Source organism: Musa acuminata, chromosome BXJ3-4 (genome assembly GCF_036884655.1).
Source record: "Musa acuminata AAA Group cultivar baxijiao chromosome BXJ3-4, Cavendish_Baxijiao_AAA, whole genome shotgun sequence".
Classification (NCBI taxonomy): Eukaryota; Viridiplantae; Streptophyta; class Magnoliopsida; order Zingiberales; family Musaceae; genus Musa; species Musa acuminata.
The window spans coordinates 32,185,633-32,329,811 of record NC_088352.1 but is presented as its reverse complement, the minus strand read 5'-3'; the positions used below and the strand labels follow the sequence as shown (position 1 = coordinate 32,329,811).

Sequence of the window (144,179 nt, the reverse complement as noted above, 5' to 3'; positions counted from 1 at the left end):
GATGATTAAGCTTGAAAATGGGAGGTGATCCCATTAGCTTAATCTTGGGGCAATTGGGCCCCTGAAAAGATTCAAATTGGGCCGAATGGAGCGAACCATTCGGACCCTGACTACACCAGGCGGTGCAACCGCCTAGGCCAGGAGGTGCAACCGCCAGGGCTGCGAGACTGGGCGGTGCAACCGCCCCAGCCAGGCGGTGCAACCGCCCTGAGCTCGGTCTTCGAGCTAGACTGGGCGGTGGAACCGCCCTGACAGAGAGGTAGCACCGCCTGAGCTCGGTCTTCGAGCTCTAGCAGAGCGGTGCAACCGCCTCAGTCAAGAGGTGGCACCGCCGGGGGCTCTGTCTTTGAGCCAGACTCAGGCGGTGCAACCGCCTCTGACAGAGAGGTGCAACCGCCTGGGCTCAGTCTCCGAGCTCTGCCAGGCGGTGCAACCTCTCCAGTCAAGAGGTGCAACCGCCTGATCCCGGAATTCTGGGATTTGATCGATTTGATCGTTTTGAGCTCCAAATTTGAACTGGGATGGGGCCTATAAATACCCCACCCATTCAGCACTGAAAAGATACAGATCCACACCGAATTCTTGATCTTTTCAGTGATTCTAAGAGCTCAAATTTGTGTAAAGTCCTAAAGTTCTCCTCCTTCTGTTCTTCAAGTCTTGAGTTGTAAAGAGAGGAGAGAAAGGATCTGTAAAGGTTGTCTCCTGAGCCTGTCAAAAGGAGAGAAACTGTAAAGGGCAGTTAGCCTTCGCCCATTGAAGGAAGGCAGCTAGTTGACGTCGGTGACCTCGTCGGAGGAGGAAGCCAAAAGTGGAGTAGGTCAAGACTGACCGAACCACTCTAAATCTCTGGTTTGCTTTTACCTTGAGCACTTTATCATTACTGCAAACCTCCTACATTGCTACTGCCCTCTGTGCCTTTACGAACGAGTTTCTAAGCTCTGATCTTTCAGAATCTGCATTCAAACGTAAATCGTGTTTTCGTACGATCTTCACACTGCAGTTTACGCTTACATTCGGATTCCATTTATAACTGCAAATTACTTTCTACGTAAAACGCTTTTCAAGGTTCAAAACTGCTTTTAGACGCAAAACTACATTTAGACGTAAAATTACGTTTAGACGTAAAACTGCGTTTAGACGCAAAACTGCGTTTAGACGCAAAACTGCGTTTAGACGCAAAACTGCGTTTAGACGCAAAACTACGTTTAGACGCAAAACTGCGTTTAGACGTAAAACTGCGTTTAGACGTAAAACTACGTTTGGACGTAAAACTGAGTTTAGACGCAAACTGCGCTTAGACGCAAACTGTGCTTAGACGCAAACTGTGCTTAGACGCAAACTGCGCTTAGACGAAAACTGTGTTTAGACGCAAACTGCGCTTAGACGCAAAACTGCGCTTAGACGCAAACTGCACTGTGATTCTGCTTTTATATCGAAATCGTTTTTTATCGGACGAACGCAGCTTTCGTTTTTAAAATCGCTGTAAGATTTCCGCTGCACTAATTCACCCCCCCCCCTCTTAGTACTCTCGATCCTAACAATTGGTATCAGAGCAAGGTTAACTCTCTAAAGGATTAAAACCCAAAAGAGATGGCATACGCCGGAAACCAAGAGGGGCATTCTATTACACGTCCACCCATGTTTAGTGGAACGGACTACACCTACTGGAAGACCCGAATGAGGATCTTTCTTATTTCTATGGATTTTGAACTGTGGAACCTTGTTGAAAACGGATTTTCAAAGTCTTCTCTTCCAATGATCGATTGGAATGAGTTGGAAAAGAAGGCTTTCGCTCTTAATGCAAAGGCTATGAATGCCTTATTTTGCGCACTTGATAAAAATGAGTTTAATCGTGTTTCAACTTGCGAAACTGCATTTGATATTTGGCACACACTTGAAGTGACCCACGAGGGCACAAGTAGAGTGAAAGAGTCAAAAATCAATCTGTTGCTGCATTCTTTTGAACTTTTCCGAATGAAACCGAGTGAAACCATTGGCGACATGTTTACCCGTTTCACGGATGTCGTCAACGGTCTAAAAGGACTCGGAAAAAGTTTTTCGAATTTTGAACTCGTAAATAAAATACTAAGATCCCTTCCTAAAAGTTGGGATCCTAAAGTCACTGCTATTCAAGAGGCAAAAGATCTGCGCAACTTTCCTCTTGAAGAACTAATCGGGTCATTAATGACCTACGAAATGACTTGCAAAACTCATGAAGAGCAAGAAGACATCCTTCCAAAGAACAGGAAGGATATGGCACTTAAAACTTCTGAATGCCACTTGAGAGAAAACTCAAGTGATGAGGACTGTGATGATGACTTGGCACTTTTGACAAGAAAGTTTAAGAAATTCTTCAAAAGAAACAAGTTTAAAAACGATGTGAAAAATAAACTTGAACCCAAGAAGGACCAAGTGATCTGCTACGAATGTAAAAAGCCGGGACACTACAAGAATGATTGTCCCCAAGTCAAAAGAAGAACATCAAAGAAGAAGGCTCTTCAAGCAACATGGGATGACTCGAGCGCATCTGAAGAAGAGGAGTCCAACACCGAGCAAGTTGCTCATTACGCCTTAATGGCCATCGGAGAGGAGGTAACGGATTTATTAGATGCTGATTTATCTTTCGATGAATTATTAAATGCCTTCCATGATTTATTTGATGAATGCAAAGTTATAAATAGAAAATACAAATTGCTAAAAAAGGTACATGATAGTCTTACTTGTGATTTTAATAAGTTAAAAATCGAATATCATGATAGTTTAAATTCATGTATAAAATGTCATGATCTAGAAATCTGTCAAAAAGAAAACTTGCTACTTAAGGACACCTTGAAGAAATTCGAGGTTGGTAGCAAGTCATTAAACATGATCCTTACAAACAAGGGTCATGCTCCCAAAAGAAGTGGGATTGGATTTGTGAGGAGTCCTCACCAAAATCCAACTACCTTTGTAAAAGGCCCCATCTTACATGTTAGAAGCAAATGCAACTTTTGTTGCAAGTTTGGTCACAAGACACATTATTGTCCATTCAGGAAATTGAGTCCAAACAAATTGATATAGGTTCCTAAAGGAACCATGACAAATTCTATGCAACATGATAAAAAATGTAGATCTATTTGTGAGGAACCCAAAAGCAAATGGGTACCTAAACATCATCCTTTCTTGTAGAAAACTAAACCATCGCAAGCTAGGAGCAAGAGATGGTACCTTGACAGTGGATGCTCAAGGCATATGACCGGAGATTCATCCCAATTCTCTAAGCTCACTAGCATAAACGAAGGATATGTCACCTTCGGAGACAACAACAAGGGTAAAATCATTGGCAAAGGAACCATAGGTAACAAATCCAACTTTTCTATTGAAGATGTTTTGCTAGTTGATGGTCTAAAACATAACCTCCTGAGCATTAGTCAATTATGTGATAAAGGATATATTATTTGAATCTAATGCTTGCGTCATTGAAAAACCTCACAAAAACATATCTATGATTGCATTAAAACAAAATAACGTATACACTATTGACATCAATGATTTATGTAATGAAACATGTTTTTCTGCTTTAAATGAGAATGCTTGGATATGACACAGAAGATTAGGTCATGCTAGCATGAAGCTAATCACTCAAATATCATCCAAAGAACTTGTAAGAGGAATTCCTCATATCAAGTTCATCAAAGATAATATATGTGATGCCTGCCAATTAGGTAAACAAATTAAGAGTAGCTTCAAATCTAAAAATCAAGTAAGCACCTCTAGGCCCTTACAATTGATCCATATGGACTTGTTCGGACCCATCTCCACATCAAGCCTAGGAGGTAGCAAATACGCTTTCGTCATCATAGATGACTATAGCAGATACACATGGACTTACTTTTTAAAACAGAAAAGTGAATGCCTTAGATCTTTTACCAAGTTTTGCAAACTCGTTCAGAATGAGAAAGGTTCTATGATTTCGTCAATTAGAAGTGATCATGGTGGTGAATTTCAAAACCATGATTTCCAAGAATTTGTGAACTCAATGGATACAACCATAATTTCTCTACTCCTAGAAACCCTCAACAAAATGGAGTTGTAGAAAGAAAAAATCGAAATTTACAAGAAATGGCAAGAACCATGTTGAATGAACATAACCTACCCAAATATTTTTGGGCCGAAGCCGTAAATACTGCATGCTATATCTTAAATAGAGTTCTAGTGAGACCTCTACTAACCAAAACTCCCTATGAGTTATGGAACAATAAAAAACCCAACGTTTCATATTTCAAAGTCTTTGGGTGTAAGTGTTTTATCTTGAATGAAAAAGACAACTTAGGAAAATTTGATGCTAAATCCGATGAAGGAATCTTTCTTGGTTATTCTACAGTTTCTAAAGCCTTTCGTATCTTTAATAAAAGAACTCTAATTATTGAAGAATCCATTCATATTGTTTTCAATGAGACTTCTGAAATCACGAAAAATGATCTTGACGATGATGTTAATTTTGATTCTTTAAATTTAAACGAGACCCCGTCTCCAACTAGCAACTTGGATGCATCCACTTCTCAGATTTCCTTACCCAAGGATTGGAAGTATGTAGATGCTCATCCTAAGGAGCTAATCTTAGGAGACACATCAAAGGGAGTTCAAACACGATCTTCTATTAAAACCTTTTGTGCAAATGCCGCCTTTCTCTCCCAAATTGAACCCAAATGCGTTGATGAAGCCATGAAAGATGATTCATGGATTATCGCAATGCAAGATGAATTAAATCAATTTGAGAGAAATGAAGTGTAGAAGCTTGTTCCTAGGCCAAATGATCATCTAGTTATTGGTACTAAATGGGTCTTCAGAAACAAGCAAAATGAAAATGGTATCGTGGTTAGAAACAAGGCTAGATTAGTGGCCAAAGGTTTCAACTAAGAAGAAGGTATCGATTACGAAGAAACCTTCGCTCCTGTGGCACGATTGGAAGCCATAAGGATGCTCCTTGCCTACGCTAGCAGTAATAATTTTAAGTTGTTTCAAATGGATGTTAAAAGCGCCTTTCTTAATGGCTTTATTTCCGAAGAAGTCTATGTTGAACAACCTCCTGGATTTGAAAATAATAGTCTCCCTAATCATGTGTTTAGATTAACTAAAGCTCTCTATGGTTTAAAACAAGCTCCTAGGGCTTGGTATGAGAGACTTAGTTCTTTTCTTATTGAAAATAATTTCATAAAAGGCAAGGTTGATACTACATTATTCATCAAGAACTTTGAAAACAATTTTCTCATTGTTCAAATTTATGTTGATGATATTATCTTTGGTTCTACAAATGAATCTCTTTGTGAATCCTTTGCGAAAACTATGAGTCGTGAATTCAAAATGAGTCTAATGGGAGAGTTAACATTCTTCTTAGGCCTACAAATCAAACAACTAAGCAATGGCATCTTTATTAGTCAAACCAAATATGCTGTGAGTTTGCTAAAGAAGTTCAAAATGAGTAATTCAAAAGCCATTGACACTCCTATGAGCACCTCCACTAAGTTAGAAATTGATGAGAATGGAGAAAGCTTCGATCAAAAAACCTATAGGGGTATGATAGGAAGTTTACTTTACCTCACTGCCACCAGACCAGACATCATGTTCAGTGTAGGACTTTGTGCTAGATTTCAATCAGACCCTAAGATATCTCATCTCAAAGCAGTCAAAAGAATACTCAGATATCTTAATGGAACTACCAATCTAGGATTATGGTACCCAAAATCAGAAAATTTTGAATTAACAGCTTATGCTGATGCGGACTTCGCTGGCTGTAGACTAGACAGAAAAAGCACATCAGGATCATGTCAATTTTTAGGACATGCCCTTGTATCCTGGTCATCTAAGAAACAAAACTCGGTTGCTCTATCAACAACCGAAGCTGAATACATTGCAGCAAGTGCATGCTGTGCACAAGTTGTATGGATGAAAAACACTTTAGAAGATTACAAAGTGAATCTTAAAGATATTCCCATTAAATGTGATAACACGAGTGCAATATGCTATACAACACTCAAGAACAAAACACATTGATATTAGACATCACTTTATACGAGATCATGTCACTAATCATGATGTAACCATAGAGTTTATTGATACCAAACATCAACTAGCTGATATCTTTACAAAACCCCTATGTGAAGAACAATTTGATTACATAAGAAGAGAATTAGGAATGTTGATGTGTCCGAATACTTAAACTAGTTAAAATTATTTTTCGGATGTTATTACTATTACATGCCTTGACATCGCTTGATCAAATAACATGTTGCAAATTATGTGACAAATATTTTTAACCAAATGCATGTAAGAAGTTCATTTTTCGGTTTGTATGCTAAAAATGGGATTTTCCTGTACACTCTTATGAAAACTTTTTGAAAAATGACTTTCCTCCTTCAAGCAACAAACAATAAAGAGATATTCAAAGTATTATATATGTCATGACTTCCTTTATGTGCTTGATAATGCTATCATGCTTTTTGTTGATGACAAAGGGGGAGAAACATATGAATTGATAAACACTATGTCATAGCTGAACTGCCATAATCATGTCTATGTCATAGTTGCAAATACTTGAGTGATGCTATAAACAATGTTATAGTTATGCCATCCTTGCATCACCAAGAGATATATGAACATGTGCTATAGTTTGCATCATGTCTTGATTTGATATTCTATCTTGTGAAGTAAATGCAAACTTGCTAGAAAATCTCAAATGTGTGCATCATGTAAAAGTCCTTCGTAGCTTTATATGATTACATGATGAATAGTTACTGTTGGGAAATCATAGGGGGCGACATCATATGCGCAGCGGAAGAACAAGAAAACAAAAATCCCCGATTCCCAAAAAGATGTTCATCGTCGTGCGAAGATTGGTGCGCAAAATCCGCAAAACACAAAACTGCGTATAGAGATTGTGTTACCTAGGGAGATCGTATATCCCTGTTTCCTTGCAGATCCTTAGGAGAGGGTGAAGGAGGTCAAGCGTCCTCCTCTCTAGCGGTGATCCACACAGTAGGGTTGCGACGACGCTCCTCAAAACTCCAGGCCTACTCTGAGGTGGAGAGGGAGAGGAGAATATGAAGGGCAAGCAAAGACTCTAGCCTATGAGGCTGTGAATCCCTCCTATTTATAGAGATCCCGTGTCAAAACCCTAATGGGTCCTTTCCCTAGTGGGTATTGGATCTGCATCCAATAAGACAAGGGCTCCGTCGGATATCTCATATCCGAACCTCTACTCATCGCAATGCCTACCATATGTGTGTGACCCTCTAGGCCCAATATCGAGCTGGCCGTGAGTCATACCTGTCAGAACTCCTTCTAACTCAGTGAATTATTATCTCTGTAATAATTCACTCGACTCATCGACTACGGAAGTACTAGGCCACTACGCCGTAGTCCCCAAACGATACAGGGGAATCCAATCCATTGGACCTGTCTGTCCTCAGTTACCATGTACCTATAGCCCCTCATCCATCTAATATCCCAGAGACCGTATATCGAGCATGGTGTTGTCAGACCCATACGGTTTCTACTCGAGTCTCGCTCTAATCGGATTCTCCCGGAGAACTCTTTCTCTCTCAACCCGAATGACCCTGGCCAGGGATTTGTCTGAGCAAGAACACATAGGATATTCCTCTCATGACGCCGAGAGTGGATGATCCTCTATCGACACTCAATAGCCCTCGTAAGGTCGACTACCACTCCCAATGACCAGCTGTACTAGATCTGGGGACAGCCAAACCTATAAGTCTGGTATCAAAGAGTGGAGCACTCATACAGGACATCCTTGGTATCTCAAGTCTAAGGACCAGATACACTACTAGGACTACGGAATCACTGTCTGACAATAAGGCATCATCAACCATCCAGCATTCCGTAAGCGGATCAATCAGTGAACTCATTCTCCAATGAGCACCTGTACTGTATCCCTAGTGTCCCTACACGAGCAGCTATGAGACCAGCTGCATCCATCATATGAACGGGTATACAGCACACCAGTCTATCCGGTTATCACGATGTCCCTCTCGAGTAACCTATGACCGGAATTATTTAGGATATGTGTTTAAAGGTGAATCGATCTCATTATCGTGATCTCATCACGATCCGATTCCCATTGCACAAATCCAAGGACATCACAATATATATGCATTTATGCAATAGTTATAAAGTGATATACGCCAAAATATAATAAGCAAAAAGATTATGTATCAAGTCACACGTGCCATCACTCACGTGATTGGCTTGCTGGGCACCTATGACTAGCAGTTACAAACACTATCATACAAACTTGATGATGTATGTCATGCCTTGACATCATTCTTGAAGAGATACATCATGATGGGCATCATGATGGGAGCATTGATAAGTTTAACTGATCTAACTTATCAATACGTCACTTGAATTCTTAGGTCTTGAATTCAAGGTTGACTTATCTCAACTATGGCATATAGATAGGGGGAGTTAAGGACAACTCCTTTATCAATTGATTGCCATCATCAAAAAGGGGGAGATTGTTGAATCTCGGATTTTGATGATGAAGTCAATTGTCATTTGTTATCTAATCTATGTGTTGAGATAAGTGTGCAGGATTAACTACGATGAGAGTAAGACAAGCAGCAGGTGTTGCGCCGGAGTCAAGATCATGATCACGTTGGGAGTTCGAGAGTTCGACGGAAGTTCGGACGGTCGTCGGAGGTTCAGTGAGAACAGATCCGAGAAGTCCAGAAGCTTGCCAAGCGAAGCTCGTCGGAACTCGCCAAGTGGATCGTCGCAAAGTCTAGGAGTATGCCGGATGTCCGCAGAAGGATCACCGAGGGTTTATCGGATGATCGACGGAAGTTCGCCGGAAACTCGCCGGAAGAAGCGATTGACGCATCGGAGCATAGCTGCAGAAGTTGTCTTAGAGTTAATCGTAGTTAGCATGATGATTAAGCTTGAAAATGGGAGGTGATCCCATTAGCTTAATCTTGGGGCAATTGGGCCCCTGAAAAGATTCAAATTGGGCCAAATGGAGCGAACCATTCGGACCCTGACTGCACCAGGCGGTGCAACCGCCTAGGCCAGGAGGTGCAACCGCCAGGGCTGCGAGACTGGGTGGTGCAACCGCCCCAGCCAGGCGGTGCAACCGCCCTGAGCTCGGTCTTCGAGCTAGACTGGGCGGTGGAACCGCCCTGACAGAGAGGTAGCACCGCCTGAGCTCGGTCTTCGAGCTCTGGTAGAGCGGTGCAACCGCCTCAGTCAAGAGGTGGCACCGCCGGGGGCTCTATCTTCGAGCCAGACTCAGGCGGTGCAACCGCCTCTGACAGAGAGGTGCAACCGCCTGGGCTCAGTCTCCGAGCTCTGCCAGGCGGTGCAACCTCTCCAGTCAAGAGGTGCAACCGCCTGATCCCGGAATTCTGGGATTTGATCGATTTGATCGTTTTGAGCTCCAAATTTGAACTGGGATGGGGCCTATAAATACCCCACCCATTCAGCACTGAAAAGATACAGATCCACACCGAATTCTTGATCTTTTCAGTGATTCTAAGAGCTCAAATTTGTGTAAAGTCCTAAAGTTCTCCTCCTTCTGTTCTTCAAGTCTTGAGTTGTAAAGAGAGGAGAGAAAGGATCTGTAAAGGTTGTCTCCTGAGCCTGTCAAAAGGAGAGAAACTGTAAAGGGCAGTTAGCCTTCACCCATTGAAGGAAGGCAGATAGTTGACGTCGGTGACCTCGTCGGAGGAGGAAGCCAAAAGTGGAGTAGGTCAAGACTGATCGAACCACTCTAAATCTCTGGTTTGCTTTTACCTTGAGCACTTTATCATTACTGCAAACCTCCTACATTGCTACTGCCCTCTGTGCCTTTACGAACGAGTTTCTAAGCTCTGATCTTTCAGAATCTGCATTCAAACGTAAATCGTGTTTTCGTACGATCTTCACACTGCAGTTTACGCTTACATTCGGATTCCATTTATAACTGCAAATTGCTTTCTACGTAAAACGCTTTTCAAGGTTCAAAACTGCTTTTAGACGCAAAACTACATTTAGACGTAAAATTACGTTTAGACGTAAAATTGCGTTTAGACGCAAAACTGCGTTTAGACGTAAAACTGCGTTTAGACGTAAAACTACGTTTAGACGCAAAACTGCGTTTAGACGTAAAACTGCGTTTAGACGCAAAACTGCGTTTAGACGTAAAACTGCGTTTGGACGTAAAACTGAGTTTAGACGCAAACTGCGCTTAGACGCAAACTGTGCTTAGACGCAAACTGCGCTTAGACGCAAACTGTGTTTAGACGCAAACTGCGCTTAGACGCAAAACTGCGCTTAGACGCAAAACTGCGCTTAGACGCAAACTGCACTGTGATTCTGCTTTTATATCGAAATCGTTTTTTATCGGACGAACGCAGCTTTCGTTTTTAAAATCGCTGTAAGATTTCCGCTGCACTAATTCACCCCCCCCCCCTCTTAGTGCTCTCGATCCTAACACTCTTATGGCTAAATGCTTAATGCCGATGTGTTTACTTCGACTTTGATTTTTATTATTTTTAGCCATAAAGACAGTAGTTGAATTATCACAGAAAATTCTTAATGGCCTAAAAATAAAATCCATGATTTTAAGCCTAGAAACGAAACTCTTAAGCTATACAGCATGTGAACTAGCCTCAAAATAGGAGACAAACTCAACTTCCATAGTAGAAGTAGCAATCAAGGTCTGCTCGGTGCTTCTCCAAGAAATAGCTCCAACAGCCATCATAAAAATATATCATGATGTTGATTTACGAGAATCAACACAACCAATGAAGTCTGAATTTATTTGTAGCTCTCCAGTGGTCCATACTTGGATTACTCTGATATCAACCTAGTATCCCCACAACAAATGCAATATCAGGTCTAGTACAGACCTGAGCATACATAAGGCTTCCAACGACAGAAGCATATAAGATGTTTTTCATTGATTCCCTTTCAAGGTTGTTCTTTGGGCATTGGGTCAAATTGAATCTTTCACCTTTCATAATGGGAGCAATACTTGGTGAATAATCCTTCATCTGAAATCTTTCTAAAAGTTTATCGATATAGGTTTCTTGTGATAGACCTAAAGTGCCTTGAGGTCTATCTCTATGGGTCTTAATACTAATAACATAAGATGCTTCACCCATATCCTTCATGTCAATTTTTTTAGAAATGAATTATTTCACCTCATGCAACAAGCCCTTATCGTTGGTTCTAAGCAAAATATCATCTATGTATAAAACAAGAAAACATATTTTACTCCCACTGACTTTCTGGTTTATATATTGATCTATGGGATTTTCAAAAAATTCGAATGAATAAATCACTTCATAAAATTTAAAATACTATTGGTGGGAGGCTTGTTTTAAACCATATATAGACTTCTTAAGCTTATAAACTAAGTGTTCACCAACACTAGAGGAGAAACCTTCAGGTTATTTCATATAAACCTCTTCCTCTAGATCTCCATTAATAAATATTATTTTTACATTCATTTGTTACAATTCAAGGTCAAAACGAGTAACCAATGCCAAAATGATATGAAGAGAATCTTTCTTAGATACGTAACAAATGCCAAAATGATATGAAGAGAATCTTTCTTAGATACAGGAGAAAATGTCTCCGCATAAGCGATTCCCTCCTTTTGAGTAAATCCCTTTGTAAATCTCTTTACAAATCCCTTTGCAACAAGTCTTGCCTTGTTTCTCTCAATGTTGTATAATGAATCTTTCTTAGTTTTAAAGACTCATTTGCAGCCAATAACTTTTGCTTTATTAGGCAACTCTACAAGATCCCAAACTCCATTGCTCTTCATAGAATTCATCTCTTCTTTCATGGCATCATGCCACAAAATTGATTCATTGCAACTCATAGCTTGTGAAAAGGTTTCAGGACCATTTTTGGCTATAATATTATAGTCAAATTCTTGTACATATACAACATAGTCACTAGGAATTGTTGATATTTTATTTCTAATAAATCTTCTTAATGTTGTACCAATGTTTCCCTAAGGAACTTGTGGTTCATCTAGTTGTTTAGAAGCTTGTTGTAATTCATGAATTGCTTGATCTATTAGAATATTGTCAATAACATGTGGAATCTTAATGATTGGTTGTTCAACACCAGTTTGTAATTGAGGAGTGCTATGAACTATAACCAATTTATCATTTGATATGGAAGGTTGAGATTCTATATGATTATGTGCAAAAACTATGTTCCTGAACTGATCGCTCCCACTAATCATGCCATCATCAAGAAATTTTGCATTTCTTGATTCCACAATCCTAGTTGTGTGAGATGGAAAATAGAACCTATAACCTTTGGACTTTTCGGCATATGTAATGAAATCCTACTAATAGTTCTCGGGTCCAGTTTCTTCTCTTATGGATTATATATCCTGACTTCAAATGGACATCCCCAAACACGTATATGTTGTAAACTTGATTTTCAACTTTTCTATAATTCAAATGATGTCTTTTGGACATTCTTAGTTGTAACTCGGTTTAATATATATACAGTTGTATTTAGTGCTTCAATCCACAAGAACTTGGGAAGACTGGAGTTGCTAAGCATACTCCACACTATGTTTAATAATGTTCGGTTTATTTTTCCGCAACACCATTCTGGTCTAGAGAACCAGGCATAGTGTATTGGGCAACAATCTCATGTTCTTGAATAAACTTAGCAAAAGGACTAAGTGCTTATCCATTTTTAGTATATCTACCATAATATTCTCCACCTCTATCTGATCTCACAATTTTAATTTGCTTATCACATTGGTTCTCAATTTCAGTCTTAAAGACTTTGAAGGTTCTTTTTTGTTGTGAAGCAAATAGATATACATATATTATGAATAATCATTTATAAAGGAGATGAAGTATTTATAACAATGTGTGTCTATGTTTAGATAATATATATCAGTATAAATGATCTCTAATATGTCTGAACTCCTATTAGTACTATTTTTAGATTTATTGGTCTGCTTTCCCTTAATACAGTTCACACAAGTCTTACAATCAGTAAAATCAAGAGTACTAAGTACCTAATTATTAACTAATCTCTTAATTCTCTCTATGGAGATATGTCCTAATCTCTGATGCTATAACATAAAGGAGTCTTCATTAATATTACACCATTTAGTGCCGACGTGAATATGCATTTAACTTTGAGTGTCATTATTTTGTAAGAAAATACAATAAAGTCCATTAGACAAAATATCTTTCCCAATACAATCAGATTTATATAATAAACGAAATGAAATATCTTGAAAATTAAAGGAATATCCAACTGATATGAGTTTGGAAATAGAAATTATGTTTCACGAGAAACTTGGTACATAAAAGGTCATTTCTAATTTTAAAACAAAATCACTACTTAAAATTAAAATGCATGTTCCAATTGCCTCCACGAGCCCATCTTATTACCTGATAAGATGCTTTGCTCACTTCCTACTAGCTTCCTTAGATTTTACATACCCTACGAAGAGTTTGTAATATAGATTGTTGATCCAGAGTCAATCCATTAGGTGTTAATATTAACATTAGTTATATTAGATTCATAACACACAAATGAGGTTGGTTTACCTTTCTTTTCAAACCATTATTGGAATTTCATATATTCCTTCTTCATGTGTCCCTTTCTTTTATAAAAGAAACACTTTGCTTCTTTTTTTATATTAGCTTAGGGTGGTATTTTACCTTTTCCCTACTGATGAGATTTCTAATTGGCTTGATTTTTGTCAGTTTTATTCTTTCTGCGAGTGGTTACCACTAATGCACTCTCACCCAATTCTATCACTAGCCTCTCTTCTTCTTGAACACACATGGTCATTAATTCATTGATTAACCATTTGTCTTTATATATGTTGTATGAAATCTTAAAAGACTCGTATTGATGTGGAAGGGTGTTCAGAATATAGTGCACCAGGAAAGATTCTGACATATTAACCTCGTGTTTCTTAAGTTGAGTCGTAATATCTCGCATTTGTATTATATGCTCATGCACATCCTTTATGTTGGTGAGTCTAAGGGATGATAATTTCATTATTGGGGTACTTGCTAGTACAAGCGACGAATTGCTCATCGATAGTTTGTAGCAAGTCTCGGACCTTTTCATACTGGTCAATAGAACCATGTATGCTAGTAGTTATCTTAGTCTTGATAAACATCACGCTGAGCCAATTGGATCATTTATATAATGCAACCTCAGTTGAAGTGTTGGTATTAGTGATCGTAGGTTATTCGTCTTTCTTAATAGCATAATCAATATCCATCCACCATAAATGGAAGGAGAATCTTCTCCTTCCATATCTTATAGTTATCACCACTAAGTTCAGGAATGTCATATCAATATCAGAGAAATTAATAATTTGAGAAACTACATAAAATCAAATATGTTTATGTTAAAATTTAAGGCTTAATAGTTTAAATTATATGTTTTACCAATGTGTTATGACATAAAAATTACTTGTGGGCTAAATTCTTAATTCAAATAGATTCAAATGATCTTTATGCTAAAACTATCAAATTATATTCCAATTCATAATCCTTGTGAGTAAATTATGAAAATAATTTGATATTTTATCCTAATTAATTATATGAATATAATAAAAGATCCTATGGGATAACAATTATTATATTGAATATAATCAATCACAATATGATATCTAATTACTTACTTATGTGATCCATATATTAACTTTATATATAATTTTAATTAATTAAAAATATTATGGCTAATTCTTAATTAATTAAGATTATATGGATCATTAGGCATTTTTAATATATAAAAATTAACTCGTAAGCATAAATTACTATAACTATGTATACATAATATAAGTATTTTACCAACTCCAAATATTGAAATGCTATATCCTCATGATTTTCAACATGAAATATATTAAGAAGTTTCAAAAAGAAACCAAAATTAAGCCATATTCATAGTATAAAAAATAAAAACTATTTCATATCAAGATAGAGGTGCTATGATACAAACTATTAAAAATTTTGATACCAAAATATGTTTCTAAACCATTATAATATAAACACAAGAAAAAACTAATGCAGAAACCATTGTTGTTAAGAATTTCAACAACAGTTTCTTTTTGAATTTTAGCACTTCTTGGCTTAGAACTCTCGTTTTAGATGGTGTAGAAAATCCTTTAAACTTGAAAGAGATGTTGAACCTGATGAGGGTAATAATTACGATAAGACGTGCGTGACACCCGCTGACGCCCCGCGCCCCTGTTGGGTTGACACCGCGTGACTGACATGGGTCGTAACGCCAACCGAGGCCCATTAACGATCGCCCAGGTTCGACTCCGCACGCTACGCCAATAGCGATATCATACATCATCAGAAGGTACGATCCTACCCCCTGCGGGCAAGCACATTAGGTAACGCCAAACTCCCCTATAAATACCCTGGCATTCTAAACATGCAGGAGGGGGGGCATCGATTAACTTAATCATCAGAGGGGTTAGGTAGAGCATCCCAACCCGACCTGTGTGCAGGGACGAAGGCGAGGCGCTTCTCTCCGGGCGCATTGGCAAGGAACCCCCTCCCGAAGGAATCGACGACCCGTCATCCGGACCCGAACCAAGCCGCATCGGCCCCGAGGCCACGGCTAAGAAGTTGTTTACACCAACATAATGGCGCTAGAGGAAGGGCTAATGTCGAGGGATCACCAGGCCGACCCGGCCGAAACCGCAATCGAGGGGGCATGTCCGGTTGGGGTTCCACGGGAACATCCCCCGCGGACAACTCTCCGTAGCGAACACCCTGCCGCAACTTCAGAGCGCTATTAGTGAATCTTCAACGACCAAGGCTTGTTACCGCCCAACGCCCCCTCCACCGAACCATCGCCCATCTCGTCCGAAGCCTTTCTCGACCTTACCCATCAGGTCCAAGTTCTAACCGGTATGATACAGTCCATTATTCCACTCATCTCCGGAACGCTGCACCCCCCGACCGCCGAATCAGTGCGACAATAGAAACCGCCTGCTCAGGCTCAGGCGCAGCCCCTGGAGCTTCCCACATCGCCTCGGGTCCCATCGTCCCCGCTCCCGGATCAAGTCACAACGGACCGGAGGGGCCACACCCAACCCGAGGCCTTTCCTTCGGCCTTGACGGACTCCTTGCGAGCCCAGTTGCTCCTCGTCAGTCAACGGCTTGACAAGGTACAGAAAGAGGTCTGCGGGTCAAGAGGAGAGCTCGGGGAGGACATACATCAGGGATCCCCATTCGTCCCTGAAATACGGGATCAGACGGTCCCACAGAACTTTTGCCTCCCCTCTCTCGACACGTACGACGGCTCCACCGACCCAGCGGACCACGTAGCCGCCTTCCGCACCCAAATGGCACTATATGGGACTTCTGACGCTCTGATGTGCAGGGCATTCCCCACAACACTAAGGGGACTAGCCCGCACATGGTATGGCGGCCTGAGGACTAGGACCGTCGCCTCATTCGACCAGCTCGCTAGAGACTTCGAGCTCAACTTCCTAGCCAGCGCACGACCGAAAACCGTTTGTTGCCTTGCTTCTCGGACTACACCAGAGGGAGGATGAGTCCCTCTCCCACTTTGTGAACCATTTTGCCACGCAGATCTAGGGATTATCCGATGCTCACCCTTCTCTATTGATGCAGGCGTTCATGATAGGACTATGACCTTCTCGATTCTTCTGGTCCCTCGTTGAGAGACCCCCCTCCACGGTACCGGAGATGCTTCAGCGGGCGAGCCAGTTCATCGCGGCTGAGGCTTGGATGGTCGGAAAGCAGGAAAAGCACACGAGGGTTAGACCGGAGCCGGCTTGCGGGCAGCAGCCTGCCATGACTAGGCGCAGGCTGGACCAATCCGACCTACCCACTCTGAGGTCTCCTCTGCCCCCCCCTAGGCACATCTCGAACGGAGATATTTCTCCAGATAAAGGAGAGAGGGTTACTCAGGGCTCTCGCTCCGATGAAAAACCCACGAGAGCTCGCCGACCAGTCCAAGCATTGCCGCTTTCATAGGCAAAACGGTCACGACACCGAAGACTACCGCAAACTAAAACGGCAGATCGAGGAGCTCGTCCGCGGGGGACACCTCAGTTGGTACATCCGACATAACGGGGAGCCCTCACCTCTCCCGGAGGGCCCCATGGAGCACCACATCGATGTCATCATAGGAGGACCGGCAGTTGGGGGAACTAGTATGTCGGGAAGAAAGGCATATGCCCGTTCCGCCAGGATCGACGCTCCCCAACGTGGTCCCAACCCCAAGGTCACATTCCCTCCTAAGGACGTCAAGCCACCGGAGCACGACGATGCGCTTGTGATAATGGCTCGAATCGCTAACACCCAGGTGAGGAGAATCATGATCGACACCGGGAGCTCAGCCGACGTGCTCTATCTGGATGCCTTCTAGAAGTTGGGGCTAACCAAAGAATCCCTAAAGCCTATCTGCTCGGCGCTCACGGGGTTCACCAGCGATTCAGTCTCGCCATTGGGGACTGTTACCTTGCCCCTCACTTTGGGAGCGCCGCCCCGAACAAAGACGGTGATGTCCACCTTCTTGGTGGTAGATCTTCCTGTTGCCTACAACGCCATCCTCGGCCACCCCACCCTCAACAAAATCAGAGATGTAGTCTCCACCTATCATCAAATGGTGAAGTTTCCTACCCCCACCGGGACAGGGGAAGTTTGGGGAAGCCCCCGAGAGTCCAGATGATGCTACTTGACGGCAGTCTCGCTGCACAAAAAGGCGAAGACCGACCAGCCTCTCGAGGACCCGAGAGAAGAAAAGCGGCCGACACCACACCCGAAGCCGATGGTGCCCACTTGCGACGTGCCATTGATGGAGGATCGCCCGGATCGGATGGTCCGGGTTGGGTCGGAACTCCCCGGGCAAGAGCGAGAGTAGCTCATCGATATCTTACAGGAGAACGCCGATGTCTTCGCCTGGTCGCCATCCGACATGACCGGCATCGACCTTGAGACCGCCCAGCATCACTTGAATATATCGCTTGACGCCCGACCGGTAAAATAGAAACCACAACGACAAGCCCCCGATAGGCAGCTCGTCGTTCGTGAAGAGGTGGAACGTCTGTTAGCGGCTGGTTTCATCGAGGAAATCAAGTACCCACGATGGCTATCTAATGTAGTGCTGGTGAAAAAGTCTAATGGGAACTGGAGGATGTGTGTTGACTATACGAGTCTCAATCGGGCATGCCCGAAAGACTGCTATCCCCTCCCAAAAATCGATCAGCTGGTCGACGCGACGGCCGGGCAAGCCCACCTATCGTTCATGGATGCCTTCTCCGGCTACAACCAGATCAGAATGGCGCCTGAAGACCAAGAACACACGGCCTTCCTCACCGATCTGGGGGTGTATTTCTACAAAGTCATGTCGTTTGGGCTCAAGAACGCAGGCACCACCTACCAGAGGGCCGTGAACAAAATGTTCGCCGCACAAATCAGACGGAACGTCGAAGTCTATGTCGACGACATGATCGTCAAAAGTCACATGGCGGCAGACCACCTGACCGACTTGGCCGAAACATTCTCCACACTCCGGAAGTATGGCCTGCGGCTAAACCCGGAAAAATGCGCCTTCGGCATCAGTTCGGGAAGGTTCCTCGGATTCGTCGTGCATGAAAGAGGAATCGACATAAATCTGGAAAAGGTTCAGGCGGTCATCAATATGCAGGCCCCTCGAACAGTCAAGGACCTACAGCGGCTAAACGGACGGCTTGCTGCCTTATCCCGGTTTCTGTCTCGGTCCGGAGATCGTTGCCTCCCCTTCTTTCGGGCGTTAAAAAACCCCAAAGACTTCCGGTGGATGGTGTAGTGTGAAGAGGCTTTTGGACAAGTCAAGCGGCACTTGGCCAACCTTCCCCGCCTTGCTTCGGTCACTCTCCGGGAAAAGCTCAGCGTTTACTTGGCCGCCTCCCAGCACGCAGTCAGCTCCGTCCTAACCAAGGAAGTTTCCGGAGAACAACTACCGGTCTACTACGTCAGCCACGTCTTGAACGGACCCGAGGAGCGGTATCCGCCACTTGAAAAGCTCGCTTTGGCGCTCGTGCTGGCGTCCCGGAAACTACGCCCTTACTTCCAAGCTCACACGATTGAGGTAATCACTAACTAGTCGCTCCGACAGGTTTTGTCTAAGTTTGATATCGCAGGACGGCTCCTTAAGTGGTCAGTAGAACTTGGATAGTTCGACATACATTACGTTCCAAGGACTGCCATCAAAACCAAGTCCGTAGCCGACTTCATCATGGAACTGGCTGAAGGCGGGAATGGAAGTCCCGAGCAGACAGAGGAGGCCTGGGACTTGCATGTGGACGGCTCGACTACCTCCAGCAGCGCCGGCGCGGGGTTGGTACTCTCAACTCCCGACGAACGCTCGTTCGAACGCTCCCTCCGCTTCGGGTTTCGGGCCACTAACAATGAAGCCAAATACGAGACGCTCCTGGCAGGACTCAAGCTGGCCCTTGAAATGCAAGTAGACGTCATCCGCGTCTTCACTGACTCGCAACTCGTCGTCGAGCAACTTAGCGGTGGGTACGAAGCCAGGGAACCGACCATGGCAAGGTACCTGGCAGAGGTAAAAAGCCTAGCCTCCAACTTCTCCTGCTTCACGTTATCTAAGGTGCCGAGGAGCCAAAATGAACGAGCCGACGAATTGGCGAAGATGGCTTCGGGACTGGACCACGGAAATCGCTCCGGGGTTGAAGATCTCCCATTCTGCACCATCTCAGTTTTGTCTGTAACTCCGGCCAAAGCGTGCACCACGTGGGTACAGGAGATGCTGCTCTTCAAACACAACGGGATCCTTCCTGACGACGAAGCCACGGCGCACCGCATTCGCCGAACGCAAACATGGTATTCCGAGGTGAACGGACGGCTCTACAAACGGTCCTTCTCACAGCCCTTGCTGCGATTCCTCGAGCTTGGCGAAGCGAAGGCAGTCCTCGCCAAGGTCCATGAGGGGATCTGTGGGGAGCATATCGCTACTCGAACCTTGGCCTACAAAATCCTTCGTCAAGGATACTACTGGCCCACCATGTCCCGAGACGCTAGAATCTACGTGCAGCGATGCGGGCCCTGCCAGAGGCATGCCCGAATGCCCAAGCAGCCGATGGTCCCCCTGTCCCCCATCGACTGCGCATGGCCATTCGCGCAATGGGGATTGGACCTCCTCGGCCCTTTTCCACTAGCATCGGGGCAACGACGATATATCATCGTGGACGTGGATTACTTCACCAAGTGGACCGAAGTCGAGCCACTAGCGACAATCATGAAATGGCAAGTGGAGAAATTTGTTTAGAAAAACATCGTGACTCGATTTGGCTTGCCGGAGGCCATCATCACGGATAATGGATCCCAGTTCACCAGTGCTCGGTTCCAGGAGTTCTGCGCGAGCTACGGGATTCAACTAAGGTTCAGCTCTGTGGCCCATCCCCAGACAAACGGGTTAGCCGAAGTTACCAACCGATCTATTCTAAATGGACTCAAAAGGAGAGTGTCAACGACCCAGTCAGCTTGGGTGGACGAGCTCCCCAGTATTCTGTGGTCCTTGCGGACCACCCCCAAGGCCGCGGCCGGAGAATCCCCCTACAGCCTCTCATTTGGGACCGAGGTTGTCTTGCCTCCCAAGATGGTTTTCCCCACCCTGAGGACAGCAAGCTATGATGAACGAGTTTCGACCCAGGGACTGCGAGCCGATCTCGATCTGCTCGAGGAATGACGCGCTAATGCGCACCTAAAAGATCTCTCCTATAAAAGGGTCATCGCTAGAATTTATAACCGCAAGGTGCGGCCTCGGCCAATTAAGTTAGATGACTTGGTCTTACGCAGGGCCGAGGTTAGCGACCCGACCCGAGCACGTGGGAAGTTAGCTCCCAATTGGGAAGGCCCTTATCGGGTGATCGAAGTTGTTAGGGTCGGTGCATATCGACTCGCGTCGATGCAAGGCCACGCTTTGCCAAAGACTTGGAACTCGCAAAACCTCAAAAGGTTTTTCCCATAATATGATGAGTTGGGACGTAGCAAAAGCGGGAGTTATGTTAACAAAAGATAGTACAAACACAATGTGTTAGGCAACCCACAAGACAAACGAGCACGATGAGAATAAAAACAGTCATGTCATTTTCAGAGAGCGCATTACATTTCACACCCGAACAACAAAAAGGGGGAAAGGAAAAAATATGTATAGACGAGTCTACATTTATTCCTCTGGAGTGTCGGGGCTGTCGTCAAAAGGGACTTCGTCCGGCATGTCGACACCCATGTCCTTGAGGAAGGAGTCAAAAGGATCCTCCGCGACCTCCAGGTCAGGGTGGCACGCCTTAAAGCGGGCGAGGGCGATCCGGTACCCATACTCGTATGAAACCCGCCCAGTCCGAACAAGGCCAAGCTGAAAGCTAGAGGATGCTTTATAGTCCTCGATCGATTTCTTGTCCTTCTTCGGCCTTTGGCGAATCTCGACGGCTAGGGCCTCGGCAGCCCCCTGCGCTTCAGCACGTGACTCCTCCAGCCGACGGACCAGCTCGATCGACTCCCCCTTGCCGAACGAGCCTCGACCACCGACGCCTTCAGATGCATCTGAAGCTCCTTATTCTTCTCCTCGGACACCTTGAGCTCAGACCGGAGGCACGTCGCCTCTACGTCCAAATCCAAGGCGCGCTGCTCAGCTGCCGCGACCACCTCGGGAGTCGCCCCGGCTCGGACCTCCTTAACCTGCTTCCGTAGGTCGGCGTTTCGGTCGCTCAAGAGGTCGATGACTCGCCCCGCGTCATGAACGCGGTCCATCAGTGCCGCGGCATAGTGAGTGCCCTGCAGACAAACGAGTCAAAACGAGAGCTATCCAAACACACGTAACCGAACCAGCGGAACGACACTCACCCATAGCAGCGACTTAGCAGACCTGACAAGAAGAACTTCTGAGGGCAAAGTATACAGATCCCGAGCTATGTCGGGATGAAGCCCTCTGCGGACAAACCCGGCCGCGGAATCCCCGTCGGCCCACACCCGGTTGCCCCGGGAAAGGCCCTCCCAACGGGCCATCAACAGGTCAGAGGGCTCGCCCGGAGAAAGATCGCCCATTGCACGCGCCTGGTAGGGCTCGTCCTCCCCCTGGGCTTGGAGGCGGCAAAGCTCGCGGATGGAGGGCTCTCGAGGGGCCTTCCCCGCCACATCCCTACTTGGGCCGACTTTGCCCCGCCCAAGGCTTTTCTCGGCGCGTCCGGCCGATACAACGACAGCCCTCGCCAGCTGGGCCGCTAACTCCCCAGAGGCTTTCGCCGAGGAGGTCTTCGCCTTCTTCCGAGGGTGACCAGCCTCGACATCCACTGGGGCCTCCCTCGAGCCAGCCCTCGCCTCGGTCGGTAGACGCGCGGATGGGGCCGTTGAGGTCTTCCCCCCACGAAGGTATCGGAGAACCACCATCTCTGCGCGAAAACTGTTAGGATCAAGAGCACTAAGAGGGGAGGGGGGTGAATTAGTGCAGCGGAAATCTTTTAACGATAAAATATGTTCGAACGATAAAAATGATTTCGGTGTAAAAGCCGATTCTAAGATTACTTTAACTTAAGATCAAGCGAGATGACGTTAAAATCAATTTATGAAGGCAGTTTGCAGTTATTATGAAAACCAGAATATAAGCGCAAACTGAAATACGACGTTCGTATGAAGAAGCTAATTTACGTCTAACTGCTGATTCGTAAATCACTTGATTAGGCGAGATGCAGTTTAAGCAAGGATATAAAGGCAGTTTGTAGTTATGATTGAAATCAAAATGTAAACACAAACTGAAATATGATGATCGTATGAAACAACAGATTTACGTCTAAACGCTGATTCGGAAAGTGCAAAGCTTGAAACCCGATCGTATATGCGTAGAAAGTAGTAAGCTTTAGAGAAGGTTTGCAGTAAAGATAATATGCTCAAAGTAAATGCAAACCGAGATTTAGAGTGGTTCGGTCAATCTTGACCTACTCCACTTTTGGCTTCCTCCACCGACGAGGTCACCGACGTCAACTAGAGGCCTTCCTTCAATAGGCGAAGGCCAACTACCCTTTTATGGTTTCACTCCTTTTGACGGGCTTAGGAGACAACCCTTACAGAATTTTCTCTCCTCTCTTTACTACTCAAAACTTGGAAGAACAGAGGGAGAAGAACTTTTGGCCTTTATAACAATTTTGAGCTCTAAGAATCACAGAAAAAGATCAACATTTCGGTGTAAGTTCATGCTCTTTCAGTGCTGAATGGTGGGGTATTTATAGGCCCCAACCCAGTTCAAATTTGGAGCTCAAAACTGTCAATTCCCGGAATTCCGGGATCAGGAGGTTGCACCTCCTGACTGAGGCGGTTGCACCGCTTAGCAGAGCTCGAAGACTGAGCCTCTGGGCGGTGCCACCTCTGTCAGGGGCGGTTGCACCTCCTCACCGAGGCGGTTGCACCGCCTGGCAGAGCTTGAAGACCAAGCTCAGGCGGTGCCACCTCCTGTCAGGGGAGGTTGCACTACCCAGTCTCGCTCAGAGACTGAGCCCAGGCGGTGCAACCTCCTGCCTTGGGTGGTTCAACCGCCTGGCAGAAATCAGGGTCCGAATGGGTTGATCCATTCGGCCCAATTTGGGTTTTTCAAGGGCCCAATTGTCCCAAGATTAAGTTAATGGGATCACCTCCAATTTCCAACTTAATCATTATGCTAACTACGATTTTTCCTAAGACATTTACTGCAACTTGCTCCGGTGCGTCAATCGCTTCTTCCGGCGAGCTTCCGACGAACTTCCGTCGATCATCCGATGAACCATCGGTGATGCTTCTGCGGACTTCCGGCAAACTCCTGGACTTGTGACGATTCACTTGGCGAGTTTCGACGAGCTTCTTTGGCAAGCTTATGGACTTCTCGGATTTGTTCCCTCAGAACCTCCGACGACTGTCCGAACTTCCGTCGAACTCTCGAACTCCCAACGTGATCATTGTCTTGACTCCGGCGCAACTCCTGCTGCATGTCTTACTTTCATCGTAGTTAATCCTGCATACTTATCTCAATATATAGATTAGATAACAAATGACAATTGACTTCATCATCAAAATCCGAGATTCAACAATCTCCCCCTTTTTTATGATGACAATCAATTGATAATGGAGTTGACCTTAACCCCCCCTGTCTATATGCCATACTTGAGATAAATCATTCTTGAATTCAAAACCTAAGAATTCAAGAGACATATTGATAAGTTAAAATCATTTGAACTTATCAATACTCCCATCATGATTTACATCATGATGTATCTCTCTGAAGATGATGTCAAGGCTTAACATTCATTTTCAAATATAACAAGTTTGAATGATGGTAATAGTAGCAATTCATCATATTGTAAGATATCAACATGTAAAACTACGAAGTAAGATTTTGATATCATTACATGATGTACACATTTCAAATATTTTAGCAAGTATTGCATTTCATCACATGGTAAGATATCAACACATAGATTTTCGATGCAAGTTTTTTGTTTGATATCTTGACACGATACAAACAAGGTATAATGCAAATTAATCATAGCATCTGTTCATATATCTCTTGGTGATGCAAGCATGGCATAATCATAGCATCAGTGTTTATAGCATCAATTCATATATTTCTCGGTGATGCAAGCATGGCATAATTATAGCATCAGTGTGTATAGCATCAATTCACATATTTCTCCCCCTTTGTCATCAACTAAAAGCATGGTAGTTGTGATACGAAGAGAACGGTATAAGCAAATTTTGAGCATAAGTGCGATAATTGTTCATGCCTTTACTGGGTTCATGTTATTTTCCAATAGTAAGTGATAGGAAATCAAGCATATAAAGGAAAGCATGATTCGTAGATTGCTTTGAATACTTCTTCCTTTTTATTTGTTATAATCTTTTTGAATGAAGGAGAAAAGCCATTTGTGATACCAGCTATTTGTGAGTTTACTTTGAGTCAAGATATGTGTGTGAAATAGCTTTTTGCAAGTAAAAATACTATCATCCATATTTCAAGATGGAATTCATAAGCAGGAATCATTTCAACAAATCCATTTTAGAAAAAAATATTTTTCATAAGAGTGTATGAGAAAATCCGATTTTTAGCATTCCAATTGTTAAGCGAATCCGAAAATGAAATGAACTCTTTCATGCATTCGGACAAGACTATGCTACGGATTTTTAAATACAATCATGAAGACAAAATATTTTTGTATTCAACACATAATTTCCAACATGTTATTTAGGCATATAAAGGCAATCAAGTGATTTGATCATTCAATAAAGTCCAAAAAATAATTTTAACTAGTTTATGTATTCGGACACATCAACATTCCTAATTCTCTTCTTATGAAATCAAATTATTCTTCACTTAGAGGTTTTGTAAAAATATCAGCTAGTTGATGTTTAGTATCAATGAACTCTATGATTACATCATGATTAGTAACATGATCTCGTATAAAGTGATGTCTAATATCAATATGTTTTGTTCTTGAGTGTTGTATAGGGTTCTTTGTTAAGCATATTACACTTGTGTTATCACATTTAATGGGAATATTTTTAAGATGAACTTTATAATCTTCTAAGGTGTTTTTCATCCATACAACTTGTGCACAGCATGCACTTGCTGCAATATATTCAGCTTCGGTTGTTGATAGTGCAACCGAGTTTTGTTTCTTAGATGACCAGGAAACAAGGGTATGTCCTAAAAATTGACATGTTCCTGATGTGCTTTTTCTATCTAGTCTACAGCCAGCAAAGTCTGCATCAACATAAGCAATTAACTCAAGATTCTCTGATTTTGGGTACCATAATCCTAGATTTGTGGTACCATTAAGATGTTTAAGTATTCTTTTAACTGCTTTGAGATGAGATATCTTAGGGTTTGATTGAAATCTAGCACAAAGTCCTACACTGAACATGATGTCTGGTCTAGTTGCAGTGAGGTAAAGTAAACTTTCTATCATACCCCTATAAGTTTTTTGATCGAAGCTTTCTTCACTTTCATCAATTTCTAACTTAGTGGAGGTGCTCATAGGAATGTTAATAGCTTTAGAGTTATTCATATTAAACTTTTTTAGTAAATTCCTAACATATTTAGTTTGACTAATAAAGATGTCATTGCTTAGTTGTTTGATTTGTAAACCTAAGAAGAATGTTAACTCTCCCATTAAACTCATTTCGAATTCAAGACTCATAGTTTTAGCAAAAGATTCACAAAGAGATTCATTCGTAGAACCAAAGATAATATCATCAACATAAATATGAACAATGAAAAAATTATTTTCAAAATTCTTGATGAATAATGTAGTATCAACCTTTCCTTTTATGAAATTATTTTCAATAAGAAAAGAACTAAGTCTCTCATACCAAGCCCTCGGAGCTTGTTTTAAACCATAGAGAGCTTTAGTTAATCTAAACACATGATTAGGGAGGCTATTATTTTCAAATCCAGGAGGTTGTTCAACATAGACTTCTTCAAAAATAAAACCATTAAGAAAAGAGCTTTTAACATCCATTTGAAACAGCTTAAAATTATTACTTCTAGCGTAGGCAAGGAGTATCCTTATGGCTTCTAATCGAGCCACAGGAGCGAAGATTTCTTCGTAATCGATACCTTCTTCTTGGTTGAAACCTTTGGCCACTAATCTAGCCTTGTTTCTAACCACGATACCATTTTCATCTTGCTTGTTTCTAAAGACCCATTTAGTACCAATAACTAAATGGTCATTTGGCCTAGGAACAAGCTTACACACCTCATTTCTCTCAAATTGATTCAATTCATCTTGCATTGCGATAATCCATAAATCATCTTTCATAGCTTCGTCAACACATTTGGGTTCAATTTGGGAGAGAAAAGCGGCGTTGGCACAAAAATTTTTAAGAGAAGATCGTGTTTGAACCCCCTTTGATGTGTCTCCTAAGATTAGCTCCTTAGGATGAGTATCTACATACTTCCAATCCTTGGGTAAGGATGTTTTGGAAGTGGATGCATCCAAGTTGCTAGTTAGAGACGAGGTTTCATTTAAATTCAAGGAATCAAAATTAACATCATCATCAAAATCGTTTTTCCTTATTTCGGAAATCTCATTGAAAACAACATGAATGGATTCTTCAATGATTAAAGTTCTTTTATTGAAGATACGAAAAGCTTTAGAAACCAAAGAATAACTAAGAAAGATTCCTTCATTGGATTTAGCATCAAATTTTCCTAAGTTATCCTTTTCATTCAAGATAAAACACTTACACCCAAAGACTTTAAAATATGAAACATTGGGTTTTTTGTTGTTTCATAACTCATAAGGAGTTTTGGTGAGTAAGGGTCTTACTAGAACTCTATTCAAAATATAGCATACGGTGTTTACGGCTTCGGCCCAAAAATATTTGGGTAGGCTATGTTCATTTAACATGGTTCTTGCCATTTCTTGTAAATTTCGATTTTTTCTTTCTACTACTTCATTTTGTTGAGGATTTTTTGGAGTAGAGAAATTATGGTTGTATCCATTGAGTTCACAAAATTCTTAGAAATCATGGTTTTGAAATTCTCCACCGTGATCACTTCTAATTGACGAAATCATATAACCCTTCTCATTTTGAACAAGTTTACAAAACTTGGTAAAATATCTAAAGCATTCATTTTTCTGTTTTAAGAAGTAAGTCCATATATATCTGCTATAGTCATCCACAATGACGAAGGCGTATTTGCTACCTCCTAGACTCGATGTAAAGATTGGTCCGAACAAGTCCATATGGATCAATTGTAAGGGCCTAGAGGTGCTTATTTGATTCTTAGATTTGAAACTACCTTTAATTTGTTTACCTAATTGGCAAGCATCACATATATTATCTTTGATGAACTTGATATAAGGAATTCCTCTTACAAGTTCTTTAGATGATATTTGAGTGATTAGTTTCATGCTAGCATGACCTAATCTTCTATGTCATAGCCAAGCATCCTCATTCAAAACCGAAAAACACATTTCATTACACAAATCATTGATGTCAATAGTATATATGTTATTTTATTTTAATGCAATCATAGACATGGTTTTGTATGGTTTTTCAATGATGCAAGCATTATATTTGAATCTGACAATGTATCCTTTATCACATAATTGACTAATGCTCAAGAGGTTATGTTTTAAACCATCAACGAACAAAACATCTTCAATAAAGAAGTTGGATTTGTTACCTATGGTTCCTTTGCCTTTGATTTTACCCTTGTTGTTGTCTCCGAAGGTGACATAGCCTTCGTCTATGTTAGTGAGCTTAGAGAATTGAAATGGATCTCCGGTCATATGCCTTGAGCATCCACTATCAATGTACCATCTCTTGCTCCTAGCTTGCGATGGTATAGGTTTCTACAAGAAATGATGATTTTTAAGTACCCATTTGCTTTTGGGTGCTTCAAAAATAGATCTATATTGTTCATCATGTTGCATAGAATTTATCATGGTTCCTTTAGGAACCCAAATTAATTTATTCGGACTAATTTTCTTAAATGGACAATAATACGTTTTGTGTCCAAGTTTGCAACAAAAGTTGCATTTGCTTTGGTGTCGAACATGTAAGATTGGGCCTTTTATGAAGGTGGTTGAATTTTGGTGAGGACTTCTCACAAATCCAATTCCACTTCTTTTGGGAACGTGACCCTTGTTTGCAAGGATTATGTTCAATGACTTGCTACCAACCTCGAATTTCTTCAAGGTGTCCTTAAGTAGCAAGTTTTCCTTTTGGAGAGTTTCTAGATCATGACATTTTATGCATGAGCCTAAACTATCATGATATTCAGCTTTTAACTTATCGAAATTACAAGTAAGACTATCATGCTCCTTTTTTAGCAATTTGTATTTTCTACTAATAATCTTGCATTCATCAAATAAGTCATGGAAGGCATTTAATAATTCGTCAAACGATAAATCTGCATCTATTAAATTCGTTACCTCCTCTCCGATGGCCATTAAGGCATAATGAGCAACTTGCTCGGTGTTGGACTCCTCTTCTTCAGACGCGCTCGAATCATCCCATGTTGCTTTGAGCGCCTTCTTCTTTGATATTCTCTTTTTGACTTGGGGACAATCACTCTTGTAGTGTCCCGGCTTTTTGCCCTCATAGCAAATAACTTAGTCCTTTTTTGGTTCAAGTTTGGTTTTTGTGTCATTCTTAAACTTGTTTCTTTTAATAAATTTTTTAAATTTTCTTGTTAGAAGTGCCAAGTCATCGTCACAGTCCTCATCACTTGATTTTTCTCTCAAGTGGTCTTCTAAAGTTCTAAGTGTCATAACCTTCCTGTTCTTTGGAAGGATGTCTTCTTGCTCTTCATGAGCTTTGGAAGTTATCTCGTAGATCATTAATGACCCAATTAGTTCTTCAAGAGGGAAGTTGTTTAGATCTTTTGTCTCTTGAATAGTAGTGACTTTAGGATCTCAACTCTTAGGAAGGGATCTTAGAATCTTATTTACGAGCTCAAAATCTGAAAAACATTTTCCGAATCCTTTTAGACCGTTGACGACATCCGTGAAACGGGTAAACATATCGCCAATAGTCTCACTCGGTTTCATCCGGAAAAGTTGAAAAGAATGTAACAAAAGATTGATTTTTGACTCTTTCACTCTACTTGTGCCTTCATGAGTCACTTCGAGTGTGTGCCAAATATCAAATGCGGTTTCACAAATCGAAACACGATTAAACTCGTTTTTATCAAGTGCACAAAATAAGGCATTCATAGCCTTTGCATTAAGAGCGAAAGCCTTCTTCTCCAAGTCATTCCAATCGATCATTGGAAGAGAAGACTTCGAAAATCCGTTTTCGACAAGATTCCAAAGTTCAACATCCATAGAAATAAGAAAGATCCTCATTCGGGTCTTCTAATAGGTGTAGTCCATCCCATTGAACATGGGTGGACGTGTAATAGAATGGCCCTCTTGGTTTTCGGTGTAAGCCATCTCTCTTGGGTTTTAATCCGTTTGAGAGTTAACCCCACTCTGATACCAATTGTTAGGATCAAGAGCACTAAGAGGGGGGGGGGGGGGTGAATTAGTGCAGCGGAAATCTTTTAACGATAAAATATGTTCGAACGATAAAAACGATTTCGGTGTGAAAGCCGATTCTAAGATTACTTTAACTTAAAATCAAGCGAGATGACGTTAAAATCAATCTTTGAAGGCAGTTTGCAGTTATGATGAAAACCAGAATATAAGCGCAAACTGAAATACGACGTTCGTACGAAGAAGCTGATTTACGTCTAACTGCTGATTCGTAAATCACTTGATTAGGCGAGATGCAGTTTAAGCAAGGATATAAAGGCAGTTTGTAGTTATGATTGAAATCAAAACGTACACGCAAACTGAAATATGATGATCGTACGAAACAACAGATTTACGTCTAAACGCTGATTCGGAAAGTGCAAAGCTTGAAACCCGATCGTATATGCGCAGAAAGCAGTAAGCTTTAGAGGAGGTTTGCAGTAAAGATAATATGCTCAAAGTAAATGCAAATCGAGATTTAGAGTGGTTCGGTCAATCTTGACCTACTCAACTTTTGGCTTCCTCCACCGACGAGGTCACCGACGTCAACTAGAGGCCTTCCTTCAATAGGCGAAGGCCAACTATCATTTTACAATTTCACTCCTTTTGACGGGCTTAGGAGATAACCCTTACAGAATTTTCTCTCCTCTCTTTACAACTCAGAACTTGGAAGAACAGAGGGAGAAGAACTTTTGGCCTTTACAACAATTTTGAGCTCTCAGAATCACAGAAAAAGATCAAGATTTTGGTGTAAGTTCATGCTCTTTCAGTGCTGAATGGGTGGGGTATTTATAGGCCCCAACCCAATTCAAATTTGGAGCTCAAAACTGTCAATTCTCGGAATTCCGGGATCAGGCGGTTGCACCTCCTGACTAAGGCAGTTGCACCGCCTGGCAGAGCTCAAAGACTGAGCCTCTGGGCGGTGCCACCTCTGTTAGGGGCGGTTGCACCTCCTGCCAGAGCTCGAAAACCGAGCTCAGGCGGTTGCACCTCCTAACTGAGGTGGTTGCACCGCTTGGCAGAGCTTGAAGACCAAGCTCAGGCGGTGCCACCTCCTGTCAGGGGAGGTTGCACCGCCCAGTCTTGCTCGGAGACTGAGCCCAAGCAGTGCCACTGCCTGGCTGGAGCGGTTGCACCTCCTAGTCTCACTCGGAGACTGAGCCCAAGCAGTGCAACCTCCTGCCTTGGGCGGTTCAACCGCCTAGCAGAAATCAGGGTCCGAATGGGTTGATCCATTCGGCCCAATTTGGGTTTTTTAGGGGCCCAATTGCCCCAAGATTAAGTTAATGGGATTACCTCCCATTTCCAACTTAATCATTGTGCTAACTACGATTTTTCCTAAGACATTTACTGCAACTTGCTCCGGTGCGTCAGTCGCTTCTTCCGGCGAGCTTCCGGCGAACTTTCGTCAATCATCCGATGAACCCTCGGTGATGCTTCTGCGGACTTCCGGCAAACTCCTGGACTTGCGACGATTCACTTGGCGAGTTCCGACGAGCTTCTTTGGCAAGCTTATGGACTTCTCGGATTTGTTCCCTCAGAACCTCCGACGACTGTCCGAACTTCCGTCGAACTCTCGAACTCCCAACGTGATCATTGTCTTGACTCCGGCGCAACTCCTGCTGCATGTCTTACTTTCATCGTAGTTAATCCTGCACACTTATCTCAACATATAGATTAGATAACAAATGACAATTGACTTCATCATCAAAATCCGAGATTCAACAAAAACACCAACATTGGTCAGTTGACAAGTTGATCCCTAAAGTGAACCCTAAAGCTACCCCTTAGGGCATACCTCGAGGCACCGGGCTAAGACCCGCCTCGACCAACCATTGCTCGGACATATTACGGATGGCTCTTGAGGCTGGGAGGATTTCTTTAAGCCTCCGGAGCTCTCGGCGCTCCCCATCATCCAGACCTGGGGCGGTGTTGTCTATCACGCACGCCGCCCATCGAAGCCCGAACCCCCAGTCCTCCAAGCGGCTGACGAAAAAGAAATGCCCCTTCCATCCCTTATTATTGGAAGGAGCCCCACTCACTCGGAAGCCCGCCCGGGCGGATAGATAGTAGCCCCCAGACCCTTTGGAAAGCTGGAAACAAGAAAGGAAGAGGGATCGGGTCGGGGTGATGTTAGCATAGTAGCACTCCCCTAGGAACGCCACCAGGTAGTGCCAAGAGTTGGGCGCCATCTGGGACGGGGAGATACGCCACCATGAGATACATGAGGTTATGATGGGGTGCAAGGGGAGGCGCAACCCGACCTCAAAAGCATCAAGGGTAAGGGCGAAACCCCTGGGAATCGGATCGTATGCCCGCTGGCTGGGCTCGGGAGCTTGGAGGGCGAACTCCTCCGGGATGCCGAAGAGGTCCCGGAGACGACTGAGCGACGACTCGCTCACAGTGGAGTCGAGGTCGTGCAGCCACATCAGGGCCTCAAGGGCCCGGGCCGCCTTTTCGTCAGAAGACGAGTTGGGGTTCGACACAACCGTTGTTTGCTCGTCTTTAGCCAGGAAAGAGGGTGAAGAGGAAGGGGAAGAAGACACCATCCTTACTGACCTTTTGGAAAAGAAGAAGAGTGATCGGCGAAACTTAAACGGTGGATTACGAAGCGGCAGAATAGAAACAAGTAAGGAGACATTCGAGGGGCTAGCCACACACTATTTATAGACAAAATCCTGCCAAAAATAGCGACCCTTTCTCTTCTCAAGCACGTCACATCGGGATGACACAAACATCATTCCACCAAAAATACAGCTTGACGGAGCGACCAACAGGCGCGTTACGTGTGGCAACAGTGAGCTTGAGCCGTCGGTCTTCTCGAAAACTGGCGATTCACGAAAAGGTTCGACCCCTGGACTTCCGAACAGACCGGAGGGTACTCCCACCCGCACCTCCTGTAACACAGCGTAACAGATCCAATCAAAGTAGCTCCTCGGCCGCAGTTGCTTAAGTCGTGCTCTTCGGCCTCGTGTTGCCCGGAACCACGCATGCGCGGCCGCCCGAGTTCAGCTCCTCGGCCGCAGCCGCCTGTGTCGTGCTCTTCGGCCTCGTGTTGCCCGGAACCACGCCTGCGCGACCTGTTCGCCCGAGTTCAGCTCCTCGGCAGCAGCCACCTGTGTTGTGCTCTTCGGCCTCATGACGCCCGAAACCACGCCCGCACGGCCCGTTTGCCCGAGTTCAGCTCCTCGGCAGCAACCACCTGTGTAATGCTCTTCGGCCTCATGACGCCCAAAACCACGCCCGCACGGCCCGTTCGCCCGAGTTCAGCTCCTCGGCAACAACCACCTGTGTCGTGCTCTTCGGCCTCATGTCGTCCGAAACCACGCCTACACAACCTACTCGCCCGAGGGGGCCACCACCCCTACGGTCGAACCCAACCCGACCTGCGAGTCGTTCTTCGAGGTTCTTCGGCCATTCACTACCCAGCACCGTAACGGCTCACCCGACCTTCCTCGATTGCTAAGGACCACGAGTTCCACGCCCAGGGCGGCGTACCGGCCTTCGGCCGACGAAGAAAGTTCTTTAAAGCTGAAGCCATGCCTCAGATCCCCCCTTACGGCAACTGAAGCATAGCTTCCTTTGGGGGGGGAGTATGATGAGGGTAATAATTATGATAAGACGTGCGTGACACCCGCTGACGCCCCGCGCCCCTGTTGGGCTGACACCGCATGACTGACACGGGTCATAACGCCAACCGAGGCTCATTAACGACCGCGCAGGTTCGACTCTGCACACTACGCCAATAGCGATGTCAGACGTCATCAGAAGGTACGATCCTACCCCCTACGGGCAGGCACATCGGATAACGCCGAACTCCCCTATAAATACCCTAGCATTCTAAATAGGTATGAGGGGGGACATCAACTAACTTAATCATCAGAGGGGTTGGGTCGAGCATCCCGACCCGACCTGTGTGCAGGGACGAAGGTAAGGCGCTTCTCTCCGGGCACGTTGGCAAGGAACCCCCTCCCGAAGGAATCGGCGACCCGTCATCCGGACCCGAACCAAGCCACGTCGGTCCCGAGGCCATGGCTAAGAAGTTGTTTACACCAACAAAGGACCAAAACTCTCGTTTATATAGATGTTCTCAACATTTATTATCACCAACTTATAATGTTCAAGAATTAATTTAAATTTATAATGTTTGAACCATAATTAAGAATTTTAATGATAATAAATAAAATTTTAATAATAATGGTTATATTTAGAATGAAAAACTAAAATATTTAAATCATACTAAATGAAGAAATTGATTATAATGAATGATGAACTTATTAAGAACGATTACATTATTATTAACTAAAATATTTAATAATAACGGTTATAGTTCCATCTTGAGATGATGGTTAGTCTCAATTAAGTTATCTCACTCCTTGGTTTGTATTGAGACGACAATGGTTCTTGCATCCATTTTTCCAAAGGTCAAATCTCCATTGAGTTTGATTTTCTCATCAACTCAAGTGTTTCTTCGTTTGGTATTATCTTTGGTCCCTTTCCTACTTAATCTTATAATGTGTCCCTTAACACATCATTTCATGTAAGATCTTATAATGGCTTTTTGCCACTTACTCTATCCTTTGAGTTTTATGGAGCTTTCACCTTCAAATACATCACTCAACATGTATGATCTACTATATATGAATATCCCACTAGACAATCAAGACTTATCCATACCTATCCAATTGGAGTAACTTTCATTTTCGTATATTTTTATCTAAAAGTTTTAATGAATACTTAATAGCCAATACGACAAGTTCTAAACATTCAAATGACAAAGGGTCTGACAGTCATTTGTGGTGGCAATAGGTTTCTTGGTGATTGCAAGTCCCCTGCTATTGAGACATGCAGCCAAGTATGTATTTTCATTCTTATTGCAATTTATGGACAATTCCAATAGTTAAAAAAGATATTGCATAGTTGATGAAATGAATTTTTTGAAATGTTTCTGCTAATATCTTTGGCTAAATTCCATCCGGGTTGGTAACTAAATAAATAATGGGAAGACTTTTTTGGTCAATCGATCATGCTATATATAGTTTAATGTTCTTCTTCTTTTCCTCTTGTTTTTATTGTTCAAAAGACAAACAAGGAAACTGAAACTAAGCCCTAATCCGACCAGTTGAGCATTTGATTTTAATGATTTGACTTTGTACTTTCAGGATGTAGGAAGATTAATTGACATAAAATAATTGCTTAAACTCAAATGAGAAGAAGAAAATAATGTACTTTTTGCCAAACCTAGTGGAGTTGCAAGCATTTGTGGGATGGCACTGCCATCTTATTTGATGGCACGTCCACGAGAGAGCCATTGCACGTCTCTCTTACTATTTAAACGACGCCATGCATCATCATACAAGCAGCTTTCTCCTATATAACAGGCATCGACGTGCCCCAGCTCGATCAAAAAAGATGGCCGCAGCGCTCGCTGTCGCCACCGTCGCGCTACTGTGCCTCACCGTCGTCCCCAGCCACGCCGCGCTGCAGGTCGGCTTCTACAGTGGAAAGTGCAACGGCACCGACGTCGAGGCCACCATCAAAAGCATCGTCGCCGCCCGTTTCGCTCGGGACCGCTCCATCGTCCCCGCCCTCCTCCGCCTGCAGTTCCATGACTGCTTCGTCAGGGTACGCGCTGAATGAACCGATGCATGTGTACAGCATCAGAGACATTTACTGGGGTGTGTTCGTGTGTGTGTGTGTATAAAGGGATGCGACGCATCGATACTGTTGGATGGGAGTGGAACCGAGAAGACGGCACGCCCCAACCTAAGCGTGAGAGGGTACGACCTCATCGACCAGGCCAAGGCAGCACTGGAAAGCAAATGCGCCGGCGTTGTTTCCTGCGCTGATATCATCGTCGTCGCAACGAGGGATGCTGTCGTGCTGGTACGTGCGGTGCATGCATGCGTGGGGTTTACTTACTGTATGCTTCGTCCGTCGTCGTCTGTTCTCACCGGAGATCGATGTTTCAGGGAGGTGGGACGCAGTATACGTATGCGGTTCAGACAGGGAGGAGGGATGGCAACATCTCGCTTGCGTCTGATGCCACCAGAAATCTGCCTGGGGATTCCTTCTCGGCCTCCCAAGCGATTGCGGCGTTCCGGGCGAAAGGGCTCAGCGCTTCGGACATGGTGTTACTTCTAGGTAACTTCGTCTTCCACAATGTCATGATGAATCAAGATGAGTGTTGGTCAACTTCTGTGGCAATCAAGAGATGGATATTTTTTGCTTAAGCGTCTCCGTTGTTGATCTGCAGGAGGACATACCGTTGGGCTCACGCACTGCTCCTTCATCCTTAATCGTCTCTACAACTACAATGGGTCGGGGAAACCAGACCCGGCCATGGATCCCGCGTTTGTGGTCATGCTGAAGTCGAGGTGCCCGCAGACGTCGACGGTTGACAACACCGTCCTCCTCGACCACGGCACTCCCACTACCGTGGACAACAGCTACTACAAGCAGCTCCTGGCGAGAAGGGGCGTGCTCAAAGTGGATCAGAACATAGCGTCGGACGCGGCGACCAACGCCACGGTGAGGGCGCTGGCCGGCGGCAGCTCGAGCTTCCCGGCTCTGTTCGGGGGTGCCATGGTGAGGATGGGCGGCATCCAGGTGCTCACTGGGACGCAGGGCCAGATCCGGAAGTCGTGCAGGGTCGTCAAGAAATGAGGCTGAAGCCTCCGGTCGCTGATGTCGTCTCCTTTGGTTTGGGAGTTCCTTTTGTCATTTGAACTTTGGTTGGTTTCTGTGTTTGTTTGTTTGTTGGGATAAATAAATAATTAACAGATTTTCTTCTTAATATATTAATCCTTTCAAGGTTTTTTTTATAAATAACATACTTAACCTCATAAATTTTGACATAACTTTTAATATTTTTTTATTTATTTTCCCATTAGAGCACTATATTTCGAAGAAGAAAAGAAAAAAATAATATTCTTTTTATCCAATAAGTGCATTGAATTGAATCCATTATTTATTTTTTTGATTATGTCACCAATTTAGTTAAAATTATTAAGTCATACGACACTCTTACACTATTTATCTATTCGTAAAGAGTTAATCTAGAGACACCCTCATATAGATCTTCAAGAATTTGTAAAAGAAAAATTGATTAGTATATAAAAACGAATGAAGGAATAAATCCTAACATCTTGCAAAATGAACTTTATGTGCAAACGAAGGATCTATAAAAGAGAAAGTTAATTAATACATAAAAATAATTTATAAAAGAGAAAGTCAATTAATTCATGAAAATAAATAAAGAATAAATCCTAACATCTCACAAATGCTCATAATTACCCCAAAGTCTTATTTGTGCCACGGAAGAATTTTAAGAATGTTGTGCATAGATGATGATCTATTATTATGTAGCTTCGTAAATTATTTTTCTTATGGATTTCAAGTAAAAACATAGACCTATACGAACAAAAACAAACGACGAATGATCTGTTAACGAAGGTGTTACGGATGCATACTAATCATCTGTGATGGACTGTCATACTCAATCCTGATATAACTATGGATAACAAGCACCTAAAATGGCTCAAACGTTTTCAAGTAATGTTTAAGCTTCCCAAAAACGAATCATGAAAGGATACAGCACGAGTACATGACAAGATAATAAAAAGATCCAATGACATTATTTTTTGTTCCTTTCCCCTTTCGTTTGTGGATTTGTGTAACACGATGAGATGATTCAACTGAGAGTGTCAATTGAGTAGACCAGATCATTTCAATGTCTTGACCCTTTCATCTACAAAGCACTTCAAAATGTCAAATTTTCTTCACAATTTTCTCAAGAATGAACAGAATGACAGTTCCATGCCTAGCTTGCAAAAATAATTCCCTTTGACAACTTGTGAAGCAAAGCAAAGACTAGCTCAATCCCTTTGGTGGACTTTGGAGAGAGAATACTCTTTCACTTGGATCAGAAACAGATGCCATATCTGAAGAAGTTCCTACGGCATCGATTCTAGAATCACCATTGCTCTTGCTCTCTTCTGAGGTTTCTCGATGGGGGTTCTCCGCTAAAGGAGCACTTGTATTGTCTACACTAAGCTTTTTGTATATTGCTAGAGCCTGAGATATCATAGAAGGGTTTCCAACAGCGCTAGGAAGTAGGAGAGTAGTTAGTTCCCTGAACAAAGAGAGGAGAAAAATAAAAATAAATATAAGAAAAAAAGATCTTGTACATATCAGACTATTTAACAATTACACGATGATTTCTTACCTCCTTTGCTATGCAACCAAATGCTTTAATATATTGGTCAGAAATTCTGAGACTTGCTGCCAGAAGAAAAACGAAGGAACAAACTTCTAGAACTCAGACATGTATCCATTCTCAAGATGTTAAGCGAAAAACTGATGCAGCATACATATAAAGAAGTTCTACACATATAAATATAGAGGAGAAGGAGGTAGGAAGTGATAGAAGATAAGATTTCCCCAATTATACGAGGAAATCTCTCTATTTTGTTGAGGAAAATCGTCTAGAGGAAAATCCTTTCTCCTAATTTGAGGGAACATATTAATGTATTGAAGTATTTTCATTTCAATAAAGTTTCTTCAGTAATTATTCTTATCTTCTATTATCTTTATCATATTAATGTTAAGCGAAGCTTCGCCCTTTTCGGCCAGCGACCAATGCCGCTGCAGCCACATTCTAAGAGGCTCCACAGCTAATCCTCATCTTTCTCACCGCAGTAGCCTTTGTTGCCTTCGCTGATCTACCAATAGTTGGTGGACTTGAGGAGAACGAAGGACGGACTTAAGAAGAACGAAGGGAATGCCTATGCCCTCACAGCAACAGCAATTACAACAATAGCAGCGATCTGCTTTTGCCCTACTCACGAAGTCTCTCGCTTGTAAATCATTCTTTGCATCGATCCAAGATTGGTATCCTTATCAAGAGCACCATCGAGGGCATGAAAGAAATCTCTCTATTCTGTTGAGGAAAATCTTCTATTCTGTTGAGGGAAATCCTTTCTCGTATAAATAGGAGAGGGAACATATTAAGCATTTTCATTTCTTCACTTCTTTAATAAAGCTTCTTCTTCAGTAATTGTTCTTATCTTCTATTATCTTCGTCACAAAGAATGAGATCTTGCCCCATTGCCTAGCTCGACTTTCATAGCATGTGACAATATCTCGAGGACGTGAGCAGTCGCTCTTGATCTAGTAAGGATAGTTTCAGCTTCTCCTGATAAATGAAAATGATCAAAGGAGTAGAGAAGATTTTAGAAACTTTTAACACATTTTACGCTTCATATTCAAAACAGGAGTGATGTTTTTCGCAGCTCCCAAGACATGTTAGATTATCAATGTCCCATGAGGGGACACTAGTGGCGTTACCTTTCTTCGGTTGCTTAAGTGATACTTCATTTAATAGTCAGACTAAAACAATATATGAACTTAATATGAAATGGAGGCTTCAATCATGGTGATCTATTACTGATTAGTAAGGCTGGCCAAACTAACAGTAGCAACCATTAGCGGAGATAGACTAGTGCCTAGGTAGCGCCAATCCAGTACAACAGGTGTTACAAGTGGGTACACCCTAAACGGAATCATGTACGAACCCTAATAGATGAGTCTAGCTGATTACCATGAAAGCTCAAAATGGACTAAAATAAAGAATTATAACATCAGTGATAGTATTTTTTTTTATATATATATAATTTCAGGTTAAGTAAATGAGGAGTTGTGGTAGTTTTTAGATAGATTTTATAAATTAGTGTATTTTTGTTCATCTTTGAGTGTAACAAAGTTCTTTTCCACTAAACCATCTCAAACTTTCACAACTCTACTTATACACCAATGCAACATCAAATGAAGGTAGGTCTTTTTTTTCTATTTTTAGACGATTATAGGATAATTAATTATGAAATTTTAGTATTGTTGGATATATTCTATAAAGGAGAATATTTTAATTTATTTTTGAGTTTGATAAGATCAATCTTCCACCAACTTGCACATTACCACTAAAATTTCAGTGTAAAATCAATGATAGTATTTTTTATTTTTATATAATTTTAAGATAGGTTCTAAGTATATTTTTATAAGGGATTAAAGTCCATTTTAGTCGCTATGATTTTGTCGATAGACCTCTTATGTCTTTATAATTTACTCGTATCTAAAATAATCCATGTATTTTAAAAAACATAGCATATAGGCTATTTTCATCAAGTCCAAGTTAACAAACGTTAGAGTTTATTTACCTGGTATATTGACTCACAATAAATCATTAATATAATGACATATGTAATTTTTTTTTTTTTTAAACTGATAATATGTGGATTTGAAAACGTGGACCGATTTGTCACGGACTTAGCTAGAATTGCCTAAGTCGTGAGGTACCCTTGCGACAAAGACATGAACTTAGCTTGTGTTGCCTAAGTCGCGCCTCGCCCTTGCGATATGCGTCCGCAAAGATCAGCCCACTTGCAACCTCTCAGAGGTCCCAAAGGACCTATAAAAGAGAAAGTTGATTAGTTTAAAGAATGAGCGATGGACAAGTCCCGAGGTCTCATGAAAAGAGAAAGCTTTACAAGCAATTCAGCGAGTATCTTACGTGTATAAGAGAAAAGAGGGAGAGGAGAAAAATAAAGACTTTAGAAGGTTGAACGAACAGCTACAAGTCCACAAATAACTACTCATTGGGTGTCAAGCGTGACAACAAGTTCCCGTCAAGGTAACATGTGAACTTGCGAATGATTGTTCAATGCCTGACACTATACCGAAACCCCATTCCCCATGGTGCCACCCAGGTGGTTCCAGGGTCTTGAGATGGCTGATGTTTCACATGTAGTAGCGGGCTACAGAAAACAGCCCGTGGCATGCAAAAACGGAGCCGTTTTGGGCTGTTTTGCTCGATTCAATGAACGATCACACTATAGCGCTATAACTTGTTCGAACTTACATTTTTACAAGCAAAAGAACATAAAACCAAGCCAAAATATGCTGTCAAGCAGTTGTACATGTAAACATAAGTGATGAACACTTCATTGAATGGAGTTATTGCGGGTGCGCAACGACCGTTCATGACATTCTCCCCCACTTAAACTCTCGATGCCCTCATCGACGCTTATTAGTAGTTGTTGATGATTGTCTCTTCATGTCGTAGGGCATCTTCGGACTCCTAACTAGCTTCAGTTACGGGAAGCTTTCGCTACTTCACCAACTACTTAATCTACTCAGCTCCAATAGATAGCTTTACCTTGCGATCCACTAAAATGGTTTCAACTTGCTTCTCATAGGAGGCTTTGGTGGGGTTTAGCTGAGTCGGAACACTTCGAGAAGCATCTTGCGGATCCAAGTGGTAGGCTTTCAAATTGCTGGCATGAAAAATATTGTAAATTTTGAGCCATGCCAGCAGTTACAACTTGTAAGAGACGTTGCCTACCCTGCTGACAATTGGGAAGGGTTCTTCATACTTACGTACCAATCTTTTGTGCACTTTATTCCTAAAGAATTTGAGTGATGTTGGTTAGAGTTTTACTAACACCAAATCGCTGACCTTGAACTCTTGCGGTTGCCTCTCCAAGTAAGCCCACACAATATCTGCATTTCGGTGCTACCCCTTTGCGAAGTGGTAGGCTGACAGGCTACTCCTAGTATACCCGATTGTCATGGTGTGAGGAGTTGACGGTTGTTGTCATGTAATGATGTCGAAGGGGCTCTTGTTGGATGCAGAGCTCCGCTCTACAAGTTGCAGACGAATTGGGATGTGTCCAACATCTTTACCTAATCTCGTTGATTGGCACTCACGTAGTGTCAAAGATATTGTTCCAGGAGTGAGTTTATCCTTTCGATTTGGCCACCATTTAGGGGTGGAGGCTTGTAGAGAAGTATAACTTAGACCCCAGCAATTTGAATAGCTTAACCCAGAATCGTCCCAAGAACTAAGCATCTCGATCACTGATGATATTGTGCGTACTCCCCAATATTTTATCACATTCTTCATCATCAGCTTGTCCGCCGCCTCTGTTGAATAGTGTAGGGGTACAGTAATAAAAGTTGTATACTTTGAAAATCGATCGACCACCACGAGTATCGATCTGAGTCCCCCTACCGTCGATAAGCTTGATATGAAATCAAAGGAAATGCTCTCCTACGGCCTTTCTAGTACGGGCAACAGCTCCAAAAGTCCCACCGGCTTCCACTACTCCACCTTGTCTTGTTGGCAAGTGAGGCACGTTGGAACATATTCCTCTACATCAGTCCCTATCTTCGGCCAGTAGAAGGTCCTCTTCACAAGAGTCAAGGTTCTGTGAATGCCCGAATGTCCAGCCCAAAGGGAATTGTGACACTCTCTTAAGAGCTCATGTCTTAAATTGTCCACTCGAGGGACATAAACACTATTCCCTTTTGTGTAAACTGTTAGGATCGGAGCAGCACTAAGAGGGGGGGTGAATTAGTGCAATGGCTTAAAATGTTGGTTTCGACAAATCTTTCGTACGATAAAAATCGGAATCGGAAGTGCTCAACTTGAAAGCATATTCGCAAAGTTGTGCAGTAAATGTAATGAGGAAATAAAGCAAGTAAGAGGGTTTGCAGTAATGTAAATAGCAGTAATGAAATGCAAACCAGAGATTACACTGTTTTTAAAGTGGTTCGGTCAAGTGACCTACATCCACTTGCGAGGCCCCTCTTCGATGAGGCTCCCACCTTCCACTAGCAAATCTCTCGAAAGGGAAGGGTAAATACCCCTCTTACAACTTTTACAAGTGGTTCACTCTCTTACATATTTTTAGCAAGAAAGAAGGAGGTGAACACTAGCAAATTGAAAACAAGAAAGACAAAGACTCTTCTAAGACTTTTCTCTCAATCACTTGCTGCTCAAAAAGTTGTATTCTCTGCTGAGACTTGAGGGGTATTTATAGGCCTCAAGAGGATTCAAATTTGGGCTCCAAAAATTTGAATTCTCTTATGTTCCCGATGCTGGCGGTGCCACCGCCCAGCGCTCGGGTGCTGGACGGTGCAACCGCCCAGCCCAGGAGGTGTCACCACCCAGCTCTCGGGTGCTGGGCAGTGCCACCGCCTAGCCTAGGCGGTGCCACCGCCTAGCCTAGGCCAATTCAGCTCACTGGTTGGGCTCCAAACTTGGCCCAAACCAGTCCGAACTCGGGCCCAATTGGCCCCTACATGGGTTATAAGATTAACACCTAATCTTAACCCTAATTAACATACTAACTATGAATTTAAAGACATTTTCTAAGCTATTACAAAGTCCATAAGTCAAGACTTTTTCCGGCGAGCTTCCGGCGAACTTCCGACGGTTTTCCGATAAACTCTCGGAAACCATTCTGCGGACTCCCGGCAAGCTCCTAGACTTCACGATTTGATCTTGACGAGTTCCAACGAGCTTCTTCGGCAAGCTCCGATCTTTCTCGGCGAGCTCCGTAAACTTCCAACGAACCTTCCGACAAGCTTCCAAAAAACCCTTCGGCAAGCTCCCTACTCATTCTCGGCTAGTTCCGGCAGCATTCCCGACGAACCTTCGGACTTCCGTCAAACTCTTGAACTCGCAATGAATCCTTCGTGCTTGACTCCGACACTTTGTTTTGCTTTATGTCTTCATCGTTATCGTAGTTAATCCTGCACACACAAGCTAAAACTCTACTCCGATCTAGACAATTATTATAAAGCGAATTGACATTATGTTGCTCGGCACGTCATTGGTTGGCGCTTCGTCCGATTCTTCGGTGCATCGTCCTCTCTTGCGGCTTATTGCCCAATCGGCGGTTGACCTCCGCAACGCCATATCCTTGGCGCAATTCCGCTCTTGGCCCGATGCCCAACGTCCGAAGCCTTCTGCCATCCAATATCCTGACGTGATCTCTTCCGGCGCAACGTCAATTCCTCCTACCTTAATTGTCTAATCCTGATCGAGTAGACCTACATAACTCAAAAATGCAGTTAAACATCTAAACACAATCAATTAGTTTCATCATCAAAATCTGAGATTCAACATAAACGAGTCCCTCCTGGACCCAAAATCGTCGTGTCTTCTCTTCTTTGATGAGCTGCATCAGGATAATTACTTGGGGATCACTATACAGTCTATCCCTTATCCTGGAAAAAAGTTAGAGTGCAACTAACTTACTTGGCCTCTGCCCTCCAATTGTACGACATTCACACGCTCTATTTTCTGACTCAATGCATCGGCCATGACATTTGTCTTTCCAAACTTGTATTTTATTGCCGTATCAAATTCTGCCATTGTGCTTGCTTTGGAAAGAGTTTCTTCTTAGATTAGCATGACTCATGGCTGTCCAATTGATGAAACAATAAAAATTGAAATTAGAATGAGAGTTGATTGAGGTCAAAGTTTAGTCTAAACCATAGTAGGATGTGATCAAAATTATGATTGACTGAAGTCAAAATCAAGGCAAGGTTTGATTAAAATTAGTGCTCAAGAATGTAATTTGGGTCAAACTATAAATTTGATCGAGGTCAAAATTAAAGTAATCTCAAAATCAGATTTGGGGCAAGATTTAGTCAGAATTGATTTTGATCATTCAAATTTGCTTGACCAGAAACATTAAAAAGAAATTACAGTACCACTATAATAAAAAATAATACAATATAAATGATTTGAGTTTCTAAAATTATAATGAATATTAATATATCTAGTATTCAATCAAAATTTTATAGTTGTGATCATATATAACGCGTGATAATGTAAACATATCTCATATAAAAAAAATATCTAATATTTTTATGATATAAGTTATTTTGATTTAAAAATATCATTCTAATATTAATTGTAAATGTAAAAATATTATCATGTAAAATAACATAATATTAATATTAAAATTAAATATCATTGATCATATATTAAACTTACGTACATGATGGCATGATCAAATACCTTTGTCTGATTTGTAGAAAACAACAATAGTATAATTATTAGAATATAAGAGAATAGATCTCTAGATCTATTCACATAATAGGAGGCCCCGTCAATATATATACTTCTAGAAAAAAAAATTAGGATAGTTCATTCTATCAATATTCTCATATAAGGAATCCTAATATAAGTGATATTTATTTCGATCAATAATCTTAAATAAAATTTAATTAAAATTTTAATATATATTAATCACATAATCTAACTAACTTTTGCTATCTAATGAGTAACTCTTAATGTTAGAATTGATCATTAATTTGCATCACATAATTAAGACTAAGCTGACTTCCTAAAGTTATTTTGTGTTAAGAATTGCAGCTTCGATGAGACAGTCGCTTCAAGATGACTCCCTCAATATGAATCGAAAATAAAATTGTGGATCTCCAACTATAGCTTAGGAACTCCAATTTATAGGATAGTGAGGTGAATATTCTTGTAATAGCAAATAATCTTCTGGTGGGTCTAAATTGAGTGGACAATGTGTATTAATGTTAATTGATCTAAAATTAACATGATTTTTGGGTCTAAATAGCAAATAATCTTCTGGTGGGTCTAAATTGAGTGGACAATGTGTATTAATAATATTCTTGTAATAGCAAATAATCTTCTGGTGGGTCAAATCTTAATTGATCTAAAATTCGATGTATTAAATACCATCCTCTTCGATGTATTAATGTTACATGATTTTAATCTTCGATGTATTAAACAATCTTCGCTGATTGATGCCACAATTGGCTGCAATGTCCAAGTATTATTGCAACAATGAATCTAATCATGCTTCCAATTATTTGATGACATTAGACAAACATGCCATAAATGTATTATTATAAGAAACACACTGACAAGTTATATGAGCATGTGGCCATATTAGTGGGGTCGCCATACTATCATAATTTTTGTCACAAAAAAATAAAAAACGAATATTGATGAGTTTGAGTTTTAGGTTAACATATATCAAATTAAACATAAATTTAATTTAAAAATTTAAATTTTTAGTATATGTAACTTAACTTTTTCAATCCTCAATGATATGGACTATATCTATTCCTTAGAGTCTATATCTTTTCCAATCCTATAAGGCAGTTCACTCATTTACGTCTAATTATTATTATGTGACTCATTTTCATTCAGTAAAATCTTAGCTTGATCAGCTCAATATTTTATTTTATTTTTTGACCTAATTAGATCAAATTTTTCTTCACTTATTCTAATACTTACTATCAGAGTTAGAGTTAATAGGTCAAACACTAATTCAATCTAAAAGCTTCAATTTCTAAGTTATACGCGAAACTTAGTATTTGTAATATGATACTTTTAATCCTTAAAAATGATATATAATTATCCTCTTAATATATCTCTCTTTATCTTTTATATACATATACATATATATATATATATATATATAATTAATTAATTAATTTGGCACTTGTGGAGGATGATCTTAACATGCCATCATAATAATAGCAACAATATGAGGACTTGTAAAGCTTGTTAAAACACTAAAAAAAAAATCATGTTTTTTTTTAATATTTGACAAGATTTACCATACATTTAAAATTTAAAATTGATTCTTCTAAGATGAGTCATTCTATATTTACATAGTCAAGATTTTTGATTATTCTCTTTTCACTTGAAGGGTGTTATTTGAACAATGATGCAAATGATAGTAGAAACTTCTAAGATTAAATACGGTGCTTAGTAGATCAAACGAGATCTCGATGACATTTGATTTCAATCCTAGCATAAAAATTATTTTCACATTATGATATAACATAATTATATATTTTATGTTTACAACAGTACCTAATTTCAATTATCCATCAATTTCTTGGTAATCAAATTTTACTTATTTTCTGCCTAAATTAATTTATTATCACAATCATTTTTATTTGTAAGGAAATTATAGTTTTCGAATCAACTGCCAATTTACAGAAGTTCTTTTTTTGAAGGATATTTTGAAGAAAAAAAAATGGTGTGGAATATTTAGTTTTTCATGTTGTATTGACAACTGATTGAGCAAGAAAAGTCGGTAGATTCAGCAAACAACCACCACATACCAAAATCTTTTATCACGCATTGATGCCATGGCGTGCATAGAGATGATTAGAGTCTCAGAATGCATTTAGAACTGCTAGCAAACAGAAACTGTAGCCAAGCACAGGATGTAAGCGATTTTTATTGCTCATGTAGCCTTTGCAGGATACTTTATAGCGTTCTTGACAATCTTCTTGAGGGCTGCTTCTCCGAGGTCGACGCCACAGATGTCGGATAGTCTTATTAGGTACAACAGCACATCTGAAAGCTCCTCCCCAAGATGCTCCTTGTCAGACTCCTCCCAATTAGGTAGCCCCTTTGCCACTTCTCCCCTCCACATGAATATTTCTGCTAGCTCCCCCACCTCACCAACCTATTCAAGAGAGAGAGAGAGAGAGAGATATGAGTTTGGTTTCTGATGATCAAAGTTTCCTGTGCTTTTATGTGCAACACAAATGAAAGATAAGTAGAAGAGAACAGCATGGTTTCCATCCACCAACTTAATCACATGACTAAAGAATGGCATATTCAGCAATTGACTCTTCTGAACTGGGTTGTAGTAAAAGATGTAAAGGAGAAAACTGCCCCTAAAAGATCTGCTAGATTCTGCTTTTTGATGATGTTCTTCAAAAAAGACATTAACTTTACCTGGAGGACTTATTCTGGCAAAGACAAGAATAATTTTTCGGATAGATGTTGTTCTTCCTATGGATGTGTTCCTTTTCTCCTTTTAATCTTGTTGGCCAAAAACTCATGATCCTATAAGCACAGTCATGCTAATGTCAAATAGAACAAGTTCTTTTGAACTGAATTGCTAAATTAAATAAATATGGTGTTATTGTTCACTACCATGAAAGAAAGGTGCAGGTCTATAATGGATGCTGAAGTTCCACTAGATTACTATTTTATCTTTTTCAGGATGCTTTCTTGCTATTGCTGCTAGAAAGCTCTTGACAGAGCCACCCAAGTCACCATCATGATAAGAACCGGATGCCAGATCAAAACATTGTTAGAAGCACTGCACTGTCATGAAAATTCATTTAATGGCATCAGAATCAGTACACTTTGACCAATGTTTACATGGCCTTCTCTTGCTCAGTTAAGGATACCAATAAAGGGGCATAGAGTCTAGACTCAGGTAGGTTTTGACTGCCTCTCATTCATGATGGATTGACACAAGATAAGTACACCACTTTATGTTGTGATATGGACTGTTCTTCACAGGGTATAAATAGGAACATTACAAGGAAGAAGAAGCCTTCTTTGAACTCTAAATATAATATTTACACAAATCTGTGGTCACAATCAAAACTGGACATGAGGAATAGGGTCATTAACTTAGCTTTTTCTCCAGAATTAGGTCATTTGGGGCTATATATCTATCTTTGGAAGTCCTTGGGTAGATTGGATCTTTTATTCCATATATTCCATGGGCCATGAGAAATAATAAAAGCATTTGTTCATGTACATGTTCCACTGCACTTTTAAAATCCCACACTATTCTTCTCTTGTTCTATGGGTCCATGAGAAAAGCAATGGATTCAATTTAACCAAGAATTTCTCCTATAGACTCTAGCATGCCTTTTAGATATTATGATTTTACTGTAAGAAATGATTGAGGTTGACAATCCAAGGTTCACTGCTGATCAATTTGAGAATACAAAAATTGCATATTCTGAAAGCATTGTGATTGGGAATATTTTTGAAGGAAAATTGTGTTGACAATTAATCAGAGGTTATTGCAAAAGTTTCTGTTGGAATTAGAATTTCAAGATTTACAAAACTAGATTAATCAATAATTTGTTTCTTATTGAATATCCATCCATAGGAGATTGAGATGGGAAGAACATGAAATACTTCATTAAATTTCTGTTTCTCACTGTTTCCTGGTTAAGCACTCCATTCACTTTTTCTAATTCGATATCATCACGTTCTTTAGATGAATCACCACTATTCTTCAACTGCATAAATTAAAACTTGTAGAATTTTCCACATGCATACTTCAAAATTCTAAAGCACAGTATGACTAAAATAAAGAAGCGGATAATCCAAAGCAACTATGACACAAAGAAAATCTGCAGGCAATCGATAATCATTTCTATAAGATTAATTCAAAAATAGGGAGTTTAGAAAATTTTCAATAGATAAAAAAAAATTTACGAAGAATTAAAAGGATCTTTTGATGACTGAATAATTGAGGTGTTCTGTTACAGAGTAAATTCTTCCAAAAAAACCGAAAAGGGGAAAGAAAATGAAACTGCCTTCTTCAATATTTCCAATAAACGCACACTCACCAATCTACTATGAAAGAATTGCATTGGCTTATGTGCATACAAATGTTCTTGGAATTTTACTTTCTGGAAATCACATCTTCCAACTTTCATTTTAAACATCCACCAAGTTTAATATTAACCTTGATTAAAATAAAAATCTCAGAAGGTATGCAAACAAACACAGACACGCATATATGAATGACAATGAGCAAAGAGGAACAAGAAAATAATACCACGGCAAGCAGCAGATTTCTAGGGCTGTGGAACTGCATCCAGTCCCTTTCCAGGGCAAACTCCTCAAGCTTCCTGGATAGCTCTTTGAGGCTCACATCGGTCACCTTTGCCACTTCCTTCTCTATTGCTTCCTGCTTGTCTCCTTCCATAACTTTCACAACCGAGAGTGGAGGAGATGGAGGAGTCGGGTCGTATTGCTTTAACAATGTGGACAAGGAATTTGCATAAAACAAGCATATATACAAATCAGAAAGACCCCATCAATGTTTGGGAAGAAATGGCAACGATTTGGCGGACTGGGGTGCTGTATGTGGACATGGGGGAAGGATACTGTGAACGATTGAGAATCCACCATTACCACTACGCGAAATGGACACCGCTCATTGCCCAAACTGACGCTTGGAAATATCATGTGAGATGTGGGCTATGCCATGAGAGAGATATATGTGCAATGGGTGAATCAGGGGAGGTGTATCATTGTTGCCTTTTTGTTTGCCTTTTGTACGAAGCCATATGAGCTTCTCTTCTTTGAGTTCAAATCATACGACAATGATTACTGTCTGTGTGTGTAAATGCCCAAATGCATGCACCGTTCGATAAAGATAGAAAGCAAACACTTGGAAGATGTTGCTCTTGGGAACCCATGTCACAAGTTTGGATGGCCATTGTGAAGATATATAGCATTAAAAGACCCAACTGTTTGATAACACTAGGCCTGTGCCATTAGTCCATGAAGCAACTGAAAGCAACATACCATCTCTATTGTCAATGCAATACGATCTTATAGCATTCATTAGCATGATGTTGGCCTAATAATTTGAATTATGAGAGTCAAATAACTGGAATGTAACTATCGAGTGGAAAACACAAACAAGCATCAGACAATATGGCCTCGTCAAAAGCCCACACTGATGTAACTATCGAGTGGAAAACAACAAACACAAACAAGGAAATATGATTGAGTTCCTTCCAGAATCCAAGAACCAGTCTCTAGTCATCACACTATAAACAAGATTAATCTCCAACTTAACTTTGTACCACACCCTAAATATAATGAGAATTCTGTTAGGAGAAATAAAGGTGATAAAAGAAGGTTCACACACTCATTTGAGCAAGTCTATCTACCACCAGGGGGAGAACACTTTTAATCCTAGGAACTACTGGCAACCTCCACAAGCGACACAACTAGTCCCTATAAATAGTAGAGCTGCTACAAGAAGGGGTGAGAAAATTATAGAGAGATTTGGGAGAGATGTTTCCATTAGTAATCTGGCTTCCAAAGCTACCAATCATCACATGGTTTAAGAGATAAATTCACCTAATAGATTCTCACAACCAACTCCTTCCCAAAGCAGGAATACAAGTTATCCAAGTCTCATCACAAGTGTCTACAAAAGTTGGCAAGAGTTTAAAAGTATCAAATATAACCAAGGATCATAGAACACATAAACGATATAATCAATAATGGGGAGGTCACCATGGAGATGACGGAGTGTAGCTTCTGACTATTGTGGTAAGCCTAGAAAAAAAAACCATATGACATAACGATACAACAGGGACTTTAGAAGGAAAAAACAAAGAAATAAAAGAAACGACAGAGAAAGAAAGAAGTCTTTAACCAAGAAAACTATCCACAAAAAAAAAAAATCATCCTCGCCTCTCTTCTTCTTAACAACTTGAATCTATTTTTTTTAATTTAGAGTATTTGAATTTTGATTAAAAGGCTAATAAATATTTTAAATAATAATTTAAAGGATAAAACTTAAGAAGAATCCACAAGAGCATAATCATTGTCCCAAGATAAAAGTATAATCCTTGCATTTGGGATTGATAGTTTGGAATTAATTGAGAGATTCAATTGGTATTATCCCTCTGATAAGTGTAAATCAAGAAATAAAAATATAACCGATGAAGAAAATAAAAGAGGAGGAATATTTTGTTCATCTACAATGATTTTAATTGAGGTTGTTTACTTTCAGAAAATTAATTGAGCATAGATACTATAACTATCAAAAATATTTTTTATTAAAATTTGAGTTTTAAAATATATTTCCAATAGTCAGCTCTATTAGTAGTTGCTATTGGATTTTAGACAATAATTCATCATATTACCAATGACATTCGGAAATTCCTCTAACTTGAATGCCTACAAGAACCTCCATCTATCTATCTAGTGGTAGTTTGAACATAAATAACATGACCAAAGTTTAGGACTTCTAACTTAACGTTTGTTAGAGGAAGAGGTTGAGATATGAGATGGAAATAACAAGAGGTTCTTCAACATCAAACATCTCAATCATAGTTGTATTTGCATGCGCATACGACTCCAAATTCGGCCCTCTCATCAATGACTCGTTTCTTTGGAGCACAGCAGCAACACTGGTATGGCATATACATATAAAGAAGCTCAGGGATTTCCAGTGCACTTGTTTGTTTGCCAGATAATTTAACATCTTTGTATAACTATATAACCATTTGTGCCACATCTCAATCACTACTCTCTTATCAGTTCCTCACACATCTGGAAGAATGTGCTGCCACTGCACTTGGTTATTTACACGGCAGCAAAATCTATAGACAGGTTCACAATTTACAGGTGTGTGCTTAAAACTTCTAAATCAAAATGCCACTGTCCGGTTACCACAAACAGGAATCCTCCCTTCATATTTTATAAAACCGTTGCATAGAGAATGAAAACAACAACAGACGTCTGTGACCCATCAAGTGCTACTTATTGCTGAACAGGAAGATATATGGAAGCAAGACTTAATTTTCCCAGTACTCCTCCGTGAATTGCTGATCCTTATGTATCATTGAAGTAGACTATGCATCAATTCCAGGGCCTGGATACGCTGGCAGACTCAAAATTCGTTTATCCAGCACAGGGCTTCCAATGGTGAAGTGGTAAAGGCTCTGGAACTCCAACCCTTGCAGACCAAGAACCTCATGAACTGCAAAATAATATATCAAAATTTAATGGCAGTTATTCCAACTTGCGATTTTATAAACTTTGGACATGCATCTATTCTTTCAACACAAACAAGAAGCAATTGCTCTCTAATGGAATATATTTATCAATTATATATTCTCATAATGCATGAGTAGTTATCAACGTAGAGGAGAGAACTACTCTGTTAACTATTCAGAATCCCTACTATGTTGATGACTGCCTACAAGCTCAGCTACAATTGGCTCTCTGGCAAGAAGCTACTGAAGTAGAGCTTATAAGACGAAGGTCAGGATAGCTAAACGAGGAAAGGGTGCGGGATCATGTTTTCATGTGGGAATGGTGACTATCTCTTAGCTCGAGGAAGTACAGATGTTTATATAAGATTTTCACAACATGTGATGATTACACATTTTATACACATAAGCTTCTTTTGTCGCTCGCTACTAGCAAGGTAATTGGTGCAGGTGCAGAACTATGCTTATCCTGATGCAAAACATATGAGGTAGTCCCAAAGAATGAACAGAAAGGGTACTCTAAATACCTTGTGATACTAATTTGTTTCTGCCCTTATGCTGAAGAAGGTAAACTGACCAATACCGGACATAAATAGAACTCTATGGATAAGAATAACAACCAGACAAATGACCATGTTGTGTCAATCTCTAAATAAGTCGGTTACTAAAGGCCTAGAGGCTTGCTAAATATATCTAGATGATCAATTCGAACGCTTTCCGCCAAACAGGGAACTAATATTTATGTTTTAACTTTTTATTCATATGAAAGAATCACATGTTATTTACAATTTCTTCACTTTTTATGGTAAAAAATGCACTGAGATTAGAATTATCATAAAACATTTTGTTCATCTTTCATATCCCTGAATGATCAATAATCACAATTTGAAAAACTATACCTACACATAGCCAAAAGCAATGAAGGAAGCATCAGCATCTCAAGCTCATCCTGATATGACTTGAACTGTGATACATGAATTATGTCATAAATATGTGCATTGAGGGGAAGAATTAGATGGTGTGCAAGAGGCCCAAAACATTCCCACATCCAAATGGTCAAATGGGTCCATAAAATGACAAGCCATGTCATAGCTCATAGATCTCATTGATAATACAGTCGCCAAAATCATGTCTGTAACTGCAAACTGCCGGTCCTCGTGATGTTTCAGTCATTAATTTACTTCATCATTGTTTGTTGCTATTGATTGTCACTTAAATGTGTTTAGCCACTTATCATACTTAGGAATTTTACATCTAGCATGTTTATTGTCATTGTACTAAGAGCATAAACAAGTAAAGAAGTTTGCAATTGCCCCTTGGAATGATAATGTGTTGTAAAACCACTTCACCCTAAGTAAGAATCCCAACCATGTGTCGGGCTTCTCTCCCACTTAAAAGTGCAAGTTGGTCTCCAATTCACGATTTAGAACCTCAAACTACCAATCAAGCTAAGTGTGTCATGTTTGTGCTCATAAACTTAGTTCCTTATAAAAACAGAATTATCTTCAGAAGATAGAAATAAATACCATGTGGTGATTGCACACAATGGCATGCCATGTAGCTTTATTATATGCCAATTAAAAAACTTTATGACTTGTCTTGCACTGTAAGGATGCAAATGAGGAATAGAGTGAGCATGTTCCGTCAAACCTTTTGTTACAACTGCAATCACCAACTTGTCTGAAACCTTAAGGAGACCTTAAATGAAGTCGGCCACTCATACTTGCCCATTGGTAGACATCATAATGTCAAACATGTTTGCAAACATCTTTCCATATATTAAGGCTTATAGGTTTTCAAGTTGCCCAATGGGCGGCTACAATCATTTCATGGAAATCTGTCAGGCATGCTCAACTAACAACTATTTGACCTTTAAATTGAAAGAAGGTAGTGGAATGATGTGATTGAGAGATAGGGAGTGTCTTCAACCCCAACACCATAATCAAGGGGTCAATGTCAATAAAAGCCTTGTGGGGTCAATGTACAAATTCCCCAAATTCCCTGGCTACAGGAAATTACTTCTTGTGGCGCAAGAACAAAGATAAAGGGTTTAGGGTATAATACATTTGGAACAAATAATAGCTTCCCTAAGTTATCAAAATCAGGAGAAAAGCACCCAATCCATACTACAGTGGAAAATATACAACGAGAATCGAAGGTAACTTACAAGGAAGATTACAAAGAAAATGGGTTGAGAACACAAAATGTTACGACCTGAGTTTGATGGGTTCTGGCCTATCAACTTCATTTGGCCCAAACCACTGGTCACAATACTTAGGCTGATATTGATAGTAATACACTCATCAAACCTTTATAAGTCAATCTTAGTCTTGCCCACTTTCGATATAAGACTAATCGAAAGGCTTGACATCCTCGTCAAGGCCCAGCATAGCCCAAATCAAACCCTAGCATGGTGCATGTGAACCGTCGCCCAGTGATGGTTCCACGTCGTGACGAATCCTCTTCTAACTCTATCCACGGGTAGCCCTTTCCTACTCGAGCCCCTCACCATGCCCTAATAACTAGATTGACTTTAATGCCAAATGTCACGACCTTGGGCTAACTGGCCTATTAACTTTGTTTGCTCAAACCACTGGCCAAAATGCTTAAACTGAAGTTGATAGTAATGCACTCATCAGACCCTTATAAGTTAATCTTAGAATTTTCCACTTTCGATGTGGGACTAATCAGGGTGTTACACAAAAACTTCAAGAGTATATGGCATAGTAACCAAATAAAATTTGGTATAAACCAACTGGAAAATTTGTACAGATATAAAAAGAGACCTAAGAAACATAAAGGAAATAGTCTAGTATACATACCGCTATATGATGTAATCTATAAAAACGAAAAAGGTAAAGAAGAAATAAAATAAATAATCGAACAAATCAAAGGGGTAGATGTAGATAGATGTAGATAATCGAACAAATTAAAGGGGAAGATGTACGTACCGGTCCGACAGGCCAGCGGTACGCGGACCGCCCGGTACTGTAGCAATGCACTGTAGCACAGTGCTCAGTACACCGTACCGTACCGGTACCGAGCCCAGGTCGAAATACCGGTATGGTACGGTATTGCGAACCTTGATTAGAATATTGTAAAAAATTCATAATCTACAAAAAAAGCAACTAAACAAGTGACCATACAAAAATGTATTTAGGACAACAAAAATCAATACAATTATAGTAGAAGAAAATGAAAGAGATTTTGAAGTTAATGTACCTAAAAAAGATTTTGATACCTTGCTAGAAGAAACCTTACTAGTAGAAGTTCGTTTAAACATTTTAGACAAAGAAAATATAGAAGAAGACTTTCAAAGCTTAAGTTTAGAAAAAGAAACACAAAGAATAGAGGAGTCTGAGAAAAAGGACGTTGTTAACTTGAATTTGGGACTAGAGGAAGTCTTAAAGAAATAATGATGAATGAAGGAGAAGCAAGCTCTAGTAAAGTAACGTAAGAACCAAGGCAAGGAGAAGAAATAGAATATAGGTACATTTGATGAGGAAAGAATGCCCCTAGTATAAATTTAGACAAAATACCCATACAACAATGGGAGGAAGAGTTAGACGATTGGGGACAAAGGTTAACCTCATCATTAGAACTAGACGATTCATTATAGCATTGTAAGAGGATCATTAAGAGACATATTTCAAGAATATAATGCAAGTAAGCATATATCCTATCTAAAAGTTGTTGAAAAAAGGAATATACAACTGCAGATACAATTTGCAAAAGCCATAGCAATAGGAGAATGGGTAACAGGAGATAAAGAAAAAACAAGGGCAAAGTGTGTAGGATATCTATAAAAAAATAAGATGTTGCAATCTAAGTACTCTGGAAGAATATTCAAAAGCTTACCTAAGTTATCTAAGTCATGTGAAGCATCTAAACTAGGAGGAAGATTACAAAGAGACTGAGCTAAACACACAAAACTTTCAGGAGTATTTGGTAAGGTTTTTAATCTCGTACCATACCGATGTACTGAGAATTGCTCGGTACAGTATAGTACTGACGTACCGAGCGATACGCCTAAAATAGGGATAAATCCTTCCAAAAATACTTGAAAATAGGAAAAAAGAGTTGCATGTTTCAGCTGAAAATGATATTTAAATTTATAAAAAATGGAGTCATTAGAAAAGAGTTAACTAATGACTCAACATCAAAATCTGAAATCTATGGTTCATCCTATCATAAACTGATTTTTTTTAAAATTATCTTGCAATAATTCCTGCATGTTTTAGCTGAAAATGATATTTAAATTTATAAATCTGAAGTATCGGACAATGACTTGCATCATATTATCTTCCTGAAATCATTGTTAAGACAATTTTATGTACTGTTTCTAGAATTTCAGCAGCTTTATGCTTTCATTTCAATTCAATGAGTTGCAGTAATCCTCTTCGAGACTCCATCAACACTTGTTCTATGTCAAATTGCTACCAAAAATTCTTGGTTTAACAAGAAATTCTAGCAATCAACATCAAAAGCTGAAATCTATATTACCACTCGGTACAAGTCAGCAATGGTCAAAATTTCGACTGTTATCGCCCGATACGAGACCAAAAACCAGATACCACCCGGTAGCAGGCGGTTCACGTGTCTGCTGGCGGACCAGTATGTACCGTCCGATATTAAAAACCCTGACTATTTAGCATAGGACAAGCTATAAAATTTGCCAATTAACTTATGCACAAGTAGGCAAGGAAGATTACAAAGAGACCAGGCTAAACACACAAATTTCAGAAGTATTTAGCATAGGACAAGCTATAAAATTTGTCAATTAGCACAAGTATGCGAGGAAGTAAGATTATTGAAGGAGGGACAAACTTTATTCAGAAATAGAGGATTAGGATTAGGAATATGTAAAAAGTTTGCATACCATGAACCATATGAATTCGAGTGTGAAAAACCAATGCAAAGGAGAAGACCATATACAGAATACAAGAATTATAGATTGAGTAAAACTAGTAGGAAAAAGGTTACTTAAGAAGAAATATTATAGAAGATCAAGCAACAAACATTGTAACCTGGGTGACATCTGTATAGAAGAAAATATGAAAAGAAAAGTAAATGCTACTTATGTGGAGAAGAAGGCCATATAAAACCAAATTGCCCATAACTAAAAATCCCTCTAACTATGTAGAACTTCAGCAGTTAAGGCAAGAAATAGATCCTGATTCAGATAATTCTAACATATATAAAGTAGAAGAAATAGAAGATATAGAAGATGATGCAGGAACAATTTAGTTTATATGTTATTTGAATAAATTTTATTAGTTTTGAGATATTTTGCATCTGTCATAAGTTGCCACATGGCAACATTGCCTCAAGACGAAGAAAAATAAAACAAATATAGAAAAAGTGGAAGAAATCAAATTCATTATTGATAGAAATCAAATTCTAATGGAATGGTTCCATTGTCCACATGCGAGATGTATGGAGGTGTAAGGCCCTCGTCCTGGGAGTTCGCTCCTTAAGCCAAAGCGAGTCTGATAGTTATCCAAGTTTTTTCTATTATCTTTCAGTTATTATATCTTTTTTTTCTCCTTTTTTCTCTCTCTATCATCATAAAGAAATCCATTGCCACTTGTCCTACATCATAATGGCATCAAAGCTTTTGGTTTAGCCAATATGTTCTATCATTAAGGCTGATCTAAATCTCGATTATATGAACTCGAGTCGAGTTCCTACACAACGAAAGTGTATGATGCAAGAACAATTTAGTTTATATGTTATTTAAATAAATTTTATTAGTTTTGAGATATTTTGCATTTATCATAAGTTGCCACATGGTAACATCTATTCAAGGCGAAAAAAAAAGAAAACAAATATAGAAAGAGTGGAAGAAATCAAATTCAATATTGATTGAAGATTACGAATCTTGATTGGAGTTCTTAAATATTCATCTTTACAAAGATAAAAGTCTATCAATCAATAATATCATCAAAAAAGAAAGATTATCGCTCAAATCAAGTCAAGGATATTATCCTCTTCGAAGGAAGAAACATATCATATATTTGATTTGATATAATTATAATATTTCTTATTTCTATAATTTTCTTTTGATCTTTATACTTAAACCTATAGAAAGGGGCTAGAACATTGTAATGCATCAATTAGAGATAAATCAATAAATTGAGTTCTTTCCCACATTATGTGTGAGTGGCGCGAGACCATATTTGTTTTCCAATTGAATGATTCTATTATCTGACTGTGAGATGTTCGAAGGTGCAGGGCCTTCATCCTCAGAGTTCACTCCTTGAGCCAAAACGAACCTAATAATTATCCATGTTTTTTTCTATTATCTTTCAGTTATTATATTTTTTTCTCTTTTTATCTCTCTATCATCAAAAAGAAATTCATTGCTACTCATCCTACATCAGAAGATCTAGAGGAAATAAACCTTTTAGAATTAATAAATCCAAGAAATTATATAGAAATAGCATAAAGGCAATTAATAATGTAAGCACAAAAAATTGTATATTCATAACCACTATTATATTTTAGACTGAGGAATCGGATTATGCATGGTACAAAAACATCTAGTACCTAAAGAATATCTCATAAATTAGATAACACAAGTAAAATGGTAACATGTGACAATACACAATATGATTACGAATATTTTTATAACTAATATATTAATACAAATATAAAATACAATATTCTATTTTCCAAGAACATTAGTTGTAGAAATACCTAAAGCAGTATTATTAATATTAGGAATAAATTTTATACAATCAATAAGAGGCCTATACATAAGCAAATGAATAGTAACTTTATTCCCAATAACAACAAATATAGTGGCAAAATAGAAGAAAGATAAGACACGATAATAGAAATAATAGAAAAGGATAGAAGAGATAGGACAATAGGAATAAATCTTGCGATTAATTAGGAGAAAAGTAATATAAATGCTAAAATAGATATAATAAATCCAAACATTACCATAATAACCTTAAATATAAATCCTTTAGACGTGAAAGAATTTAATATACAAATCAAGGAATTATTTGAACTAGGAGTAATTAGAGAGAGTAGAAGTAGGCGTAGATCAGCAACATTCATATAAGAAATCATTCTAAGATAAAATAAGGGAAGCTGCGACGAAGGAGGGAAGAGAGACGAGGGATTAGGGGTGCTAGGAGGAGGAGGGAGGGGGAGGATAGTGCCAAGGGGTTTGCAATGAAAGGGGGGAAGACGAAGGAGGGAGGGAGAAGGTTGTGTGCAATGGTGGAGGAAGAGGAGAAAGAGAGGTATATACCGGGAGCAGAAGACGTCGTTGTCGCTGCCATCATTCGTCGATGGAGAGGAAGGTACAACAGCCATCTCTCAAATCGAGGAAAAAGTCGCAGCGACAAGAGCTCACCAAAGAAAGACATTGTCGCTGCTACTATCATTCGCTGATAGAGAGGAAGATAATCGTTGCTTGCCGAGGAGCAGTCGCTAGAGAAAGAGACTAATTTGCCGTCGTCACGATTACGGCACAAATACGTGGGGAGTGGTAGGGATGAGATTATTCTCATCTGGTTTAACTGAACCAAAGATTCAAATTTATTTGACTCGGGCTCGACCCAACCTGATTTTAATCAGGTGGGTGCCTGGCTCGCCCAACGCCTAGGCTAAGGTGCTCGGTTGAAGTTGCCTGCCCGGCTCACTTATCGGGTGCTCAAGCCTCACCTGACCTCGCCTAGGCACCAAGCGAGCACCCAATGACTTCACTGGTTCAGCCTATTCTCTTTGTAATCCTCCTCCTAAGTTACCTTCAATTCCAGTTATATATTTTCCTATGTAGTATGGATTGGATGTTTCTCCTGATTAACTTAAATAACTTAGGTAAGCTTTTGAATATTCTCCTAGAGCACTTGGATTGCAACATCTTTTTTTTTCTAGGTATCTTATATACTTTGCCATTGTTTTGTCAATATCTCCTACTACCTATTATCCTATTGCTATGATTGTTATGAATTATATCCAACTTCTAAGTAAGATATATGCTTATTTACATTATATGCTTGAAATATGTCTTTTAATGATCCTCTTAAAGAGCTATAAATAAAGTCTCTTAATAACGAATCATCTTCTAATTGTAAGAATGATAAGGTTAACATTTGTCCCCAATCTTCTAACTCTTCTTCCCATTGTTTTATGGGTATTTTGTCTAAATTTATAATAAGGCATTATTTTCTCTACAAATGTACCTATATTTCATTTCTTCTCCTTGCCTTTGGTCTCCTAGAGCTTGCTTCTTCTTCATTCATCATTATTTCTTTATGACTTTCTCCTTCAAATTGACAGATATCTTCGTCTTTGAGTTGGGACTCCAAATTTCTTGCCAGGATGGGTTTTTCGAACCATTTCTCCACTCAAATCCTAACAAAGGACTGTTGACCCGCCTGGACTTTAGATGCAGGTGGGGTTAGTCCAGCCTGCTACATGGGGTACTAGCCCATTAGTGCAGCTGCATTGTAAAATGATACCAGTAAGGGAATAAAGAAGGCAATGCTTTCTCTGGTCATAATGTAAATCTTCTCACCAGAATAAAAAGAACTCATGATGCCAAAAATATGAGAAAGATAGCATAAGTTTGCTTAATCAAAATTACATTTTTGCTTCACGATCTCTATAAGAGTTTTTAGTTTGAATTTCTTCTAAAATTTTATCATCTTATGTTCTCTCTGTCATTTTCCTAACAATATCATCCATAGGACTGTCCCTTAAGTTTGGTGCATGAACTCCATAATCATATGCATGACACAAAAGAAAAGTGTTACATATGACACGGGACATTATGTAACTAGATTTGACCTATAGATTAATGGTTCTAGAACTCTAAATGACTAATACCGAGTAGTCATAGATAGATAACTTCCACATAAAATTTTAGAAACAAAAGCCCCAGCGAATCTTGGTCGAAGGTATACCATGACTAAACTAGATATAGTCTTTTCCAACATCTCATTTTTGTTTCTGCTCCCAAAAATATCTTCTTCTATCACCTTAATTTGTTTGCTAGAATCCATAAAATAAAATATGTGCCTTGGGTTAACCATAAATAATTGCAACACAAGTTATAACATCATGGAATCCACAACAGTCAAATACTGAACAAGAACTGTATCATATAAATGTAACAAGCACATACCATCATCATCAAAGTAGCAACCAATTCCAGTAGCCGATATCCCAACTGCATGTGCTTCCAGGTATAGTACTTGACCAAGAACTCCAGTCTCCCAGAACAGACGAGGATACATCCATGCACCCTTTTCATGCAGAACTGGCTCAAAACGAGCAACCATGCCTAGGCTAAAACACCCATCTGAGGCAATGTCCTACACTTTAAACAAAGGTTAAAGGTACAACGAGCTCTGAAAAGTTCCATTAATTCCTTAGTCACAATGTTTTGAAAAGTGGGTCCATTTCATTTCCTGAACATCAAGCATGGGACAAGACGATTCAAGAACGATATTCTTCCATACCTAAGCTAATAGGATGGAGGTGGAGAAAATTATGGCAATTAAACAAAGAATAATTAGTTTCACCATACCTGATGGCACGAAAGTTGTTTGGCAAGCTCCCGACAGTCTCCTCGTGCAAGCCTATAGAGAGGAAGCCCAGCAGGGCAACCTTCCGGCCTCTCCCACTCGAACTCTGACCTCATTGCACTCTTTAGACGGTCAAGATGCTCCTCGTTCCGCACCAAGAAGTACAACCCCTTTGGCAAGTCCCGGACCCTATGAACAAACAGTGCTGCATGCACCTCTGCATCCCATGTCAGGACTCTGAACGGCAACGCGAATTGCTTGCCCTGCTTTTCTCCGAGCCCCAATTCACCGGAAGGAAGGCAATGAAGCAAGATCTGGTAGAAGGTATCCTTCTCCAGCACATGCACGCCATCCATGTCGACAGCACTACGCCGCTTCCTGACCACCTGCCGGACCGTCATATCCTTGTAGAGATCAGGTGATATAAGCGGGCTCCTATGGAATGGATTCACAGAGAACCCCTCACCGTACGTCGGCGGTTTCTTGACGGCCTCGGCCGTCTTGTAGATCACGTCCCAACAGACATGGTCCTTGCTGAGGGAATTGGGCTTGCCGAGCCACTCCATCGCCGGTAAGCGGGATAACGCCAAGGCAAGCTCGGCATAATCGACCGAGGGTGGAGTCTCGCCGAAGGGGAAGATCAAGAGGGCGCAGTCGGGGTGCTGAGACTCGACCCATGGGAGGCGGCCACGGACAAGGCGGTCGGGGAGTCTGTCGGGGGGAGGGGGATTGGAGCGGTCGAGGCCGAGGAGGCGATGGAGGTCGTCGTGGCCAAGGCCATCGAGGAGGCAGACGTCCCAGCCGAGAGTAGCGGCAGAGACGGCGGCGGCGGCGAGGGCGTGGCCGACGTCATGGTTGCAGTATCGAAAGGCACGCTCGCCGTACTTCCAGGCCTCCCGCCAGAGGATGGAGGAGAAGGCGAGGAGCAGAGATCGGTGGAGGGGGAGGTCCGGCGGGGATATCGAGGCGCGGAGCTCGAGGGAGTGGTCCTTGGGTGAGTAATGGGCCAAGAAAGAAGAGGAAGAGAAAGGAGGAGGAGAGGAGGGTTGTTGTTGCGAGAGGGGAAGAGGTGGGGAAAGGAGGTGGGACTCGGTGGGGTGAAGGTTGCCGCTGGACGGGTTGACGCGGAGGGACCAGGTGGAGAGGCCGGTGGACTTCCAGGCGGAGAGGGAGAGGGAGTCGTAGAGGAGGCGGGAGATGGAAGCATGGGAAAAGGGCTGCGGCGGAGGAAGGGAGGAGGAGAATACGGAGTGGTAGAGAGGGGAGTCGTCGTGAGGTTCAGGGGGAGAGTGGAGAAGGGGGAGGAGAGGGGAGGAGAGGAAGCGGAGGAAGGGGTTTGGCTGATTGGCCCAGTCCAGGCCGCGCGGGCCCCGGGCGTAGCCCCCCGTCAGCGAGTGCTTCGTCCTGTTGTGGTAACGCGTCGCCGCATCTACAGCAGCAGCAGCAGACGACGACGACGACGACGATGACGATGATTCCTGTTGGTGTTGGTGTTGGTGCTGGAGTTGGGGGGGCGAGGGAGTGATGGGATTGGAGGACATGGCGAAGGTTGTGGTGGAAGAAGAGAAGAAGAGATCCCTTCTTCTTCTTCTGCTTCTCGCTGCTGTGAAGGCGGAAAAGGAGAGGGGGATGCGGGTGGTAGTACCGGGGAGGGCGAGGGCGAAGGACATGTCGCCCTCCTTCGCTTGCTCTGTAGGCCGCTTTATTTGATGAAAGTAAGCGGACGAGCGGAAGGAATCGAGGTCTAGATTGGAAGGGGGTGGAAGGTTCCGTTGGTCCGGTGCAGGGTGGTCGAAGCACGTGAGTTCCAGATTAAATTGGGCTCTCTCACGTGTGCTGCCTATAAAGACGGTTGAGAATTTAATGCAATAAAAACGATTGAATTTACATAAATCTATTTTCTTCGTCGTAAATTCTCTATCAATTGATGGGTAAAAAATGGGTGATTTTCCAAATAACAGCCCTATATTTTGGACTTTTTTACTGACAACCCCCTATTTATATTGTTCTATCTTTTTTAAATACCCGTAATATCATCCAATCAAATAATAATAATAATAATAATTTAGTAATGGTCCAATATTTTCGAATGAAATCATCATATTTTAGTTCATTAAAGCAATTGATTAATAAGGTTATAGTTTTCTAATTTAGTAACTAGGGACAAATACATTGTGACTGTAGCCAAGTTAATTTAAATCACTATCAATCTTAATTATTAACTTTATCATATGCCTTCGGGAGATAATTTATTTATTTGAGAGTTTTTTATTTATTTGACTGAAAATTATAGTGGTAAATTTCAAAATAAGGGATGACAAAATCCCTTTTTTCTACTTATCCTTAAATTTAGGATTTGAGATTTTATAAGATGATGAGAGCCTAAGCAGCGGCTTCTAATAAAAATTAAGGTGTTGATATATTCCAAAAAATTAATAACGAAAATTTATTATTTGTAAATTACTTTAGGATTTTTTTATAGTTGTGTTCATTTATTGTAGAAAAATGATAAATAATGATGAGATATTACACAGGCATATTTAAAAAAAAATTGACTTGCATATTTTACTAATAAATAAAAATATGATTATACACAATCCTTTAAATCTTCAAATATCTTAATTATTGATTTTAAAATCTCCATAGATTTTTCTTTATGACTCAAGTCACATATCATATAGTCGTTTGGTCATATTATTGTAGAACAATGATAAATAATGATGTGGTTATAATGCTTTGTTCAGTTCCAAACTATCCACTTAACATTTGATCCATGCATAATTGAAAATTTTATCTAGATTTTGGGTTCGAGTTGGTGGTTGATTTGATGTTGACCAACTAGACTTTGATTCGAGTTTGAACAAAATATTGGTCATGTCTAAAGTCTCAAATTCAAAAAATGAATTAATCTCGAGGTGCTCCATCCTATACAAAGCACGATGTCGGAAGGACACTTTTAATATATTCTCTTCGATAAATAAATTAATTTTCAATGTGATAATATTCTAACCTTAATTATTATACTCTATTTTACTTTATTTTACATAATTCAATGTGATTTAATTATGGTGTCTCGACTCATGATTCATCACTAGTCCATAAATATGAACAATAATGACAAAAATAACTAGTTTTTGAATTCCAAATCAGCCACAGACCATTGGCAATAATTGCCCTTAAAAGCCGAGTACAATCATCACCCAAAAGTCTAATAGATTAAATTTTTACTGCAACTTCTAAATCAATTTTTAAATCATTGGTTGACTTTTCTCTATTTCCAATTTCTAATAGATCAAATTCAAAACAAGAGTATCCTTTTCTTTTTTTTGAGATAATACAACTGAGCGTTGATATCTCACTAGTTATTTTGCCATACCTTTTAATAACCCCTAATGCTTTCAAAACTTACAACTTTCTCGATAGTTATTTTGTCATACCTTTTAATGACCCCTAATGCTTTCAAAACTTACAGCTATTTAAGAAGGTGCATGAAGTATTAGAGAAGGCTAAATCATGATATGATACATATACCGAACCGTATCATAAAATAAACAATGTCTAATACATCGGTAAAATAAACAATTAAAAGCCACAAAAATAACGGAAAACAAAATTGCCATTAAAATTCTCACGGGAAAGGTCACACTAAATTCTCATATCAAGCCCGAAACAAAAGGTTATACAGTTCCTCAACATTGCCATTATAAAGCAAGCACCCTCTCTTGCTAAGTGCTACCTAATTCTCTTTTTTTTTCTTTTTGGTCCCCTTTCTTTTGGGTGTCTAAACACCTTGAAGTTTAGTATCCAATAATTTTTCTTTTAGGACACGAGCAGAATTTTTACTTTCGAAAAGAAAGGAAAAGAACATGGGAATGGGATCATTTGCAAATCCTCGTAAAAATCTGAGGAAACAGATGAACAACCACAATGGCTATAACTGACAAAATTTAGGACTGTCCCTTCACGTCTTAAAAACTTCAAGCATTTCATTGCGTTTCATATCCTGTTATACAACAATAAAAAACAAGTTAACGGTTTCCACCAGAACAATTGCAAAACTATTTTTCCTCTCATGCTTCTTAATGTAAACCAAGAGCACAACATTCTTATGCACAACTGTCACTCTATGTGATAGTAATACAAAATAATCAAGTGCAAAATAGCCATATTCAATAGAGTAGTTTGACATGAACAATATAGCTTTTTTATAAGGATTATTAATGATATTTCTCACTAAAACAATTTATTATAAGGCCTTTACTAATGTTAGGAAGTAGTGACACCAGCTGAATTTGCAGATCACAGCACCAATTTGGTCAACTTCTTAGATTCAGTGGATGTCTTACTATGTTTTGCAAATTACAACCAGATCAGAAACAATGACAGACCATTTTCTGACCACTTACGAAATTTTGGTACATATTTCTAGGACCAACCAATAGGAGTAATATCATTGATATTGTTACATGGTAGATATTCCTATGCCTGATTCTTTGCATAATAAAATTCTGAAAAGGTGAAAATATGTAAAAAGAATTGTTGAGTCAATAGGCTTGCAAAATACTTTTTGCATTCATGAGTTTTTGTAGCGTTTACTAGAAATTTTCCCAAAACAAATGTATCAACAAATTATGGAACAGAGTGTTGGGTAAAAAAAATCCAGTAGGCATCACCCACAGAGAAGATAATTGATGAAACTTAAGGCACTTTACAAATCCACACTAGGTGCAAAAAAAAGAAAGGCTAAATCAAGTCCATTTGGATTGATAACGAGCCTGAATTCAGGTTCAATTGAATATGTTTCCAAGATCTTTTTCTTTTTCGAGAGGAGGGAGCAGACCAAAAGAAAAACAGTGTCTTTTGTCTTAGAGCCCTCTAAAGGGTGCAAGGACCTCATTCTCTTCCATAATTTACAAGGCTTCAGCTTATTTGGATAGCTATAAAGTATTCCAGGGGTTTGAAAGTTGGCTTGGGACATGTCATATACTGGTCAATTTGAAAAGACCAATATTTGGCTGACGGATTGTCGTGTACAGGAGAACGAAGGAGGAGTTGACTTTATAGCAGGAATTTCTTGCTTGCTGGATGCAAAACTGGAATAGAGCATGCTATAAAACTGTGTTTGAAAATTAGAAGTTGAATCTGATGCTGAGCTTCAGGTTAAACCTCTGAACAACGAGAAGACACCACCCTGGAGCCTTTTGAACTTTTGAACAGCCTTAGAAATATTCTAAGCCTGATTGATAGGTCAAATGAATATAAATTTTCTCATGTATATCGTAAGGATAATTATTGGTTAGCTATCTTCTATGGTTTCTAGAGTTTCTGTTATCTGTAGGCAAGATTGGCTTCTGCAATGATGATGCATTTTGTGCTCAGAGGAGCATGAGGTATTTTGTAGAAGACTCTTAAAGTAATATAGCTACATTTTTTTGATTTTTTTTTTTCTTTTTTAAGAATAATTTTTGTGCCTTAAAGACTATTTTTGCAAAAATTCGCACATGGCAACATCTCCTATATTCCTAATTTAGTTTTCCCTAGATTGCTAAAAGAGGGGGAAAAAAAAGATGTCAATAAAAATTAAATGAGACAAACAAATTTGGTACCGTTGAAGATTACGAATCTTGATTAGAGATTTCATCTTTACAATAAATTTCATCATTTTCAAAAAATGCAAGCATACAGGAATATCATCAAAAGGAGAAGATGATTTTTTTAATTATTTTGAAATTTTCTCCTTAGTAGAAAATAATAAAAAGTCATTATGTTGTAATTTTATTAATTGTGTTTTTCCTTATTGTTGCAGTGTTTCTTTTCTTTCTTGTACTTAGGTGCCTATAAAAAGGGAATAGAATTGCAATTAGAACATCAACCAATGAAATGGATGAACTTTCTGTACTACTTATGTGAGTGGTTAAACTACAATCTTCCTTGATAAGTAAGATTGTAGTTGCCACTACTGGAAGATAGTGGACAAATCTCATGATAAGTAAAGCAAATTAAGAAACAGAACATCGTTGTTTTTCTCTCCCTTGGATCTCAGTGTGTGTTTGAACTTGTGCTATTTTTACTTTCATTGTTAAAAATAAGTTTTTTTTGTGAATTGAGTGTGTTTCAACTTTCAACAATCATTCAAATGTTCCCCTTTCTGTTTTGTCCTTGTTTTTCTCTTTTCACCAACCACCTAACCAATCCTCAAACCCTTATCATCTTCTTTAGGTTGTCCTACATGAATATCTCGTGTATTCTTTAGGTTGTCCACCAAAGTGATCACATGATTAAACCAAGGAAATCAAACATCAATTTATGATGGTGAGATAGAATCAATTTGTAGTAAGCTACATTGTTGCCTCTATAGATAATTTATAGGTAAGATATATGCAGAATAAGATCCATGCAGCCAACTACAAATAATTATGTATTGACGGTTTGTTGTTATATATAACATTGAATAATAATGTTCAGTAAACTAGAAAAATAGGGCAAGGAAGAAGCATGAATGTTTCACATAATAGTTGTAGGCTTGTAGCATTGCATCAACTATGAACACTGACAGAAAACTGGTCAAGATGATAAAGGCATGTCTAAGATTTAAAGATAAGAAGAGAACCTTATGGATGACATAAGAAAAATTAGATGAAAGTAAAAGGATATAAAGATGGACGTACTAATGAAAAAAATTTCCTACAATAAATTTGAACTTTCTTAGGAAGAAATTGAGCAAGGTTTTAGAAAGCAGATGCAAAATTGTAACGAATATTTATGATAGAATCTAGTAGTCTTTGGGTGTGTGACTAGAATATATTGTTGCATACTTTGACTTGTTCACCAAAAGACTGACTGGTGTTCCGAACTACAGACTACATGATGCGATAGATTCTTTGTTAGGACAACCAATCACATTACCTTTGAACTAATAGATATGGAATAACATAGTGGCTTTTGTAATAGATAGGTACAATGATGCAGCACATAAGATATGCCCACCACATGGAATTGTCAGCAGGATCAGTTTTTTGATGTTTCTAACATAATAGAATATTCCCTAAATCTGTACCCTTGAAACTTATACATGATACCTACAACTTCAGAATAGATTAACAAAGAATGAAGACCAAGAAGGAAAGAAGGATTTAATTTTCCATGAGTAATAATGTGATTGCTAAACATCAACTTCTCATCAATAAACCAATTAAGCTCATCTTTAATTAGCTGAGGAACATTTCATCTTTTTTTTTTTTACTTCTTTTGGCACATTAGCAAAATAAAGAACAGATCCGTATCCAAAGTACATGTAGCATGCTCAGATTGGTCTAGCAAAAAACTTTTGATAAATACATGTTGCAAAAGGCCAACAAAGTAAAATCACTACCACAAGAATCATTGAAGTGGTATATGGATAAATAACATTAAAGCATAGAGCATTGTTGATATTATACACAGATCATTTGGGTTTAATCTGACATATAAGAAAAAATGATGAAAAAAATGATAAATCCGCTCTAGACATGCTTTCGGTGTTTTCGAGAATTTTCCAATAGGCAAGTTGCAAGGGATATGAAGTGGTGCCATCAGTCGATGGCCTGGAGATGTGAAATGTCAATTTCTCAGCATCTTAGAACCCTTGGGTAGCACTAGATTGTATGGAGCTTCGATTATATGTATAAGGATGGATCATTGCTTGGTCTTATTGTCGATGTCGTATTCGTACTTGTGCACGATGACTTGTATATGATGGATTGCCTTGAGTCCTTTGTTGTGTGATCATTCAGAACTTGCGAAGTCTATATTTTTATTTTGTAACATCTATAAAGCAAGGATCGTAATTTCGTACTGTACCCGAAGTTTCAAGCGTAGCTCGATACGATACGGTATAGAGTACCGATACGATACGGTATAGACGGTGTCCTCCTTTTTCTGCCCGCGTGGGGAAAAGAAACCGAGGTTTCCCTCTCCCCGCACAAAAAAGGGTGACGAGGCAATGTCACCACCTTATCGCCTTGTTTCTTCTGCTCGCGTGGGGAGAAGAAACGTCGCCTCGACAACACTCCGTTTCTTCTCCTTGCAATATCACCAAGGCTTCTTCTCCCCACACAGATGAGGAGAAGTCGTCGACGACGCTGAGGCCTCGTCGCCTCAGACGAGGAGGCAGCATCTCATCTGTGGCATCCGGCGTAGGAGGGCAACGACGGATCAGGATCATCAAAGGAGAGCGGCACTGGATCTCTAGGTTCTCCCTTCTCTTCTCCCTCTTCTTTCTTCTCCTTCAGCTCTCCCTCGGCTAATACCACCCGGTAACGGGCGGTGACGATCGAAATCGACCGTCACAGACCGATTTAGGGTGGTAATGAGGTAGAAGCAACCCCAATCGATAGTACTGCCCGGTACGAGCAGTATTATTCGAAATTAAAATCCTTGCTATAAAGTATCCTTTGCAAATGAACATAAGAAGGGTGTCACATTATTTAGACAAAATCAGCTAAGTCACAGTTATGTTAGTGTTGTGCCAATGGAATATTATATACAAAGGTGAGGCCACTGTTTGGCTTGTTTTGACCAGCATAAGGGGTGTACCAACCATTTTATGCCATGTTATATTGTGCCTACAACATACCAAAATTCCGATCCTGTCAATATTTAAAACCATACTATCAAGAAATTATTAATCATTAGAAATTAATATTGTTATATTCCTCATAAATTTAATATAATAGAAAAGCCTACCACCTGAAATGGTAAGACTGCATAAATTACCCCTTCTTAAACCCTATATTTGCCAAAGCCTTCTACAATTGTCACCCTTTTTACCTTATCATATTAACTTTCAAAGGTTTAAATAGGCACCCAAGTGTTCGACTAAGCGCTCAGGTAAGGCGAGGTGAGGTCCAACCGCCTCAGGCCTTAACAAGGTGGTGCGCTTCAATAAAGTGTCGCCTAGGCACTCACCTGAACCTAGGCATCAAGCGCCTCGGTAAGCACCTGGTTCAAACGAAGTAACCGAACCAAACTATTAAATCCGATTCGGTTAAACAGTGGCTAGTTGGTTTGATTGAACCAACTATAAACTACTACTATAGTTATAAAATAACTTAGAGGTTTTAATCTCTCACCATATCTTCCAATAGCTTCAATCATCTCTTTAAAATTGTCTAAACAACAATTAATAAAGGGAAGACTGGCCTGATCGAACAAACAAGCAATGTGCTAAATTGTTCTTCCCCTTATTTCCTTATCACAAGCATCATTTATATTTGTTTGTCTTAATTTTGCTCCTGATTGCCCTCATTGCTTTTGTGACCCTTGATATATATATAAGTCCATTGTCCATCGGTCCTTTTTTATCCTTCCTAACAACCATGGCTTCTTTTTTGTTTTCTGTCATATACTCTTTTCCGACTTGGATTGACACTTTCAAAATAATATTTTCTTCATCATCTCTAATATATTCAACATTATCCTCAAATAAAATCTCATAAGATTCATTCCTTTGCACTTTTTTTTCAGTCATAAAAGCCAACAATTATTTATGAGGCTATGGATAGAACAAACAAGACGATTCAAAAGTCTTCTGATGGAAATGAAGAAAAGTATAAGAAAATATTTACAATCATTGATGAAAGATGGAATTGTCAACTTTATTATTCATTACATGCAACAAGATATTATTTGAACCCAAAATTCTTTTATAAGAACACCTCCATTAAATTTGATGCAAAAGTTATAAATGGGTGCAAAATTAGTTCCAAGTCTTGAGGTGCAAGATAAGATCATACGTGAATTATCTTTACATAAGAATGTCAATAGTCTTTTCGGAATTTCAATGGTAGTTCAATCTAGGACAACTACATCCCCAGGTATTTATAAATTTATATAATTAATTTCATGTACAGTATATTACTGTTAATAAAGTAAATTTTACAGTTGAATTGTGGAATCTATTTGAAAATTCCACTCTGAATTTGTAGCAATTAACTATCAAAATTCTTAATTTGACTTGTAGTGCTGCGGGTTGTGAGCGAAATTATAGTGTTTTTTAGCATGTAAGGGTCACAGAATATTTTTATTTTAATTAATCTATTCTTTTTTAAATTATATGGCATGATAGATTCATACAAAAAAGAAATCGATTAGAGCATCAACGATTACATGTCTGGTTTATATAAAGTATAATCAAGCATTAAAGGCTCGTCATAATTTGCGAAATAACATTGATCCGATCTCATTATAGACATTAATGATTCAAATATGTGGTCAATGAGGAATAGAGCGAACTTACAATATGCCGAAGATGAGCTTATATTTAAAGATGACAACTTGATATGGGGAGATGTGACAAGAGCCTTAGGTGTTTAGAGAATTATAGATATATACAAGACATATAATCAAAACAAAAAGAAATACAAAGGCCTCAAATTCATCTCTTGTCATTGTCGAAGAGGAAGCATATTTTGATAAAAATGAATGAGAGGAAAAGAAAATTGATGATATGTTTGAAAATGACGATGTTAACTATGATGATAATTGAATTTGATGTAAAACTTTATTATTTTAAGTCTTTTGACATTTTTGTTATTAGAAGATGGATAATATAACTTGGTAGTTGATACTTTAGATCTTTTTAATTTAATATCATATTTTTATTTACATAATCATATTTATCAATTGTATTATATTTTTTTATATTTTAATATTTCATAGTGCCTCACTTCGCTTGAGCGAGTGACTAGCGCCCTCGAGTACCTTAGGACCTTGGCACCTAGTGCTTTGTAAATCACTGTTAACTTTCAAGAATGTGCAAAGAGAAAAAAAAGAACTTTCTGTTCCACTTAACCATATCTAATATTTGATTACCATGGAAAAGGTAGTCTCTTAGTAAAAAAATAATTTATTTGCAACATTAATTGATAAAAATGTATGGCAACTAAAAGTATTGTGTCAATGATACTAATTATGCTGGCATCACGGAACCAGTACCTCAAGGCAGCAAGGACTGGTTGAACTTTTTCAAAAACCTCATTCACAGTTCCTACTGCATTAATCTGCACACAGTGATATTACTGTTAAGTGTTAACACAGAGAATATGCTCAAAAAAATGATAAATCAAACTCTACTGGGTAGGAAAGCAAAACTCTAACAGCACTTTACCATAAAAATTTTTATAACTGCTACCACAAGTTATTTAATTAAGAACTTTGATTCACTGGATGGATGAATAAATGATCATACATCTTCTAGTTTAATATATGACACTTGGAGACACTAATTAGTAAAAGATTAAAATAAAAAAAACTGAGATGAAATCTCCATTTCAAGAACAAAAAACAATGCAAATTGAATCAGATTTACATTTTTTTATACTTCACTATTAAATGATTAAAACTATTTCTGCTATTTGCAGGTATAATAACAGTAGTAACTTTCTCGGACTGGAACTTGAGATTCTAAAATTCATTTAAAACGGGTTATAATAATGTTTGGGTGCTTCATTGAAAAACACATTAATTTGTGCATGCATAATATGGGGTTGATTTGCCAACTCATCAGGGCCTAAAGATGAATTTAAGGAAGAACAGTTAGTTATTTTTGTTAGTATTTAGCTATTTGGAGCTTTGGACTCATGTTGACAATCATTTTCCATTATATCAATAATTTAGATCAGAATAGGTTTGCTTAGGGTTCACGCCCTAGATAGATGAGAATGAACCATCACAAAGTATAAGTTAAAGGTAATAACAAGTTTTCATTTTTGGCACTTGACACAGAACCTCATATCTTTCTCTTTCCTCTTTCTGCCATTTGTTAGTTGCTCTTCTCACTCTATTTCACTAATTTAGCATTGCAGTGACTCGAACTGACTCCATTTCACCAAATTTCTTAATGGGACTGCTAAATATCAGGGTAATGACATCATTATAACAGAAATATAACAAACAAAGGAGATGTCAGAACCTCATCTTGCCACTAAAACTCCAACAGGACAACACTGGCATGTCTGCCATGCAAAACTAAACTAGTAGTGGACTCTCCTACGATATAAGCATTTTATAAGTTTTCCAAATAATTTAAGGCTCAGCAATCAGGCATTTAAAGAAATTGTAGCTTGAAAAAATGCTAGAAAGTTTTGGTACAAATTTAAAAGAAAGCTCATTCAAAATATCAATGACCATAGCATCCAGCATAGGTGCTCTTAATCTTTCACCATTCACATGTTTAATGCAGGAAAAGATTGGAACTCTAATAACCTAAGAAAAAACTTCATGTATCAAGTGGAAATATTGAACATAAATATCCAATAAAGTGATGAACTGCTTTAGTGTTGTGATAAGTTAATGTTTCTAGACAAAATGAATTTCCACAAAAACACCAAAAAACCAAACAACCACAACACCTAAAGGGAACACAAAAGAATGGCATCCATTAAAATATATAAAAATATATAGACATTCGAGTGACTCAGTATATCAAGATGAGGCATATAGTATATGTCATTCTGGTACAGGAATATGTAGAACAGGATCTAAGAACTGAAGAAAGTGAAAGGGGAAGTGTTATAAATGCCAGTCCTAACAAAAACAAATTCATGGCCTATTATTTTCAAATTACCTTGCAAACTTTTCCTTTTGCAGAGTAATAATCTATTACAGGAAGATTCAGTTTCTTGAACACTTCGAGACGTTTCTTCATTGTGTCAATATTATCATCAACTCTTCCCTGGACAAATTGATCACTTGCAGTAATAATCAACTCAAATCCAAAGAATTAAAAATTTTGGAAATATTGAGAATCAAAGTCATTAAAGCAACAACAACCTGATTACGGTTTAGTACTCGTTTAACCATCTCCTCCTCAGGGCAGTCAAAAAAGAGCACAATATCTGGTTCAACCCCAACCTGCACCGAGTAAAGTAAGTCACAGAAAAAAGCCCTTGTTTACAAGTACAATTAAGCATACCCTCACAGTACATTAGCACTAGAACGGCAATGTTACACATATCTATGCATACTAATATATAGATATTATTTCCTTAGTTAAAATATGTAATGCAAATCCTATTGATCAGCTTCATGGTATGTTTATTTCTAGAGCAAAGATCCTTGTGAGCTAGCAATTCCTAATAAAAATACAACAGCAGACCAAATTAAATGGTCATGTCAAATACAATAATGGGAAATTGAAAAATCATCTCTATTTCCTCATAAACTTATTAAGAATTTAAGACAACCAGCTATAGATTCCACCAGTGTTGTCACCGACCACTCACCTAGGAGTTCGGGCGACGCGAGGCGAGCCCCGAGCGCCTCAACTATAGCAACTTCACTCGAGCACCACCTAGGCAAGTGCCTAGCAATGTGCAGCTCAAGTACTCGCTTGGTCCAACCCAAGCAACCAAACCCAAGTTACACTAGAAATGTCAAGTGGTTTGACCATCTCAATTTGAAACTGAACGAAGTGGTTCAGTCCAGACCAAATAAGGAATAAGTCACAGTTTGTACCCCCCTACTCCCCCCTCACACGTCATAAACCCTATCGAACTTGCTATATTTGAAACCAATTTTCCTCCCTCCACTTCCATTTGCTTCCTCTCTAGTGGTAGTGACCTTGTGTGTACAGCCATGATGGGTGCTTCCTCCATTGATCCTTCCTCTCCAATGGCCACAATTCCGAGTGCACATTTGTCATGGCTATTTCCTCCAATGTCAAATGCTTCCTCTCTAACAAACATGACCCCTGGAGGTGTCTCTATCAAGTGTGGCAACATCCCCTTTCCTCTCATGCATGGACTCCTTCCCCCTAATGATGTTGATGATTTAAGTGGACGTTCATAATCATTGACTTTATTAATGAAATTGTTGGAATTTTACTATAAATCTTCTTTTGTTTTATTGTGTTTATTATTAGAATTAAACAACTTAATACTTAAATGCTTTATAGATAGTTGAACTAAGGATTTTAATTTCGAATGATATCGATCCGCCAATAGACCAATACGTGGACCGCCCGCTACTGGGCGATATCATAGATTGGGGTTGTTTCCGCCCCATTACCATAGTAGGCGGTATTAGCCGAGGGAGAAGGAAAAAGAGGGAGAAGAAAAGGGAGAACCTGGAGATCCGATGCCGCTCTCCCTCGACAATCCCGATCCGTCACTGCCCTCCCTCGCCGGACGCCACAAATGAAATGTCGCCTCCTCCTCGTCTGAGGTGACGAGGCCTCGACGTAGTCGACGACTTCTCCTCATCTGCGCGGGGAGAAGAAACGAGGCAACGTCGCCTCTTTTTTTTATTTTTTAACATCTATGCTCGTATCGTACCAAGCTGAGATCGAAACTTCGGTACGGTACGAAATTGCAATCCTTGAGTTGAACATATATAATTTGATGTTTTGATAGTATTTTTTTAATATGAAATGATATGAAACTCATGTATTTTACTATAATGATTGCTTTATCCATAATTATATTTTATAATTTTTTACATCGGTGAGCATCTCACTTTATTTAGACAAGAACCTAGGCAAGCACCTAGCACCTCCAGCATTTTAGAACCATGCACCTTTTAGCACCTAACATCTTTGACAACATTGGATTCCATGAGCAACCACCAGGGAAGTTAGGCTCATGTACATGCACAATAGATTTTCTTACATTCTCTTCTGAATAAGACCTAAGTTCCTATCTATTATCAACATAGTCCTGCAAATAGTCCCCTTAAATAATATGCAATAATATGTAAGCATATCTTAGTTCGTGGAAACACATTTATAATTATTTTAACACATGATTAGCACTCATCATGTTGAACTTATGATTAGAACCACATTACTATAAATAACAAGAGAAAAGACCACATGAAAGCATCATCAATATGGCCAAAATGTTCTCCCACCAATAATAATCCATATAGTGATTGTATTATAATTATACCACAAGACATATACCATGACACTATTTTTCTATAATTATATACCTGAAAAAAATTAGCATAGCAACTGAAAGATATCCCTAATAAATAATATCTTAATATTTAGATATGAGAAAAAATATTTTCCTTCAAAAATATTATAACTGATGGTAATAAAGGATCACTAGGAAATGGAAGTGATGAACCTCAATTACTGTTGTTTTATACAATAATAAAGTTATTAATATAAGTTGCCAATATAGATACTAGAGACTATAAAGTCTGGACATAACAGTCAGCAATAGATACGGATTCAATTTAAAGGTCTTAAGTTTTCATAGATCCAGTATTTATCCAAAACTGCAATTGCATATCAACCAATAAGGTCTATTTGTTGTGGGTAAGCCATTGACATTGAAGGTATGAAACTGATTTCAACTGAAAGAAACTAATAAAGATATCGACGAAGGACAATACTGATCTCATTCTAACAAAAAGAAAGTAACAAAATATGGCAAAGCAGATTTTGCAAGTCCAATCTACACGTAGCATGTGGCCTGTAGCCACAGTTTATCATAATTAGAGACCTTCCTTTGATCTGATCCTAATTAATATGTGACTTTCATCTCGTGTAATTACCAATTATATCATGTATAATACTTTATGAAGATGATAAAAACAGATTCTTAATAACAGAAACAATAATAACCTTAGTTAGTCAATTATCATTTCTATGTATTAGATTACTTGGAGATCATGGCACAATATGCAAACACGTAAAATAGCGAAAGTAACTAGATGAGAACATACAATTATATATATGAAAAGATGAGTGACTTAACAACCCAATAGTAAATAAAAATGAAAAAAACTCACAATCCTCTCGAAAGCAATACGATTTTCTTCATTTCGAGGAAAACCATCAATTAGAAACTTATGGTTCCCACTTGAATGAATCGCTTTCCTTAGCAAGTTGACGGTTATTTCTGAAGGAACAATCTTCCCGTCCTTGATTATGTCATGGATCATTGTTCTACGGAGCAAAATTTGTTAAGGCAAAGTTTTCTTATTGACATCATAAAATAACATGTTAAAAAGAATAATGACTCTGACTACATACCCATTTTCACTATTGGAGGACATTTCCTCTCTCAACAGATCACCAGCACTCAGATGTGCAAATCTGAAAGTTTCAGCAATTTTCACACATTGGGTTCCTTTCCCACTGCCAGGACCACCTGTAACACGCGAAATAACTTCAGCAAGCTATGAAGTCTGGCTAGAATTTCCATGAATAATAAAACCTAAATTCAGATGAGGTAAAAGTCACAGATAAAACTTGCTCTTGCAGTAATCTGATCACATAATTTAAGTAAACTAATACTCTATCTAGTAGTAAGGCATAATTTCAGCACTGACAGAATGTCTTTAAAAGTATTAACTTGTGTCTCATCAACATTAAAACTAAGTTCACTGCCAAATAAGGTAAAAAAAGGCAGAAAAACTTTCTCTTGCAATTTATTCAAGGAGACTAAGACACTTCTCAGGAGTGAGACATACTGGGCTGTTTCAATGACTTAGAAGCATTGAATCTATTTCTTTCAACATGTGCATGTTTGCATTGAGCTGGCTAAAACATTTAATCAACACATTAACCAAGGTAACATGCATGTGAAAAGTATGAAAAGCAAAATCATCTAGATATTCTTCATCACACAGAGTGAATGTTTAAGATTTATTGTGCATTATTTGATAAAAAATACCCAAATTATGGAAATACTTTTCTTATTTGGCATACATGGTCAAGTACATAAACTAAACCAAAGTAAAGCACAGTGCAAACAAGAGTGATAATAAATGCATTGCAAATATATTCATAAAAAAAGCTTCCAATTAGCTTGTCTGTAGATTAAAAAGAAAAGAAAAGCTATAGAGAAGCCCAATTTAAACAAATAATAAGTTATCTAAAATAATATTATTTGTGTTTATCAAAGTTCAAAGTTAATGTCTTACCCAAAACAAAAGTTATAAAAGGATTGCATCTGTTAGATGTAGCCTCTGTCGCCTACAAGAGATAACAGGAACGGATGAGAAATAAAATTCACAAAAGTGTAAACAAATTGCTGATAGCATCGTTATCACTAATAAGAAAAGTAACACCAAACATATTAAACAGTAGACATAGTCCAGTAACAATTGCTAAAAAGTAGTACCAACGTATACTAAAAAAAAAAAGAAACAACTAACTGCATGGACAAAAAGGTTAAAGCATGTGATATATCCCATGATGCAACAAAGTTCAATGCAGTTGTAGAAGTTCCATAAGAAGAAACTAGGCAACAACAAAGTGAATATAGATGCATACCAATTTTGCAATCACTGTTTTGAAGAACGCCATGAACCTCAAAACATTTGGCACCTACGGTGGACATCCACACATAATAAACAACAAACAATGTTTATTCAAAAGCAAAGAAGCTAGTAATAAGAAAATCCGATGGGTCCATATTTGGCAGAAAAAAGTAAACAATACAAGTCCCAATATTTTACTTGATTTCTGCAACATTATAGAGAATGCCGCTTGCAGGAAGAGAGAATTTATGAACAGACCAAGATCGTATAATCCAGATCCGATCTGAATCTTTGACAACTAAAAATTGATCGAATCCCATTGATTTTTTTCCCCGAACTATGACCAAAATCCCGATTAGATACAACAATTAGATGGAAATGTGGAAAACATTTTCACTTTCAATGGACTTTAGATAAAGATTCTTATAAGGAAAAAACCAGAACGCTTGAAGATGATAAATTATGCAAAAATAACCATCAAGGAGGATAAACAAAACTTAAAACTTCTGTTCTAGTGATGCGGTACTTCATATTTGAAATGATTTACCCCATCAGCATTTCTTTAAATTTACCCGTCTTTCTCAAACCTTAATAAGACATAGATCAAAATTCACGTTGTTTAAGAATAAATGGTTTTGTTCCCTTAACAAAACTGTAGAAAGATAAGCACAAGAAATTAGAAGGAACCTTGATTTTTCAATTGAAAGATAAATCTCTACTCCCTGTAGGAAACCCAAGAAATGACGGTGGCACGTTGACCGGCGGCCTTATTTGTCGTTGATCACATGCGCTCTGTCTGACGGTCGACAGCAGCCGAAGCGGCAGCGATGACGGTGGCGCGTCACCGATTTGGCGGCGGATTTCCAACTCGATAAGGCGTTTTTGAGAAAACAAACGCCGGTGAAGAAGTCACGAAAGAGCACGTCTCCCGCCGACCTTGACGAGGAAGAGGAAGCAAATAGGTGTCCGGAGAGCGCACTCATGCAGTGAAGTGGAATTTTGATTGAATTTAGGGTTTTTCTTGGATCCGTCCGATCAGAGGATGTTACTATTCGTAAACTTTTTTTTATTATTTACAATCCTATAAATAAACATATTTATTTTTTTAATTCTATAATTTAATTCTAATATTTTTTTCATTCTTACATAAAATCAATTTTTTTCTTCTCCTCTTTCTCCTTTTTAAATAATAAGAGATAACATAAAACAATTAAAAAAGAAAATGAGACGAATTAAATATAAAAAAAGACGAAATAGTTTTTAATATTTATTAAAATAATTTAATATTTTTAATATTATATAAAAATAATAATTCAAAAGACATCATTTTTTAATCAATTACATTAAACTAGGAGTTGTTATGTTTCAAATCTTTACAAATTATCTAATAAAATATGTGAAAAAAGATAATTAATTGAGAGTTTGCAATGAAACTAAAATACAACTCTTATGTTTTTTATAATACTTAGTGAATATACAAAAGGTTCAGATTATTTTTTAAAAATAGTGTAATTGTGTAAATCTCTGTAAATTCCTATCATTTTTATAAAATCATAAATACACAAATATATATATATATATATATATATATATGGTGAAACAAATTTTAAATTTATTTTTAAAAATAAAAAAATATTATTTTAAACTTAAAAATATCATAATTAAGTCAAATAGTTATGACTCATTAAACCTTAGTTAATTTCCTAGGATTATGTAAATGTTAACTTTTTTAATTATACCATTATTAAAAAATAATATAATTTGTTATATCTTTTATCGATTGTTGACTTTCCTTACTAATTCATTTACAAATGAGTAATACAATGTACGTCTTAGTTGAACAAAAAATTTAGTTAAATTATAATTTTTATATCTCTTTTGTACGAGATTTTAATGCATGTATGAACATAATTAAGTCACTATATTACTAATAGATCATTGTGTTTTTTTTACAAATCACTAATATGATCACAGTTAAGACTCAAACACTTGGAGTTCGATGAATCTGAATATGATACAACACATCGATTTGGACGTCATGTCAATCTCCAAAGACGATGGAGCATCATAACTATTATATAAATTGATATCCCCATCTATGTATTCATTATGAGTGTCACTAAACTAAATTTTAATATTCAAACTAAACCAAAATTGACTTATTAAATCACCAATATTCCTTTAAATTAAATCAACTCATTCGTTTTACAACAATTTAACTTAACCCAAGATTTAGACTGATTCAAAGTAAATGAAAGTTATTTTTAATAATAAAATAAATTATAAATATTAAAATTAAATGGTATTAATATATATTTATTTGATAAAATTGAATAAGCTACTTGTACCTCTTACCATCACATTCTTGTGTGTTTTGGCAAGAATTTCAACCATAAAATGTCCTAGTCCTTTGCCAGCAAAGGAATAAGTCAATGAATAGATCATAATACATTTAGAAGTAGCCATCTCTAATGGTTTAGGTCATTGCATTCTTCGACCGCAAGTATAATCCTGATTGATGGACATTACATAATTCATCCTCTATCTCTTTAATGCTATCTCGGATGTCGGCACTAATAACACTAAGTAATAATTCCTCTTTATAGATCGAGGATATTGACTTCTTACGACTTATCTTAAAGAATTATTATCAACCACCCTCTTGCACGTAGAGAGTTGGAAGCACTTCGGTACCCTATTGGCTCAACACCAATCTAGGATGCAAATGTTGGAACCTCCTCTCAGTAATTTCATCAAGGAGAGCGAAAGAGAAAATATGATTAGTTTAAAAAATAATAGTGATGACAACACACACACACACATATATATATATATATATATATATATATATATATAATAGTAATAATAATAATAATAATAATAATTATTATTATTATTATTATTATGAAATCGGTTAAGACTCGAGAAGGTAGGAGAACTATATTATTTTTACCTTAATCAACTTACATGCTTTAACAACATATATACGATCTATTCCAAGGTGAAGTGCCAATATTTCATCATGATAAAAGAAAAATTATACCTTTAAACCCTTATTAGAGCATAAAGTCTAATAAACTTTCTAACCACTTTCAAGTTAGAAGGAACAAAGAGTTGACCCTTAAATATACCTAGTAAGAAGAGCAAAAAAGCATTAAAGGTCAAGGCGACACTAATATTGTGAGATAATCATAAATTATGTGTCAACGGGATAAAAGAAATATTTTTTCACTCCGTAAGGATGAGATGGAAGGGGTTATAGATATTTTCTTTAAGAGCATTGATGTACATAAGTATTTATGAAACAATATGAAAAGTTGAACTAAACCTAGAGCTTCGGACTCGACTCTTGAGTTGAAGTTAAAATAGTATCCTCCACTCAAGCTTTTTGTTTCCTAAAATTATGACACCCAATAAGAGACACCTTTAACATAAGGACGTCGATATCCTTGAAAGGGAATGAGCTTGATCAAAAAATTTTAAATAAAATAAAAGGATATACTAAGAGACTAGATGTTGATGCCCCCCGTCTCAAACTCTCACACCAAAGAAAAAAAATAAAGAAAAATACTCGGATTGGAAGGTCGTTGGTATACTTTCCAACTTAGAAATCTAAAGTTCTCATATTCTCCAAAAAGCAAGGGCTTTATGGGTGGTGCATGACTTTTGGCCTTCATTACTCACCTAAATAATAGAATACATGACAACCCCTGATTCGCTAATATCATACCTTTCAGGAAATTGATATGTTAGAGATCTTGATTGGCATATTACTATAACTAAAACAAATCAAATACTGTACATTTGGGCACTAGGCAAACAATAGTCTTTTAATGCAACCACGTCAAAGTTGCAAAGCGCTTTTGACCTACAGTGTAACCGTGTCAGGTAAAAAATATCATTTATCTATGATGTGATTATGTCATCATCTACCTATGACACCATCATGTTATACCATACCATGTCATCTACCTTCCCAACACAATCATGAAGCATCATCTACCTCAATCATGTTGAATCGGAAAGCATATTATCGTTTGACACAACTATATCAATTTGCATTTCTCGTCATGCATCGAGAGGTAAATAAATATACCCAAAATGATACGTGCATAATCAATCATATCAGCACCCAATTCAATGCTCGAGTAGCATTAGCATTATTATCCATGTTAAACTGCACTTCATCACCCTACCGTCAGCAGCAGCAAATGTACTTGCGGTGCATCATATATCATCTACCGTGATTTGACGTCTGTCATTTTCAACGCTTTATTATCCGCACCCAGCGCGCCACGTTCACCGCATCCTTATCCTACACCCGCGACGCCGCCCAAGACCCAGCCTATTCCTCTCCCTCTCTCTCTCTCGCACGCGCACACATCCAAATGGACGGACAAAGTGATTTCCTTCCTGTTCTCCCTATACTTCAATACGAACGTCCAAAGTTGGAGCGCCCTAAGGCAGATTCATTCGCTCGCTCCACCCGTAAAGCCTCCCTCTCGTAGCAGAGAGAGAGAGAGAGAAAGGATAGAAAGCAGAGTCCGTCTCCTCATTCATCAACGACACATCGGTGAATTGATTGTCTTAAAATTTGGATTCTAGGGTGATATTTTCTCTTTTGTTTGTACATCCCTAAGTGCGTGTAGCTTGTTTATGCGTTGCAGAAAGATGGGCCATGGGACGAAGTGGATGCACTACTGGAAGCAACTGAGCGCTGCGAACGTGCCCGCCGCCCTGATAGAGAAGGGCCAGAACCGGGTCATCGACGCTTCCCTCACTCTCATCCGGGAAAGGGCCAAACTCAAGGTAGTAGCAGCTGAATGATTCCTCCTGCGAGTGTTCTGTTCGCTAAACTTATTATTTGGTGATCTCGATAGAATAAATTACTCTGTTGCTTGATGTTTGTTTTGTTCAGCATTCACCAGCTATTATATTTAATTGTTGGTATTATCAAATTTGTTGCCGGTGATTAAGTTATAAGTGGAATATTAAAGAATCAAGATATTAATTAGAAACGACGGCAGTCAAATTTAACCTTCTTTAAGTGTTTTTTTAAGTATGTTGAGTGTCGCCATACGAACCATATTCGAGTCTGGATTTGCATCAGCAAATACCTGTCCTGAGAAGTATATGAGGCATTAAGATAAGTATTTGCTGTCTACCTCGTCATGCTTTTGTACTTCTGCTCGAATCAAGTAGTTTAATGTAATCAAACTAAAATGTTTCACCCTCAAGACAGGCATGTGAATTGATACCAGAAGAGTTTCCAATTGCAAATTAGTTGAGATGATATTTATGTTTGTTGACTGAATATAGTGCACGAGGATTGAGCTGCTAGTTGTATTACAACACATCTGCGAAACAAAAATATGACGTTGTATGGTATTATTATCATTTTTCTTGATAACTATTGAATAGTGCTTATTGTGTTGCTTGTGGGAATTTGGACTCTAAAAGAAAAAGAATGATGACAGCCAGCCATGGGATAACTTTGTTATGTTGGTTACTTTGTGATGCTTATTTGAAATGGTGAGACAACTATAGGCATGTTTTTGTTAAGCTGATTGCTTTTGAGATGCTCTATTCCTGTTGTTTTATTTCTGCAACTTCCTTAACTCATGAATCCCCATTCTTTTCCAGGGAGAGTTACTACGGTCCTTGGGTGGTGTTAAAGCTTCAACATCACTTCTGGGAGTTCCACTAGGACACAATTCCTCTTTCCTGCAGGGACCTGCTTTTGCTCCTCCTCGTATTAGGGAAGCTATCTGGTGTGGTAGCACCAATTCTACTACCGAAGAGGGTACTAACAAAATTTTATTTCATGCTGTACGATTAATTTGGTAAAAGTGACCTCTTTATTGAAGCTTGTGTAGTACATGCTGTAACTAAGTTCTTCATGTTTGTGGTTGTATGTGCTCTGTCATGACCATAACCATGACCTCTTTTTTTGTTATTGTAGTGTTTTAACTTATATCACGTAGGTTATTAACTATGGAGGGACAACCTCACCCTCTATCACCATTGACTGTGAATGAATGAGTATATCTTTTCTTATCTTCTTTTTTGCTTCCTATGGCTGTTATTGTGTGTGCTTTTTCCCCCCATGTCTGTTGCTCATAGATAGCATCCTTTTGTCAAGTCTGATGTCTCAAATTCTCGGTGGAATTGAGACTTTAAACTGAATAGATTAGATTGAAGAATATGAGAAAATGATAATTCTTGGTGATAGAAAAAAAGAAACTTGTGGAAGCATGAGACAAATATGTTTTAACATGGATATTGTTACCAACCATGAAAACTCACTTTATGATGCTTTAAGGGTGTTGAAAAGTGATAACTATCCTCATACAATGCAACTTTTCATCAGCACTGGGGCTTCTTAGTTGATAATTCTGTATCAAGATGAATTAAGATTCATCTAGCTTTGAACTTGATAGATGGAGAAAATTTGAGAAAGTCAAAAGATATAAAAAAGATGTGCAAATACTTCTGTAGCCAATTTTCTTCACACAGACCCCATAGAAGCTGGTAAAGGCTTGGATGAGCGGATGTTTTTTTCTAGAGATGTTGTGCAATGAGTTGAGCTGTTTTTCTCTATAAAGCTAGAACATGGTTCCATTTTTTATGGTACCTTCTTTGTTTTAGTTGTAGTAATTTGGTTTCTTCCTTTTTTACTGCACATTTTGAAGTCTTAGTGTCACAGAAAAAAGAAAAGGTTGTAGTTCTTAATATATCTCATTCTTGCGTATCTTGAACTGTGGCGAATGTTTCTTGAGCTTTGGCAGGTTTATTTTAAATTAATATTTCATGTTTCTAAAGATATCCAAAAGAAATTAGGCTTCTAAACACCTTGGATTGAAATAGGATCTCATCTAGTTAGCACCAAAGTTAATAGAACTGCTAAAACTCCATTAATCTATAAGATGGTGACCATGGAATTATTTGTTCAAGTTGATCGATTCAAGACCTGAACTAAAATTTGTCAATGTGACTCCAAATATGTCTTTACAATGGACAAAGTAATAAAAAGTTAAAAACAATATCCAACTGAATCTGTTGCTAAATGGACATGTGGTCAAATTTCCTCTGACCTGTTTGTCAGGTAGTTTGATGGTGTAGTAAATCAGGATGGTGTTAGTAAGTCAGGTTGTATAATCATAGATGTGACTGTGCCCATTAACAATTGGATCATTTAAGATCTAGTTTGTTTGGCAGACCTAAAAACCCTTTCCTGTACAGGTTCTGGTTTGTTTTGAAGATATTTCCCCAAATTGACTGAAATACACTGGTCTAAACTAAAACAAACCAGAAAAACTAAAGCTTGTTGAAATTTGAAACTGAATTGAGTTTAATTTGTCTTAGTCAAAATTTATTGATTTTTAGTTAAAATTTATTATGGTGGAAGTTTCTTGGTTTGAGGTAATGTTTATGATTTGGCTGATGAATAAAATTTTGAGGTAGGATTGGTGAACGATAGAAAAGAGTATACGCTTTATGTAAAATACATCTGATTACTTTATGTTCTATTGTTAGGAAGTACTCGCTTTATATTGTCCCATTCATATCACCATAAATCAAGAGGCATATATGAGAAATACTCAGTATGAGTATTAAGTGGATGACTCCTTTTTTTATGACATTTTTTGGAGTCAATCACTTGTATTCTTTTGTGTCCAGTTTCTTTCAGCTAATTGGATGTCTAGACCTGATTCATGAACAACTTGGTGGTTATACAGGTAAAGAATTAAATGATCCTCGTGTGCTTACTGATGTTGGTGATGTTCCTATCCAAGAGATACGTGATTGTGGGATTGATGATGACAGACTAATGAATATCATAAGCGATTCCGTTAAGCTAGTGATGGAGGAGGTAAGACAACTGTTTATTTATTTCCCTTTTTATAAGATTCTTCTCTTAACTATTTGATGCATTTCGCTATGCTAATTTGGAAATTTTTGCTTAGCTAACTGTGAGTTTATTATCTGCCTGGCTACCTTCTAGATCTACCTAATCAATCTTGCAAAAGATTCTCTGCATGTTGAGGCCTAATTGTCATAAGTTTATATGTATTTGAGTTGAAAATTGTATAAAGACAGGAGTTCAAGATGATGTTTGCTTAGATGAATTAAAATCCTTTCACTATTACCAGAGGGGTTTCTTCTTCTTCCTCTTCTACACTGGTTTGGCAAAGACCTGTGTGCCATCCAACATATCCAGATGCAATCTTGTCTTGGTTTGCAACATATCCAGACCTGTGTGTCAACCTCTTTGTGCATGCAGTGGTAGCCACAAGTTATGCACTTTTAGTATTATCAAATATAATATTATAAAAAAGGTAGAAAGGTAAACTGAGTGAAACTGAGTAAAACTGCTTTCTGTACTATCAATCTATTTGGATAAATCAAACTTTCTCCAGGTATATGTTCACAATCCTTTCATCCAACTCTATCTTCCTTTCTGTAGTATACATCTACTATCAATCTATTTTGATAAATCAAACTTTCTCCAGGCATAAGTTCACAATCCTTTCATGCAACTCTATCTTCCTTTCTGGTTATGATTAATTACTCATTTCTTTTCTTGAAGTGAGTATTTACAATTGGGATCACAGTTGTGCTGGTATCCAAAATCATATCTCCGTTTTTGTTCCGTTTCCTGTACAAATAAATCCTATGCAGCACTCCAATTTCTTTATGTTATTTTTTCCTGTATAACTATTTAACTGCCTTCCAGTAACAAGTTTTTCACTTGTTGGTAATTTTTTTATATTGTTCCAATTTTCATCTATTTTTTTCTAAAATGCATGACATTTATGATCTCTTCTCCTAATATAACTTTTAACACTAATTTTCTAGCAACTCCTCTGTTACACTATTCTAATAATGTCTACATTTTTCAGTCAACATTTCTACGTTTAACTTCCCCTGTTGCTTTCTTTTTTATCTATTATTATCAATTCTAGATTTGATAATAATAGATAAAAAAATTTATTTTTTTATCTATTATTATCCCTCACCTGTTTTGGTTTCCTGTAAACAAATTATTATTAGTTATCATTAAATTATTTATCAATTCTAATTTCGTCCTTAAGTGTGTTTATATTTTTCTAAATCGATGGTCTAATCCTATGGTGCTAGGCTATAAATATGATAAGAGAAGAAAAATCAATATGATATGGATGTTCTATGACTGAGGTTAGTATTCTTGTGAGTTGTGGCATACTCCTATAATAACTGGCAGTGAAGAGATAACTGCATTTGCCATTATGCTGACATCAGAATGTTGGTCGCATAGAAGAGGAAGAATAGAGACAATAGAGAAGAAAGATTGGGGAAACCTAATCTTCCTTTGACATTTGTAGATACTGTTCATCCATTATTTTGTGGGTGTATCACTTCACTAGTCTGAATGCCGTAGGTTTTGACATTTGTATGATAGAAATTTCAATCTTTTAATTTTAAAGTGCATTTTAACTCAGCTCAGTGAAACTTGAGCTACACAGATTGAATTAAAATGATCTCTTGGATGATCTACAACAACAAATTTTGAGTGTCATTAAAAAAAAAGAAGAAAAAGAGCCCCCAGCCCACTGATGGTGCTCCTCTCCTCTGCCGTCGCCTTCATATCCTCCTCGTCTCCTGTCTCCTCATCCTCCTCTTGTCCTCCGCCTGCTCTGCCTCCTCTTCTCCTCCTTAGCATCTTCTCCTTCTCCTCCTTCTAGTCTTCTTCTCCTCCTTTCTTTCCTTCATCCTTCCTTCTAGTACCGGTGTATGTACCGAAATATCGTGTGTGCAAATTCTGGTTCACACCGGATCTGTACCAATCCGGCCAATGACCTGCACTGATCTGATGCTCAAAAGTGTGATGCTTGTTTGGAACAACAAAACTCCTAGCAAAGAAAATAGGGCAGTGCTATGATGTGAAATAAAGGTTTGCCTTGTTGAGACTTGAGAATTGAGAGTTACTAGTTTCTAAGACAAACCTTGACTCCACAGGTTTCAAAGAATATATGTGAATTATATAGATGATTAAAAAGTGATTGGCAAGCATTGGTTATGTAGAAATTATTTGTCCCTTAAACATGTATTAGATTTGAAATATATATACTTATATAGGTTAAACAATTTAAAACAATCTGGTTATCTATGAAAATGATATAAATTAATACTAAAATATTTATTATGTCATAACTATAAAGAGGCTTGGCAACAGTATTACCAGAATACCAGAATTATTTGAATTTCAAGTAGTTATGTAGACAGTTATCAGTGAGATGATTTCTCCAAGAAGTATGCTGTAGCATCCAACAGTTTTTACTTCTATTGCATTATGTTATTGTTGACCTGACAAAGTTTCATTTATAGGATCCATTACGTCCCTTGGTTTTGGGTGGTGACCACTCCATATCATTTCCAGTTGTTAGAGCTGTATCGGAAAAGCTGGGTGGACCTGTGGATATTCTTCATCTAGATGCCCATCCTGATATATATGATGCTTTTGAAGGAAACAAATATTCACATGCTTCTTCTTTTGCACGAATAATGGAGGGAGGTTATGCCAGGCGCCTTCTTCAGGTAATATATGTCCCTCAACTGATTATAAAGAGCATGTCAGCATGTTAAGAATATAAAAAATAAACTACAAGACTGTTTTTGATGTCACCTTTTGTCAGAAAGAATTAAACCATAGAACTTTCATTTTCTGTTATCGGGTTCCATAAGAAAATTTTACCATGTGATTTCTGCTTTGGCCTATATTCTCTTAAGTTTTTCTTTTGGTGATTCTTGTATTTTTTGTGTAGCATGAATTATAGTTACATGACATGAAATTAAAACTTAAATTAAAACTTTATTATTTAAAAATTTACTGACATGTGAATTTTAATTAATGATTATAATCAATTGAACCCAGTTTTGGGATTCAAAAATGGTATGCGTGCCTAAAACAAAGTTCAAAAAGTTAAATATCCTTGGCTTGCTTAGCTGCAGAAAAACCTCTTAGTTCTCAGTGGCAGAAGATTGGAAGCTCTCTGACTTTCTGTTAGGAGAAAGTTTCTCCACTTACAACATACAAATATAGATATGAATTTTTATGGCCTGAATTATTGAAAATACAAGATAGTGTGATTTAAGTTTAATTAACTTTTATTGGTAAGGCACTCTTTTTTTTCTGGAACTCTTTATTTGCAAACAAAGAGGTTTCATATGGGAAAGCTCTGCCTTTACACCTGTGCTGGTTAGTTGTTTTGATGGGGGTTTTGGGTGTCTCTGTGTGTGTATATGCTTTTTCCTGAGTAGGAAGGCTGTGGTCATGAGGAACTCATGTCTGACATTTCATCTCCTTGTGTCATAATTGCCTTACTTTGCCTTTGCCCTTTTAGCCATAAACAGTCGGGTGGATCTGCATGTGCCATGATTTTGGGTGGGATAAATGATATATATAGTTCTTCAGTCCATGCTTCACTTCTCTATATGTAGTAGGTATTATGAATATGATTTGATGCATCAACTGATTTATGGAAGGCAATCTTTCTGTTACAATATATCAAGAACTTGATACTCATCCTGGTAGGCCTGGACCATCGATCACAGATAAGAGTCAGACCATGTAGATCCTATTGGTTCTTAAGTGACTTGATTCTTTATTGGATTTCTTCCCGCTTCCCATTAAAATATACCTCGACACTGCCAAATGAATTAGAAGCTTGTATATCAGAACCATGTTTTTAAATGGTGGATACCATTGTTCAGTGGAAAGTGCATCATGGTACATGTACAAGGAATTTGGTCATCTCACAATGTATGTCAGATCCATGTGGATCTTAGCTTAAATTTACATGGAAATGGATCTCAGTTGTATCCGAGTGGGTCTGACATATAATTAGGACAACTTCATTTTAACAAAAAAGTAGGAAAGGGAAACAGCTTGATCTAGAATCTAGAATGGAGTCATTCATGATAAGCATTGAATCATGATCTCGAGATAGAAAAATGGAAGAATAAAGCTTAAATCAACAAAGACTAACAATTAACTTTTTTGTTTCGACTTTGGATTTACCATAGATTGGTGAAATCCAATGATGATTTCTTGAGTTTCAACCTTGATGTGCTACGATTTGGAGGTTTCACAGAGAGAATGAGAGATCAAGAGTGATTGAATGAATGGATGACTGTTTCCAGATGAGACAAAAAAGATGAGAGCGAATTGGGTGACTGAGCGGTAGGCTTACCATGTAATATGAACCCATTAGTTACCAACTGATACGCATGGTTTGATATGCGTGTCAGGTGGTTTGTCTTGTAGAGGATCAAATTTAAGCTAGTTCGTGCACAACTGGCTGTCAGATAGGTAAGTATCAGCCTGTATTAACTAGTATGATTGATAATATCAACCAGTATTTACTAGTCCAATGATTGGTTGGTACATGAACCAGTTGATTTCATGCGATAGAGTCCAATACCGAGTTTATTACCTGGTATGCTTCCTATACCTGGCAAACTGGGTGGTAAGTCTATTGATGTTGAGCTGTACTCAGCCATAAACTTAGTACTTGCTACTGGTATCTACCCAGACCCTTGTTTGTTTTAAATCTAATCTAACTTGATCTTTTTCACCACTCATTTTTTAAAGTGAGAAACAAACCATCCCGCCCTTTCCTTCTAATGCCCCCATGTCGCCACATGGGAGGGTTTTTCACCTAAAAGCACCACCTTCCTCTGCCTTGATCAGCTAGGCTCCTGACCTTGAACAATGCTCACATTGGTGGTGAGTCTGAGGATTACCTCTATTTGCAATGCTTCTGTCATTGCTCTATTTGCCACATAACTCTTGCTCTTTACTTGTAGTGGTTTGGTTGGTACCTATAGGTACCAACACTTAGCACACTGTACAGTAGTGGTACCATACCAGTACTGTACTAGTCTTGCACTGATTAATATTGATGCCCAATCAAGATTTTAATCCATGCTCGGCGGTGGTGCTTTGTACCAGTGCTGTACTAGTCTTGCTACTGATTAATATTGATGCCTAATAATGATTTTAATCTGTGCTCGGAGGTGGTGCTTTGTATATCATCTTATCAAATTCGTGATCTATCTGAACTTTTTTGCTTCTTCCCCATCCCATGCATTTTGGCCTCCAAATCATTCATCAATATAGCAGCACTAGCTCAAAGATCCTGCATCTGTGTTTGGCATGATGTACTTCTGTCTTTGAGGATGCAATTTATTAACACAACAGTGCCTCAAATTGTACATCAGGGCTTTGACATAGTATATTTCCTTTCTCCCAAGATGCAAGCCTTTTTGTTCAATGATAGGATGGTTGCCTCCTATTGTATGTTTTTTTCTTCTATAAGAGAGATTAAAGAGGAGAAATAGAAAAGAGAGAGGTTAGGATAGAACAGGAGAAGAGAGATGCAAGAGGAACTTCAGAGAGAACTTTAGTATCTTGGATTTATGCCTAAAGGTTGTTGATGTAAAGACATTAGAAATGATTACACCTATTTATTAAGTGCCAATTCTTACTAGCCCAGAACATGGCGAACGTACCCTTAGATTGGTTGCAAACCTTGCTTATCTAAGCAAGGCAATGAGGTGGAATCACTGTCTTGGGAGGTATGTTGCAAACCCTCACTTTCCTGTTAAGCTTTGGAGGCATTATAGGATAGCAGGATCACAATTATACTTATCATTGGAATTGGCTAGGAATGGCACAATTGCAGTCATTAGGATTGATTAGATAGATTTTAATGGGATTTAGACTATTAAAATGGGAAAACCCTATAATATAATGTAAAGGAATAATATTTTAAGTAAAATATTGTTTTATCTTCATATTTTATAAGGTGTATCTATCCCTTAAAAAATCTGAAATGGACATATTAGTGAGAATAAATTTATAAAAGTGACTTTTATTAAAATATAAGTAACAGTTATATTACATAAAGATACTACTATACTTAATAAAAATACTGTATGTGATGCAAATGATCTAAACCTTATTCACCTGCAACTTCAAACTAGTGATAGATGCCACTATGACATTTATGGTTCTCTAATCGCTATGCCAGTAAAGTATAGGGTAATAAAGCAATAAATAATGAAAAGATGAGATCCCTTATCTCTGCCTACCCCTTCTCCTTCTCACATGATGGTGATAGACGATAAATATGATGGTTGCAACGTAAAGAAAAAAATAAGTGTTTTCTCTGTTTCAAAATCAATAATCACAGATTTTATGTTGTTTATCTCAGTTTTCCTCTGCTTCTCTGGCTCCCACTCCTTTCCTCTTCTCTTTCTTCTTTTAAGGATATTAAATAGGCTGATAAGGCCAAAATTTGGCTTAATCTAGTTGATTGATTCTAGTTGTTCCCCTTTAATTTCCAAGTATATGGCCAAACGATTGGACAAAATTGTATTGACGATAAATGACATCAATATGGATTGAACCATGAACCATGCACGAGAGACCCTTCTTGAGTGGTGGAGGTTAGATCACATCTACTTTGTGGCCCAGAATTGGGAGGGTAGTGGGCACGACTTCCTCTCCCTCTCTTGAGTCAGTGGGGATTCTGTCCAAGGAGGGTGCTCCCTTATTCCTATTCCAATCAATTATGCCACCTAGTACCTACAACCATCCAAGATGGTTGCGCCAAGCTATGATCCTACTGGACGTTGGAGAAACTCGACCTCAAGCTGAAATGAGAAACTTATTTGGGCCCCCAATTTCTTGTTGCTGACCTCACCAGTCCACCTTAGATAATTAAGCCTTCTTGATGCTGGTAGCATTACCTCTTTGGTCTCTTTGTCGGTCCACATGGTGGCCCAGCATGTCTTGGTTTTATTATGGTTCAAAAATCCCATGCTCAAAGATAACCTAGGCAGATTTGGTGCCAGCCCTACGATGGCTGACTTGATGATAGCAATCTGATGACTGAGAATAAATTTCACTTTTATTCCCTATGGTATGTTGTGCAGGATGCCAGCTTTGGAATTTATCATTCCCACACCCTTGTTGATTGAATTAGTTCCTTCAGGGTTGCCAAAATCATGTGGCTTGAGGCTGGAATAGATTCAGAAAAACCTTGGATCCATCCATACCAAATTAGGCATGAGATCTTTGTAATAAGTAACTGTTAGTTACATGAGATAAACATAACAAGTTCTGAATGAATGTTCTAATAGTTTTTCTACTCCATATATAATGGTTTCTGCAGTCATGGTGTCTAAGAGCTAAGGACAAATCATATGAACATGGTGTCACTATGTGAAAGCCTTTTTAATATGTATCCATGGTAGAACTGGTATTTCTGGTTCCTATCCTGATTAATGCTTTAGTTCATGTTTAATACTGACCTTCATTCAGCATGTGTACTGGGCTAGTTTTTACAAGAGAAAGATGTTTATCTCTTCATGCTCGACATGTGTGTGAAACTGTGTATGCTGGCTTGACAGATTGGCAAAAACAATACATATCTTGTTGGTACAAATGAGATCATTGATATGTCATGGTGTGTTCGTTGGCATGTGTTGTCACAACTTGGAGTATATCATGCCATACCTTAATCTTTGAACATACTTGTTGGTGAGGTTGTGTGATAAGTGATAAAGATACATATGTAGAAAAATTTCAGTTTCCGTAGTCTTGTTGACCAACAAAAGCTTGTGCAATTTTTTAGAATGCAATTTATAGTCTTTGTGGATAATTGCTATGACAGTAAAGAAAATAAGGTAAAGTTCTCAATCCAGGAACAAACAATTCAAGCTATGAGATTTTGTATAATCCAAACCATTTGAGATGTAGTAATTTAATTAAGTTAAATGGAGAAAATATTCAATTCATAATTGAGGGCTTTACATTTGATGCCTTCCATACATGCTTTAGGCTTTTGTCACTCTTTGGGATTGCAAGTACTCTCTTGTTCCCTATTCTTTGGGATTCTTTTGAAGTACATGTATCAAATAGTGTACCTACGAATAGAACCAAGTTGAAACTTATAATTACTCATGAGTTGATCATGTAAGATTACTCTAGGACGTACCAAGACGAAACTTATAATTACTCATAAGTTGATCATGTAAGATTACTTTAGGCCACTCGAGAACCATGGTGCTCCTTCATATGGTTCGTCGTGTTGACTTGTACTAAGCGGTACAAGCGGTATGTGCTGGTCTAATAGGGGATCGACACATAGACCGCCCTATACTGGGCTGTCCATAATAGGGGACCTCGTATCGCCCGATACAGGGTCTGTACCGATCGAAACAGTTGAAATCCGACTATTACTGACCTATACTGGTTGAATTGCGATCGATACCAATCAATGGTTGGGATTTGTTGAATTCAAATGGTCCATTTGATCGTTTGAACTGGATCTAAGGATTTTTAAACCCTTTTTACCCTCTCATTCTCTCCCCTTTTACTCTTTCTAACTCATCAATTAACTCATCTACTCTCTCAATCACCTATATATTTCTCTCATTCTTTTATTTGCACTCTCTTGAACTCCACAAAGCTACGATTTTTGGATCGGATCAAGCTTGGGAGGCTAATTAGGGAGGATTAGCACCTAAGTTATAGGAAGAACTCTCTAATCAAAGGTATGTAGACTTTTTAATCGTATTCAATGACCCGCTCAGTTCGAAGACATGGCAGTGATGTAGATAACAGTACCTCAATTGATGATGGCGACGATGCCGGAGAGTTGATGGTATGGTCTACACAGTTTGAGGGTGGTGCATGTACCGATGAGTAGTATTTTACATATGTCATCCAAGATTCAGATCATGGAGCTTGATGTGACAGTTAGCATTTTTCTCTGAGCACTAGTACGGTGATCAATCTTATTATACGGAGCGGCAAATTAGTGACAAAAAGTAGAAGTTTCGATATTCTCCATGTTTTGCACCAATACATGCTGCAATCGTACTTACCTCAGTTGTCTCAGACATGTGTGGTTTACGATGATCAGACTACGATCATCACCACATTAATGCACCAATAATATACGATATATCAATATACTATATCGTATGATCAATTTCGGGATTGAGTCCAATAAATATATCAAATTAATATATAGATACATATGATTGAGGACCTAAATCCACTGCTCATCGATTCTCATCGTTCTTTTTGGTGGTAGAACCAGGTATATCCATTGATCGATTACTTGATTCATTTGAATCTTAAAGTTTAAGTTGTTTAACAAATAATCTAATAATTCAAATTATTTCTTTGTAGATAATTCAATATCAACGGAATGACGGTTCGAAACGTATCACAAAGCTACTTCTCAAGGCCCAAAAGAGATATATGTCACTTTTCTTTCCTAATTTAGATTATTTTTACTAAAATTATACTAAATTTATATTTATTTTTAACTTAAAAATCTTAATTAATTTATTTTTTTTATAAATTTTTGTAGGTATTTTCAATTATTTTTACATGCTGTCGGTATGCCTTGCCATACTAACACACGGTACATCGATATAGAGCAATACATACCATACCACCGATCGATTGGTATACTGGTATGGACTGGTACGCTGAACCTTCCTTCATATATTATATTACATTTTTAGAATGACATCCCACATGCAATCGTTACATAAGTAACTTTATTTATTTACACCCTATTGTGACCCTTTTTTGAGGTACTTTTTGTTTGGATCAAATGATGAATAAATTAGTTGTGTTGTTTTGTTACAACATAATGTGCCCTTTTTTCTGTATATCATACTGTCATGGACAAAGTTATAAACGGGGTGTTGGATGTAATGCTCATGTGTGTCCGTGCCTTTCGGTTTTGTTCATACTTTGCATAGTATGTAGAGGGTTGGTCGTATGCTTGGCAGTCCCATTTTGGTTGGCTTTGGTGGTCGTTTTATGCTTGTAAATGAAGGTTGTGTTATGTGGGCACTTGTGGGGATTTCAGTCTGTAGTAGACCATTTTGGACCCTTTGTTGTGCGACCGTTCAGAGCTTGTGAAGTCTACGTTTGTAATTTGCATTGATTATAAAGTGTTTGCTGAAATGGTTGCTTGTGGATCCCAAGTGAAATGTTTTTTCTAACTCGTTTTCTCTTTTGTAGGTCCTAAGGGACCATAGGAGACTTACTAAAAAAAAAAAAGGGACCATAGGAGGCTTCGGGGAGGTTGACAATTGTAGATAGACACGCAAGGGTATCGTATGACTTAGGCAAAACTAGCTAAGTTTGTGACATTTGGTATTAGAGTGGGACAAGCACACTTAGAAACACTTAGCATGCAAACATGGGGGACCTAGTAGGGCTACGTTGAGGGCAGCCAGCACGCTCGACCATTTAAGGGAAACAGTTATGGAGATGTAGGGAAATGAGTCGTTCAGAGGAGCAGCAATTCGAGATTGACATTCAGAGGAATGACTAACCCTTCGCATGAGAGGCATCACGAGGATAAGTAAGCTGGGAAGAATGCTTAGCGCATAAAGGTTGGGATGGCTGAGTTCGAGTTATGGCTCGACGTTGGCAACCAAACTTGATGGTACTCAAGGCAAGCAGGGCGCTTGGTAAAGGATGAGACCGTGCAAAGTGGGATGGGTTGCTCAGCGACCGAAAGAGTTGTGCAAAGCTCACAGAGGTGAGGGGAATTGCTAACTCAAAGAATTCGGTACTCATACAAGAACTTGTATGCGAGCGATGAAATGCTCGTAGCCATCCCAAGGTGACCGAAACTTGGCACCATAGAGCATTGATACTTTCTCTTCAGCATGAGAAGGATACGTCCATAAGAGTCTAAAGTGTGTAGCAAGTTCAGCATGTTGCTAGGCCTTAAGGGGTGTAGTGGGGGTTGTATTGGCGAAGAGTTACAATATAGCAAATGCGTTTGCTAGGACATATACTTTTTCTGTATATCATACTGTCATGGACAAAGTTGTAAACGAGGTGCTGGATATAATGCTCATGTGTGTCCGTGCCTTTCAGTTTTGTTCATACTTTGCACAGCATGTAGAGGGCTGGCCGTATGTTTGGTAGTCCCATTTTGGTTGGCTTTGGTGGCCGTTTTAGGCTTGTAAACGAAGATTGTGTTATGTGGGCACTTGTGAGGATTTCGGTCTATAGTGAACCATTTTAGACATTTTGTTGTACGATCGTTCAGTGCTTGTGAAGTCTATATTTGTAATTTGCATTGACTATAAAGTGTTTGTTGAAATAGTTGCTTATAGATCTCGAGTGAAACGTTTTCTCTGACCTATTTTCTCTTTTGTAGGTTCTAAGAGACCATAGGAGGTTTGTGGACGAACATGCAAGGGTGCCACATGACTTAGATAAAACCAGCTAAGTTCGTGACAATACGAAAAGTAGTATGGTTAATTTTTTTTTGTATAATGCCCGTTGAAAACTTGGATGTACATAATCCTGTTGGTCGTAAATTGTATATACATATGGTTTCCTTAATAGTTACATGTATAGTATGTTTGAGAGGATTTCTTTGCTGATTAGATTAGAATATCCATACTCTTCTTATTTGCATTTGCTGAATTAAGCGATTTAAACAATTTGCAAGTCTTATTGACACTTATGATTACTCTTAGTTTTATATCCTCTTATTTCTAGAATGTCTTACTGTGAGTCGTGCCTGTAAGATTGTAAATGACTCTGCCATGTGCATCTCCGAATTTCAGGTTGGTATTAGATCAATAACTCGTGAAGGACGTGAACAAGGGAAAAGATTTGGGGTTGAGCAATATGAAATGCGCACCTTTTCAAGAGATCGTCATATTTTGGAAAATCTGGTATAGAATCTTGTTTTATCAAACAATGAATTACTCATTAATATGAATGCTGATATGATGGTTTATCTAGAAGCTCTAATTCATGCTTCACTGACCAATTATTCTCTCTGAACTTGTTACAATCCAAATTAATCTATACTGAATAGAGTTGCAAGGTTCATGAACTCAGTAGCATGGATCAAACTGAAATAACTTGTGGTATTCATCCTAATTTTTCTTGTGTGCACTAAAATAATGATTTCTGCAAGAGAGGAACTAAAAGGAACACAATCCTCTCTGGAAGATTTAACAGCAAGAAGTCAAATGCATTTAGCTGAATTGGGTTCTTTCATGTGACTTTTTAAGCATCAATAAATTTAAGATGTTAATCATCAATCTCATGACATGGATTACTGCTGCATATCATTCTGGTTTTACCAAGTGATTTGTACTTTGATCTTTTGACAGAAACTAGGGGAAGGTGTCAAGGGTGTTTACGTCTCAGTCGATGTCGATTGCCTGGACCCTGCATTCGCTCCAGGAGTGTCGCACATTGAGCCAGGAGGTCTCTCTTTCCGTGATGTGCTCAACATTCTCCACAATCTGCAAGCTGACATCGTAGCTGCGGATGTTGTGGAGTTCAACCCACAGCGTGATACTGTTGATGGAATGACAGCAATGGTGGCTGCAAAGCTGGTAAGGGAGCTTACTGCGAAGATTTCCAGGTAGCATGACCGTGCCACCCCTGTCCATCACTTTCCACCACTCAAAGCGAAGCTGGTAATTCTTCTAGGATAGAACTGATCTTGTGTTTATTTTCGGTTGAACATTAGTAGAACAGTTAGCATTACCAGGCAGTATTTTATCGTTGCTCTTTAGACCTCGAGTCCTTAATATATATTTTTAAATAAATCTGCACAAACTTTACTAATAGGTATGAAGTTCTGTGAAATTTCACAAATGTTTAAAAAGGAGTTGGGTCTTTGCATGCAAACGAGATGCCTACAAGCCTATCTCAAGTGGTACATTTGCAAACCTTTTGTTAATGACAAATAGAATATATGACGTAATTTATATTGCAGCATGTTACTCTTATAAGCATGGTTTTATTTAATTTTTTTTAAAAAAAAATTATATAATATTAAGAACAAAGAAAAAGCAACAATGGACATAATTAAACCTGTGAAATTCCATGTAATATAAGATATACAAGAAGCACAAAGATTATTACACATGTAAATAATATAACATAATCTTCAACATTGTGCGGCTTATTTGGGAGTCCTTAAACCGCGGCGGTGTCATGATTTTGTTATTACTCAAAAATAAGATGTCGAATTGGCTGCAAACTGTTTTTGGTGTAGGAATTTGGGCTGGTTTGATCTTCCACACTTTGGGCTGAGATCTCTATGTTTGTTGCATGAGACTCCAATATCTTATGCAACATTTCTATCATGTCTAAGATTGCATAATGTGATCTTTGACAGACATCATAAATCTCCCTAATATTTTGCACCAAATAGTCTGAACAATGATAACTTTTGTACAGTAAAAAGATACATCATCATCATCATCACCATCACGTTTCTGGAAACTGCAACTCATTTACTTTGTACAAACTCCTCGTAAGAGCAAACACATCAAGCACCACCACTCCTTTCCTTAGTCCCCTTCTGATGAGATCGCACCCTGAACCCAAAGCCAAGCCCCGGTTTAGTTCCCCTCTTCTTCCTGTTGCTCATCTTATCATTGTTACTACTCTTCCTCCAACCGCTCAAGCATCGCCCACTGCCTTCAGTGGCCGCCTGCACCCGTGGCCCGCCGGCGGGACCCGGGACCACCGGGGGCCGGACGCAGCGGATCAGCGGCCACCACAAGCCCTCGAAGAAGGGGTGCCGCTTGATCTCCGTGGCCCCAGCGGCTGACCCCATCCTCGCAGCCGGGTCCCGCACTAGGAGCCGCGTGATCAGATCCTTCGCCTTGGCCATTTCGGCCTCGTCGCCGCTGTTGATGGTCTCCGGGAACCTCACCTCCCGCGTCAGGATGTTCCGTAGCGTCGCCTCCTTGGTGGCGCCCTTGAAGGGCGTGCGCCCATACAAGAGCTCGTACAGGAACACTCCGAACGCCCACCAGTCGACGGCGCTGCCGTGGCCGCTTCCGCTGACCACCTCCGGGGCCAGGTACTCGTGCGTCCCGACGCACGCCCTCGAGAAGGCTGACGACGGCTCGGCCACGAACTCGAGCTCCTCGCCCTCTCCGGAGGCCCCGCCGCCGCCGAAGCGGCAGCAGAGAAAGCGGCTCCTGCGGCGCGGGAGGCGGCTACGGTGGAGGAGGGCGGGGGAGACGTGGGAGCGGAAGGAGAGGTCGAAGTCGGAGAGCATGACGTGGCCGTCAGCACGGAGGAGGATGTTTTCGGGCTTGAGGTCGCGGTAGACGAAGCCGAGGGCGTGGAGGTACTCGAGGGCGAGAAGCACCTCGGCGGCGTAGAACCGAGCGGCCGCCGGCGGTAGTCGGTTGCCGCGGCGGCGGCTGAGGAGGGATTGGAGGTCGCCTCCGGGGCAGTAGTCGATGAGGAAGCAAGCATAGTGGGAGGCGTCGAGCCGCGCGTACAGCGTCGGCAGAAACGGGTGGTCCATCTCCGCCAGAGCCCGCGCCTCCGCCGACACGTGCCACGTCTTCCCGCCGTCGTCGCCGCAATCCTCATCATCGTTGTCGTTATCGGGCTTAGAGTAATCGGCCTTTGAGCGGGAGAGAGCATCGAGGTCAATGACCTTCAGGGCGAATTCGACGGGAGAGCGGTCGTCATCGAAGCCGTTGAGGCGGCAATGGAAGACGCGGGCAAGGTGGCCCGAGCCGAGGGGGCGGATGAGGCGGAAGTGGTGGAGGTGGAGGAGGCCATCAGGGGAGAGGTTTCCGACTGCGCGAAGCGCGGACCAGTGGGGATCGGAGGAGTTGCGGGGAAGTGGCTTAATAGCAAATGAGGAGGAGGAGGAGGAGGAGGAGGTCGAGAAGGACGGTAGGCTGAGACTGCTGCGGGCACTTAAAGTGGAAGCCGACGTCGTCGAGCTGGTGAAGCTACTGTCCAGGTCCGAGTACGAGTCTGGCGGACAGAAGCTGAACCCCTCCTCTTGATGCATCTTGATGGCGGAGTCTGTGGAATCCGATCAAGAGAGAAGTCAGTTTGGACGACCAGAGCAACGCAGATGGGCTTTTAAAGAGAAGGCGGGTGGGGGGTGGTGATTGTGGAGAGAGAGAGAGAGAGAGAGAGAGAGAGAAAGTTAATCTTTTAATGGTGTGCGAACTTTAACGGATTTAATGGATTACAATAAGTGACAGTGTTAGAGAGAGAGAGTTGGGATTATATTAACGTGGACGTACATGGGATTCACGTAGATTGTAGTGAAAAAAAAGGACGACGGTGCTGTAAACTTGGCGTCAACAGCTCAGATGCACATCTGTTTATTAGTTGTTACACAATAGAATATGGATTAGTGGTCAGTTTGGATCGAGCGGAAATATAAGTCTTCTACTCTTGTAATAATAATAATAATAAGACACGCAGTCAGGTGTTGGAGCAACGAGAAACCTCCCTTAATTTATTCTCTTTTCTTTCTTTTTTTTAGCCCTTTAGTACAGAGTGAACCCTCAAGGAAGTTCCTCTATTATTATATCATATCATATACACGAAATAAGAAAGATATAAAATAAATTAAAACGGAAAGTTGACTGCACATTCATCTAAAGTCGGTGAATTTTTATTTGACCTTTCAAAATCAGTAATTTTTTTTTATATGCTTCTTCTTAAAATCAAACAAACTATTGGAATTTTGAATTATATCTTGCGATCTAGGATCCATCATTTATTGTTGTTGCACACCATCCATCCTTTCCAAAATTTTTAATAATTAAAATTAATTTATCTGAATTTTGTGGATGAACGTTGAGGAGTTTCTTAATATTGGAATGGATAAATGTGCTACTACATTATGATTTATAATGACAAATCATGTTGTTTACAGTCTCTGCAAGGATATATACATATATATATATACTGAATTAAAACTAAGGGTTCACCAAGAACACCATCAAGTTGCTGTTAACCTAACTAAGTTGACTCAACCTCATTAAGTTATCTATGATAAGCTACTCCATATAACTTACTGTTAAAATCTCAAAATATAAATTGCAGGAAATTACCCCACTCCTTGGTAATAAAAATAGCTTTTACAGAAGCTAATTCTAGAAAATAATTAAATGTTGAAGAAAAAAGAAACAAAAATAAAGGAATAGGACAGTTGCTGATTAAGTTAGTTATATGCATGCAACTGTGGGTGGAAAAGGATAAGAGAAAAGTGGACCTCACTTGATTTTGTTCATTTGAGATAGGATTCAAAAGTCTTTGGAAGATGGAGATGATTCTGATGCTTATTAAGTTTTTCTTACTCTTATCGCATAACATTATACAATATTTTCGACTTTTGTTACTAAACATCGAACAAAATAATGCTTAAAACTTTTAATCATCAGAACAATGGTGGTGTTGTTATCAAGGCTGTAGTAGATAATAGGATTTTTATTATATTTATATTCGGAGTGATAGCTTCTCATTCCTATTGATGTAGCTTCGTGATGCCATGGTCATGGATTCCAGTAATCCAAATTAAAAGAAAATAAAAGGCAAAAAGGAGGGTTTGGTTTAGTACTCCTCCAATTCTGAGCTAGCTAAGCTAAGCTAAGCTAAGCTGGTGAGAAGAAGACCTTCTTTTAGGTAGGAAGATTAATGATGCCCGACATGATTGGCTGCAACTGGAATCTAATTAAGAGACACATGAATGGCAATGCATGTGGCACTTTGATTGCCTGTTACCAGCTTTGTAGTGTTAGGCTCGTACATCTACCAATTCAAGCTGGTTATTGGGCAAAGCAAACAGCACTTGATCTTGTCTTGCATTAATTGTCCTTGTCTTTTATTACAACTGAAAACTAGAATGATAATGATGGAAACAATATCATCTTGAAAGGTCTATCTCAAGCAAGACATTTGGATCTTTTCATATTAGTCATTTCTCGTATTACTCTTTTAGCTTTTAAGAGTTTTATAAGTTACAAATTATTCAGTCAGTCAATAAACGATTAAAATAGTCAAATAAATTCAACTATCATGTAACTTCATTAAATGCTATATATATATGTATATGTATATATATATACTTTTTTTTTTTGGAAACAATCTCATTGTGATAACTTCTATGAATCTGAGGAAAATTAAATGAACAAGCATTGCATCGACATCTTGAGTGAGCTTGAATTGACATGTTCTTCTTTTCATGAAAGAACTTTTGCGTTGGAATAACAAAGTTGGGAACGTGATACATTCTGGTTCGAATGTATGTGAAAAAGATCCTTTGACACACAATTTTCTTTTCTTTTCTTTAGCTCCCAAATGCTTTCTCCCCTAATTCGGGTTAAAGAGAAGGAAGGAAAATAACATATCCATTGCAACAAAAAGGAAGAGAAAAAAGAAATTATGAAAAAAAAGAGAATAATGTAAAAAGAACATAGATGTATTTTTTCCCTCAATGGTATATATATATATAAAGGTTAAGCAAAAGATGGGTTCAAATATCGTATGGATAATTTTTTTTTTATTATTTGTGCAAAAGGAAAGTGGGTAAGCGATGAATACGAGATTTAAATATAAAATATTACAATAAATTATTAAAGTATTTACCAATTAAGTTGATACTTTTAAAAATATATTGAGATTAATGTTTAAGATATAAAATATATGAAATGAAATTTCTGTACTCTTTTGTAAGAAAATCTGATACATGAACCAAAGCTTAAGGTGTGATCTCAAGTTTTTTTCTCAAATATACTATGATTTATGATTTATTCTAAAAAATCTTAAACTTTAATTTATGATTTACTAGAAAGACTTTTATGTTTAATGATAATATCATTCAATCCTCAAATTAAAACAAAGGCCTTTGATGTTTATTTTATAACCGTTATTATTAAATATCTAATTTAATAATAATATAATGGTTCTCATTAAGATTCATAATTCATTATCATAAATTTCTTCATTTATTATGATTTAAATGATTTCAATTTTTTATTCATTATACATGAAACCATTATTATTAAATTAAATATTTAATATTATTAAAGTTCTTCATTATGATCTAAACGTTATAAATTTAAATTAATTCTTGAATATTATGAGTTGTGATGATAAATGTTCTTAATGAGAGAACATCTATATATATATGAGGATTTTGATCCCTGGGCTCAATCATCTCTTTGAAGCAAAAAGATTTTCCTACGTCATCTAAGACGAGAGTTCTAAGTCGAGAAATGTCAAGAAGAAACCTTCACATAAATTTCGTATTAATTTTTATTATGTTTCTATTATAATGATTTAGAAACACAAGTTTCAGTAATTTCTTACATTTTATAAGAATATAAAACAAATAAAGGAAAAAAAATTAATCTATTTATAAACTCTTCTTCTAAGATTACAGAAACACCTTATAAATCGATTAGCCAAACTAAAAGGGAAACAATCAGTAGCCCATCCACTTTGTCCACAGCTAATTTGACTTGGTAAGAACCCACAGAATAAATAGGTCATGAGGAGCTCAGAACCTACAGAATAGGCTACGGCATATGCGGAGGCCACACATGGTTTGACCAGACCAAAAGCACCGGCGGCCGACATGGCCGACACAGACACGACGCCGACCTCAACGCATTTATTTCAAAGCATTTATTGTACAACACCTTTGAATGATCAATAGTTTCTACTTGCAAGTTTCAAAGGAGCTCAAGTTTTAAGAGTACTATAGTGTTTCTTACACTAAAGAATAGTGTTGTCACAACGTTAACATCAGTGATGTGGGGTTTATTATCGCCAAGAAATCCGCCAAGGCAATTGAATATGTGGGGTTTATTATCGCATATCTCGAGAGATAAATTAAATCCAACTCAAGTAAGTTATGAATGCATGCTGAGAAGCCGATAAGACTAGAATTGACCGATATAAGACACCAACAAGTGATAAAGTATATTTTAGGTCCAAAATACGTATGTCACGTCGCACTATAACCGAGTCAGGGGAGCACCCCCATGCGCCAAAATCTGTATCGAGGCGCTGTTTGGCATGTCCCGTCCTGGAAGCTCGGGACGGCACCGTCTAGCGCTGTCTCGTGCGTCCCGAGACGACGACCGCACAAAAGTACCGTCTCATCCCTCGAGGATCAGTTGCCACACCGAACCCGCATGCGATCGACCCTTGTACAATAATATAAAAGCCGATAGCCAGCATCCGGGGGAGAGGAAAAAAAAGAGAAAAACAACTACTGACTTGCTCGTTTGAGAGGCCAAAGTCGGGAATCACTCGACGAAGGTCATTTTTGCAGGAAAGCGAGCGTCTCAACCTAGGAATTGTCATCCAATGTACGAAGGCGAGCTACCGACCAGCTTGGAGACAGAGAGACGTTGCTCAACACATATGACGCTCGGACAAAGGAACGCCGATCAACACCCCATCGAGAGGGCCCGACCTACCTCAGCATCCAACTCAGCCAATAGAAGACTCCCGACATCGACCCGTGGACCAAGCCATGCCGACTCATCAGCCATGATATATCTGTTCACCAACACTCGGCATCCAACTCAATCGACAGAAGACTCTCGACATCGACCCGTGGACCAGGCCATGCTGACTCATTAGCCATGACACATCTATTCACCAACATTTTTGGGGCTAGAAGGAGGGCCATGTCGTAAGAGCATCCTGCAAGAGCTCTCCCCGAGGGAGAACCACCGGTCGGTCACCCTTCTATTGGGCCCGAAGATCAGCCCCTCCCCATCCTTTGAGATGGGGGGATCCCGACCTCGACGCCAGATGGCTACTAGCGCCTGTTCAACGACCTGGGGTTATCACCCCTCGGACTTACCACCAGACCCTCGGCCGTGTCGCCCGAGGCATTCCTCAGCCTAACCAAGCAAGTGTAGGCAATTGCAGGGATGATACAGACGATTGTCCCACTCATCCCCTAAATCGTGCAGCTAGCGGTTCCCCCGACTGACCTGACACGGCAAAGGCCAAGCAGGGAGCAGGTCGGGACGGGAGAAGCCCGAGAGAGAATGATGAACCTGAGAGGCCTACCTAAACAGAGCATACCCGCACCTTGTCGGGCCACTCCGCCCCACGCCAAGCCTGATACCATATCGTCCGACTCGGCGGATGACTCATTCGGAATCCAGTTGTCCTGTGTCAACTAGCACTTGGACGAGTTCCAACGTGAGTTCCAGAAGTCGTGGGGTGAGATGGGCGAAGGTAGCTCAGACGGATCCCCCTTTACTCAGGAAATACAGGACAAGCATGTACCACTCAACTTTAGGCTACCAACATTGGAAACATACGACGGTGGCTCCAACCCCACAGAGCATGTCGCGGCATTTCGGGCTCAGATGGCCCTCTACGGCACCTCTGATGCCCTGACGGGCGTTCCCGACCACCTTCAGAGGACCGGTATGAACATGGTTTAGCCGGCTATGCCCGCTCTCAGTCTCATCCTTCGACCATCTCATAAGGGAGTTCGAGCAAGGCTTCCTCGCCAGCGTGCGACCCAAGCCTTCCATCGCCACCCTACTAGTGTTATCTCAACACGAGGGTGAATCGGTCTCCGTGGCGCGCTTTGCCGCGAAAATCCAGGGATTCCCTAATGCTCACCCTTCTGTAACCATGCAAGCATTCCTGATGGGCTTGAGGCCCTCGAGGTTCTTTTGGTCACTCATCGAGAAGCCACCCGCAACCATTCCCGAGATGCTCCAGCGCACCAATCAGTACATCGCCGCTGAAGCCCTAATGGCAGGGAGGCACGAGGACAACAAGAGGCCGAGGATGGAGCAAGTTCAAGAAGCGGCTCCGACGCCCCCATCGCAAGCTTGCAAGAGGCCCGATCGACCCGAGTCAGAACCTGCGTCGCCCCAGTCAGCACGCAACGTGACGCGATGGCACCGCACGTAAACAAGGGGTCTCCCGCCAGAAGCTGCGTCAGCCCAGCCAGCACACCACATGGTGCGATGGCACCGCTCGTGACAAAGGGTCTCCCGCCGGCATACCTAAGCCCGAGATTAGCTACACGACCAACGGGACCAGTCTCCTCTCAAGCCACACAACTCGGTCCCCTGACCAACGACCGACTATTATCATCCTGCCATGATGTCGCCCCTCGAGAACCGGTCGCCACGCCGGCCCAGTCTTCGCCCGAGTCACTCTAGATCGGACCCCCGATTTGTGACTCGTTGGCCCAGTCTTTGCTCGAGTCACTCTAGATCGGACCCCTGACCTGTGACTCGTCGACCCAGTCTTCGCCCAAGTCACTCCAGATCGGACCCCCGATTTGTGACTCGTCGGCCCAGTCTTCACCCGAGTCGAACCCCCGACTTGCGACTCGTCGACCCAGTCTTCGCCCGAGTCGGACCCCCGACTTGCGACTTATTGCCCAGTCTTTGCCTGAGTCGCTCCAGATCGGAGTTTGCCCGAGTCGCTCCAGATTAGACCCCCGACTTGTGAATTGTCGGCCTAGGCTTTCGAGTCGCTCCAAATCGGACCCCCGACTTGCGATTCGCTGGCCCAGTCTTTGCCTGATTCTCTCCAGATCGGTTCCTAACTTGCGAGTTGCCGACACCAAACCTGAGCCTGAGATTAGTCACTCGGCCCACAGGTCCAATCCTTGCCTGACTCGCTCCAGATTGGTTCCCGACTTGCGACCCGTTGACACCAAAACCTGAGTCCGAGATAAGTTACTCGGCCCCCAGGCAGTTTTTAATCGAGTCGCTCCAACTCGAACCTCAACTTGCGACTCACCAATCCCCTACCAGGTCGCTCCAACTCGATCCATCACTTGCGACTCGCTAGTCTTCAACCGAGTCGCTCTAGCTCGATCCTCGACTTATGACTCGCCAATCCTCTACCAGGTCGCTCTAGCTCGATCCATGACTTGCGACTCACCAGTCTTCAACCGAGTCGCTCCAGCTCGATCCTCGACTTGCAATCCTCTATTAGGTCGCTCCAGCACGATCTCCGACTTACGACTCGTCAGATCTCTTATCGAGTCGCTCCAGCTCGATCTCCGACTCGCGACTCGCCGACCCTAACTCTGAGCCGTGCCAAATCGGTTATTCGACTTACAACACGTTGGTCTCATCTCATCTGGTCCCGACCGCCCGACCAATGGAGCTAACCTCTCCCAAGGCACGGGACGACGCCCCTCTAAATTGTCTCATGACTGGCCAATCCAACTTTCCCTCATAAGCAACCAATACCTCCGTAGCATTCCGACCCAAGCATGCCTCTCACTCCCTCAAGGACCCCATGACACGACTTGATGAGGGGGGGGAGAGAAAAGTGATAAGGTATATTTTGGGTCCAAGACACGTCACAATCAATACCACGCCGCGCTATAGTCGACTCAGCAAGGGGAGCACCCCCATGCTCCAAATTTCATATCGAGGCGCTATTTGGCATGTCCCGTCCCGGAAGCTCGGGACGGCGTCGTCCCACGCGTCCCAGGACAACGACTACATAGAAGTACCATATCATCCCTCGAGGATTAGCCACCACGTCGAACCTGCATGCGACCGAATCTCGTACAATAATATAAAAGCCCATAGCCGGCATCCAACCAAAGGGGAGAGGAAAAAGAAGAGAAAAACAACTACTGACTTGCTCGTCGGAGGGGCCAAAGTCGGGAATCACCCGACGAAGGTCATTTTTGCAGGAAAGCGGCCACCCTTGAGCCGCGAGCATCTAAACCTAGGAATTGTCATCCACTGTACGAAGGCGAGCTGCCGACCAGCCTGGAGACGGAGAGACATTGCTCAACACAGATGGCGCTCGGACCGAGGAACGCTGATCAACACCCCGTCGAGAGGGCCCGGCCTACCTCGGCATCTAGCTCAGCCGACAGAAGACTCTCGACATTGACCCGTAGACCAAGCCGTGTCGACTCATCAGCCATAGCATATCTGTTCACCAACACTCGACATCCAACTCAGTTGACAGAAGACTCCCGACATTGATCCGTGGACCAAGCCGTGCTAACTCATCGATCAAGGCACTTCTGTTGACTAACAGCAAGCAAACCTAAACAACATGATATCCAAAATAGAATATTTCTCGTTCATACCCCGTGAGATTACTACACTCATTGCTTAATTCTGAAATTAGAATTGATCTCTTAGTGTTATTTACTGAGGGGAGTTTGTTCTCAAGAAAATAGGATGAGGAAGAATAGTCCTTCGAATTATGCTCAAGGGGTATATATAACTTTCAAACATGACTTCATTCAAAAAAACAAACAAATTAGATTGGATTAACTTCACCCAGTGAGATTGATGACAGACACGTAAACAAAGTACATTGTTACATTGGGAGAAGCTGCAGATGCAATTGAAGTTGTAAAGATTTGATTGGTAGTGGTGATGGAATTAATTGGACTCTCGATAAGAGTTAAATAGGACTTGTTTGTAAAATGACTAGTGAGCTTATTCTTCAATTCAATACATTAGAGAAAAGAAAAAGGAGATGTACTATATAATACATTGTTTATGGTGTCTTCTCTAAACTCTTGGATCCAAAAAAAAAAAAAGGTGTGCTTCTAATCTGCTCGATATTAATTATTATTCTGGTGGAGATCTATTCTATGTTTCTAAAATACATTTCTTCCCTTAATTGCAGCGAGTGGAAAAAAGATAGTATAGAAATCTTTTATGAAAAAATAATAATTTATCCTCATGGATTTGATAGGAGGTTTTCTATTCATATATTGATAATTAGGTCTACTATGAAAATAGAAATAGTTTTCTTATATATATGTATAGTAGAGAGATTATTATAAGAAAAATGGAGATAATTAATTAATATTTATCTTACGTAATTTTTTTTACTAGATTACTACATTTTACAAACAATTATAATAATTTTATTTATTCAAATATATTTTTTCTCATGTAATTAAATATCTTGCTTGCTCAGTTTATAACTTGTATATTCCTAAGAATATAAAAGTGCTTTTGAAGAGATAACAAAAAAACAAAAAGTAAGAGAGACTTTATTATTATTATTATTAAATATTTATAATCAAACACTAACATTTATCATATATAATGTATTTTCTCTAGTTTAACTAGTAAATATTTTGATAATTCATGTAAGGTTTTGAGTTTAAATTCCGTCTTCCCTCCGTATTAGGATTTTGAAAAGAATCCCGTCCTTAAAAGTGAGAAGCAAATGTGCAAAATCAAATATCAAATCTGATTTTTTAGTGATAAGTATTTTTTAATTTTGTATTTTTAACCAAAATATATAAAATCAAAGGTACTAAGGAAATGGAAAACTCTTAAAGCTTCACGGAATAGCCATTGTATAAGGAAGTATGCTGGAGCAAATTAGTATTTTATTTCAACAATGCATGGACATAAATTAAGAAATTTATAGGAAAAATTCTCCCAAAAAAATCCCCATCTTTTTCTTTTCTTTTTTTCCCACATTGTGCCTTCCTTTTTCAAATTTCCCATACAGAATAGCTATAGGTGTTATCCTTTTTTTTATGTATAGGTTTAAGGGGTATTATGATATTATTAAAAAAAATTGAGACGCTTTGCGGCTGGGAAATAAGAAAAAAGGATACTCTTTGAGGAAAAAAAAGAAGATTTTTTCTAGGAATTTGTCCAAACTTAAAATTGTCTATTTCTTCAATAATAAGAGCTCTATAGGACCATCCTTGGTTGTCCAATCTATCATCCTTTTTTCTCTCTCTTTATCTCTCTTGTTTGTTTATCTGTGGTCCTTACCTATCTTAATAATCATTTGTCATACAGATTTGTTCTCTTTTAGGTTCATGCAATTACACTAACTGAAGAATGTTGATTGGTTGTGAAATCTGTTGAGTACTTTGAGACAAACTATATATGCACACTTTCAAGTCATTGTTGGGATAACCTTTCAATGCAAGCCAAAGCTACTAAACTATCAGATATTAAACATAACACAGGTTACATCAATTAGCTTTCTCAACATCTCCTGTCCTACTCCTTGTTCCTTAATACCAAATGTCCTTGACATCCTTAAATTAACTACTAATGAAGTTGATATGATTTAATTTATTTACCTACCCATGAACCTTAATTAGTTGGCATATTGTTTAGTCAACTTGGGTGGGTAGTCTCCATGCTATTTCTCATTATTGGGGAGTTGTATGTACCAAACTTCCTTTCTGATGAATAATTAATTGGATAGAATTAATTCTCTCTTTAAAAAATAAAAATAAAAATAAAAAAAACTCACCAATGGACTCAATCCTTTCTCACTCGTAATTTCAATGAGGTATTATTTTATATTGCTTGATGGACTAAATCTCCTCTTTGAAACCATATTACTCACTAGTCATGATGCTATAATAGTAAGGAGTCATGATTTGTGAAGCTCGTCTCTTTCGACTAAGAAAATATGATACACAATTGGAGAGAACTCCTTTTAGCCTAAACTTTGTGTCGCACCAATCAATAAAGCTCAATGTCTACCTACCCCTTTAAACTGTTGAAGCAAGTTAAAGATCCCCCAACTGCTGTTGCTCTCTCTATATCTGCTAATCTTCATGAAGCAATGCAATGCAATGCAATGCATGCACCCTTGGCTTGTTGCGAACGGTGTTGGAGTCGTAGACTTGGTGCTCACACCAACCAAATGCATGAACTCATCATCAGTTGAGTCTTTTTAGGTCTTATCCTTCTCTTAGGCTATAGGCTGTAGGAAACATTCCCACATTGTGTCACATGCATATCCCTACCAATACTTGACAACCACCAGCATCTAAAGATGACCTCTCAATCATATGAAACTCATCAATATATTATTCCAGAAAGAGAGAGAGAGAGAGAGAGCAGGTCATGTTCTTGTACATAGCATTGCAGACAACATATTTATTACTCAGGGAAGAAGATGCCATAGAGATGGGTCCTGAGATAAATGCCATCTGGGCCAAGTTTGTCTGCTGACCCACCCAAGTGTTCAGTGCAGCTACAGGGGACGGGTTGGCGAAGATGCCATAACGTGTCGACGTTGGGAGACAACAAAAGTAATAATCACAATTAGCATCATGCATTATGATGTTCGATTCCAATTAACTATATTTCTATTTTAATGAGCTTTAATAGTAGCCTCTTAGACTAGTGTGTGTGTCCCAAACATGAAGTGAGGAGACATGCAAACCTGAGAAGAGATGGATTGCTTTCGACACATGGAACTCAACCTAGACATGGAAATAATTCTCGAACCGAAAGCTTGCATGTATGTATCCTCTTATCTAGGTTAATATAAAGTATAATGACATTATGAAGTGAGGTTGGATGTTGGATTCAAGAACTCCAAATCTGTCAATCAGGTGAATTTGGGTTGATGTGGTTTTCATTAGATTCCTCGGCACCTAACAAATTATATCCATGCATATGGACGATAAATCCATAATTTTAATCCAGAAATATGTTTCTCTCAGAATCCATCCATTGGGCCGAGAAGATTGGGCTCGAGCAAATGGACTGAGTTTGGTGGGCTCACTATTTGTCTCTTTCGAGGTTTTCATTTTTCAATAATGGAAAGGATCAATTCAATATAGAGACTATGAAAGACAAAGAGTGTATATGAGCAGAAACTATACTAAAAATCTAATGGAACTCCTGACTCCATTAATGAAAGAATTGTTGAAGCTTTTGATCGAAAACAAAAAAAGAAGAAGAAGAAGAAGAAGAAATTAGGGATTGATTCCACCATACGTGCCCTATAAATTTTAAGGTGGTGTGTGGCGACGACAAAAGACTATTTGATAGTTCAGAGAGTTTTTTTTTTTTTTCTCTCTAATAGAAATAAAGAGACTGAGGGAGAATTTTTCAGATTTTGTTAGAAAAGTAGTATAAGAATTTTAGGCTTAAGTTTAATTCAAAATTAATCATTTTTTTATTTATTTATTTTTGTTATTATAACATAATGAATAATTTGATTTTCTTATGTTAGACCTATGGGAAGATCACTTGTGTATGTTGTTTTATTAAGTTTGTATTATCATTATTGATTGTCATGATTTGATAATATGATAATACCTAAAATATTAATTTGATGATAGTGTACTAAACTAATTTATTAAAGGTTGATGACTTGAAGTCTTATCCAACAGCTTATTTGGTAAAAGATTTTGAAGATTGTGGGCTTGAATCCTATCTTCATCATTTATATTAAAAAAAATTAATTAGAGGAATCTAAACCATTGGATAAAATTTAACAAGCGTTGAATAATTCTACGAATTCAGTGGTCTATCATCAAGATTCTGAATTATATGGACATGTATAAAGCAGTTAAAATTAATTGGCAAACCTAAAAAGCATGTATTTTTTCTGTAAGACAAACTTAAAAAGCACCTATGCTAAATCGTCTATAATAATTTTTATATTTTATGTATAATCAACAATAATATTTTTCTGTTATATTATTTTTTATCGAAATAGATAAGAGACTTAGCATACGAGTGTAAGAGCGATTGGCGATGATGATTAGTAATTTTGATCATATTTTTACTATAGCATGCATGAAAATATTAGTGGTGCTATGTAATTTGAGTTGCTTATAGAATAAAATGATCTTATTATAGTCATAACTTATAATCAAGATTTTGTTATTTGACTTGGTTCTCCTAATTTTAAAATTTTTTTTTGGATAACTGTGAGACATATCGATGTAGCTTAATAGATCATATCCAAGAAAAAGATTGTAGAATTATGTTCGTCATGATGCATAGTTGTTACCCTTGGATGATTTGAAGGGGATTAAAGTTAGAAGTATTGTTTTCTATGAGAACAATAATTGAAGAGTTAGATATGAAAATATTGTAGTATTGTTTTCTATGAGAACAATAATTGAAGAAGACATGTCGAAAATATGAACTGATCAGATGGAGATTTAGCTGCAGGAGAGGAGAGGAATCAAGCTTATTGGAAGAGGGAGAAAGGCCCCTTCTTACAATAGTGACACAGAGAGATTGGTGTTTGACGGTGGTACCCTTTGAATGATTCCAATCCTTATTAGCAAACGCATGGGTGCGAGAGAAGATGCACGGGCATGAGAGAGCACTCGATAGCGAGCAACAATCCGTCGGTGAGAAAGATCGACAACGACGGATATCAATTGCCAAAGGAAGAAGGGGAGTGATTCGCCAACGGAGAACGCTTTGTGAAAAGAAGGGGAAGCGCTTGGGGCAGACAACAATAGTTGGTGAGGTGGCAGATCATGGTAAGATTGATCAGATCCGTTTATATGATCAAAAGAGGAGAACACTGCATTGATAGCTGCAGACTTGTGAGCAGCGTCGATGGAGAATTGATGTCGTCGGATAGCTAGCTAAGAAGGGAGGTCTTGCTCAAGGTAAGGAATCAAGGAATATATTATAAAATAATTAATTTAAAATTTTAAAGAAAGAAAATTTTCTCTCTCTCTCTCTCTCTCTCTCTCTCCATCTTTACGTGTATATATTGGGCAAACTGCAGAGGTTAGATCTCAGACACGACTACTTCTATTTTGGATTAGGATTAGGACTTCGCAAGTTGTCAAAATCATCTCTTCTTCACTTGAATTATCTTAAGAAAGCTTTTATTTTTTTGGTACTATCAAGAAATTATATCGAGGTATTTATAATATAAAGAGAAGAGATGCTTCCTTCTCGCTTTGTTCGAGGTGGAATTGTATTTTTAATTCTCTAGCTGCTGATGGATTGATTTGGGGGCCAGTGTGTATAACAATGACTCTTCTTTTGTGGCGAATTGAGCTGAAAGAAGTGTTTTTTTCGTGCTTTTTTGCCTCCAGATACTCGAAGATACGCAGGATGGACTTGTCTGAGGGTTGCGTCTGATTAGTTCCAACTTTTAGTTCAAGTTCTGCTTGGTGATTTGCACCTGTGTGCGTGTTGGCGTATTCTGCCTTCTATCCAATTGAAGGTGGAAGTTATGGCTTTGGTTGCTATGAATATGACCATGGCAGCGCTTGATTGGATATCGGTGGCTTTTGATGCTCCGCTCGCCCGGGCGGTTGTTTTTGGGGTGCATATAGATGGTGGGTTTTCTTCTTCCTACACTATGAATATTAAAATTTCTTCTTTTTTGCTATGATTTTATTTTGTCATTCGAGTTTGTCAAGTGGCTGCAAATTGACCTTGTACTGTTTTTTCCTGTGTTCAAAGGGCATCTTGTTGGTGAAGTGCTACTTGTCACAGTCATACTGTTCCAGCTCACCAGGAAAAGCTATAAGCCTCCCAAGAAGCCACTTAAGAGAAGGTTTGTGTATTATTTTCGGACTGCTGCTTTGTTAGTTTGTTGGACATTAGGGATATGGTATTTTCTTATATGAAATTATTTACATATGTATGAGATATATGCACACTTCTTCTAGACTACCCATATACGAGAAGAATTTTTTGCTGACATCGTTCCATTTTCTTTCTTTTCTTGTTCACCAATGTTGAAATATTAAGTTGTTCATCAAGTGGGCTTGTTTTTTGGCCAATCTGAAACAGTACATAGGCAAAGGTATCTGAGATTCTAACGTTTCATGCTACAGGAAATAGATGATCTTTGTGAAGAGTGGGTCCCTGAACCCCTTCATCCACCTATTACGGAGGATATGAAGGTTAAGCCCCCAGTACTAGAAAGGTAACAATTACCTCTGGATTTATTTCTACCGATCATGAATTGTAGAAAATGATTTTTTTTTTGAACTACATGCTTGGCAGATTGATCTTAACTTACTAGGAAACATGTGATGTTTGTTATATTAAGCTCTTGAGCAGTTGAGTCACATGCTAAAAATGAGTATCTTGCAAATTCATATGACTTGTAGGTTCAGGCATTTTACTTAATCATCACAAATTAACACATGGTTTTTTCATATGATATGAATTTAGTTTAATTTCTTTCCCCACACTATTTTTATTTGGGTTTGTAATTCATATTGGTGACAAATGATTCTTGGAAAAAACTAGTTGCTTATCTTACAGAAGATTCTCGTAGCTAGACACATTATTCGATTTTGAAGGAGAATGAAAAGGGAAATAAAATAATGGGTACATTAGATAAAAGTTATCGGTGGAACTATAATATACTTAAATAGGACCAAAATAGCATTTGATGTTAACATTTGAAGTTTGAAGCAATGATGGTCTGGTCAATTTCTTCTGACCATAATGTGATGTCCTTTGAATTTTGGAGATTTGACCAGCTTCGATTGATTCATCTTAGTGGGTGTTTCAAATAGTCTCAATAATTGTGATTCAGTTGGGCTTGATATGTTTTGAGAAAAATACCAGAAACTAATGGTTTTGAATTAAATAAAACTGAAACTTAGTATATGAAGTGCCACTATTCCATTGCTACAAACAGGAAACTCCCAAAAAAAAAAGGACAAAAATGCTTCAGATGTGTCATATATCAATTATACAGCAGGAAGGGATGATTGTTGAAGGCATTATTCATAGAGTTAAAGTGGGATGGTTGAGGTAAAGAGAGGCATCAGGAGTTCTATATGGTTGTTATGTTCCCCATGGGTTAGAGAAAAAAAATATTTTGGAGGTTAACCATACCTGGCTATAATTTATGGGTTGGAACATTAGAAAGTATTAATAAGTAAAACCCTTTTTCTGTGCAATCGGACATCTATATATTAAGTATATAATATCACGACTTATTTTGGAGGTTCTTGATACGTTTGGGATTTGTATGCCTTCCCCAAAGGATAACTATAATACATGAATATAGATGGTTTCCTTTTGGAAACATTCCTTTTGATTACCATGTAAAAGTTGATGATTCTCCTAGAAGGTATCCATGCAAAACCCAAGTGTGCATGTATCAGCACTTTGCTTCTAGATTTTCAGGTTTTGTAAAAGTTCTTCCAGAATGCACATGCTTTCTGACCAACAAATCTTTTAGGAACTTTTTTGGGTTTTTTCTATTTGAAACATCACAAGTTTTTTTCTCTCTTTTGGAGTCTTTTGATCCATATTCCTTGATATGACCCTCTTGTGATCTCTTTTTCTTTTCTATGCCTTTGGATGCTTTATTCTTGCAAAAGGTCTCGAGCAATAGATTCAGATAATAACTTGAAACTCGTGTAAATTGTATATATTTGAGTAAGATTGGTGCATAGGATCCATACTTTCTTTTATTTGTGCAAATTAATAGTGAAGCAGAAATTTGATCCTAGAATCACACAATAAGATGACAAAGCCTTCACTAGCCAAGCAAGCTAGCACCATCAAAGAATTTGATGATAGCATGATTTGATCTTAGGATCTTGTTATCGATATGATAACAATCAAAGAATTTACTAGATAACTCCTTCAAAATGTGGTTAAGTGTAAGTGGCGAAGTCAGGGTTTGATTCTAGGTTCTTGCTAACAATGATCTAGATTTTTACTAACTGAACTGGTTGACACATCAAAGTTTTTGCAATGATAAGTAATCTGGTAAAGGCAAATTTTGAATCCAGGAGTTTGCTACCAACACTCGAGGTTTTTATCAACTCAATATTTATACTTTTGAATACAATTTATTTGGGTTAGTTACTAGGTCACAGTGATCAAGTTCATATCACATGTCTTCTAATTCCTGATTACGGATTGGTTTCTAGGTTCTCCGTGTTGAGCTTAAGAGATTTGAAAGTTGAAACATCATTTGTTCATATATTCTTCTTCCTCCTAACAAAATACTGTTTGATGCAGTGCTGCTGGGTGCCATACAATAACTGATGGAAAAGAAGTTGTCAACTTTGCATCAGCAAATTATGTTGGATTAATAGGACATGAGAAGATAATTGAGAGGATGAACTCTGTATTTTTCATCTGCGCCAATTTTCTGTTATTGCTTCTCAGCATTGTTATGATAACAAGTTTTTCTTTTGCAGGATTCATGTGTCTGTTCGTTACAGAAATATGGTGTTGGTTCTTGTGGTCCTCGTGGTTTCTATGGAACAACTGGTGAGCCAATAATTCTGTGTTTTTCTTTTACAAAACTAGTGAAAAGTCACTAAAATTTTTGTTCTCAAAATGAAAACTTTGCATCTTTGTAGATGTCCACCTTGATTGTGAGACAAGAATTGCAAAATTCATGGGTACCCCAGATTCAATCATCTACTCTTATGAAATTTCAACCATTTTCAGCGTCATTCCAGCATTTTGTAAAAAAGGAGATATGATTGTTGCATAAGTTAGCCTTTTCCCCATAAATTCTATATAAAATCTATGTAGATGTGAATTTTTTAATGCTAACCATGCTCCTGTTAGATGTGCATTTGTCCATTATCGAAAATGTGAGCGTCTCGTAAACTGTGAGCATATGTCTAAACTAATCCATTGTGGTTCTGTTTTGTTCTTTGCATTTCTTTTCATGCTTAATTTAGACATAAAGAGGCAATGATGATTACATTCCTTTATAAGGCTGCTCCATTATTATATCGCAAAGAACATAGCAGTTCTCATGAACCAAGAAGTTTCATTTACAAGGATAATCACATGTTTTGATATCCTATAACTTTAGTTCCTTGTTTGTATTTGTCAAATAATTTATTTGTATTGTTTCTACCATGATGTACTACTTGACATATGACAATTTAAATTTTGTCCTTGGCAGAAAAAAATTATTAATGCTGTACTTGTTTTACAGAGATGAGGCTGTTCATTGGGGAGTGCAAAATGGGCTTTATCTCTCAAGAAGTACCATTGTTTACTTCAAACACAATGATATGACATCACTGGAGAGCACTCTGGATAAATTGACTCGTGGAAATAAGCAAGCAGAGAAGATGCGACTTTATATTGTTGTTGAAGCTGTATACCAGGTATGCATGACAAAGTGAATCAAATCCTTTTAGAATGGCCTACTGGATTTGATTCACTTAGTTGACGTTATATTGTTGTTGAAGCTGTATACCAGGTATGCATGACAAAGTGAATCAAATCCTTTTAGAATGGCCTACTTGATTGGATTCACTTAGTTGCCTTATTTCATTTTAGTCAATAGTGTTTAACCTCCTTGTAAATTCTGATGCCAATTTTGTGAAAATTCATTTCAGTCAATAAAATTTTCTGATCTTATGATAATCTCAAAACTCCTATTTCAGCCCACAAATTACAAATGGGTTACAACTATAATTCATAAAGCATCTAAATAATACTATTTTAATTCCTACATCTAAGAGACTGCTGTGGTTGTGAATGGAATCAGAATTCTGGTCAAATAGCCCCATTGGATGAGATTGTGTGGCTGAAGGAGAAATACTGCTTTCGGGTTATATTGGATGAAAGCCATTCATTTGGTGTGCTTGGAAACTCTGGAAGAGGTCTTGCTGAATATTATGGAGTTTCTGTAAGTCAGTTCACAATATTTCATTTGTCAACACACATCATATTTGTCTACTGTGGCTTCTAAATTTAACTCGTATTGCAGATTGATAAAATTGATATAATAACTGCTGGCATGGGGAATGCATTGGCAACTGATGGGGATTTTTTCACTGGAAGTGTCAGAGTTGTTGATCACCAAGTAAGGAGACATATTGATTGCTGATCTGAATGGCACAATCATGTTGGCTCTGCTTTTGGCTGACTGGTGGAATTTTGTTTTTGCAGCGTCTGAGTAGCTCAGGGTATGTGTTTTCTGCATCGTTGCCTCCCTATCTCGCAAGTGCTGCTATTTCTGCAGTGAATTATTTGGAGGACAATCCCACTTTTCTTACATCATTGAGGAGCAACATTGCTTTATTATGGAAAGGTTTGATCTTTCCCCTACCATGAATTGCACGATGCTTTTCCTGGTTGTATGAACATTTTTCTATGTCATTATTTAATGCTATAGCTAATGATAACAAAATGTGTTACATTAGTTCTCTCTTCCTTGCCCTGTTGTTCCCCTCCGCTTCTCCCCTTCCAAGTTTTTTTACGTGGGAGAAACCTATAATCAGTAAATCTTGGTGTCATCTTCACCTGTTGCATATGCCTTTTTATATGTACACGTTTTTATCTATGTTGAGCATAGATCATTGTCTGTATATATACATATACATATACATATACATATATATATATATGTATTTATGTATATATATATATACATACATATATATATATATATACATACATACACATATATATATATACATACAGCCTTCAAGCAGTCCAAGCAGTATATTCATTTTGGATCGACCAACCAGGAGACCATTCATTGCCTAGAATAGATTGAATCTCACTTATTCCACCATCTTACAGTATTGATCATCTGATATTGAATTTGTCTCATATATGGATCATCAAACTTTGACAGGGTCAAACTCTTCATTAGTCATTCCAACAACTAAGATATCAAACCTCAACATGTGCCTATTTGGAATTTGGAATGTTGGCCTAGCTACATCCTGTTATCTAACAATGGCCAATTATTCATTTAATATGCTTCCATGTGTCATAAACAGTAGGATCTGACAGCTGTCAATGATCTTGCTTTATTTCACATAGTGGGGATGCCAAATGTTGCACTAACTGAATTATCAATGTTTGCTTTATTTCACATAGTTGGATGCTGAATATGGCACCAAGTGCTAATAGTGCCTTGTCTAATAATCTCAACATGATTTTGTGATGTGTATGTCGATGTTTGTTATCTTTGTCGTAATTGTTTGCGCCTTAACTCCTGGAATCTATGAGAGTGCAGGCTTGTCAGATGTACCGGGATTGACAATTGCAAGCCATCCATTATCACCCATTGTCTTTCTTAAACTGAAGAAATCAACAGGTTCCTCCAAGAGTGACTTAGAGCTTCTCAACAATCTTGCAGACAGGGTTAGTCAATTTTATCCGTAAGTAGATATCAAATTGTGTTCATCACAAAGCTGCCTGTGACTTTGGCTCATGACAGGTTTTGAAGGAAGATTCTATTTTTATTGTGAGCCCAGAAAGGTCAGTTCTGGACAAGTGCCACCTTCCTGTTGGCATCCGCCTGTTTGTTTCAGCAGGAAGTTTCAGACTCGTTGAGGAGAGTTGCAACCATAGTTCTGGCCGAGCATCTTTGAGGTTTCTTTGCAGTAAACCTTGTTTTACTGTTTTGATCTGTCCATTTAGATGAACACTATACCCTTCTGTTTCATGGAAACGATGAACAAGAAGAGAAAACAGAAGGGGAGATGTATCATCCTAAGATGCATTGACCAAATTTAAGACTTGAATACCCTTCACCAGTAAATTTGCACATGTGCAGATTAAAAAAGTACAAGGCTTGTTGATTCTTGCGACCTTATTGGAGTAAATTTCATGTAATTTTACAGACGGGTATAAAATAAATGCTCATTCTTCCCAAAATTGTATTGTAACATTTTTGTGCAGTACTGTTCCAGGCTTGTTTGAACAATTGTTCCCAACTCCACAGGCTCTGTCGACATCTCTTATTGGAACTGCATCACATGCATCATATTCCTCTTGCATTCCTCATATTAAGAGAGTTTTAAGTTCACTATTGTCATCAAATGCTTCAAGACAACTTTAAATCGAACAACAATTCCACTACACATGTATTCAGTCTGTGCAAGAGTAGAATTCTGGATCGAGAGGTTCTCTACCTTGGATAGAGTTATGTGGACTCTGATATTTGCACCCTTTTTGAGGTGAATTGATGGTGAAACCAATGACATCTTCATCTTTCTAAATGATATAAATCATTTGTCAAAGAAAGTAACCTTTCCCTGAAACAAAGTGCTTGCTGACTGTAACAGAGACATCCAACGTCCACAAGAGTAATTGGATGCCAGGTTTTGTAGGTTTATTTGCTTTTTGAATACCTATGGACCTTATCAACAGTGGATTTAGTAGACCTAATTCTAATCGACATGCAATCGGATAGAGAAGTGTCATTTTCACACAAAAATAAATGGGCATCATCTCATTTTAAAATATTTCATCCATTTTATTAAGGCATTTTGTTAATTAACATTTGGATATTATTATTTTCCATTAGATTGTTGTTTTAATGACTAAGTACGTACTACTAATCATGTCAGGAATAAATGCAGAATAACTTGAGAAACTGGATGCTCTCCTGTAGGATGAAAACAAAAGAACCCTCGTAGTAAATCTGCTTCAGAAATATTGTAGTTAGCATTCTAGAGAGTGGGATCAGCACCATGAAAGCGTTTCAAAGTTGTCAAGCTTACAAGGATAGCTAAAAAGAGGTGTGTGTATCTTTTGGTGACCTGATTGAAACCACAGACAATGACCCGTTCGTAAGGAAATGAAGGATTCTTGCATTAGTGAACAAGCAACCTGATAAGTTAGGTGATGAAAATTGATTGTCCACCACTACGAACACATCCAAGGAATTCTCAATGGGTCTCATAAATCCAAGAAGCTTTGATGACACAGACATACGCACACAAGTTGGATTCAGGCCTTTCATGATTGGACCATATAATATTCTCAAGAATGTTCCCAGTTAACATTTGGTCACTGCAAGTAACTCGAGGCTGATGAGCCTCCAATTCCTCACCCAAGAGCACTAACATTGATCATCTTTATCAAAAAGCAAGTGACTTTTGGGAACCCCACTGAACTCCAAGCGTAGGTACTAATGATCACAAAACACTACGAAAAGGTTCCTTTTCAATTTTCTATGATTCCTCAACCATACTTTTGTCCTCTTCTCATTTTATAATTTGATGATGATTCATGAACTTGAGAAAAATCAAATGGTCCATGCAACTAATATCAGAAACGAAAAAGGAAAAATCATCTGCCTGACTGAATTCCTTATTAACAATTGAGAGTTTGAATCCTCATTCAATAAATTTGATACATAAAATGATAGTATATCTAATACAAGACAAATTATCTATTAAAGATCTTGATTGTTGATAGTAAGTTCCTATGCGTTCGTTCGAATATTATCATCGATAATTATTTCTACAAGAAAAGAAGAAATCCAATTTTGTTCTCCTCTGAATTTTAATATAATATGTTATCTGAACATCAAATTCAACCTAGCTAGAGAGGATTGCTTATAGAAAAAAATAAATATATATGTTATATATGGAAAAAAAAAATTGATTTAATTGATCTTAAAGAGATCATATATTGCCTCTGGTTTCACAGTTTATATGGTAAGCTGCCTAATTGCCTTTTTAAATGGGGATGTATATTAAATGGGATGTGCCGAGTATTTGATTATGAAATTAATAGTTTCACATGAAGAAAATATTAAATGGGGATGAATATAAGTATGAGTTTAAGACTCAATTGTTTTAAGAAAGGATTGTTCACTTATCCATCTGTTACCTATTTATAAATATGTCAACCTGCCATTCTAAAGAATGTTAGCTAACATGTGAAGAAGAACTGAGAAGAAAGAAGTCACACCTTTTTCTGCTTCAGTTAAGTATTCCAGTCCATGATTCCAAGCCTTTTCTTTTGCTGAAACCTTGTGCATTTAATTTAATCTGCCTTCTAATTAAAGAACATTTTTAGGTAGGTTGAGGTGGCATAAACAACACCAAACTGCTAGACATGTCAAAGTTAGAGAATCAAATTGCATCTCTTCCACCACTCACCATGAGCACACCAAACCGCACTTTCTCCATCTCAATCGACCCTCCCCAATCATAGTTGCTTGAAACCCTAAAAGAACGAGTTAGCTTTTTCTTTTGATAGCTTGCTTTCTGTCAGTTTGTTTCCTCCACAAGGTGGATCATATACTCGGGCTACAACAAAGTGTATCATCGTCTGAATCTCAACCACTGATTCGAATCATCAGATCAGATTATGCTTTGATCCCAAATTCCATGCATCATCGTGCTTGGATCCATGGATCACTGATATCTACTGTGTACACTTCAAAGTACATGGAACAGTGGACAACCCTATCTACTAGTCAAAAGGCTGCGTTGATCTCTACAAATAATTGTTTAGCTTTGTGCATGATAATGTATTGCGCACCACCGTCTCATATTAAAGACATCTCCTCGCTGCAGTCTCATCCTCAACCCCTCTCTTGCTGCAAATCATCCCACCTTCATAGCAGATGTCTCTTCTCGTCACCACATCACCCAAGGACTGCTCTAAGAAGGGTTTCCACTTGAACAAGCCGAACAAGAAGATTCTCTACAGCTTGTTCTCCCTTCTCGTCTCCATCCTCTCCGTAGTCTTCCTCATCTGGCTCGTCCTCCACCCCACCAAGCCGGAATTCTACCTTAGGGACACCGCAGTCTACGAGCTGAGCCTCGCCTCGCCTCGCCTCCTCAACTCCACCATCCAAGCCACCGTCGTCTCCAAGAACCCCAACTCCCATGTCGGCATCTACTACGACCGGCTTCGTGCTTACGCGGCCTACAAAGGACAGCAGATCACCGGCGACTCCGAGCTCCCGCCGTTTTACCAGGGCCACCAGGACATCAACATCTTGTCTTCCTCCCTGTATGGGATCGCCATGCCGGTTGCTCCCTCGTTTGGTTACCACGTCAGCCGCGACCAGACCGCCGGGAGGTTGTATCTTGAGCTCAAGCTCGACGGGAAGCTCCGATGGAAGGTGGGGAGTTGGGTGTCGGGGAGTTACAGAATCGATGTAGACTGCGTTGCTGTGATAGTGCCGAGACCCGGCGCTGATCCGGGACCGATGAGTTTGGTGCAAGGAACTCACTGTTCTACTACTGTGTAACGATGACAATTAGTACTGCTTAGTTGTGTAGCTGTTTACTCCATTTTGGTCTTTCTTCTTTAGTATCATACGCCCTTACGATTGGTACTCACTAAACTTCATCTAGAGAACAACCAGAACACTCTTTCTTGTATAACCATGCATCAGATCATGGCCCCATTAGATCCCCGGTAAGAACACCCATCTATCTTTTTGTTTCCTTTAGAGGAGTTTTATTGAATTTTCTTTTATATTTATAATCTTATTTATAACTTTTAATATTCTCAGTATATCCCTCTTCAAATGAATATAAATATCAACAACTATTACTTAGTTCCAATAAACTTTTCTAACCCCTTGCATGCAATCTCTTTTTTTCTCATTCTTCTACTTTTTCTTAGACTAATTCTTTTTCTCCTCCTAATTATCATAGTATATTTAACCATCAATGACATAAAAAAAATAATCATATGGGATAATATGAAGATGAGAGAGGAAAAGATAAAAAATATATATATATATATATTTTATATTTATTAGATCAATTTAATATTTTTAAAATATAAAACATCAGGTTATAGACATGAAAGATGATATTTCGAATTTAATATTGGGTCAGTGTGTATTAACCAAATAGATATCGGGATTATGAAAAATAAGAGAATGATTAATAAATGAGAGATTGTATTTAGTCAATTATATTATATTATTTTTAAAATAATCATATAAAATAAGAGGTTGCGAATAGCAATCTCCATCTTCACTTATTTGATATCAAAGATGATGCTCATCGATTGAGCTAAAGTTTGCAGTCTCGAGTGGGTATCGCAATCGAGTTGCTCGGCGCTTGGAATGGTCACTCTTTCTCTTCACTGCCTCGTTTGAATCTTTTAGATGCTCCTTTTATCACATCACCTTTCTCCAAGTGTGGTGTGGACCGAACAAATAATCGGACCACATCATCGTCTGAAGAACGTACACGGAAAAGAGTACTATTGTGTGTGCATATTTGATGCTAAACTGATGTTTCCACAATTTTGGTGTGTTAATCAAATCTCCTCACAAATCCTCCAATGATCCTGTAGTTATATGCCACAGATGTTCTTTTGGGAGTATACCTTTTTATTTCTGGTTCGATGCAGAGACATGAAACAGGAGGGGCCTTCACGGAAGGAAGGGTGATCAGATTCCAGTGCCTCTCCTTTTTCTGCAAAGGTGGGTGAGCAGATTGAGGCAGAAAAGTGCTAATTCAGACCCCAGACTCGTAGAGTTGTGTTTGGAAGAGAGTACACAGCACAGAATCATGCCAAGGAAAGAACAGCGGAGCTGTGGTCCATTACCGCCATTCATGTTGAACATGAGGGGCGGACGCCTTGGTGGCTAAGGAACTCCAGTTTAGTGACCGAAGGGACTCATCTCTACAACGTGATATGGACAAACAGTACGTTGGAAGTCTTCTGCCACAAGTTTATCGAAAGCGAGATTGTTGTCTTACTGACGAAAACTTGTGTTGCAGGCAATCGTAGAAAACCAAATGAAGTGGCCTACGTATTTATCCTATTTTGGTGGCAACAAACTCCTCTAAATAAAGGTAAAAGCGGTGTGCGGATGGATGGACAACCTTCTCTGCCTCAACCTCGAATAAACTCAGCAAAATTGCAAACGTGAGTCTTCATTATTTCCAGGCTTTCCATGATCGATTTCGTCGACAAACACCAACACCCTGACAAATACGCGTAGGATACCACTTACGTCTCTTTGTTCATGACTCTCGATTTCATTTTATTATATTTTAACCTCTCTTCTTTCCGATTGGCTGTAAGATTTTTTTTATTCCAATTCTGGTGAATGAACAGATTCTGAACTTTTGTTATCTTGTTAGTTTATTATCCTAAGAGGATTTTTTTTTAAAAGATTAGTTGATGCGAAGTGGTCTTTGGTCCAATTGATCGTAAAGTTTTAAATATGAGATATTCGTTCTAGTCTTAACGTGTTCCAATTAATCAATGTTTGATTTATTGGATTCCTAACTATTTCACGTTGGTGACGTATAGAGATTTTATTTTATGAAAATATTTTCTTTAGCTTCTATACATTTTGTCACTAATTTTATTAAATAATCTTGGATAATTTATCCTTAATAATGGGGTTTCATCGAATCCAATGGCCCATGTTTGCTTTTTACCAGAGGTGTTTCTTTTATTTAAAATATCAAAAATACTTTGAAGTTAGGTTGATCATTTTTATTAAATTAAGTGACTTGATTCAAACCCAACTAATCCAAATGATTAGGATCTCCATGTGGGTCGAATTGATTCAAGTCAGATCCTTCAAAATGGATCAAGTCGAGTTTAATAAAAAATGAAAGAAGGTTACATGAGGGTTATATCGAATAAGTATAACTCTAATGTAGGTTATGGTAACTAAGGCTCCTCTTCTCTCTTGTGCTCCTCATAGGTAACGAGTGACAGTGACCAACACTCCTCTCCTCTCCTCTTTGGTGACAACTAGTACTTTTTTTTATTAGGTTGTGTTCATTTTCGATGATGAATGATGACTAACTACTCCTCTCTTTTTTGACAGTGGCAAACTCTTGTGCTCCTCTCCCGTGAGAATTTGTATGTGCTGCTATGTTGATTGATATGTGCGTTTCACATTAACACTTGATATTATATGGAATTCTTAGGTAATATAACAAATAACAAGACTATCTAAGAGCTATGTAATCGAATATTTTAGATGTCATCCTAATCTTGTTTTCTACCAATTAGCGACCTATCTAGTCACCTAATAGAAATGGAAGAAGTTGCTTACTCTGAACAAGTGGTGAGTGTATGTTTTACATAGTCATGCTTGCACAACATTATTATGAGTAGGAAAGTAATTTGTAATCGTTAACACTTGAATTTTCTCATGTGCTTACTATATTCAAGGAAGATCTTTGCATTGACAATTTGTTGTACCTTCACTTGTTATGATTTTAGACGCCATTATATTGTTATGAAAATTAGTATTGTCATTATACATGCATAATCCAAATTGTTGTTTCATACTAATTCCAACAAGATTATTGACTGGTTGAAGTCTTATGAGGACCTATTCATATATAATGCATAACATGAACTAAATGACTACATGTAGCTATGTGCTTGTAGTGATAGTGCCGAAGGATAAATAATGAATATATGTGGTTGTGCAACATCTAAAAGCTTGAGAAAATGTTTGATCTCATTTTATGGTTTAAATACTATGATAAGAGTGTGTAGTTAGTCTTCTTGATTGTGATGTTAAGAGGATAAATGAGGCCTAAACCTCGCATCAGATTTCAATTCGGCCTTTGTAGGATTTCATAAAATAGAGTTCCAAATTTTGGAACATTAGAGTTCGAGCGTGTCATTATTTTATGAATTATCATCTATCATCTTATATGGTTGATGATACATGCTAATAATCTGCCTGCTTTTGATAACCCGCTCGCCCTTTAGCAGGCTTAGATCATCGCACTTCATTGATAACCTGCTTGTAAGTTATCTTTACCAAATAAGATTTTAATTCATTTAGTTAGACATATTGTTTGATTGGAATGTACGGGTACTAAACTCTCTAATATGTATATGTTTTAATTTCTCTTTCTTTTTATCCCTAATGGATACAATGTCCTCTATTTATAACCTTTATTTTTGTAGGTATATACAAAATGATGCCATTACATAGATCTCTTTAACTTGGGAAAAAGAAGATAGATAAGATAATGCAGTTAGTATAATTAATATATATCATAACTTAAAGATTTATATTAATCATTATCAAGTCATATGTAATTAATTAATTTTTTTAAGATGTAAAATTGAAGAAGCATGAAATACCTTTTCCTCCTTCATCTCCGGTTGTATCATCTTCTCCTATGTCGCCCCCCCCCCTCCGTCACCACCTCATCCTTTCTCAACTACCCATGAACACTCTCTATAATGTATAGTCAATGATCATTATTATATCAATCATTTTAGATGTTTTCTTTGTAAACCCAGAAGTTGAGAGCACTTAGATTTTCATTTTCTTTAGGGTGTGTCGTCTCTTTGTATTCTTATTAAGACACCTTTTTATTATGTAGCAAATATTCTTAACATTTCTATGTTTCACTCTACTTTTTATAGTATTTTAGTTCATTTTACATTTGGTGGTGACCTAATCAAGTCTAGTCTGACCGATATTACTCTAATTTTGAGAGTTCCTAATTATGGGAACCCGTAGATGTTGAAGCGTTGACTTTAGATATATGTTTGAGAAATTATTTAGCGATTAGGAAATTCCTATGTTGACATTACCAACTTTTGTCAATAGTATATTTTGTATATATTTATTTATATTTTATTTTATCAAACCAATTATATATCACCCCCCATGTTACTATCTTATATCAATGATTTAAATTTGTTGACTAAGTACAACTAGACAATCATTCTTACACTGTCATTAAGATTCCAATTAATAGTGCTCGAATAAAGAAGTTGAAACTTGAAGATAGAATATACCGATCTTAATGTAAACTAGATCTCCTTTATATATTGGTGATGACGATCTTTAACGTTGTTGTTGCATTGGTAGAATAGGGGTAATGGTGCGATTTGGAAAACAACGAAGGGCTATCTAGAACTTAAAAAAGAATATATCAAATACTTAGTGTTTTATTGAATCGGTTTGGCAACAAATCGGTTCAGCCCAAAAACTAGAGTCAACCATAATCAACGAGCATCAACTATCATTTTGTTATTTTATAGCAGGGTATTTTGATCATAGTTTTAAAAATAGGGTGCCCTTTGATAAAAAAACACAGGGGTGCCATCTTATAAAACCCCATTGTTGAGAGTTTTTTGGGGGTAAATTATCCTATTTTAAAATTATTTTTTAGATCATATTCTATTTTTCATCCTAATCAATTTTATTGTTTTACCATGCAAAATTTTTAAAGATTGTGCATCGAGGTTTCATGTGTAACAGCTTCAATAATTGGATTTACATGTGCAAGAAGTGTAATTACTTTTTGGTAAATTCTCGGGAAAGGTTTTTTTGGCTTTTCCAAAGAGATGTCTTCCATTTGAGTTTTTTCCAAAGGACATCCTTATTTATCATCATCTTTGAAATAAACCCTAGATGCAACATTACAATGTCCATGAAAGATGTAATGCAAAGGACGAATCAAGTCAATGGATGATCTTATGGACAACGGACAAAGTTAATGGTATTGGAAAAAACCTATTAAAGCGGAATAATTTTTTTCTCTCTTTGTGTATCAAAATGGGTTCATCATCAAAATACTAACTTATGTCAAAATATAAATATCAACTAGAGCAACAAAAATAGTAGAGTAATAAATCAATCATACAGGACTATAGTCCACCTTAAACTTTCACTATCACCAATAATGATAATAAATTTATAGTAAATCTTTTTTAGAATAACTAAGGATCATAATATCATTAAGAACATAGATATAGACTCAAGAATAATATACCATCATCATCATGAATCTCATCAAAAAAAGAATTTTAGATCTTACAAAGTGAATATAGTAGAAAAGTATATCAGAACCGAAACTCAAAATCTCTATGTTCTTTTCTTCTCTCTCTACGCCGCCGCCCGCACAAACGCTTCCTCTCGTTAACTGCCCTCAACTGCACATCTTTTTATTTTTTTTTATTTTTTTTTAATTGTTGATAAATCAGATTTGGGCTTACATTAGTCCAAGCCCTCGTTTGGGCTGGAACCAACAGTTGGTGACATTGTAGCTAATGGATGAAGCTATCGTGCATGATGTGATACAGTGATCAATTACGGTGAAGAGCATGGAGTAGGAACGAGTGACCGTCGATCATTTGATTAGCAGAAGAAAGAGGAGACGATGTCAAGTTGATCGAGCAACTTCTCCAAGCCTAGTGGTCATTGTAAGATTACTATCGACTCTCAGATGGTTTGTGAACTATAGTCCTCTTGATGATATTTTGGTGACTTACTCGCTAAAGGGACATACTCGGATGTTCGGTACAAGATTTTTAGAGCTATTCACATTGGATCAAATGAGATCATATCATATCTCCTATAACTATATACTTCTCTGTCGGTTGTCTTTAGCTTCATCTATAGTTTTCTATATGAAGCTACTCCTTTAGTCAGTCCTCTATGGATTCTTCCTCATGGTTGGCATCACATCATCACCATGCTAGCTGGACCCTCATGACCACTTGGCAAGTTGAGTTTCAAGTGAGCATCAATTTTGTCCATACCAAATATAAAATTATATTAAAATTATATCTATAAAAAAAAAATTGTTTTCTGCTAAAAAATAAGTATGTGATTCCCAAAAGTTGTTACTATTCAAAATTATTTTTTTATGCAAAAGAAAAAACCTGATTTCATATATAAAACAACATAGGCCCATTGATTTTTTTTCATCTTTATTAAATTTCAACTGAATGAAAACTTTTCTTCCCATATTCATATTTTATATTCACAAAAATTATTTTTATGTTTTTGGCTCATTTTACGAAATTGATATTTCCAGAAGTTTTGGGCTAATGGGGGCTAATGATGATGTAGACATCAAAACAAAGTTAGTTTCCAAGACATTTATGATCATGCTATAATCAATATTAGACTCACAAAAAGGCCAAGCTTTCATACAATTGCTTAAGGTGATAAATCCTCTCTCCCACTTATAAGTTTGAAATTTTTTTTTTTTGGTTAAAAATTATAATCCAACAATTATCGGTAAGGTTCACTCAATGATTTACTCACTTTTGTTTACGGAAAAAATCTTCTCAATCATTAACAACTTCACACGTGGTTGTAATTTGATTGGCATAAAGAACGATTAATTTAAAAAGAATGATTATGAGTTATCCCCTCACGGATATTCTATCAAATATTCTATTTTTTTATCTGGTATAAAAAGTTATCTTTTATATATTAATCGAGATCAAAGATTTTTTACTATTTTGACTCATCAACCTTAGAATTAACATAAAAGCATATTCGCCTTAGCCCTCGGGAAGGCTTTGAAGAAACCTTAATGGTCACTTCATCGCTCCTAGATTGAATCACATCATGCTCACTCAAATGTTATGATTTTTCACCTAATATTTATCTATAAGAATTTAATTATTGTTACGATAAAATTATTCTTTTACAAATTTTACGATAAATATTTGACTTATAAAAATCTCCCTACTTGCATAAGAATCAAACTTGAATGCACGTATCCAATTCTTCCATTCTCTCATTGCAACAAGAAAAATATTGTCACACTTCGTACCATCTATTTGAAGGTTTAAGGCTCCCACTCATCACCTCGTGAAAGCTTTTGCCCGCATATGCTTCCTTTAATGGGTGCTCATCCACAATGCTGCCACCTTCGTCCACTGAGCCATTCTGTCAGGCCTATAAATAATGGATGTGGTTATCTTTCCTCATCATCTGACCTAATCACAATGATCACACACAGCATGAAACCGATACTGCTGCTCTTTCTTGCCTCTGCGCTCCTCCTGTCCGCGGCGGCACCGACAGCATCGGTGACCTGCAACCCCGTGGAGCTCAACCCGTGCTCGTCGGCGGTACTGTCGGGGGCCCGGCCGTTGGCCGCCTATGTCAAAGGTTCCGGGGTGCCCATTCCCAGCTGCTGAATGCTTCAAGATCGACCATCTTCTCCGTCGGGAACATGATCGCCATCCATGGAGATCCTTCTAAGCCTTCACTGTACTGTGTGTGTACAATAACAATAAGCTAGACATTGACCAGTGTCTAGAGAATTAATGCTGTTCTTAGATGGACCTTCAAATGCATGTACATGGATTTAAAAAAATCTCTCAAAATATAAATTGATGATCATTTTCGATAACATCACCAAATATATTCGAGAGTTTAGAGTGTATGTTTAAACTATCATACATCTAACATCGTGTGAAGCCCTTATAGTTCTGCATTAAAAGATTAGGTCATTATCTTCTCTTTCTATTTCTATATAACCACTCTAATTGATATATTAGAGAACCATCAATCAGATGAACTTGAGAATATCTTATTATTATTATAGATCTTCAATTGATCTATAATTTTAACCCGAATCTAATTAGATGAGCAGAAGGATCTAGATAGAGTTAAAATAGTAAGATTCCAATACTAGGATTTATTTTCAATTGAACAATAATTTTAATCAGAATCTAATTAAATCTTTAATATATCTTATCCTAAGTTATCGGGTCATATAATAATCTACATTATTTGATCCTAAGGATACACTAGTCTGGTGATATTGGAAGAAACCAACTATATAGAAAGAGACACTGAAGGTTTTGGATGAGCTCCACAAAAAAAAAAAAAAAAAAAAGGAAGAGAGATAGATGTTTTATGAAATATTCTTATGTTAGAGGTAAAATTTGGAAAATAAAATTAAGTAAATAGTCTTGCATTCATAAGTGAGAAAGTGGGGTTAAGTATCTTAGATTTTCATGCATAACTTAATAAACTTAAGCTTTTGGAACAAAATTCAAGACTAGCTAACCCTCCTCTTCCTCCTCAGGATCTTGAGGTCTTGCTCCTCTAGATCGACTCCATAATCTGTCTTACCTTCATCTTTCATGAAATAGAGAAGGAAAGATCGGAGTGCTGTTCATCTTCTCATATAAATTATTCCTTCCCTTCCCCTCCCCTTCTTTCTTTCTCTATTTCTTCTTCTTCTTCTTCTTCTTCTTTCTTGCCTCTAGTATCAAGCAATCGTTTGTCTACAACATGGTTGTATAAGACTTAAAGCCTGCGTGTTTTGCCTGAGAATGCACCGCCACCAGTAGAAGAAGAAATACCATTTCCACCAACCATTCTGTCCGCTGCCGGAGAGCTCGGACAAAGCATCAAGCCGTTTCAGATACCCGTAGAACAGCCCTCTGCATCTCTTGTCGTCGCCCGCAACAGATCGAATGGCACCGCTCCACGCGTCCGTCGCCCCCGCCCTTTACACCTCCTCCCCCGGTGGTGCCGTGTTATCCAGCCATGACTTGGCTCCTCATGAAACCACCACCAGCAGAACTTAAGACTGCGTCCTAAAGTTTGATGTCCATGGAGTTGTGGTGTGCAGTGTTCTGCGGTACTCAACTCATAGGTCATCGGGTTACATAACTTTAACTACTCGAGTTGGTGGCAGAATTGTACGTTACACTTGCCTAACATGCATGCAGATCCAAACAAAGGCGATGCCTCTATAAATAGCGCGAGTTCGAGACCCGTCGACGTCATCGGAGAAGAAGAAGGTGGCTTTTCCAGTGCTCATTTACTCCTCTTTTCATTACACGCTCTCCTTCTCCTTCTGACAACACAACGCCGGAAATAAAGGGGGAAAAGGACAGAGATAGATGTTTAGGATGCATAACGACATCCCGAACATGAACTACGAGTACCCAATCCTGGTCCTCCCCTGCTACCTCCAGCTCTCGGAGGCCGCCCGACTCGCCTACGGCGTCACCAAGGCCGAACTCGACGACTTCCTCATGTACGAGTTCAAGGTGAAGCGGTGCGCCAAGGCGTACCCGCACCAGTGGATGACGTGCCCGTACGCGCACCGCGGCGAGAAGGCTCGGCGCCGGGACCCCCGCAGGTTCCCCAACCATGGCATCCCTTGCCCTGAGTTCCGGCAGACAGGGGCTTGCCGGAGGGGCCAGAAATGCGAGTTCGCCCACGGGGTCTTCGAGTTCTGGCTGCACCCGACGCGATACCGGACCCGGATGTGCATCTCGGGGCCGGCGTGCAGGCGCAAGATCTGCTTCTTCGCGCACACGGTTGACGAGCTCCGGCCTGAGGGCCTTGGCGGCGGCGTCCCCGCAGGGGTGGGAAAGCTTGCGGAAGGGACTTCAGCAGGGGGAACGGAGGAAAGTGGGGAGGAGTTTGCGGAACCCGATCTGAGGTGGGTGTATGACTTGGTGGACTGAGAGGTCTTGACAGGGGTGGAGAGAGAGAGAGAGAGAGATAAGACCAGTGGCTTGTGAGTGGAACCATGGGTGTGCGTATATAGAGTAGCCAAAGGTGCTTTGATTACCAATTCTTCTGATAGGTGTGAAAGCTTGCAGCGTCTCGTTTGTGCAGATGTCGATGAAGCCGAGACGGCCTCGACGGCCTCGACGGGAGCGGCAAGTGATCTCTGTTTCTTGTCTACGATTGGTTTAAGCTGATGTCATGTGTAGAATTCATCACGGTGGAATTTGGTCCACTATTGAATCGGTCAGCTGCGCATATCTTCGCTCTTTTACTATTAACTTTTATATATATTAGGAGGGAGAGAAAAATCGAAAACTAAAAAAAAAATAGAAATTAATAATCAAAAAATATATCACACGACTTTTTGTATCTAGTTAATTTTTTTTAATAAAAAAAAATAGAAATTGATTTAGTTAATTTTAAAAAAGTAACTAAATTAACTAAAAATAAAGATATTTATTTTTTATATTTCTTTATATATACATCCTCCTTTTAAAATTTTAGAAATAAATTTATAATTTTTGGTATGTTTAAATTATTTTTGATTAAAAAAAATCAATATTTCGATTCAAAACCGGAACAAGTGATTTCCATCCAAAATCAACATCGAATCCATGGATTCTAAAACCAAAATCGAAAGTTCCAAACCATGATTAGGGCTACTACCAATGGCAACGAACAACACCCATATTCTCGTTCGGGTTAGTAATAATCTTATATCGATCCACTCGTGTCTAGCCCATATTCTAATCTCGTTGGCAAGTGTTATTTACCTCATGTAGAGGGCAGCCCCGCACGAACCCAAACTCCAGCTAAGAACATGTTATGCTTTCATTATCACTCTTCAACTTAGTACATGGTTTGGATCTTATATATGATGCATGCTAGATAAAGTAAATACCTTGATTTCCGAACTTGTTGGGTCGTACTAGATTTCTGAACTTGTGGCATTTGATATCATTATGAGATGGCATCTGAAGCTTCTTAATGTGAAAGATCATATCATGAAATCTTGGTAAAGATGCAGAAGAATCAATACTTGGTTTAAATTTTAAGTGAAGTGGATCTTATTATAAGGAGTGAACAACTATCATTTTGATCATGGAAGTTATTCAACTCTTTCTAATTATGCATGATAGTTCGATACTTTTGCATTACCTATCCATATATTCTATGCATATATTTAGACAATTGAAACTACGTATCAGAGTATATTATCTGCATGAGATATGGTTTATATATGTTGAGAACATTGATGGCTGCCGAGGGACCGTAAGGCATGTATCGATAGGTAAGTTTCTTAGAGGACTAGTGACCCATGACTACATTGTCTCCTGATGGGGGAGATACCTCTCCATCATGGTAGGCAAGAGATGCCAATCCCTATAATGGATCCTCTATAATTTGGAGAGCTATCCATCTCGCAAGTCAAGTATCCTATTGAGCTATTATTGATGGTTTGATATGTTAAAAGCATATTATGTTATATAACCCTTATGCTAATATTTCATATTATTACTCATTTTATCTCCTTTTTAAATTATTTATTCTTTTTTATATCTGCTTGCCCGTATTATTGATATCATTTTCATGTTTAGGAGTTATCCTACTCAACATTACCTGTTGAGATGTATTTTTTTATTTTTTTATTTAGACTTGCATAATCTTAATGCAAATTGAGTTACATAATATGTCTATAAAGAAATAATCAAGCCTCGACTTTGACTGTTGTTGGTCCCCTAAAGCCTCCATCCAACCTTACGGACGCCCAAATGGGCAATCAGAAGTCTACCAGCTGCGGTTTTGGGCTTACTGACTATATCCTGATCCTTTCTTCAGAAACACAAAACTAAATCTGCCATGGCTTCATAAAGTATTTTGCCTTTTTGTTTCGTTTGACTGAGTCTTTTGCTTTTGTTCTTCTTCAAAGTTTGTCTCCTATCACCAGCTTGGCTTGCTTTCCGTTCTTTGGTTCTCCATTCTTGACTCTCAGAGATCTTAATTTCTATGATAGTCTGGTATACATCATATACTAGTCGACAAGAAAGATCTTATACATGGTCCCAAAACTTCGTACCCGAGTTGACTAAGAGTTGTCGACTTTCGCAGTCAACTGATCCTTGGTGCAATGTGCGGGACCAGTTATCGCCTGTTCTCACTGCCCCTTCGCGGTTCCGCCTCTCCAAAGGGATTGCAGCACCGAGTATTCCAAGGGCCCCATTATGGAGCGCGTGATGCCTTTGGGAAATCTACGTTCTTATCGTAGAAGACTTGGAGTCCACTCTCCTATGGCAGCCACCCGTTCAGAAAAGATTCTCCACCCGAGCAGACGTGCTTTCGGTTCACACAGGGACTTGGAAAGCCGCATGCTCTGGAAATCTTACGAGGCAAGTGGCAACGGACGCGTGTCGTCACATCATGGATGTGAGGGACGGTCGTATCGTCCGACCAGCCTTCGCTGCGATGAATCCACGTGTTATGGTAACCCCACTCGCCTATAATTGCGACGATCCACGTTGCTGATTCGACAGTTGCGTTGTTCTCCGGGGAAGGAAACTGACGCTTCCAAATCGGAATGACAACATTATGTCGACACTTGGTTGACTCGAAACAATCCCTGATTGGAGAGCTCCATTAATTGATTTGATTGGATAAATCCAAGCCGTAAATACAACACATCCAAACCCGGTCATATAATAATAATAATAATAATGATAATTTAATTCTGTTGTAACAACCAAGCCCATGGCTTTTTGGTGTGCTCATCGTCTCCTCACCAACAACCAACCAATCTTGTTCTCTCTTTCATACTTCCATATTGCTTATTGTGCTCATCCCAACCTCAAAATAAAAGAGAGCGTATTTCCGTCAACTGTGAGAGATTCGCTCCTTTTTCTATATATACATGTTATTCTACGAACCTCTTCACGCTCACAACCCGGATAGAAGATGAGAGGCGTTTGGTGCTTCGTCTTTCTCATTGTTTTGCTGCTTCCTCTCGTTGCTCGCGGCGACTGTGACTGCTCGGCTGACGAGGAAGGCCGCGATAAGAAGAAGGCGCTGCCGCTCAAGATCGCGGCAATATTTTCTATCCTGGTCTGCGGAGGTTTTGGCGTATGCATTCCCATCCTGGGCAAATGGATACCTGCGCTCCGTCCCGACAAGGACATCTTCTTCGTGATCAAGGCCTTCGCTGCCGGAGTCATTCTCGCCACCGGATTTATCCATATCCTACCCGATGCATTCGAAAACCTCACGTCACCCTGTCTTCCATCGAGCCCTTGGCAGGACTTCCCCTTCGCCGGGTTTGGCGCGATGGTCGCCGCTGTCGGAACGCTGATGATCGATACGATTGCCACCGGATACTTTAATCGCCTCCACGGCAATAAGATGCGGACGACGGTGAGCGACGAGGCAAACGCGGATGTGGAGAAGACATCCGATGGCTTGGATCACGTGCACACTCATGCAACCCATGGCCACGCGCATGGCTCCACGATGATGGACTCGGCGGACGCTTCTGCTCAACTCATCCGGAACCGAGTTATCTCTCAGGTAAAACAAAACAAAAAAAATTGATGCTTTCTTTCTCAGCATATTAAATTCACGGAAAACTCGAGACTTTTTTCTTTTTTTGGAATAAGAATCATAGTAAAAGTGCTGAGAATTTTGATGGACCTGAGACAGGTTTTGGAGCTCGGGATCATCGTTCATTCCGTGATCATCGGGATCTCGTTGGGTGCATCAGAGGTACCATCCACCATAAGACCTCTGGTAGCTGCTCTCAGCTTTCATCAGTTCTTCGAGGGCATGGGACTGGGAGGGTGCATCGTTCAGGTATAATAATACTTGGTTGAATACAGTTTATATTAGTATATTAAGAGGTACATAATTGGTGTCGATGAGTTTTTATACTTTAATATCATATTTCGTTTGTTTATGTTAAGCACAGCAATCCTTATAAACTGAACTGCCGAGAATTTGAGCCAGATTAATGAAGTTTAAGTTGAACAGGAATTAGATTCACGCAGGACATACAAGCTGTAGCTTATGTTCGGTATGCGTAGCCGCAAACTACGACCAGCCCACCTTTTCACCGAGTCATAGCCTCGCATCGCTTCCTAGCCTTGCACGAAAGCAGTGTGTTCACATAAAAATGGGTGGATAACGTCGCCTAAAGATAGGGATAAATACTGTCGTCCCTACTGAATACTAGTGGGGGGCTTCACGAGTATTAGATTTTCTTGCTTTGCGGCTCTCCGTTTGCTGCTTAGTTAGAACCGAGTGGCCGACTAAAATCTGGTTTAATTCCATTAACGACCTGCTATTATTACTTGCAGGCAAAGTTCAAGGCAAAGTCGATAGTGACCATGGGGCTCTTCTTTTCTCTCACAACACCAGTTGGGATCGCGATAGGCATTGGGATAGCATCCGTCTACGACGAGAACAGCCCCACCGCTCTGATCGTGGAAGGATGTCTCAACTCTGTCGCGTCTGGCATCTTGATCTACATGGCACTGGTGGATCTGCTTGCCGCAGATTTTATGAACCCGCGGGTGCAGAGTAAAGCGAGATTGCAGTTTATGATAAATGTATCTCTGCTTGTTGGAGCAGGTCTGATGTCTCTACTGGCTAAGTGGGCTTAGCAGCAATATTCATTAATAGTATAGCTTCTCTCTTCTTTTTTTTTTCTTTTTTTTGCGCCATCCCTCCCTTATAATTAAGAGATATATTTTTTTGGGTCTCTACTTCTGTCCTTTGCTCTTGTTTTTTTTGGAAAGTAGTGGCGGTGTATCTATTCGTGCCACCAAGCAGTGGGAAAAAAGATGTGGTTTGGTTAGGCTTCGTACTTGTAGGATGTGAAAGACAATCCATTTAGATTTTGAGCTGCCTCTTGAATGAATAGTTATTATACTCTAATTTTTCTAGAGGTTTTTTATCGTGCACAAAATTCCGGTGTCCTTAATTGTATAAATATTGTGAGAGAGAGATTCTGCCGGAGTTTTTGAGCTGCCTAAGATAATAATAAAAGTGTAGTAACAAAGCACCCAATGCCCGGCCGGATTTGACTGGATGGAAGTGAATCCATCGCATCACTGATCTCTCTTCACATGTGTGCGGGCAAAGACGAGGGACAAGAAGAGAGGGATGTGCTCTTTCATAAGTGCAGTCCTCCTAGGTATATTTAATGTGACAGATGAAGCAATTAAAAAAGAGATTCGCATGTCGCGCCATGGGAGACCTAAGCATCAATTGTCCTGTGAAGTTACAGCGAGCTTTTTAAATGCCTCGTCTTGGGAGGAAGACGATGTTTCCATTAATGCCGCCGGGCTCCCTCTACAGATGCAATTATTTTGATATCTCATTGAATTCTTTTAATTTTTACCGATTTAAGCATCAAAGAGATCTTTTTAGATATGTCCTTTTTATCTCATAACACCTCAACATAAGATGAGCTTGAAAGTAGTTCAAACCGAACTCCTTTTATCTCATAACATCTCAACATAAGATGAGCTTGGAAATAGTTCTCGTTACCTTGAAACCCTCTTCATGTGTCGAACAATTAAAATATATTATAATCAAAATATCCAAAAAACCGTCTTCACGAGAATGATTAAAAATAATCCATTAACCATTTTTTAATCCTTTACATTCAACTTTTCACCACATGTTACCCCTAGCCCAAAAAACACCCATTCATTTGACTGCACATCAGTGCTTCCTGCAAAGTTAATAACCAGCACCATTGTTAAATTTCAATCGATGCTATAAGAGACTCCACGCACATTTAGGCCAAATAGATAAATAACATTTTATTCATCATTCATAAATATTTATTATAATTCATTTATTACAATCCATTTATTCATCGAATCATAAATAGAAAATAAACATGGTGATGTTAACTTTAAGAATCATCCAAGTGACTCTACCTAGGTAGAGGAAGGTCCGCTCTCCACTGGAATCCGATTTAGTACTAGAGGGAGGCTGCTCTGAAAATAAAAAAATAAAAAAAATTCAACAACGCTGAGTAGGAACCCTAAAAGTCAACTCAAAATGTATATATGATCAAAATTCAATCAATCATCCCATTGGCATATATCAAATACCGAGCACTCGGAGGCAAACTCATATCACACTCCCAACAGCGGAACAGCGGATGGAGTGGTGTCCCACACCTGCCAAAGTGGGGACACATTCCTACTCTCGGTAGGAAAATAATATAATCTCTGGTCATATCCAGGATGAAATAACATATTTAAAATATCTCTTTCAAAGATCATCAATATCAAGTAATATAAATTAGCCCTCAATTGACTTGAACTCTAGTTTAATCGATTCAATTGAACTCGATTTACTAGAGCCTAACTGAACTGATATCTAATCCTTATTTAACTGGTCTGGACCACCCTAGACTATTATAATTTAGACTAGATTAAGTTCAATTTATGTTAAACTAACTTGAATAAGTCAATCAATTCGGAATCACCCTGAATTGATCTAGACTAATCAAGTCTAGTTTAGTTCAATCAACATTTGGGCTCAAGTTCAACAATAACATTGGGCTAGATTGAGACAGTCCATCTACTGGTCATGTGCATTATACATGATTGAGCATGCATTACACAAAACTAGCCCAGCCCTGGCCCATGGATTAGTCATGTGCGTCTCATGTGACCGCCCATAATGGTTGGGTTGGAGTAGCCTACGGGCCAAGGCTTGACCCGTGGATTGGGCCTGACCTATGAGAAATTTCATTCCAATTAATATTCAATTTCATATCATAGCATATACTCATTAACAATATAAATAAAAACATAATAATGCATTAAAAGATAGACAAGGAGAAAAACTTTAATACAAAGAAATAACATTCTAAATTTGACTATAAATCATAAGACATTAAAAGATGGACCGAGAGATAAGTTTTAATATAAGAAAATAATCTTCTAAATTTAAATAAAAATCATGTTTTCAACACATATAAAATTTTAACATATTCTGGTGATATTTTAAATCATTCAGAATAATATATTTTAAATTTCAGATCAAAGAATATCAAAAAGAATTTTAGATAATATATTCTAATCTAACAAGATTTTAATCCAGATAAGATTAAAGATAAACTAAATATATTTTTAACATATTTGACTCTACAATAAAAACCTTAATCGTGGGTCAAAGAAAACTTTAACTAATTACTTTAATGCAAAATTTTTGACATTTAAAGAATTGATACATATTTTTCAAACTATACAAACTTTCAACATTTAAAGAATCAAAATAAAAACTAAAACTTTTAAATTTAAGAAAGGTAGGAAAACCTACCTCTTGTCAACAAGGTATAACTCCTCGTTCTTCTCGTTGCCAAGCTCGACTAGGTGAGGAATGAAGGAGAGAAATCCCTCCCTTTGAATAGGAGGAGGTAAGCCTCTATTAAGGAAAATTCATTTTAATTTTCGTATTTATTTAATATAAATTATTTCCATTTAATATACTAACAAATATGATATTATTATATTTGAAATACTTAATAGTTATTTTTTTAATTCATATCAATAAACAAGGAAGTAGATTAAGATTTTCTTAAATTATAATAACAAGTAAGGAAATAAAATCAAATCATAACTTAAATATTTGATGTGATTACGATATCACACCTTCAGTTAGGATCTATAAGCATTAAAGTGATCAAAGATATACTATACTATATGGTTGGACTTCCTTTTGAAGTCAGAGATTATCTTTTCAAGATGGATCAACATATCATATATATAAAACGAGAGATCAAGTAGGAAAGCAGCCTAATTCTTTGAATGTTTTGTAAAATCTTCCTTCATCTAAAGCATTAGGAAGGAACCCATCCAGGTTCTAACTCTTTACTATGAAAATCTACGATGAAAACTCAGACCCGACATAACTTTTGCCATATAAATGACACTATATGAAATGATTGACACACTCATGTGTCAGTCCTTGTCAATTGCTCTCAAGAGGACTGTGCGAGGATAGTTCACACAACTATCATCTAAGTCAATTAGTTTATTCGGTCAAAAAAGGATTAGAGATGTGAGGTATGATAGATTATGAGTCATCTTTATTAATAATAGTTTTCAGTTTTGAGCTTCTCTATTCTCCTCTGTAACTCTTCTCCATAATTTCTTGATGACTATCACCAATATGAGAAAATTTCTAATATAAAGAACATATATATGACTAAGTATGCATGAATTGGTAGCAACATCAGTAATAGGTATATATGGATGAAAAATATTACATAACCTAATCGATATAAAGAAGCCCAAAACAAAAGAGAGCAAGATTCAAGAGTTAGCTTGAAATGTATGTGCAAATAGCATGCCTTTTGTCATCGAGCAGTTGTAGC

At 38.7% G+C, this 144,179-nt stretch overlaps 10 protein-coding genes and 1 pseudogene across 13 annotated transcripts; 8 read left to right on the top strand and 3 right to left on the bottom strand.

Moving 5' to 3' along the window:
* The first annotated feature begins 16,950 nt into the window (after nt 1–16,950).
* Nucleotides 16,951–17,397, top strand: LOC135636393 (uncharacterized). Its single transcript, XM_065148081.1, has one exon. The coding sequence runs from the start codon at nt 16,951–16,953 to the stop codon at nt 17,395–17,397; it is 447 nt and encodes a 148-aa protein (XP_065004153.1).
* Nucleotides 17,398–18,276: 879 nt separating this feature from the next.
* Nucleotides 18,277–20,721, top strand: LOC103981981 (uncharacterized). The gene is made up of 4 exons (XM_065148080.1): nt 18,277–18,654; nt 18,820–19,101; nt 19,189–20,250; nt 20,302–20,721. Exons 1-4 carry the CDS (start codon nt 18,277–18,279, stop codon nt 20,719–20,721), a joined length of 2,142 nt encoding a protein of 713 aa, XP_065004152.1.
* A 14,681-nt stretch (nt 20,722–35,402) lies between these two features.
* On the top strand, nt 35,403–36,800 carry LOC108952563 (peroxidase 60-like). The gene is made up of 4 exons (XM_065146450.1): nt 35,403–35,647; nt 35,729–35,908; nt 35,995–36,166; nt 36,279–36,800. The coding sequence occupies exons 1-4, from the start codon at nt 35,435–35,437 to the stop codon at nt 36,686–36,688; spliced, it is 975 nt and encodes a 324-aa protein (XP_065002522.1). The 5' UTR covers nt 35,403–35,434; the 3' UTR covers nt 36,689–36,800.
* A 15,193-nt stretch (nt 36,801–51,993) lies between these two features.
* LOC135636851 (uncharacterized) lies at nt 51,994–63,755 on the bottom strand. Of its 2 annotated transcripts, XM_065148948.1 has the most exons (3): nt 61,986–63,749; nt 61,581–61,770; nt 51,994–52,422 (listed from the first exon to the last, which is right to left on the bottom strand). In XM_065148948.1, the coding sequence occupies exons 1-3, from the start codon at nt 63,651–63,653 to the stop codon at nt 52,295–52,297; spliced, it is 1,986 nt and encodes a 661-aa protein (XP_065005020.1). In that variant the 5' UTR covers nt 63,654–63,749; the 3' UTR covers nt 51,994–52,294. The 2 variants fall into 2 exon arrangements, with proteins under 2 accessions (XP_065005020.1, XP_065005021.1); XM_065148949.1 differs by lacking the exon at nt 51,994–52,422 and having other exon boundaries at nt 61,599–61,775; nt 61,986–63,755.
* Nucleotides 63,756–65,581: 1,826 nt separating this feature from the next.
* On the bottom strand, nt 65,582–80,247 carry LOC135584317 (UMP-CMP kinase-like). Of its 3 annotated transcripts, XM_065146342.1 has the most exons (9): nt 79,924–80,238; nt 79,250–79,303; nt 78,898–78,949; nt 78,005–78,122; nt 77,761–77,917; nt 74,794–74,874; nt 74,588–74,695; nt 72,958–73,022; nt 65,582–65,986 (listed from the first exon to the last, which is right to left on the bottom strand). In XM_065146342.1, exons 2-9 carry the CDS (start codon nt 79,280–79,282, stop codon nt 65,980–65,982), a joined length of 621 nt encoding a protein of 206 aa, XP_065002414.1. In that variant the 5' UTR covers nt 79,283–79,303; nt 79,924–80,238; the 3' UTR covers nt 65,582–65,979. The 3 variants fall into 3 exon arrangements, with proteins under 3 accessions (XP_065002414.1, XP_065002415.1, XP_065002417.1); XM_065146343.1 differs by lacking the exon at nt 79,924–80,238 and having other exon boundaries at nt 79,250–79,909; XM_065146345.1 differs by lacking the exons at nt 65,582–65,986; nt 72,958–73,022; nt 74,588–74,695; nt 74,794–74,874 and adding an exon at nt 75,506–76,223 and having other exon boundaries at nt 79,924–80,247.
* A 3,364-nt stretch (nt 80,248–83,611) lies between these two features.
* LOC135635139 (arginase 1, mitochondrial-like) lies at nt 83,612–99,906 on the top strand. The gene is made up of 7 exons (XM_065146010.1): nt 83,612–83,809; nt 83,904–84,045; nt 84,880–85,039; nt 86,976–87,109; nt 89,605–89,814; nt 98,905–99,015; nt 99,463–99,906. Exons 2-7 carry the CDS (start codon nt 83,908–83,910, stop codon nt 99,721–99,723), a joined length of 1,014 nt encoding a protein of 337 aa, XP_065002082.1. The 5' UTR covers nt 83,612–83,809; nt 83,904–83,907; the 3' UTR covers nt 99,724–99,906.
* A 437-nt stretch (nt 99,907–100,343) lies between these two features.
* LOC135636323 (serine/threonine-protein kinase WAG1-like) lies at nt 100,344–102,184 on the bottom strand. The gene has a single exon (XM_065148008.1). It carries the CDS (start codon nt 102,129–102,131, stop codon nt 100,635–100,637), a length of 1,497 nt encoding a protein of 498 aa, XP_065004080.1. The 5' UTR covers nt 102,132–102,184; the 3' UTR covers nt 100,344–100,634.
* A 12,785-nt stretch (nt 102,185–114,969) lies between these two features.
* Nucleotides 114,970–122,448, top strand: LOC135636074 (long chain base biosynthesis protein 1b-like; annotated as a pseudogene).
* A 2,626-nt stretch (nt 122,449–125,074) lies between these two features.
* Nucleotides 125,075–125,837, top strand: LOC135637290 (NDR1/HIN1-like protein 26). The gene has a single exon (XM_065149928.1). The coding sequence runs from the start codon at nt 125,162–125,164 to the stop codon at nt 125,792–125,794; it is 633 nt and encodes a 210-aa protein (XP_065006000.1). The 5' UTR covers nt 125,075–125,161; the 3' UTR covers nt 125,795–125,837.
* A 9,170-nt stretch (nt 125,838–135,007) lies between these two features.
* Nucleotides 135,008–138,028, top strand: LOC135636392 (zinc finger CCCH domain-containing protein 35-like). Its single transcript, XM_065148079.1, has 3 exons — nt 135,008–135,722; nt 137,724–137,811; nt 137,903–138,028. The coding sequence occupies exons 1-3, from the start codon at nt 135,175–135,177 to the stop codon at nt 138,026–138,028; spliced, it is 762 nt and encodes a 253-aa protein (XP_065004151.1). The 5' UTR covers nt 135,008–135,174.
* Nucleotides 138,029–138,630: 602 nt separating this feature from the next.
* Nucleotides 138,631–140,721, top strand: LOC135637368 (zinc transporter 8-like). The gene is made up of 3 exons (XM_065150084.1): nt 138,631–139,348; nt 139,481–139,630; nt 140,134–140,721. The coding sequence occupies exons 1-3, from the start codon at nt 138,743–138,745 to the stop codon at nt 140,437–140,439; spliced, it is 1,062 nt and encodes a 353-aa protein (XP_065006156.1). The 5' UTR covers nt 138,631–138,742; the 3' UTR covers nt 140,440–140,721.
* The last annotated feature ends 3,458 nt before the right edge of the window (nt 140,722–144,179 follow it).

Excerpts from the sequence above, each read along its gene's own strand:
- LOC135584317 (XM_065146342.1), bottom strand. The coding sequence starts at position 79,282 with ATGGCGTTCTTCAAAACAGTGATTGCAAAATTG. Across the intron at positions 74,875-77,760 it reads GTATTGCTTTCGAGAGGATT|GTTGGGGTTGAACCAGATAT; the intron begins GTGAGTTTTTTT and ends TACTCGGTGCAG. Across the intron at positions 74,696-74,793 it reads GAGTACTAAACCGTAATCAG|GGAAGAGTTGATGATAATAT; the intron begins GTTGTTGTTGCT and ends CAATTTGTCCAG.
- LOC135637290 (XM_065149928.1), top strand. The coding sequence starts at position 125,162 with ATGTCTCTTCTCGTCACCACATCACCCAAGGACTGCTCTAAGAAGGGT.
- LOC135637368 (XM_065150084.1), top strand. The coding sequence starts at position 138,743 with ATGAGAGGCGTTTGGTGCTTCGTCTTTCTCATTGTTTTGCTGCTTCCT. Across the intron at positions 139,349-139,480 it reads GGAACCGAGTTATCTCTCAG|GTTTTGGAGCTCGGGATCAT; the intron begins GTAAAACAAAAC and ends GACCTGAGACAG. Across the intron at positions 139,631-140,133 it reads TGGGAGGGTGCATCGTTCAG|GCAAAGTTCAAGGCAAAGTC; the intron begins GTATAATAATAC and ends TATTACTTGCAG.
- LOC135636393 (XM_065148081.1), top strand. The coding sequence starts at position 16,951 with ATGAAAAACCCACGAGAGCTCGCCGACCAGTCCAAGCATTGCCGCTTT.
- LOC135636392 (XM_065148079.1), top strand. The coding sequence starts at position 135,175 with ATGTTTAGGATGCATAACGACATCCCGAACATGAACTACGAGTACCCA. Across the intron at positions 135,723-137,723 it reads TTTGCGGAACCCGATCTGAG|TTTGTCTCCTATCACCAGCT; the intron begins GTGGGTGTATGA and ends TCTTCTTCAAAG. Across the intron at positions 137,812-137,902 it reads TTAATTTCTATGATAGTCTG|TCAACTGATCCTTGGTGCAA; the intron begins GTATACATCATA and ends CGACTTTCGCAG.
- LOC103981981 (XM_065148080.1), top strand. The coding sequence starts at position 18,277 with ATGGATGCCTTCTCCGGCTACAACCAGATCAGAATGGCGCCTGAAGAC. Across the intron at positions 18,655-18,819 it reads TCGACATAAATCTGGAAAAG|TGTGAAGAGGCTTTTGGACA; the intron begins GTTCAGGCGGTC and ends TGGATGGTGTAG. Across the intron at positions 19,102-19,188 it reads TCCAAGCTCACACGATTGAG|TTCGACATACATTACGTTCC; the intron begins GTAATCACTAAC and ends GAACTTGGATAG.
- LOC108952563 (XM_065146450.1), top strand. The coding sequence starts at position 35,435 with ATGGCCGCAGCGCTCGCTGTCGCCACCGTCGCGCTACTGTGCCTCACC. Across the intron at positions 35,648-35,728 it reads TCCATGACTGCTTCGTCAGG|GGATGCGACGCATCGATACT; the intron begins GTACGCGCTGAA and ends GTGTGTATAAAG. Across the intron at positions 35,909-35,994 it reads CGAGGGATGCTGTCGTGCTG|GGAGGTGGGACGCAGTATAC; the intron begins GTACGTGCGGTG and ends TCGATGTTTCAG.
- LOC135636323 (XM_065148008.1), bottom strand. The coding sequence starts at position 102,131 with ATGCATCAAGAGGAGGGGTTCAGCTTCTGTCCGCCAGACTCGTACTCG.
- LOC135636851 (XM_065148948.1), bottom strand. The coding sequence starts at position 63,653 with ATGTCCTTCGCCCTCGCCCTCCCCGGTACTACCACCCGCATCCCCCTC. Across the intron at positions 61,771-61,985 it reads AACAACTTTCGTGCCATCAG|GACATTGCCTCAGATGGGTG; the intron begins GTATGGTGAAAC and ends TTTAAAGTGTAG. Across the intron at positions 52,423-61,580 it reads TTGCTACTTTGATGATGATG|TTCATGAGGTTCTTGGTCTG; the intron begins GTATGTGCTTGT and ends ATTATTTTGCAG.
- LOC135635139 (XM_065146010.1), top strand. The coding sequence starts at position 83,908 with ATGGGCCATGGGACGAAGTGGATGCACTACTGGAAGCAACTGAGCGCT. Across the intron at positions 85,040-86,975 it reads CAATTCTACTACCGAAGAGG|GTAAAGAATTAAATGATCCT; the intron begins GTACTAACAAAA and ends GTGGTTATACAG. Across the intron at positions 87,110-89,604 it reads TTAAGCTAGTGATGGAGGAG|GATCCATTACGTCCCTTGGT; the intron begins GTAAGACAACTG and ends TTTCATTTATAG.